Source organism: Python bivittatus, unplaced genomic scaffold, assembly GCF_059951505.1.
Source record: "Python bivittatus isolate LINGU-HERP-01145 unplaced genomic scaffold, Pbiv_v1 ctg000070_np1212, whole genome shotgun sequence".
NCBI lineage: Eukaryota > Metazoa > Chordata > Lepidosauria > Squamata > Pythonidae > Python > Python bivittatus.
In genome coordinates this window covers 37,927,976-38,072,154 of record NW_028277034.1, presented here as the reverse complement: position 1 = coordinate 38,072,154, position 144,179 = coordinate 37,927,976, and the positions used below count along the sequence as shown (strand labels likewise).

Genomic DNA, 144,179 nt, shown 5'->3' with positions numbered 1-144,179 from the left:
AAAATTGGGGATGGGGCAGAGTTCTGCAACATGGGGTAAGACCACTTCATAGATACTGATAAGAGTGAGTTGGGGGGCAAAATGGCATAGCTTTGTTTTCTGTTTTCTTTTAGGGCATACACTATAGTTTTCACCTATTCCTACCAGAAAATGACAAGAAATGATGTCCTCAGCATTAGTAGCCAAGGGGCTCTGAGTGTCACAAAAGCGTATTTAAGGTCTTCATGAAGCTCTCAGGTTCCAAGTTGTCCATCCTTATCACATAGCCTTGTCCACCATCTTTCAACCCTTTATAAATTCAGGCAAATGCTTTTACAGACTATCTCCTTGCCAGTAAATGCCACCAGTATATTATAAATAGGAAAGTAGAAGAAATGGAGAAATATTTTTGGTTGGTTGGTTAACTGATTGGTTGATTCTTTTTTTTTTTTTTTACCTGAGAACCATAAGCGGTCTTTGTCTTACTTACTCAGACAAGAACTGACAGCTGTTGTAGTTACAATGTGCTGTAATCCCAGTTCACATTAGCATGATCTTCTATGGGAAAGGAGGGTGACTCAAGTTCTGTTCATATGAAAGAATACAATACCAATATTCTAAAATCAGTTTACAAAGACCTAAATGTACTCCATTCAGCATATGTTGAAAAAGGCAACATTGTATCATGACTATAAAAATGTTAGCTCACCAGCACCACCAATCACTCAATGTTTCCAGGTGTTCTCCCCTTTTTCTACTGAGACAAAGAAGTCACAAAGTGTCAGACACCTGACTTAATGTTGCTTTGCTCCTTAGAGTTCTCTGTGGCCAAACGTGCGTCTCAGCCCATCTGTTTTCAATTTATCGTGCTATTTCTCTTAGGATACCTTTCAAATAGCTAAAGAAATGTATTGTCAGGCATGACCTAGCTCTGGTGCACTTTTCTGAATGATTTTTCTGGACAAAACAATAGATGCAATGAATATTCATAAACAATCCAGCTTTCCCAAATACCTTAGCAACTCGAATAAACCGAGCATGCCGATATTGTCTTGTATTCTTTCCAACTATTTAATGACCTTAATGTAACCACCACCAAACATCTGTGGACATGTAGGACTAAGTTGAAATGTAGTTAAAAGGTTATTCCTTGCCCATACCCCAAAGTGATTAAAAGATCAAAATTTATATCCTTCTCTAATTGATCCTCTGGAATATTGATCCAATGTAGCTATAGCAGGGACAGACATAGGCTTGTATAATGTAGGCTTTCTATAACTTATAATTTATTATTATTATTATTATTACAGAGTTGCAACAGAAACCCTTCAGGGATTGAGCAAGACGGTCTGGAACAAGAATGCCCATATTCCTCCAAATCTGTATTGTTCAGTGTGAGGTTCTGTGTCTCTGACAGCCATCATAGTATCTATCTATCTATCTATCTATCTATCTATCTATCTATCTATCTATCTATCTATCTATCTATCAAATTTATAGTAGAATAGTTAAGGTATTGGACTAGGAACAGGGAGACTTAAGTTCTAGTCCACTTACAGCCAGATACAACTTTGCACCTGTCGTCCTCTGTCAACCCAATCTACCTCACAGGGTTGCTGTTGATGGGACAAATAGGAAGGGGAAGCACTATGTACACTCCCTTGGCCTCTTGTACAAAAAACAGGCTATACATTCAATAAATACATAAAATAAAGTTATGTGGACATTTTTCTTCGTTAGTTTTTCTGATTCATATAGCTCAAAAAAGGTTGAGAGGTTTGTGAGAAGATGCTGCTCTTGAGGAATCCATAAGAAAATATAACCTTGATGAACATGAATATATCAGAGCTTTAATCATAAACAAAAGCAAGAAAAAGGAGAAAGGGTATACTTAGTACAAATGTATACATGCTCTTCACGCATACTGTGCATGCTAGCAAATACTAGAATCTCCAGATAATAAAAAAAGAAAAAATTCAGTTGTAAAAAGGAGACAGAAACATACTGGCCCGCTCTAGCTGCTCTTTCCCCATCATTTTGTTTCAAAGAATAACAGCTGGAATTAAAAACTGACACCGCATTCAGTTGTAATATTCACAATGTGTTGTGCTATCCCTGTGTATAGTTAAGAGTGGATGCAGGTTTCCTACTTTTTTTTTTTAATGCAACAGTTCAGTACCTCAGTGACATTTGGAAACTTCATGAAACAACAATGACCAGTATTGTAGGAAAACAAATTATTGTGTAAATGTGAATTACAGCCCATGGCTGAAATACATCAGTTTTGCTGTATCAGACTAGCATGACCCCCTTTTTGAAAGCAGTCACCATGTGGGGTGCCTATGAAAGACTTTTAAAAAAGACAGAAGACCACATTTAATTAATTAACACTGTATCATTTAAGAATACATCCAAATAATCAATAGAGTAAGGCTTTGATTCGCAGGTAATAAATATATCTAATGTGAAGTGAACATGCCCATTTTATACTGGAGATTTTTGCTACAAATGAGGTTGGAAGGAGCGGCAACAATCTTTTTTCCTCCTTCCTCCAAACTTCATGATGGGGGTTATTTCATCTTGCAAAAAGAGATGTGACATGGGGGAAAAAATGGGCAACTGGAGCCCATTTGTAGGATTATTCCCAGGGCTGTGATGCCTGTAGGAAGCCCATCATACTTTCAACACCCTTCCTGGAGGAATGACAAGCAAACTAAAACATTTATGAAATAAGCAAGGTGCAGTTTATTATTCATGGATAAGAAAATTCTATTGCTGGAATAGAAAATTACAAGCAAGAATGCCAAAATCCTTTGAGCAAGGGAAGGATCAGAGAAGTACTATTCCTGTACTTCCTTTGCTTCACGCTTACTCTCTAGATTGCAAGGGCTTCTTGCTCAGGATAAGGCACTGATTTGCCAAGCGTATACTTTGGCCATCTAAGGAATATGTAGCATTCAAAACAGAAGCTGAATCAAACAGGGCTGAGAGGCAGAGCAAGCTTAATAAACAAGATGCTAATCCTTGCTGACCTCAAATACTCACTTCTCATTTGAAGGAGATGTCTTGCTGGGGCAATACAGTGCAGTGGATTTGACTTTAATACAAACTTAATTATGCCCAAAGAAACATCTATTAGAAGATTGCCTATGAGAACAGAGCACAAAATAGACTTTGATCAGGGGTAAAATAATGAGTATTTTTATAAAAGACTGAAAACCCTTGATGGACTTGTTGCAAATGGTTGACCTGGCTGATTATTGGTTTTGTTAATTAAAAAGGGTTGAATACGGGGAGACGGGAAATATGGATGAAATTTTAAAGGGGGAGGAGAGAAAATAAGCTTGTTTGTAACTGCTGTAAAGATCGGAAGTCGCTTCTTTTTTCTAATATCCTTTTGTTTTTTTCTTTTCTCTTTTCTTTTCTGCTCTCTTTGTTTTATCTTTTCTCTTTTTTCTTAGTTTCCTGCTTTATATTTTTCATGTTACTTTTATTCATATAAAAAATCTTTAATAAAAATGATATGTATAAAAATATGTTGCTCTTTCATGATATAATCTTGGATCTGATCTGTCTGCCATCTGTCACTAGCCAGCTTAGTGCATATATTTTGGCTACATATACTGCTAAAATGGCTGAATCTAGTGAATACAATGAAGTATGCTTCATTTTAAGTGGGTCACCAAAAGTGACATGACAAGACACATCTTCTTCTGCCTGCTTTCCAAAAAGTGAGATTGGATGACCACTTTAGCCTCAAGAAACAATTAGTATTTGATTTATTTTTATACAGTTATTAACTATATTTGCATACTACTTTCCATTATTGTAAATCATAAACATAAAATAAACTAAAACAGGACTTTAAGATGGAAGAGTTAATAGTTTACCATTGTCTACCTTATACTGTAGCTATAAAACATTTTCTAACAACAAAAGCTTTTATGATGACAAATTACTTGCAGCCTTTGGCTCAAAGTGATTTATGCTACACTCCTGACTGTGGTTGTGTTATCTTAATGGCATTCTTTGTCTGTCTGTATGGAAGGGAGGTCAATTTGTTCTCTTGGTTGGATTTAAATATTATTGATGACAAGAGAGTTGACCTTGGCTGAACCGGAAACCCTGTCATGGCTTAAAGGCAGAATTTTGGGCAGCGGAAGATGCCACTAGCAGAACAAAAACGAGCAACAGTCTCTGATCAGCAAAATAGAAACCCTTTTTGATGTTGCAAAAAACAACAACAACAACACTTTCCTCTTGGAACACCAAGTCACTGCTATATCTTTTGTGGGGCTTAAAGGTTGGAAAAAGAGTTGAAAGGTGCATGAAAAGGTTGCCTGTCATAGAATCCTAGAATCCTAGGATTGGAAAGGACCTTGGAGATCTTCTAGACCACAGTTCTTCAACCTCAGCAACTTTAAGATGGGGGGACTTCAACTCCCAGAATTCCCCAGCCAACCTGGCTGGGGAATTCTGGGAATTGAAGTCCACCCATCTTAAAGTTGCTGAGGTTGAGGAACCCTGGTCTATACCAACCCCCTGTCCAGTGCAGGAATCTTCACATCGTACTGGAAAAATGGCTGCCCACTCTTTTCTTGAGAATGTCTGGTGATTAATAGCTCCCAGTCAGGAAATTCCTCCTTATTTCAAGTTTGGATCACTCGGTTAAACTTCCACCTACTGGTTCTTATCTTACCTTTGGTGCTATAGAGAATAAGTACGTCCATACCCTCTGTCCTGGGACATCCTAGCTAATGACTTTGGGCATTCTCTCTCAGCCCAATGTACCTCACAGGGTGGTTTTTGAGGGGAAAATAGGAGGAGGAAGGAGTATTGGGTATGTTGTCACCTTGAGAGATGATTTAGATAGATGATATAGATGATAGATAGATGATAGATAGATAGATAGATAGATAGATAGATAGATAGATAGATAGATAGATAGATAGATAGAAAAGGCAGGATAAAAATCAGTCACCATCATCATTATTCCTCCATGTATTGGAAGACTGCTATCATGAAGCAAGGTACTATAAGTTTGAAATGTAAAATCAGTTTAACTTGCATGGGGAATTGTTGATGCTGAATTTTGATACATACTAGAGACATGTAATGCCACTATAGGTCATTATTGAATAATGACTATAAGTTGTTTACAACGATTTTGTATGATAAACTGAAAATAATTTTGCAAGAATTTATTCATGAGGATCAATGTGGATTTTTACCTAAAAGACCGCTAAAGGACAATATTAGAAATGTGTTGGACATTTTGGAATATCTGGAGCAACATAATGAAAAACAACCAAAATTTATTTTCTAAGATGCAGATTGAGTTTGAAATAGAATTGTGTGCAAATGATGAACATGTAATTGCTAAAATGTATAAACTTTTATTGAAATTTGAAACAGAAGAAGAACAAGTGAAAGAATGTATGATAAAGAAGGCTAAAGATTTTGGTTATAATATATAGATTGAACATTGGGAAAATATGTGGTTGAAAGGATTGAAATTTACATTGTTTTATAATCTGAAAGAGAATTTTTATAAAATGATGTACCGTTGGTACACCTGAGAAATTGTCTAGAATGTATAAATTAAATTTATGTTGGAAATGTGAACAACCAAGCATGATAAAACAAGCATTTTATCATGCTTGGTGGATGTGTAAAAAAGCTAGAAAATTCTGGATTCAAATACATATACTGATTCAGAGGATTTTAAAGATTAATATACAACTGAGACCAGAGGTCTTTCTTTTGGGACTGATGGACAAACAGTTGGAAAAAAGTTATGGAACTTTGCTTTTGTACATGATAACTGCGGTGACATTATTGTATGCACAAAGATGGAAAGATTCAGCACTACTTACAATGGAGGAATAGTTGATGAAAATGATGGAACTTGCTGAGATGGCCAAATTGACTTCTTTGACCAGAGAAAAGCATCTGTTTATTGCCGACTGGAAAACCCTTATGGACTTTTTGCATAAAACAGAAAAAAATGAACTTATGATTTATGGTTTTGATGATTAGACAGGATAGACTATAGAAAAAAGAGAGTCATGATGTAACTTTAAAGAGAGAAATTCATAATTGTATTTATAACTGCTGTAAAGAAGATCAGAAGCCACTTCTTTGTATCTCTTCTTTGTATCTCTTTCTTTTCTATTTTTCTTTTACTCTTTTTTCTTTCTTGCACTTTTAGTTTTCTCTTTGATTTCTTTCCTTTTCTTTTTCCTTTCTTACTTTATATTAGTTTGAATTAGTTTTTATCTGTTTTTAAAACTTTTTAAAAACTTTTTATTAAAAAATTATTTTAAAAAAGTAATGTCTCACTCATATAGTAGAAAGGTAAAAAGTCCAAAGTTAAGAAAGAAAGGTAAATTATATTTAGTAATTAGAATTGGCCATCTTTGTGTGGAATGTAGTTGCTCAGTCATATTTTAACCACACTGAGAAAAAAATACACGTTAGCCTGTGACACCCGTGTTGGCAGTTCCATTTGATGCTCCTTTTCAATGATTCCATGTCAGCAAATCTTGTTCAAAATAGAGCTCAACTGGTAGGGTAGGATAAGCACGTTGTTTCTGTATTAACAATAATACAACAGAAAATCTGCCTTATGGCTTAGTTCTTAAATTTCAAAAATACAGGGTAAGATATCTTAAGGGTGTCTGTACCAGTGTAGCCCATATTTGGTTGATTCTAATGATTATGGAACAATATTCATAAATGGATATTCCAGGTCATTCTGACCGTAAAGGAACAGCATGTCTGGCTCCTATTCCTGCTGCAACAGCTATCTGACAGGACTCATAAAAGCACATATGGATCCTCAGATTCCCAGGGGGGCGATACAATATTATTAGAATTCAAAATTCTTTAAAAACCTATACATTTTTAAATCAAGCTATTTAAAAAAGGAGGTTTTTTGGTATCAATTATACACGTTACCAAAGGAGAGTGTTGTTCCTGCCCATGGGTCTAGGATTTCTTCTGATAATTCAAGGTTGCAGTTTCAGATGTAAAGCTAAATACATACAAAAATGAGCATGGTGTTTTATGGATTCTTACTGTGCTCATGAAAATTAGGCGATAGCAAAAGCATGCCACAGGTTATTTAAACATAAGAGAGGATACTTCAAGAATACTGAATCTGTCTGCAGTTTTCGTCCACAAATAATTACACGTAATATTTTAAATATTTAAATATTTAAATATTTAATTTAATTTAATTTAATTAATTTAAAAATATTTAAATATTTTAAAGTAGAATTTAGACTTAGTGCATAGCAGTGGAATTAGTAGAAGATTGAAATAACACAGCTCTGAGTATGTGCAGAGTGCCTTTTGATCTCACTGCTCTTTGATGCTGGCTGTCACACTTCTGGGATCTTCTCCAAGCAAAATGGCAGGAGTTCTAGACAAGAGCTTAAAACCTGTTACTATGAAAATAAATAGGGCCATGATCTTACAGTCCTAACAGCAGAGATCCCCAGGGAGGATCTCTGGCAAGGCAAGAAGACACTATCACTTTTGCAGTCCTATGTTTTAAACTCAGAAAATTCTGATAGCTTTGCCATTCTATCATTGAATGCTGGGAGCAAATACATTAAGAAGCCCTGAATGTACTTCCTCTACTTTGGACTTACTAGGAAAAAAGTGACCTCCCCAAAGAATAATAAACAAATAAAAAATGTCAATCCATCTCCTTCTGCCCTGCCAGCAGGAACCTAAGAGGGCTGTGGGTGAGCCTGCTTGTACAACCCCCAAGATTATACTGTAGAGATACTAACACCTTATGTTAATTTTTATTTATTTGAACTTCATCAACAAGTTTTCTGAAACCAAAAATAAGTATCAGCTTTCCACTTGGATATCATAATTAGTAAACCTGCATAAACTGCATTTAATTAACATTTGGAAAGTGTTAGCTATTGCCAAGCTAACGGGATATTCATATATTTTATATCTATATATAGATATAGCGATTAGCCCGCACACTCCTGGCCTTCCGTAAGGCTTTGAAGACCTGGTTCTGCCACCTGGCCTGAGGTGGGGTTGGAATACCTCAAGCATGGGGATGGCTAGCCCCATAGAGGCCTTCTGCCTTCAGCCTCAGATTTTTCATCCTCTTGGTCTCTTCTTTTTCTTTTTAGTAATGTTTTTATTTAAGGTTTTATGTATATGTTTTTAATGTTTGTTGTGAATCGCCCAGAGTTCCCCCATTGGGGGGAGATAGGTGGTTGAAAAATTTAATAAATAAATAAATAAAATCTATTGAAAAAGTTAAAGGAGAAAATTGGAACAGGAGACCAGGTTCCTTCCCATAGTAAATGATAGAGCAACATATGCAACACCATATTTTTCAAACAATTTAACCCCTTGACAGAAGATGGATGGCAGATTAACATGTCAGGGAAGTTCACTCCTCCTGCTTGTTCTGAATGTGGTCCCACTTGAGGCCTCCTGCATCAAAAAAGCTCCCTGTAAGAAAGACTCTAGCATTAAACATCTCCAAAAAGTGCTAAATGAGAGTTCAGAAAGCAATGCTTGATATTAGCTTTTCTTTTTATGTTCCAGAATTCTAAGATAGGTTCAGATCTGGCAGAGGCCCATGAGACTAAGCCAGTATGAGGGTTATATGAAATGTAGCCTTTTACCCTAACAGGTGATGGCAGGCCACCTACAAACTACTTAGATTAGGAGAATATTTCTTAGAGAATGTGGTGGCATGCTGGCTCAGGAAAAGGGCTACATTGGTTAAAAATTCCAGAAAATAGATGGGCATGAAATGGTATTCATGGTGTTCACTCTGTTATAGCCCCCATCCATTGCAAGAGCCCCCGCAAGTCTGAAACAAACTGGTTCAAGAGAATGCTAAGAACAGGATGATTTCATTGCATTAACTTTCTTCTTGTTGGAAAAAAATCTTTCCAGATTGACTTCTCTATCAAGTAACTTGAGTTTCTACCACAATCTCCCCATTCCACCTCCCATGTGTAATAGGAAAGTCTAGAGCATATTCTTTCCAGGTTACATATGTAAAACATTAGCTAGGTCTATTTGGATTTACCTTAAAACATACCCAGCATTTCTCTGGGGATTAACATTCAGGAAGAAAATGGAAAATGTGTGGACAAGCCAACTTTAAAGGAAGTGTCTCTGTTATGACTGGTCTGTTCCAGAAAAAGATGGCCATATGCCTGTTTAAAATAGGACAGTCCTCCATGTGAAGAGGGGGAGCTCAGGAGCTCATATGACCTCATGTTATTTTTTATATATTTTGTAATTATATAAGGGCCTTGTTTTTTAAAAAATAATTCTTCTTATGTCCCAGCTTCCCCTTCTCCACCTCAACATGATAGGATGCCTATTGTTTTGGTACACCCAACTATTGGACTAATCACTGGATTCTACAGGTACCAGGATGGGCCTATAGTGATAGCAACAGGGCTCCCCTCTGCTAAACCTAATGGCTGCTCATGCTTCTGGTACAAATAGTTGGACTTATTATAAGGCTGTGGATGCAGAGAGAGAAACTTCTCCTCTTGGGCACCTTCCAAACTGTTCTTTACTTCTCCCTTGCTTTGCAGCCTTGCAGACCAGGACAGTCAGCTCGAGAGGAGCAACTACTTCTAGCCACTGCTTCCAGCTCCACCTGGACCACCACTTCTACTCCTACCCATGCTATTTTTCTTTTGGAGTGTGTGGGCCTTCAAGTCAATGTTGACTCCAGGCAATTGTGTGGATAAGTCCCTGTAGTTTTCTTGACAAAATTTCAGAAGTGGTTTACCATTGTCTGTTTCCTAGGGCTGAAAGAGAGTAACTGGCCCAAGGACACCCAGCAGGTTTTGTGCCTAAGGTAGGACTAGAACTCATGGTCTCCCAGTTTCTGGCCTGATGCCTTAACCACTACACCAAACTGGCTCTCACCCTTGCTATAGTGAGACTCTTCTAACAAATTGGCTTATGAACATTTAATGCATGCAAGTTAGCATGTGAACAACCTATGCAGATCAATTGCTTCTTTTATAGGAATATCTTTTCCTACATTATAGTTAATAGGCAAGTGACTCTTATAGGAGATGTTTTGGTATCTGATGTTTTTAAAAAAGGTATCTGATGTTTTAAAAAAAAAATCTACTGGACACATACAAATATTTTGACTTATCTAAGTTGCCCACTAGATCCTGGTCAAGTTCTCAAATTAGGTTTAGTTTTCAACAAGCCAACTAATCTAGTTCTGCAAAACATTTCTGCCTTAGGAAAAAAAAATAATTTGGCTTGATCTTGGACATCTTAGGTATAACCTAAATCTGACCCTCATTCAATTAATTCACAGTGGAATAAATATTATTTTCTAAAACAAATAGTAAGTGTATGGAAGAAAGGGGCAAGTTCCCTCTGTTTCTGTTCCTAAGGTACTTAAATAGTTCTCTTCATTCATTGACATTTACAGGACATGCTTAGAATATGAAGTTCTTGCACTCCCACACCACATCACACCAGCAGACATTGTTCAGCCAAGTTATACACACTGAATTCTTTTTATCTTTCTTTTCTTTCTCCATCCTCCAGGCATGCTTAATTCCTAATGGGGTCCATTTGAGAGAAACAGATTTACAAAGCACTATGACAGATTATTTATTAAAAAAGTAACTCAGATACGTTCCATTTAGCTTTATTCACAAGGAGTTACTGTGGCCAGCATGTCCAGCGATGAACAAAAGAAGTTTATTCACAAGGAAAAGAAACTATTTTTTATTATTTATTAACATGGTAGCATTCCACGCTGAACTTGCACAAGGACATTTTCTCAAGAATTCACCCATTCACTGAATCCGCCTTTGCCTGCCCAAAAATATTGTCTTGGTATTTCAGACTCTCAAGAAATGCCTTGGATGATATAAAAAAGGAGTTGCCCAAGTTGCCTTCATCTGTTTCTTCTCCAGTTTCCCACCTGCTGCTTTCCTGACCCCTCAGAAAAGCTTTGCAATGGGCATCCAGATTACAGGAACAGGAAATTCCTTTTACATAGGAGTTCTGACTCAAGCACTTCATTCAATGAATGCCAGAGAAAGTGTTACAAAAAAGTGTTTGTTGCATAAATGCTTTTACATCATTTTCATTTGCCAAGATCAAGCAAGAAAATTATCAGCAGCATAACAATAAGATAGTAGGGAAACTAATAGATTAATAATACACCAGTAAAAGTAATAATTCTAACTACCCATCCTGATGTTGATTCTTGTATGTGCTACATCAGGATACCATGTCTGTTCACTTGCATGTAGGGCTCTGTGTGATTTGGACATCTATAGCCAGGTTCCCCCTTTGTGATTCCTTTGTGAAAAGCCTGCAGGACATCTGAAAAGTCATGTCATTGATGTAACCAAAAAAAAAAAAAAAATGCCCTGTTCCCAGTTCCACTTGTAACACCTGATGTGAAAGCAGCATTTTATTAAAGTTATAGTAGACCGAAGAAAAATAATTTGACACTTCTACAGGAAAAGACCAGCTGACCTTAAATGTTAGTCAGCTTGCAGTTCTACAGCATCAGATTATCCACATTGCTCTGTTGTAAACAGTACTGAAACCAAGAGAATCAGATCCAGCCCATTATAAGGCATCTTCCTGTCTTCTGGACTGGAAAAAAAAATGCATTATTGGTGCTTTCCTCAAGCTGGACTAATGATAAAGATAATGTAGGAGGAAAGTGCTACTGTCAGATGGAGCATTCAGCTATTTTCTCATTCATATCTCAGAGGACTTTGTGGTCCTCTGAACTTATCTTTGTATGACAATTGCCCTACAAAGGGGTCAGAACACAACTCAGGGCAGATACATTGCACCATGCGTTCTTCAACTAAACCAATTCTGTGGAAACCAGTAGTGCCTTCCCACCAGCTGTAACTTGGTTTTCAACCTCATTCCCCAGAGGCAGATGGTGCCAGTTTTAAACACTGACCAAAGAACTTGTAGTTCCAAGCAATTTGAATTATAACTCCTGGTTTGGGATTATGGAAGTTGACATCTTACATATTTGGAAGGCACTAAGCTGCTAACATTAAGACATAATTTATCTATTTGGAGTTCAGTGTGAAGTTTGTACCTACCCATTTTGGTTTGGAAACAAAGAAATGTGTCCAGCGACAGAAAAAAAAAAACACAAGTCAGGCATTGGAAGCAGGAGCCAGTAGGCTAAACCTACTGCATTAAGAGAAACTGCTAAGTATAGCTGTCTTCAAGCTGAACAGCAATGCCCCCCAAGCAGTAGCAAGACAAAAGAGTATAGAAGCTTTGTGGGGAGAGCACTTAAGAGAATAAACTTTGTAGTTTCCTAGCTAACAAGCAAAATACTAAGGTCAGTTCTGTCTGTTTTTTTCATACAAAGACTCTGCTAGATCAGTGCATCTTGTGCTATGCACCAGGGTCTGTCTATGAGCTAAGTGGAGCTGGAACATTGCATACATGCCTTTCATTAAATGCAGACCTCTGGTTTACTCAGCACGCTTCCCTTTACACTAAAGCATCACTGAACAGCATTTAAATGAGGCCTCCATGAAAATAATTAGATTAAATTTAATTATGGAGAAGAAATATCGTTTCATGGGTGGGGGGAGGGAAGTTCCAGAGTGCATTGTTTAAGGTTTTATATTCTTGTTCTGATATTTTTAGACTTACATATTATATATTGTATTTGCAGTAATATCCACATTTGAATAAAGTAAGGAGACATGTGCTTTTCTCTTACACCTCATATTTAGTCTGAAGACATTCCTGTATAAAAGGTATATAAGTTTTTTTTTTCTTTACCAGTTGTGGCAGATAGTTTAATTTTATTTTTGCTGATAAACAAGATATGCATGATTGGAATGGTAAATATTGTATGTAGCTGCATTAGATGAATTTTAAAGAAATCTAAGAGCCAAACGTGTTCACTGTGACATCCTTGTTTTTCATAATTGCAATTGTATTTGATATATTTTTGACCCACAGATGAATTCCCATGAATTGTTATGACCTTGCTGACCTTGGCTAATTGCAAAAAAACACAGCAGGTCAGACCTTGGGCAGAAAACTATCCGAAAATTCCAGGCCTGTAGGTTGGAGACAAATCCTTCTGGATAAAATTTATCCATGTGGACACCAAGAGTCAATGGCACATAACCAATCAAGTGTACAACTCCTGGTTTTATTAACTATTGGTTTTATTAGTATTTCATTATTTCAAGTCATTTCATTGTTGTAAACTGCCTTAAGTGAGTTTTCATTCTAAAAGGTGGGTTTTAGTGTTACTGTTAAAATTACTGTTTTTAAAGTTTTAATTATAACAGTAGTGCTATGACTATGTTATACTGATATTTTTATTGATTTTTATTAGGTAAGCAAGTCTATAAGACTGTTATAAATAAATTAGTAAAACTGATAGTATTGGTGAAAATAGTGCAGTAGTATTTTCATTTTGTCCAAACAATACAAAATCAGTTTATAGAATCAGCAGACATCCTAGTCTGGCCTGTGACTGAGAGCCAGGCTGTACTCAGAAAATGAGGAGCAGACCCTAGATCAATAATGTTGATGCAGGCACTGGTGATGCAAATGGTTCAGAAAATTGGTATAATAAATGTGGGTTAAGGTTGAACCATTATCTGTTTTTTCATCAGTTGTGAATGGGTGCCATCTAACCTGAGATCCAGATGCAAACAAATATCTACATTAAATTGCCACTGAATCTCTGAACTGGAACTAGCTTTTTTTTCCTGCTATCATCCATAATGGAACAAACAATATACTTTGAACACTGCTATATGAGAAACAGATTTTTTAATCATGTCCTTTCAGGATATTTAACTTATACATAACTCAGTAACCTCAACATTTACCATTTCTTTTCCTGATTTGGATATTTTTATTATTATAGTTAGCAACCATTTCCCATTCTGAATTTCCCATGTTTGATGTTTTTATTTTGGGTCATTTAGGACATTAGTTTTCACTCTTTGTCCGTATGCTGTATCAAACTTGAGATGATCTCATCGACTTTGTGGACTCTGGGTATTGTATGCCACATGGAATAAATGCACAATAAAACATGACTGTGCTTGAATAGTGCAAGAATAACATTTAGAAATTTCACAGATGGCATAGCTTTATGTTGTTAAATAATTTCTGTAATTGTGCGTTCATGCATCTGTGATTTACTTTCAGTGCAACTATTTCCTTCACAACTCCTTACGCTTATATCCTTTAACTGAAAGCTGAAAACACAAAGGAAGAAGAACGTTTAAGCTGGCCCCAAATATTTTAATATGTAAATTAACACTGATAAATAAACGAATAAACATAGTATTAACCCCAGTAGATTTCAGTATATGTTACTTCCAAGTAACAAGAATAGAATAGGAAAAATACTCTAATTCAGAAGTTCTGACTATGAGGGTCTGCTGGACACATTTAGAATTTGAGAAAATGACAAAGGTGCTCTGAGAAAACAAGCAACTATGAGGAGTTGCAGTTCGTGCATTTGACTGCCATGACACTTGTTGACAGTCACAAAACATCCATTTGGGATAATCCCTACCACCCCACTCTAAATCCCCAAATGTTCTTCTAATTCTCTCTCTCTCTCTCTCTCTCTCTCTCTCTCTCTCTCTCTCCCTCACACACACACACACACACACACACACATACAATTTAGCTTTAGCTTTTCTTTTTCTTTTTTTTTCTGGGCACACAAGCAAATTTCCAAACAAAGCACTGGGCTGTAAATACTATTATCTCATCTTTATGCTGGTCTTTGATTTTAATAAAGATGTGGTTTAATTTGATTTACTATCTCATTTTATTTTATGACAACATTTTCAGAAGTCATGAAAAACTCAACAATATTATTGTAAATAATCCTGACACTGAGGAAGACTGGGCAGGGAAATTATCAGAAAACATCTGTAGTCATGTTTAGCTTCTGTGGGTACCATGTTGGTATTCTAGCACTAATCCAAGTTCTCTGCTTGTTAATAGGTTGTCAAAGAGCAATTGATCTCAAGAAAAATTTGGTGATGGATATTTAAATGTTCTTTCAGGTTGTAAGGATTTTTTCCATCTCCTAACTTTGCCACGAACATCTCTAAAGTATCGAAACTCCAAAAAGCTGATTCCATTTTTTTTTAATTTAGCCCACTTTCAAAATTTAGTTTCCATCATTTCTGACTGCTATGCATAACTTTTCTAATCCTTAGAACAGAAACTCTGCTTTCATGTTTTCAACCATTACTTGTGTTTATAATAAAGAGGTGGGTTCTGTCTGGTTTTTATCATAGAGCAACTATAATAGTTTGACAAACACAGCTTTCAAGTCTGACAAGGAAAATAATGTTTTCCAAGAAGCATACCATCTATCACAGCAAATCAATTGCCTCATTCTATAGCTACTGTACAACTGTCATTTGCCCTTAAACAAGAAACGATAGGCCTAAGAAGGTTACTTTAGGAAACTGATGAGAAAAGTAGCCATTCATAATTATCACAAATGTGTCATTTTATTCCTTGAGCAGCCTTAAATAATTTAAAAGTTTTGCCTGCTTGACTCCTATTTTCCTGCACTGTAATTCTTCTGAATTTAATAGTTTATTCTCTTGAAAATAGAATAGCAGAGGATGAACCTGAATCTAGACTCTCAAGTGCCAATTTAACACCTCAACTAGTATATGACATTGGCTCCTATATAAAACATAAATCAAACAGCTCTCATATTAATCTTGCTGGGATATGAAATATGTCTGAATTTGTAATAGAAGATAGTGGAAGTATCATCTACTATTCAGCATCTTAAGAATTAAGCATCATTCTATAGCTATGCAGCATTTTGGAAGGCTGCTACAATTTGATGAAGCTTCAATCCAAGGAAGCCTGGATGGAAGTGACACTTTCCTTCAGAATAGATCAGAGTGTCTATGCTGCTAAAAGTAGCTTCTCTGAATGCTCTTTTTCTTCAAGGTAAAGCAGTAAGAAAAAAATCATGTTGGGCCATTTTTACTTGATTCAAGACATTAGAAGAGGAATTCCACTCTTCAAATGAAGAGTGCTTCAAACTGGATGTGTCCTGTAGTCTGGATCAAGATAACACCTTGAAGTTGAATGGCACCATATCATACAGTCTTACTGTATTCCTATGCATACTTATTCAACAGTAAGCACCACTAAACATACTTGGACTACTGCTAAGTTAATATCTATAGAATTGTAAATCATTTAGTGATTATAAAGTTCAGGGACTGACTGACAAATGAACAAATCACAAGGTAGGATAAGGAATTCAGAATGTAGGACACCCAAGTTCTACCTCACTCTCCGCCATAGAAGCTGATTGAGTGACTTTGGGTCAGTTGTTACCTTTTAGTTTAAACACAGGATATTTGATATGGGGATAAAATTGGGATATGGGATGCTATATATACATCACTTTGATTTATTATAATCAAATAAATAAACCCAAGAATTAACAAAACATGTACAACTGTTGTACTCTTACTACAAATATGCAGTGTGTCACAATATAAACATTTCAGTACTAGGTGCCTATTTTTGTAGAATATATTTGATGTGTTGGCATTATATTACATAGATTTTGATGTTAAACACAAAAATATATAGAAGATTATTGCAATGTATTGCCTATCACAAATTTCGGCAACACCTTCTAATTCCTGAATAAAGACATAATACATTCAAACATTTTCCCAAAAATATAACTTCCCCAAAATAAAATATATTTAAATTTTGTTTGAACATAGGCTAATAAACTTCATTTTGTGAATGTAATTGTTGACTATAGTGTATTCTGTTTTACATATGACTGATTGTTACCCAAGTGATATTTCATAGAAGCAAAGAATATTAGAGTTGGAAGCTATCTCAGAGCTCTTTATTCCAACCTTCTATTCATTATATCATCTACAGTATAGAACAAAACTAAGCAGATATCAATCCAGACTTTGAGCAGCACACACAACTTCTTCACACATGTATGCATGCATCTACATACGTGCAGAGAGAAAAAAAATACATACATTACAAAACCACCACCATATATCATTTGTAGTGTCACCATAGGAATTCAACACCATGAGAAAAAGAACAAACCTGGAGCCTCATCTTTTGTGGTGAAGAAAGAGGAAATGACTGGTCCATTATTAGCACTGGCTATAGATGATAAATACATGACACTTGCAAAGAAGAGGCCAGCGTTGAGGCCTGGCATTCCCAAATCTTCAACGAGAGCATCCTTGGTTCTGTTTATTTATTTCTATTTTTTAAAAAAGTCTACCACTTCCTGAGACAACAGTTCTATTTACCATTAGAAAGGTTTTCTCATAGTTTAATTGAAACCATCTTCTCTGCCATTTCTATTAATTGGTTCTAGTCCTGCCCTCTTGCACAACATAGAACAACTCTGATTTAATTTCTACATTTCCTTGAAGACTTTCACTGATTCTTCAGATGACTTGGCTTTAGGAAAAGGTATGGGTTAGAAGCCAAACAGATGATAAATGTGAAGCTCATCATGTAAAAATACTATTTATATTTACATTCACTGCAAACAGAATTGTTTGATGAAAATTGTTGATCAAAAAGAATCAGCTACAGTTGAAAAAGAGAATCTGGTGGGAGGTAAAACAGAACTTAAACCTTCCAGATGCACTGGATGATTTGATTTGATTTAATTTAATCTGGAGAGGAGAGGTATTTGTCACCTAAGAAAGATAAAAATCCTCTTCCACTGTTATGCCATCATCCATGCATGATGGTTATTGGCTGCATCCATGGAAGAAGCTGACATGATGATGAATTATTTGGTAACTTTCCCCATTTTGCTAGTCCACAGAGGTTTGGTCTTGTGCTGAGCCCAAATAACTCCTTCTGTTGAAAAGTTGCTTTTGTGATATTTGTTGGAATACATTTTAGTATGGAGAATATGTACTTGTGGGAAGGCTTAAGGAAGCCTTGAAGTTGCAGATGTGCATCATAATATAGTTTCTTACTCATCTGCTCAGTTTGGCTTAAAATGTATTAACTTAATTCTGAAATGCTTTTATGGAGTAAGATTATTCTCAGTTGCAAAAGCAGATAAATATATTGCAAAAGAAAAAAGGAGGCAAGACTTCTGAAAAGTATATTTAGCTTGTGTCAAGATACTATAAATGATGCAACTTTTTCATAGCCCACTTGCCATATTATAACTCACTTGCATTTATATGTGTGTGTGTTACAGAATATTAAAGTGACTTTTTTTATAATTTAAGAAATGCAAAATTAGAGCCTCTTATTATCATAGTCAGTCTTCCTGGGAATAAGGACTTGTGTATACCAAATGCTCCTATTGTATATAAATTAATTGGGAAGTGCATAAGATTAGGTCTACATAGGTGTGCCCCATGCACTCTATTCTAGATTCAAACTATTTCTCTTTGACCTTTCACTCACTATCTCCATCATAGCTGATTTTGAACATCTGAATCCACCTAATGTACAAGGCAGCAATGGCTGTGCACACATTGCACAAATACTGGTGTAAATCAGAAATATTACCTCTAGTGCTAGCATAAGGTTTTAGAAGGGTTGGAGGATCCAGGAAGAGTACAGATATATAAAATAAGCACAAAAAGCTGTAAAGTGACAAAGATGTATGTGATTGTATACTGAGTTAATATATATCATATTGATATATGGCTTTATAGCTGTGAAATGATCATGTGTTAAATGTGATCATTTGCCTTATGATTTGCAGACTCATGAGAAGAGCGGTGGGAAACCTTTTTCTCTCTCGGGAGATGCATTGTCAGGGATAATTTGTTGGGTACCAAAGGGTGAATGGCTCTGCTACAAGGTTGGTCAGGGCCAAAAGATTATAAGGACACTTATTTTCTCACTGGCACATCCATTTTTCTCTTTTTGGCTCCCATATATTTTCTGCCAATACTGTCCTCTCTTTCCCAGCCCGCAAAACTACAAGAGGGAAGAGACAGTTCTTATTAAAGCTCTAAACTGATCTCTTCCAGAGGGCATTTCAAATTCGATATGTCACCCATGCCTGAACTAGAGGATTTTGCATGAATGCCAGGCTAAATCATGAAAGAGATAGTGAAGGGGGTGAGGTGGGTTTCTGTTCAGCTGCTTTGCAAGGGTTAAAAGAATTCCATAAGGAATCGAAGGAGATGGAAATTCAGTTATATTATTGGGGAAGCTAACAGATTGCTTACTACTTTAAAAAAATAAGCACTCATGTGCTCAGAGAAGAACAAGGGCAGTCTTCCTCCATCTTTATTGCTTGTTAGAGTGATCACTTGACTAAGATACAAAATTGAAGTACAGCAGATTTTCAGCACTGCACCAGTTTGAAACAGTTATGTTTTCAGATAGTTGACCTGGTGTTGATTAGCTACCATTAGCATTCCCACTGCTTGCACATACACTGCATGCTTTGTTTATTATTTCTGAGGGGTGTGTGGCACCCCTATAGCAGAGCCATTGATTCTGATACATTTACAATACCCACTTTCAGGCAAGACATTTGCAGTGCCTACATTCCTTGGAAGAATGTAAAAATCTTATTTATTTGAAGTCAGCCTATAGTACATCTAAGTAGACTATGGAGAATCCCAGAAAGATAACTTTCAGTGCCCTCTGGTTTCTTATTCTTTTAACAACTAAACCTTGGACCTATATATGTATATATGGCAAAGTAAATGTCCAGCCACTTAGTTATGGATCCCTGCAGAGAAGCAGTTAATAGTGCTAAGCAAAGGTCAACAGTGACATATTCTTCTCATTCATTCAACAGGAATGAGCCACATACTTGCATTTTTCCAATATATCTGAATTGATAACATTTTAAAAGGCCATAAACACATTTTTAAAAAGCCTTTTGTTGATTATTTAAATGTAATATTTAAATTAAATATTTAACCCTAACCCATCAACAGTTAAAATCACTGGTCTCAGGTCTCACCTATCCCAATGCTTGTGGGAGACCCAGCTTTTTAAGGCCTTCCAGAAGCTAGGCTAGGAGAATGGGGTTGGCCTGATCTCAGAGGGGGAGAGTGCTCCACAGCAGCCACTACAGAAAAGGAAGGCTATATAGATATAGGAACAGAAGGACTAGCTCATAACTTCTTGGTACATATTGTGAAGGAATGTAGAGCTAACCTTGAGAACAGGGAAGGAATGAAGAAGATTCATTCAGAAAGATTACTCAGTCCTAAGAAAGAGGAGAGTGTGAGAAAGAAACTCAGAATAACACCTCCTGGATTTGTTTAGTATTAGATGGGACACAGAGAAACTTTGACAGGCTTTCAAGATTCTGTTATTCTGCTATACAGGTAGTCCCCAATTTAAGAACAAACTCCGTTCCCAAGGTTTGTCCTTAAGTCAAATTTGTATATAAGCCAGAACAGTATTATTGTATAATACTGTATAAGTAGTATTGTGTAATGAACTTGAACCATTGTGTATTTAATTCAAATCATTGTGTATTAAACTCAGATTTTGCTACAATAGGCTCTGCTCTTAAGTATCAGTTGTCCCTAAAATGAATGTTCTTAACCTGGGGACTACCTGTACTACAGTAAAGAACATTTCTGAAATCCCTGCCATGCTTGTTTCTTTACTGTACCTCCATAAATATCTAACACATATTTCTCATAGAAAAAAGGTAAAAGAAGAGAGGAAGAAAGGTTAAATCAACTGGGATGAAGTAGAGAGAACCCTCTCAACTGATATAATGGGAATAATGTCTCAAATAGTGATGCTCCAAATAGCCACATCATGCTAAGTCATGGTTTGCTTAACCATAAATGACTGGATAAGTTATGATAATTCATTCAACATGCCAACCCATCAGGCCTGGTTTCCAATTCACACAATAAATTGAGTCAAAGCCAAGAAAACCGCATTATGGATCACTATGAATAACAACAGAGGCAGCTAATGAGGCACTCACTGACTATCAAGGTGTTTAGACCGTGCTTTAATCTGTGTTAGTCATGATCCCAGGGCTTTCTGTATAGCATGTGTTGCAGAAACTGAGAGGGCCATCTCAGGAGCAGAGTTTCCCAATAATTCTCATTCAGTGTCCAAAAGGCTGTAATTGTAGGTTCTCAAGTGCCACCTGCTGGAAAGAAGAGGAGTAGAAAATGGTAGAAGAAATGCTACATCGGTTAATTTTATGTGGATAAATTAAGCTAATGTGTAATGGTAGGGGATCAGCACTGTGACAACTTTGCAAGAAACTATGGAAATGAAAATTACTTTTATTATCATTTTTGCAGATTCCATAGTTAATACAGATCAATCTGGGGAAGTGTCTTGGACACTACAGAATTGTATATTTTTGGTTGATTTTTAGGTCCTGAGGATCAGGATCATAACAAGGTATTTTGTTGCCTGAGACAAAGAACAAGATGGTACGAAAGCTACATGTAGAAATGTATTGGACTAGTGGAAGTTGGCATCTCCCATTACAGCTGCAGCAGCAAACACAAGAGATACTGAAAAACAATGCTATAGAATTCCTGGATGTTTGGCATTCAGGCAAATCAGCCATCAGTAGACATCCCTTTGAGCAGCTAATGTTCAGATAAGCAGGGGTCAGCACCAGACAAGCAATCAGGCAGAAAACAATATTCTAACCAAGGAACCACCAAGGAGGAAATCACACCTCCACCAACACTGGCAGGGCAAGCTACTGTATATAAACACGCAAGAAACCCCAAATTCACTTGCGCTGATAATGTTATCTACTTGGGCAATTAAACAAACAACCAAGCTCAGAGAGCACCAAGACCTCCACAAACGAAGCTTACTTATACTTCTATATAGGCTGAGCTCACAATGGCATTTTTACAGCAGTAATACTTCAAAAGATTCTTGTTCCATATTACATTTCTCGGGAAAGCCGTGGAGCCACAGAACTTCCCATAGAGAGTAAAGCAATCTTTTCTCAGACCCAGGAAGTTACAGCAGAGATTAAATTCCCATTAGCTCACACACATTCCCCTGGTCTAGCGAGGGGAGAAAGATGTCATGTCTATAATAAATCATCACTAGGAGAGCCATTTTTGTAATGGGCTGCACTCTATTAACTCTAGTGATTATATTATCCTCCCACTCTATCCTGCACTCTATTAACTAGTGATTATATTATCCTCCCACCTTATATTCTTCCTTATATTCTTGGATCACTGCATGCATTGATTCATCAGATTACCGCCAGTGATCAACAGTCATAGCCCATAAAAGATGCTGTTAAGAATATTATAGCATTATTCTTTTTTTTCTTTTTTTTTTTTTTAATCTGCGCTCAGTCATTGCTGACCCTGCAGTGACTGCTTGGACGAGTCCTTGCAGTTTTCAAGGCAACTGTTTTTCGGAAGTGGTTTGCCAGAGCCTCCTTCCTAGGGCACAGCCCAGCTGGCGAGCGCAGGAGGCGGGTTTCCGTTGCTTCGCGCCCTTTTCGGGCGCGCACGGTTTTTCGCGCTTACTGGCAACTGCTCCCAATTCCTTTTTTGCAAGGCGCCGCCAGCATTTTTCCTCCCACCGGAGTGAGAGTCCCCATTTATCTACTCACGTGAGTTTTCGAACTGTTGGGTTGACAGGAACTGGGGAGGAAACAGGAGCTCACCCTGCTAACGAGAAGGCTGGACTCGAACCGCTGAAGCGTTGACCATTTCTGGCCAGCAACTTTCAGCGTCATTAAGCCGCTGCGCCACCGCGTCCCCCTATTATTCTTATTACATTATCTTATTTTAACCTTCTCCCAAGAAGCTCAAGGATAGTATCCAGAACTCTACAAACAAAGAAAGGCAATCCACAAAACAAGCTTTTGGGGTAAATTAGGCTGAGTGGTAGAACGCATGATTGAAAATCACTGAATGAGTTTTCCAGCTAAGTATTTCTCTACCAAGGAAAAGGTGAAAGTCCCAAACTGGATTACTGGATGGTTACAGAAAAGTCTAATAGTTTAAAAAGTTCTGCCCAACTGCTTTATTCTTAATGCTTCCTCCCTCCCCCATGAATTTTTTTTTTTAATTCTTCATATCAATAAGGGGAAATTTGGAAATGAAATTGGAAGGCTTAAATGGCATCAACCAGCCTGCAGGGATCCTAACCCAGATTCAGAATTGCCTCATTCCTGTATTAAAAATAAATGGCACAGGCTTAGCTCTGTCTATATGTGAGGGCTGTGCATGAGCCCAGGAAAAGATACACATGCTTTAAGGAGTTGCAAATAGGTATTCAGTTCCTACACCCATGTACTACCATCAGATCCAATCCACTGCATCTAAGACACCTATAGCTTTTGTAGCTTAGAGTGATGGTGAACCAGATTCTAAGATTTCCATGTCACTTCCTTGAATTCTGGCACCGAATATCACAACCTTGTCTTAAACAAGGAGAACACATTTCTTAGATATTTCAGTTTCTTTATTCTAGATGCCAATTAGGAGATGGTTGCAGCTGGGTTTAGTCTTAAACATTTTCAATCCTGAATATTGGTTTTTAAATTTTAAAGTTGTTATTTTTCTTTTTTCTTTTTTTTTTTAACGCAGCATAAGACTATACCCTAAATTTCTCCAAAGCCAAGAAGGAACTGAAATCAATAAATATTCTTTAAAACAATTCTCTTTGAATAAAGCATAGATAATCACATCTAAACATTTAGAAACATTATATAAATACGTTCCTGTGGATTTGCTCCTTTAACTGAATCAGTCTGGAAGATTCATGGAAGCAAATGGCTCTCTATGACTGGACAATCAACAGCATAAATATGGCAAAGAATAAATATTTCCATATGGATTGTTCAATCAAATCTTCTCTGTAAGTGCTTTGAGGGTGATTTTTTAATGATGTTGATTTATTGTGCTCCTTCATGTATTAAGCAGTCAGTTGAAGGGGTGGATATCAAAGAGTGTTTCTAATATAGGATTTTTTTTTCATGGACTAGTAAATCAAAAGCGAAATGCTGAAATTGTTCCAGTTTTGATGTTTTCATCAAATTATTTCTGTTAAATAATAGGAGATAGAAATGTAATAGACACCAGCTGGAAGAAACAAACAAACAAAAAATAATGCTGTGTGTATTCTTCCCCTAGAAAAGGTGAGCATTTTCAGAACCATTTGCTAGAGCACAGAATATTCTATATCCAAGACATGCTGAGTGTGTTACAGAAGTTAAGCCATCAGTCTGGAGCAATGGGACACACAAGTGACTTAATCACACTTTGCTTTATTTCGAAATGCTTCCAAAATGAAAATCTTGCTTTTCTTCTTAGAACTCTCTTGTCTGTTTAAGTGTCCCCTAAATTAAAAAAAAAAAACACGCACACAAAGTGATCACAATAGATCAGATAAACCAAAACATATTCAAGGGGAGAAAGAATTAAAGAGTCACTAATTCACTACATATGTTTTCTACATACTCTACATAAAGGGGTTTTCTACAGCAACATATGGAAAGTATCTGAATGCTAAGACAGTGATAATAATCAATCACTCTAGGCTCCAGCTCCAAATTGTGTCTTGTTCCCTCCACTCGTGGGATAGTCACTAGACTGCATCTAAACTTATTGTTCTGTGTCCTTGATAATCCCATTCTACTTTTATGAGGAATGATGTCATAACAAAAGAGAGCAAGTAAAATGAAGAAAGAAAGTTTGGGTAACTCTTTAACAAAGGAGTCCAAAAATGTGACAGTTGTTCCAGTACTCTTCAAGTTGACATGGGGATTTCCTTTTTCAACTTCTTTTTTAAAAATCCACTGTTGATTAAGCTTTTCCTCTTCCTTTTAAATTTAATGTATTTGGTTTCATGAGGAATCCCCAGCCTTTTGGGGTTATGACCACACAGTCATTCCAGTCAGAAGGCTTGCCAATTCACAAAATGGCTGCCAGGGGAATAATGGCCAATCACAAAAAGCACACAGAAAGGTATGCCCAGCTAGTTTCTGTAACTCCCAAGATATTTCCTAGCAACTCCAGTTAAATTTTCACTTGTTTTCTGAGCAAGAAGGAACCGTTCCAAACAAAAGTAGCCACCTTCAGTTTTATTTATTAATTAATGTCTATAGAGACCTAGGTGGAGCTCAGAGGCATTCTTTGAAAAAACAATGATGTTGAGAAAAGGGGCTTTCTTTTAAAAGAAAGCCAGCCAAGTTCCCATTTAATTAAAAGTATCTCATTAACAGCAACCGTAACAAATCTAAGAAAGACAGGGAATCTGGCAGGTGCTGAAAGAAATGCTGGTAGTCATGGCAACCATGCTTGGGATGCTATGCCTAATGGATTAATATGTCTAGCAGCTGCTTCCAAGTATATTTGACAAGTGCATGTATACATTTATTATATATAAACTGTGTTCTAAAGCAAATTCTCTTATCCAATTATAAGTTGATAGAACACACTTTCTTACTTTCTGTATTGGGAGACCCTTAGATTTCTTCCTCCCTCAAGACAAGAATATATCATGGTTTTATTAGTAATTAGAGTAGTGTTTCTCAACCTTGGCAGCTTTAAGATGAGTGGACTTCAACTCCCAGAATTCCTCAGCCAGCATGGCTGGCTGGGGGATTCTGGAAGTTGAAGTCCACTCATCTTAAAGTTGCCAAGGTTGAGAAACACTGAATTAGAGATTTCCAGAGCAGAATGCAGAGACTGTTATCCTGTAACTGGCACCAACAAGCAAGAGTAGAAAAAGAAAGGCCAGATTACTATTGCATAGAGGGAAACACACAATGATAAGGCAGTGAATCTGAATCCAAAAGAGATACAGGTAGGTCACAATTAGTGTGAGTTCGAACAGTGCAATATTTGGTTTAGTGTGAATTATAAATTGATGCCAGGTCACGTTTAATGTGAGCCAAAATTCAGTTAGTGAGAGGCTAGTGCACACACAGTTGAGACTAGCACATGTGCAGTTGCCGTGGGGTTTTAGACACTAATCATTGTCTGTGCACAACGAAGAAAAGGAAAGTTCTGTCAGAGGAAAGCTCAAAAAAGAAGACACTAATTTTGTGATGGAATGGAATCATGAAGGCCAGGCTCAGGGAGATAAGCATTTTCTTAGCTCACCGCAAGAGCGTGGGAACTACAAGAGGATGAGACTGGCACCTCCTTGAGGAATTCACACTGTTGTGGCAGGCTGACTTGGGAGATGGAGTTTCAGTCTGGGAAGATTCTTGCTAGAGGTTGTAGCTAAGAAACATAGCTGAACTGGTTTTGCATTGTCTCTTGGAGTTCCTTGGGCTAGGCCTGACACATTTTGAACAACTACAGCAGAATACAGGAGATAGCAGGTACACTTTGGATGTGGGTTTATCCTCTTTTATGGTTATACAGTATTTCATGAATAAACATATAAAGTTATGTTTGAAAATTTTAATTGCCTATTTCCATTGAGCTGGAACCAATTTCCCATAGAAATATTACTTTGAATAGTGAGAATTCAGATAATGCAACCATTCCATGGAATTCATTAACCTCAGTAATTGAGACCTACCTGCATACATGCTGCAGCCAATTTAATCTCTTAGTGATTGTTAACAGTTGTGATGGCTGCGGCTCCTGAATCACAGTAAAAGTTTAGTTCAAGCTGAATTGTTCAAACCTCTTGAAGCTCAAGTCTGGGAAGGCCTGGCTCACAGAAGCAAAGACAGAGATGTCCAATCAGGTCCCAGGTCCCAACTTACCTCCAAGTAATTTTTTTCAGGGAAGACCAATGTCTATACCCTACATAGACAACAGTCAGACAGATAAATCAGTTTGGAATTCTGGAAGTCCATTTTGGAATTATTTCTAATGGAAGAAAGGATAAACTTTGATATAAATAACTAAAGTAATATAAAATTATTTTTCCAAAATTATCCTCTAACAATTTGCTGAACATCCCAATGGGTAGAACAGCAGGCAATATTTACTAATCTTTTGTTCTTGTTATGAATAAGGAAAAACAAAGATAAAAGCTACATATAGACAAGGTTTTAAGATGTGAGGCTTGAATCTTCATCAGTGAACCTCAGGGGAGATAGTTTGCCTGGTTGAAAAGCTAAGGTTCAAATACAGAGCAAGTGGCTGCCACATGAATAATCTGGATCGTGCTAATGAATGTTTTTGCTGACCTCTTCCAAGAATTTTCTTATCAGTACAGATTATGCTTTTCTGCTAAGGTGTTTTGGCATAGCATAAGCTTTATTATGGTCTTAGACCAGCCTATATACATAAAATCTCCCATAAGTCATAAAACAACAATAAAAGGAAAAAAGGAGGGGGAAAAAGTTAGGATCAGCATTGAAGTTCCTATTAAAGATTTGGGAAGAGTGCAGTTGCATTAGACAATATTTGCTGCCTTGTTCTCATAGCAGCTAGGCAGAATCTGGCTACATTGTAAGAACAGAGCCTTACAACCTGCCTGGAGAAAGAAGGTATACCAGTGATCATGTCTACCTGGGTGTTCTTTTATGAGAGGCCTAATTAACATATCACATAAGACTTACCCTTTAAGATGTATGGACGTCAACTCCCATGCTGGCTGAGGAATTCTGGGAGTTGAAGTCCACACATCTTAAAGTTGCCAAGGTTGAGAAACACTGCTGTAAAATGTTTATTCTTCCTTGCATTAGAAATAATGCCAAAAGGGCAAATCAAATGATGCCACTTGATTTATCTGTCTGGTCTTTCCTGGAAAAAGGAAAAGGGAAGGCAAAGGATCTGCACTCAGCCTGAGGGACGTAAGAGACAGGCAGACAGCAAAGAAGAAAAATCACTTCTCCTATCCCTGCTCCTTTGACATCAGCAGTAGAGGGCCACCTCACTGTAGCACACTGACTCTACCTAATTCCTGAACCACAGCAAGAATAATGTTGTGAGGATATCAGTCTTGGAAACAACATACTTTCCTTATTCTCAAGATGGCAGATAAGCCCAGTGTGGATATCATTAGGGAAAAAGTGAGTGATAACTAGGACAAAAGTTGCATTCTATTTACCAAGAATCATGGCTAGATATTGCAGTATGATTTCCCCCATCTCCCAAGAATAGAAGCAGTAGAAAAAAAGTTTAGTTTAGCTTTAGCTCTTGCCCTGGGGAAGGGGGCAACTGTGTTATCTCATTTCTTAAAGCTGTATTCCACTTAGGTTCCTTTTGATGGAACATTTGGGACACCTTAATCAGCTGTATATTAAGTAGGAACATACAGAAATTGTTTTTTGTTTTTAAGCAGAAGCACGAAAGCAGCAAACGTTCTCAATTTTGAGAAACGAATGATCAGCCTCAGTGTACCACTTGATCTAGGGAGAATCAGATACACTCACACGTACACACACAACTATTTTGAGCATGTGAGCTGGAATCAGTCTTGCTGCTATCTCCCACTTAGATTGACAGTAGCTCTGCCAGAGGCAGAAAAGCCACGCAAGCAGACTGATGCGTTTCCTTGGAAGATTCATGCATCCTCCCTAACACTATGGAAGGTACCATGGAAAATGGTTTCCACTTGAAAGAGTGAAGAGGTTTTATTGTCAACATCATCAGTTTATTTTCCCAGTGTATATTATACTGCATTTTATTCATTGACATGCTGGGATATATTGGCTGAATTCTAAGATATTAATAGCAAGACCTGATCTTGAACCGGCCTCTTCTTTTCAAGTTTAATGATAGCCTCATGACCAGTTACTGCTTTAGCCTTGTGTTTAAATTTAGAATTTTCCTTGAATGGTTGTATGTTCCATGTTGAACACTCTTTTTCTAAATATCCTTTTCCTCTTTGTTATTCATGGCCTGGGGTGAGCCCCAAGACCTAATTTTGCAACTCCCTTTAGCCAGATTGTTGAAAAATGATGACCCATGATGCCATATTGTGATGCTGAAAAAAATGAATACCGCTGTAAGTATCTCTCAGTTCAAAAGAGAAAGAAAACTCTCCACCCTCCCTCCAAACTTCATCATTGTGCATGTGTGATGTGGCCAGTTCTCTTTACGACCTGAACTTTCCTGAAATATGACTTCCTCCCATCTTCCCAACCCAGATTTTTTTCTATTCTCCATGAGAGCAAACAACACTGAACCAGTTTCAGTATGTCCTCAATAAGTTGTATGCCTTTCTTTTTAAGAAATATTCTGTACAATTGGGGAAAAATGGAGGTGGATAATATGTGGTCCTCAAAAAGTCATGGGCTCTCACCCATTACTGGTCATGCTGGCTGGTGGTAATAGAACTTGCAGACTACCAACTTCTGGAAGGCCACACAATTAGCACTAATCTAATCTGGGTCCTGAAGTATGACGTTCAGGAAATAGTGCTCATCCTTGAAGAACATTGCCCAGCTTCTGCTTGAACTGAATTCTAGGTTCTTATTGAAATCTTATGGAGTTTTGAATCACAGCCATGGATTTTCAATTGGGCGTAAAGAACACTATGTGATGAGGAAAATACCAGAGGATTATATTATGTCAGAATCAACACTTTGAAAGCCTTTGTGATACTTTGATTCCAGTGGGGAATGACATACGCGGATCTGTTTCATATATCTTGAAACAGGGAAGGAATTTTTATCAGCACCTAATAAAATATAAGGAACAGAACCTTTGTTTTATTAGTTGCTTTGTTTCACCCACAGGAAATGCCTTAGAAATAGGATAGAAGAGGATATGTTCTATGGCTTCTTACAAAAAGTTTATCTGTATTTATTGGTTGCAACGTCATCTGTTTAGTTTAGTTTGCAACAGATAGACTAATGGTTATCAGTCACCAGTTATCAGTCAGCTGGAGGCTGGGGAGTAATTTTAATTTTTTAGATATTTCTATAAGATGTTATGGAAAGCTCTGTTTTAAAAAAAATGTGTTGACTGTGAATTTCATCATCTTGAAGCTTGATTAAGTTTAGCTACTCAGAACTCTACAATAACTTTATGCATCCCCAGAGAACATTAAAAAGAAGTCTAAGTTAGGAAATGTTTCCATCAACTACTGAAGGAACCACCAAAGGCCAAGTGGAACAGTTGAGATAGGAGTTCCTGTGCACCTAAGTGAAACCTCAGGACAGGAGTGCATGCAGTTGGCTCCTGAAGATGTCAGTATTGGCCTGAGTCTACTTTTTACTGTTGTTAGTTTTCTTATTTTATTTGGCAATGTGATAAAAAATATCCCCATCTCATTTGATAGAGAAGAAATTGCTTCTTATTTTTTAAAAGGAAGGTAATTGTGGTGTTCTCATGGCTGTGTTGTATTGTCTTACACTTAACCTATTTGCAAAATTTGAAAAAGAATAATACTGTTTATAAATAATAATGTAAAAATATATTAGCCTATTGTGAATGCTGGATTTTTAATGGATCAACATTGCTACGATTGCTTCTTAATTATTATGAAGTAATCTGTAGGGATGTGTATGTGACCTGTATACAATCATATTTTCATAGATCTGCAAACAAGGCATCATGAAGAAACTCCTCCCATAGGACATCTTTAAAACAGGAAGCATGAGAACTAGCGATTCTGCACAGAGACGCAGAGCTGTATAACTGCCAAAAAAGAGGACCATTTCTCCCCCCACAACCAAAATAAAAAACTCAAAAACACCAACCAAAATAAATTTTCAGAAGAAAATTTCTGAAGAAATTCCTAAGATTAAGCAAACAAAAAACAAAACCAGAAGCTGCCCTTGCAGAGGAAAAAAATATTAGGAAATTGGAAGACAGGTTTCAGCCCAATATTAGTTTTAATACTGAATTGTGAACTGCATGGAGTACATTAGCAGAAAGGTAGTGAATGCATGAAGTAAATGAGTAGCCAAAAAAATCTCATTCATGAATACTCAGGTGTTCAGTGAATTTAGTTCCAGGTAGATATGTGTATAATTGTAGCCAAACAGGGCAATCATACCTACCACATTGGACATACCAAAATTGTGCCTTTTGGAGTTCCAGAATTGGAAAAGCACCAGCTTCAAGGGTTTCCATGATGGCTCAGGATGAAAGTTCCAAGGTTAGATTTTCTAACAATGAAAAGTATTTTGTCTTCTTTTAAACTTTCTAAATTGGAACCTGGATTAATAGCCCATGGAACATTTTACCCAGTGATTACATTGAATGTATAAAACCGGCTATCAGCATAGCATTCCCAATCCTAAAATGGCCAAAAGGTATTAGTTCTCATTACAAATGGGAATTCAGATACCTCTCCAGGATCCTGTAACTGAAAAGCACCACTGGCAACCCATATTTCATCATGATACTTCCATGTTCCATGACATCATGAAGAGCAATTGTGAAATTACAGAGCCACAAGACCCACCAAAAGGAATCAGTGTGAACTATATGGCATTATTGATGTCTACCCCCTCCCCCATAGATAGATATAGCAGCCAGCCTACTTGTTCAAACAGTAGGTATTTGGTTCCTCCAGAAGTAACATACATCAGGAAAATATTAGTGTTTGACATTTTTAAATTCCAGAAGGACATAGTTGTTCCAATCCAGCACAGGAAGAACATTGAAGCAGATTTTCAGTGTTGGAAAACACGCACACATAAATATCAGTTGCAGATGTACTTCTAATAGTGACTTAAGTGATGTGACTTCCACCCTCTATCTCAGGCCAGTGGTCACAAACAATGCCATCTCAGATCTACAGCCATTAATACTGTCAGTGTTTCTACATGAATGGAACTGCAGATCCTCCAAAGTGGAAATGCCTGATGGATTAAACAAAAAAGGGCTGGTTTACTGATATATGTATCCCTTCCATATGATTCACACAAGCACAAGCATTACAGAAATTGTGACATTTTTAAGGGTGTCCCACATGCATTCTTTGCTGCTCATACCTACATCAGCATGACTACAGAGTGGCTGCCTCTATCGTATCTGTACTTCAGTGATGACTTTTCCACCGATTAGGAGGAATGGGAAGGAGAAAATAATTCTGGACTTTATTTACCCACAATTTGTTTTGGACCCATGTTAATGATTCGATTCGTTTAGGAAATTTGGCTATGTGACAATTTTGTAAGTATTTTTCAAACCATTTTTTAGGTTAACCATGCTTCTACATTGTAGTTTGGGAGAACCAAGTCTTTATGGTCCAGAATCTAAAACCTTCACATTTTGTCTTGCACAAAATTCTTTTGTTCATTTCTACATGAGTTCTGAATGCTTTTTTAAAACCAAGATGACAATTTGTATGTATTTTGATTCAACCTGTGGTGTGTGCATATTTGTTTTCGTGTGTTGCCTATTCAGCTCGATGAAGTTTTGAAGCCCTCCGTCTGTATGCTTTATTTTGGTATTTTGTGGTTCTAATAAAGGCATTGCTCAATTGTGAATTTTGGATTTTTAAAAACTCTGAGCATCTTCACTATAAATATTTCCTGTATAATGATATAGATAGATAATACTGTAGACAGAAATGTAGATTGTAAAATATACAGCATAGTAAAATAATTATATCTGGTCTTAATTATTTCAATGCATCTGACAAATCATTTTTGATCAATGATTCCTGACAAATCAGACATCAAAAATAACTTATATTTCCTCTCCTTTATTAGTTAACAATTGCCATGCACAGAGATCTATGCATTGTTTTGCACCGTAGGCATTCTAGCCAGATGGCAGCATCCTGAGATATTTGATGCACATCAAAGCAACTGAACAATAATAAAGGCTTCTATTTAAAAATAAATTATATATGGGAAAGTATGATTTTCAGCCTAGTAGCAGATCATATAAAAATAAAAATTTCCAAAAAGTGAAATTTCTGGGTTCATGCTCCATCCTGATGACTGCAATGACATATCCATGCAGTTTTCTTGGTATGCAGACAATACAAAAATAATTTGCCACTCTTTTTTTTCAGGATGTTATTTCAGCTTAGGCTGTATAGCCTACAGTCATGGAACCGACTCTGCTTAGCTTCTGAACTTAGGTAAGGTCAGGTCTGCAAAGATCAGATAATTCAATTTTTTTTTCTTACTGTATTGTGAAAACTAAGAACCACAGCTATTTTGTAGATAGGATAAAGATACACACACATACACACACACACACACACATACACACACACACACACAAAGTGATTCTCAGTATGAACCAGTTCATGTAGCACTTCCCTGCTTTGCATTTGAACAGTAGCTTTGACCCCAGGCAGTTAGAAAACAACATTATTTATAAAACGTTATGTGCCACCTTATTTCTCCACCTATTCCAAAAGTCATCTGCTCAAGAACATAAATTACAAAATCAAATAAAATGATGATAAAATTAAACTTATAACATTATAACATTTATAATTCATATTTATAAGATTAAAACCTATCAATTGGGAGATACAATGGAAAGGGGATCCAAAAGGAACTTAGCTGTTGGAACTTCCCTCCTCTGATACCGCTGGGCCCCTGAAGTGAGGTGACCTCTATCTTTCAAACTAACATTTTTATTACGGTCACTGACTAGCCTTCTATATAGTTCTGTGGAAGGATTACAAAGCTTGGGTACATAAACATATACAAACAATTGCTAAATAAATTGGAAGAAATAACATGAAACCAACTAAAATAGACAATAAATAAGTACTAGAATACTAAACAGATTAAAATATTTAAAACGAAATCACAATATATACTTTGTGGGGGGGAAATGAAAATACTAAACTACTGAGTGAATAAATACTTTACTAGTGTATTAAGCTACTTAACACTGAAATACTAATTTGATAAGATACTAAAATAATAAAATGTTAAAATACCTAAGAAATAACTCTTCTAATCTATTGATAAATCACTTTATTACAGTTACAAGTTAGTGTCAATATTTATTTCCATGCTGTAATAATCATTAAATGTTGATCTCCTTTTAACACCATACTCAGTATGCTGCAAAGCAAAATGTTTCTTCTTGTCCCATGCTTTTATTTATTTGTTTGTTTGTTCAATTTATATAGCCGCCCTTCTCAGGTACACGATTCTGGGTGGCTTACAAAGTTAAAAATACAAAAACAATACAAAAAGTAAGCAAAGTTATAAAAACAAAAAATTAAAAACAATAAAAACTATTAAAATCATAAAATCATAATCTGTGGGAGAGCGTACTCAATTTCTCTGGTAGTACAGCTACTTTGTAAGCTCCATACCACCATTACTGGATCCCCAGGCCAGATGGCAAAGCCATGACTTCAGGCCCTTCTGGAAGGCCAACCAGATTGGGGCCAGTCTGACCTCAGGGGGAATGATGTTCCAGAGGGCAGGTGCCACAGCAGAATTAATCCAGTTTAAATAACCCAATTTAGGCGCTTTATCTGCAAGTCAATATTGTACATGATTACTATCTTAAGCAATCAGAATGTTTTGTATTTGGGGCTATTAGAGTTCTATGATTACTCCTATATAGGCAAATGTACAGAAGGGCATGGGCAATGTTTCTAATAACCCTTCCTACTTTGGCAGAGTCTTTCATTATGTGAAGTATTCTTTCAAGGCCTGCTGAATGGCATATATTAAAGAGGCTAGATGGAGCAAGTTCTCACATAGTCGCAAGCAAACAGACTGATATTAGATTAATCTGTTACCAAAACAAGAGACAAGTGGAAACTCAAGCCTAAAATAGAGTGACTTCCAGTCTATTATGTTACATGAGTACATCAGAAAGAGGCCCAAGAATTTGAAATTTAATTTCACTATAAATAGAGCTCACATTTTATACATAGCAGTCATTGGAATTCTTTTGTAATGGCTTCTTCAGATTTTCTACATTAAATAAATTTACCATATGGTCTTGTGTGCTAGTGGCTGGTGTATCTGTTTCCTGACCAGTTTGCTGTGAAAAATAACTGAAATTAGTGACATTTAGGAATTATGTTAAATTCCTAATAATTCATATGCTCAGAATATGCTCAGAATATGACTAAGTTTGAATGTAACTGATTTTCTTCATTTTTACTGAGCTTATTCTAATTTCTATAACTACATTGTTTAGTACTAGAGCATCCAACACTACTAAAAGGTGTTTCTTACAGATTCCTCATATTCCACCTCCCCAGTTAAGAACATCATCAGCTATAATAATTCATGACACTGTTTGCCTTTAATGCAATAGAAAACACCAGGCCAGTGTTCAGCTGCATTGAACAGCTGTTAATGCATACTGTTGCTTCCTCTTCATTTACCAATCATCCCTTTTGAGTTCCAGGGAAGACATTTGTGAAGTTTCTTTATCCTTATGTTTATTTTTTGGCACTGTAAAGCTGTACCACAAGAAAAGTTTCAGTGCACATTTTTGGCTTCTATAGCAGAAGCAATGTCTTGTATCAAAAGAATATCATTAGAAAACTCATTGTCATTGCTGCTAGATGTCATTAAATGTTCACGAATATTCCAGGTCATTGGGAAACTCTTCTGAACAATACATATTCACATTTCTTGTAAAAAATTAAAGGAAGGATGAGTCATGAAACTTCATGAAATTTTCACTTGCACTTAGAAATAGGGCACGTCATGAAAGTCATTAAATCTTCACTTGCACTTAGAATTAGGACAAGGAAAAAATGTTCAGCCCTAAGATGTCAATCAGGAATCTTTTAAGCATGGGGCATCAGAAAATCAAAATGGCCAGACCTCATGAGATCACCAAATCTCACCTGAGAATGATGAAATCTTACACATTCTTCCAAGTTATTATGGTCTTAAAATGTGCTAACCTTGATTTTGGAGGTCTGCAGGCATGCTTTACTGATGATACCAAAGATGACTTAAAATCTACAGGCACTACATTGCTTGCTCCTTTTCTGATAGACAGGGCGTAGAAACCAAAGTCCTAAATACAAGTTTAAGCACAGGCCTCAAAAAATGATATGAAGGACTATAAGAATTTTTTTTTCTGCACTGAGCTTAGCATACAGAAGCAATCACTTTCTGTATCCCATTGGAACTGGAATTTAAATTGTGTTTCATAATTTTAAAAAATGAAAGAAATAGGAAACTAACAAAAGAAAAACAAAATTAACCTTCCTCCTAAGAAAGACCAAGAGCAATTTAGGTGCAAATCAGAGATTATGATGCATAAGTAAAGTAGACTAGATAGATACATTATTTCTACACTGCTTTTCTGCTAAAAAGCTATCTAGGGGTGTACAATTAAAAAAAAAAAAGCAGCAAAAACATTAAAGTCATTTTTCAAACATTAAAGACCTCTTCCGCACAATCTTTTAAAGATTAAAGTCTCAAAAAATCCATAGATGTTATTTAAAATCATCCTTCTAGTCCATAGTGTTCTCATCAAACTACAAGTCAGTGATGCTGGCTTTCAGAAGAAAAATATGTTAAAATAACAATGAAGCAGACCCTTTTTTGTTGTTCAAAGTATTCGTGGCTCAGAAGCTGACATATTTTATGAGCTGGCTTAAAGGATCAGAATGCAGGTTTTAAGAGCAAGTAAAAGCAGATTGTGGGAAAGAATGTCATAAGTGCATACAGATGCAGAAACAGGCATTTTTACCTTTACCTAAGTCTGCAGTTTAAGTCAAAGGTGTTACTTATGCAGCAAAGGTGTTCCTTAAAAGAACCAAAACTCTAGTTTTAAGACTTATGAAGCTGAAATCTTTCACCTGGCTATGGAGGGGAAGGGAAAATCCAGCACTTAAAACAACAAAGAAGTCCTTGGGATAGTTTCTGTCACTCAAATTAAAAAAATATCAAAATAATGAAGCATCTGATATTTATTGCTCTATATCTTCTGGGACATTTTGCCTTTGTGTGGTTTGTTATTTATTGCACTGCTCCCTTAGAATCCAGCAGTAGAGTTAGAAAACTTTTGCACTGTTATTTCATATTCTAGCAAAAGAGTAAATGATCACCAGGCATGATCTGTTCTTTTCTTATGATTCTCAAATGAGCTGTTTGAAAGCAAGTTCTCTCTCTTTCCATCCCTTAGCCCTTACTTCCCCTCCCCGGAGGGGGGGGGAGGGAAAGGTATACATTAGCCTCTCTTGACCTCTGTGGCTGATGGAAAACCTCAAGAGATCTGTCTAAATGTTCATTCCAAAAGAATGGTAGATCCACAGCACTATTGTGGTTGCTATGATTCTTTTTTGTTGTGGTTTTTTTTTTTTTTTTGCTAAGAACCAGCTTTAGTTTTAAAAAAATACCTTCCAAAGTTTATTACAGTTACTGCAAGGGTGAATAAATCATTCTACATTATGGAGTATGTTTTAATGAAGTATCATGAATCCCAGGGAATCAGTGAAAAATTACTTTTTTCCTAAAATGTTGTAATACTAATTCAATTTTTCAGATTAGAACTACTTATTCTTCAGTACGGAAACAGGTATTTCCATGGCTATGTTCCAAGATTCCCAAGATAGAGAGTTGGGAGATGGAAGTGGAAGAAAGTGAGTTACACATCCACATCTCACATCCTATGGAGTTAATATGTTTGGCTCAGAATTCAGACATAGCTTAGGCATATTTTCCTATTCTGCAAAGTCCTCAGCTTAGCTCAGTGTATCCTTTTTCATAAACTTCATCCTATTAATAATTTGGGTATCCATTAGAACAGCTGAAAAGACTAAATAAAAAGACAGCTTGACAAGGTGGGGCTGAAGGCCTTTCTCCTTCAGCTACAAATCATTTATATTGTTCCGTGGGGTTGTTCAGTTCCACTGAAATTATAAAAGATATAGTATCAATGACTTGGGTCAGTGGTGATCAATAACTTCGGAGAGACAGTAAGTGATCAAAATGGCCAGACCTTGATTCTCTAGAGTGCAGGTAGATGGAATACTGATTATCTAGTAAAACAGAAGGAGGCCCTGTTGTGTGCCCCACTTAGCTAGAAGGATGTCAGATTAAAGAAGGTATCAGAGGCAAAAGAGTCATATCAGGCAGTGCCTCAGACTGACTTTCTGGTGTCCCTAGATCTAGGTAATTCGGAAGTGCTCTGCTAAGACCTCATTTTAAACTTTCTGTAATTTTCTCATTCAGCCAACACTCCCATTATTGCAGGGAAGAGATGCCTTGGAGAAAATAAGTCCATAGTATTTTGTTTTGTAGGATTATTTTACAGTGATTTTTAATGAGGCTTGTGGTTCCCAAGCATGTTTAAATTAGTGGTGGATTAGAGAAATGCATTTTTTTGTATCAGCTCTTCCTCAGTTCGATGAAAGGGAAATTGGTTTTCACAGATATTGTTATGGGTGAAGTTTTTGCAATTTATTTATGAGGTGGCCAATTATTCTTGTCCATTCATTGCACAGTTGTTTCTCCAGTGGTACACAGCCTTCTTGGTTTCTATGTTTCATTTTAACCTCAAGGGAAGCCTTAATGAGAGAATTCCTGTCTTGCAGTCTTCAGAACATTGGTGCTAATGTCACCTCTGAGGGGAAATCTCACCCTTGAGTTTTTCCTTCCCTGATAAATTAGGTAAGTTTTTCTTTCCATGAATTTAGTAGAACATTTCAAAGTGCCATTTATACCCAGTTGTAGTTCAAGCATTTTCAAAAATAGATCTTCCGCAGCTGCCTTGAAAGCAGTCTCTTCCTCAAGTCATCCATCTTCCTTTAATCGGGGACAGATCAAGTAATATTCAGGCTATGACAGCAGCGCAGTTTCAACCCTGTTCCCCAACAGTTGACTTGATAGTAGTTGCCCTCCTCTCAGGAAGAGGATGGCTGGTAATTCTCTTTTCTCTTGAATTAGAAACAGGCCTGGTTCTTTTACTCCTGCTTTAGTATCAGGAGGAAGGACCTAAAACAATTTCAATGGAAAATTTGATCCAAGGGAAATAATATAGCATACATGTCAATCTGTGTATAATTTATCACTGTGTTATTTCAGCCCAGACTATTTTTATTGGCATTGATTATCATTGCATATCTGTTGTAAATTTTCACTTCTGTCTGTTTGTTACTAATATAAACCAGCATTTTCTGTTGCCAGTTTTGGCAAACTAAAAGGAATAAATAAATAAATAAATAAATAAATAAATAAATAAATAAATAAATGGAAGCATGCAACTTCTATCCATATTTTTGGATTCTTACCCAAAATTCATAACAGCTCCTCCTAATGAGTTTTCTCCTGACAGTATGTAAAATAGGGAGTAAGCATACAGTATACTGACATCTGTTTGCTTTCCAGACATTAACCTTGGCTAAGGAGAACTATATGGCAGTAATGGCACACATTAATGCTATTTTTATCTCTGAGTTTTGTTTGCAGAGACCAACAGCCATGCAAAGATTATTATAACAATCCTATCAAAAATATTATTATTTTCCCATTTCTGAGTTAGGAAATCATTCATTTGCAGGGCACCATTTTTAAGCATTTTATTGGTCTTAATCCAACCCACCATCAAGATCAATACTTCAATGGCTCTCCTGTTTCGATGTATTGGAGAATAGAATTGAGCATCAACAGCATGTTGATGATACCTAATCTCATATCCCTGTATGACCTCCTTGAAAATCACATGCAAGAGCAATCAGATTTTCATATCTCAAAGACCTAAGGCATTATGAAGTGATTAAGCCTGTTATTTGCATGCCACTGTAATGAGGTACCCATGTAGAACAGCTTTAAAAAATTACATTTGTCCTTTTAACTACAATCTGACTTTTGTTTGTGCACAGCTGTTAGAGTGTGGGTGGATTGACCTTGGCAATGGAATGGGAGATGATCCTGCAAGAGATCCAGGCACAATGAAACATCTTAAGTTTGTTACTTGTTCCTAGAAGTGAGAGCTTGAGATGGTGAGTGGAAGCTAACTACATCTTCTTTTGCATGCACCAAAGCCTGGAGCACTCTAATATTCAGAAAGCTTCAGAGGATGTTCTCCTGATTTTCTACCATCTGGTTTTAGTCTCAGAAGTGGCCAGAAATTCCACAATCAGAAATAAAGTAATTAAAATTGCTTTTTTTTAAAAAAAAAATCTGCCTCTATGATTTTTCTTCACAGCATGTGTCCTAAGCATTGAGAGAGATTTTACCCTCCCATCAACCATACCAAACATTATTTCCTAGATATGAACAAGACCTTGGGTGAGGACAGACATAATATATCCCCCAGAACACCAAAATGTGAAATGAAAACAGACCCAAGCTGCTTGCTATGATTTCATTCAGAATAATACGTGAAATGTGCTTTTTGGGAAAATTTTCACAAGTCCTCCAGGCAAACTTCACATCTTTGCAGCAATATGATGACATACCACGTACTGTTGGAGAAACATTTCTGATACACCACTGTAGCATTAAATGGAGTTACTTTGAAATTACCAAGTCACAAGTCAGTAATATATATCCATTCAAATTTTGTATGGATATATACATTATTTATTAGAGTTATTTATGTCTTTGTTTTTATTATTATTTATAAGATCATGAAGAGGTCCAGCTTTGGTGTACGTTTGGCATTACAAATGTTGGTGGGGAAGAGGACAAGGTACTCAGAAGAGGCAATTCCCAGACATTTGTAAGATGAACAGGTTGAGGTTCTTTTCCCATAAAGTTAATATTAAATTGACCCTTAAAGATTTATTGCATATTGACCAGGACCAAGCAATAAAAATCAAATTAAGAGTGAAAAGTGTTAATGACCAGTAAAATTGACAATCAAGTAGAATGTCTATATTGTTCAACAATACTATACTGGTTTCTTTTCAGTGATTACTACTCAAATAATTTGTAAAGAGAATCCATAAAAATTCAGGGACCCATGAAATATTTGACTTGATATGAAAGTAGATACTCAGGAAGTGGAATGGGGGAGAACAGCAATATTGTTTATGTTTCCAAATCAAATCACACTTGTTATCCCTAATAATATTTCTCCTAAAATCCTATCCAGAAAACTCTAACTGCTGAAAATACTGCTATTAAAGAAAGCAGTCTGTGTATAAGTCTGTGTAAGAGAGAGTGAATGGAGTCAATGAAGTTTTCCTTATCAAAGTACTTTCTAGATCTGTGCATAATTATTTGTTTTACCATGAGGTCACTCCCCCCTCCCTTTTTTTGTTTTGTTTTGTTTGAGATAGCATTATGAATAAAAAATATGAAAGGGAAAATTCTAAGGGTTCAATGAAGGTGAGGCTCATGTTCTTCTAGAAAAAGCATAGATGGTCTTTGAAGGGATATTGAAAACTGGGCTGATAAATAAGAATTTAAGAAAACAGCCCTGTTGTTGAATGATACCAAAGGCCTATCTAGCCTCATATTCTATTCTGTTAGAGGCTAAACTTTCAGCTCACATTTCTCAACAACTGGTTCATAGGGACATCTCACGCTGGAGATAAGGTATCATAATCAGGCACCACAGATAGTCTTCTTCTAGCCTTATCACCCATGAATTTGTGTACTCCACTTTTTAAAGTTAACACAACACCTGCAATAGCAAATTTTATATTTTAATTATGAGTATGTGATGAAGAACTTTCTTTTATCTGGACTGAATCTAATTCTTGTTGGAGGAAAGGTGAAACTGATCCAAATAAGACAAATGCAAAAAAGATGCCACAGAGCTGAGAGGAAAGGAAGGAGAAAACATGCAGTGGTTTTGTTGAGCTTTTATAACAAATCAAGAAAAATGGAAAAAACTCATACATCTTTGAAAGAGCAGTGTTAATCCCTAATTGTCACTTCCCTGTGATCCATGTGAACATTCCTTTACAGTAGTTACATCTAAAGTCCTTCATCACGTAGGTAACCTGGACCTTTCAGATTTTTGGAACCACAATTCTCATAAACTTTTTATATTTGCCATAACAGTTACATTGTGCAAATTGTAGTTCAAAAACTGTGGAGGAATGCCAGGTTACCTATCTCTGTGCATGGGTGCTTAAATCATACAGCTTTTCTCTACATCATCACCCAATTTCAATTGTATCTATGGCTCTGTCTGGCCTACATTATAAAACCTCAGACATACATTTATGACATAAAAGCCATAATAACTATAAAGATAACATTTGAACCGCACGGAAGATCAAACAAGCATATCAATATATTTATATTTAATGTCTAAGATCTGGAACTGATAAAAAGCATCAACAGAGAGCTTCTACAGAGACAAAAATAAGAGCCATGTGATTCTATAAACATGGAATATAGGGCTCGTTTAGACTTTAGGTTCATAACTCTTGGAACAGGTAGATATTCCTAATACACAAGAACAAACTACAGAATTTTATTTATACATATAATATCAGTTCTAAATATGCTGCAGCAAACTTAACTCAGGTGATTTTAGTTACATATTCAGTGTAATATGGTAGCTAGACTTCATGTGGTAGTTTGACTTGCTCCATTTTAATGGAAAATAGTTATGTTTCTATGTGATAAAATGATACCTATTCATGTGATTTATCAGCTCAAAAGAATGTAGACCAGAAACAACCCTATTAAGGAACTGGATACAGAGTGAATACTTCCTTTCTGAGCTCTACAGGCAAAGAGAACATATCATATTCTGTAGTTTTAAAATTTTTTAAAAATGCTTTTGAGTAGAAGAACCGGATGATTTAATACTCTCACTTAGGGAAAAGTCAACATTCAGTCACTATTAAATCTTAGAACTAAATTACTTGGTTTTACATGCTTGACAGGCCTTAATAATGTGTTGGATAGCTTCATGTGGCACTTCTTCATTTCAGACAGTTGAAATGGTTTACTTGCTCTAAATTCAATCAGTAGCTAGAATATAACTTATGTTGTGTGTTGTTGCCTAAGTGTTCTTTTTGCTCTCCTCTTTTTTAATCAGGTGTATCTCTCTGATAACTAGCAGAACCTGCCTCAAATTTGTAGCACTGACATCAACTTCCCAAGCAGCTCCCCCAAATAGCCACAAGGGTGTAATTAAACTGACAGAATTGCTGTGAGTGGAAAAATTGCTTATCTTATACTTGTCAGTGTGTATATATACAGCTTTTCTTTTTTGCTAGAAGACCCTAAACTTCCACAAAATTAGAACCTCCTGCTTCAGCTGATTGTTTGACAAATAATGTCTTTCTAGGCTTTATCAAGATTGCTTTATTTTCCTGATTCAACCTTTGCAATGTCTTGTTTACCAATATGCCTTTGTTAAGAAAATGAACTTTTTGCATTAACCTTCAACAGTCTCTTCCTCCATAACAGCTCACACAATTTTGAAAACAACACCAAAAATAGGCAGCTAGGGAGCGTTGGAGTATTGCATGAACAACATTTTTCTTTTTTGATGTGCATATGATCTTCTGAAAGGAAGGAATGTCTGTTATGTCTTCTGACCATCTGCAATTGGGAATAAAGCAAATCCCACTGCTGACACATTTTTTTTTTTTTTGCACTTGCCGTCTTTTATCTTTGTTTTTTATGTTTATTGATTTTATTGTAATTTCTTTGTTTGATTGTTGTAAGCCAACCGGAATCATTGAGAGTTGGGCAGCATACAAGTTTAATAAATTATTATCATTATCACTGCAAATGGGATCAATGACTAGCTTCAATCAAAGTCCTGCTAGCTGTATTTTCTTTTAATTTCAGCTTTGTTTCTTGCAGTTTTAGAAAATGTTTATCTGATGTAGATTCATAACACATCTATGAAATGGTCCAAAATAAATGAAACATAGTCTACTCTGAACTGGGAATCAAAATGTGCTATTCCTTCCACAGAAGGTGCCATTTGCTTACTCAGAGGATGCTTTACAGCTGATGCTTTAGGTGCCAATGGGTATATCAAAAAAGAGACAATATACACACACACATTTGAAAATTGCACATTTGCACACACATTTGAAAATTACTATAATATTAATAAAAATACAGCATGTGTCATTATATGTAAGGGCTGAAACTAGCAAGGTAGGAAGCAAGGGTGCTCATATTGACAAATTAAGCCCTTCAGATAAAGGATCACTTAAACATGACAGTCCTTTTAATTGTCTTCTGACAGACATTCAGATGGAGAACTAACACATGACATTGTTTTGCCAAATTTTTGAACAAGAAAAAGAAACTAAATGCAAAATGGCACACTTTTTGCAGAATCAAAGGCAAGAGAAGAACTATGAAATGTATTGTTATAGTTACCATTAACTCTTCCTTTGTTCAGTTGTTAGCCTAGAGTACTGAAATGTTGCATCATGTGGCTTGCTCATAAGAATTTGTCTTGGCCTTTCAATGAGATGGAACCTCAGGTTGCAGAGGTGACATCTCTGCAGCTGTTATCAGATCTAGGGTGCAACAATGTGGATTATCACAAGACAACAGTAGACAGAGACTGAAAACTCTAACTCTTTGCTTTCCTCTCATAGTCATCCTGATTTTTGCAGCTAAGGTCTGTTAGCCCTACTCTGTGTTACTGTTTCTGATACAGATTTAGACATTAGCTATTTTTGAAGTTGGTTGAAGTCTGTGGCAGCTTAAATGCTAGCATATCTGTATGGCTTACACTTGTATAGATGTTGAAGGCTACAACCCACTTAAGATGCAAAGTATTACCTAAGAGAGGATGTTTATGAGGGATGGAAATAGTGCAAGGAGAAATCAGAAGAAAATGAAATGCAGAAAGTGCAGACAGCAAGAATTATGAATAGATAGTGGCAATTCCCAAACAGTCGTCGTAACTTGCTTACCACAGTAGGCTGATTAACATTTATGCTGTAATCTGAGGATGTATTCTGTGGGATTTTTTGCTGTTTTTACTACAGTTGCTTAACATGATTACCTCTGTAGAATATTGGAGGGCTTCTCCCTGATGGCATGTTCCTGGATAATATATTTATTGTTTTATTCATGATTTCTTTGTGTCCACTTGCAGCTTTGGGTATGTATAAATAAAGCACATCTATTTTTTTAAAGCCCACACATACATAATTGCAGTAGACATCTTTTCTCATTCTCACCAAAAGAGACTGAACTTGGATCAGACCATCCTTGAAACCACTTGGTGAGAAAATGCAGCCAATATGATCTCATCCACTGGTGAGAAAACATGATCATTATACGTTATAACACAAGTTTACAAACTCTTGTATAAGGATTTGTGAACCAATGCTAGCAGCTATTTTGTTTCTCCTTAAAATTCCTTGGATTCAATTGCTTGTTCCTTGGGAAGGTTGCCATTTTTCCTTAAATAAAAACAGTAAAAGGACTGGATTTCTTACAAAACACAAGCGATAAATAAAAGTTTAAGACAAATAGTGTAATCTTTTGGCAAAAAACTTCAAGGAGTTGCCCCATATATATCCCAGATGTATCGATATAGGTTAAGTAGATGTACACTTAAACTTGCTATGAAGTTCCTAAGCTACTAATGTCTATATTTTTTTCAGGATTTTGATTCATACTCAGGAAATCTTGTTTGTTTTAAAGGAAAGATTGAAGCATAGTACAGCTTGTCATAAGGAGTGCTATCCCTCATATAAGGAGGTATATTCTACGGCAGGGTTCCTCAACCTTGGCCCCTTGAAGATGTTTGGACTTCAACTCCCAGAATTCCCCAGCCTCTAGAAATGTTGAATCTGTATTTCTCTGAATTCTTTGCATACATGTTTAAGGAAGACACTAGAGCATTTCTTTTCTTTCTCATACATTGGAACTGTTGAAGTTACTCCAAAACAACAAATACAGCCTAAGTAACTTGCCAGAGTTATGTAAGGAAATTCACAAGAACAATTGAATCCAGATCCCTTTCATTACTCCATAATCCAGTTATGGTAATGAAAGAGGTTGATGTTTATGAGATACATCCAGCTCTCGTTAAGGCTTTGGTAAGGTTCCTATCCAGCATTATTTCTAACCTTTTAATTGTCCAAGTTTTCAAAACTGTGTAGGACTGAAACTCCATTAAAGCAAAATGCCCCTTTGAAGTTCTGCAGAACCCTAATAAGTAGTCTGCATTGCTATACTTTGCATAAGCTACACAGAACGAAATCAAAGTACCTGAAGTTGTGTCATCCCAGAGTGCAGGAAGGCAGGAATTATGGTCCTAAATTACAGAGAGGCAGATTTCAGTTAAATATTGGGAAAAAGAAAATCCAAACAATCATAGAAATGCGATTGTGGAAATAATTACTTAGGAAGGTGCTAGGCTTTCCTACCTTGGATGTTTCATTAGAAACCCAACATTTATCATTTGGGATGCTTTAATTTGGATTTCTCTACTGAGCAAAATGTTGGTCTCAGTGGCCTCAATAGTGCTTCCAACTCTATGATTCCATCATTCTATTGTTTTCACAGTATAACAAATGATTGTGATTATGTACCATCAAGTTGATATAACAAATATCTCCGTTCTTTGCAGCAAGAATATTAGAAGTAGTTGAATTATCAGTCCACTCATTCTCTGCAATGGCCATGTTGACTAGAACAGATATCAGTATGCTGGATGTGTTAGATTTTTTTCTTATTTCCTCTTTTTCATTATTTTGTTATTTTTTGCTATTGAAATTCAGATTTGGGACAGTGCAGTTGTAAATTAGAGTTCAGAGTTTAGTTGTAATACAAGCTGGATGCTGTCCATTTTTCTTCACATAGTGAAATGAATGTGGATGATATAATAATATGTCAAAAACACTGAAAAATTATCATACGTCTCATAGTTCAGGTATGATTTTCTTTACAAGTAGACATTTGCCCCATTGATATCTTCTGCAAATTATCAAATGCATAGCCCATGTATCAAAAATATGTGACACCATTTGTAATAACAGGTTCAATGATTACACTGAGCTTTGCCTTCAGTGCTTAATGTTTCCCACCCCCACCAACCCCAATATTTCTTTTAATCCTGGAAATTGTCTGGGCAATAAATCTCAGACAGTGCACATTCTACTTTATGTACACCTACCTGGTCTTTCCCAAGGGGACTGCCCATAAACTATGTCATCCTTTGAACACTCTTTTTTTACCCCCTTTCCTTTCCTTTTGACACAATTTATCACTGCAATAAAAAATATTCCCAACCTTCATCCAAAAATATATCACCCAAGTCATGATAGGGCTCACTATTAACACTTGGTAATATACGGTATCATTTATTGCAAATCAGAACACACAGAATCAGCCACACTTATTGAAATCAAGGTAAGAGGCATTTTCTACACTTCTCTGATGTCAGTTATGCAGCCATCAATTCTTGTTGGGTTTCATTAGTTCTTAACTATCATTTTTATTAACAAACGGATGGAAAAGTGGGTCTAACTCCATTAATAAACAAAATCAAGCAAGTACTCACCTATCTTTTTCTAACAGCAATCTTCCCGCATTGCTGATCACTAAAAACCCTTGACCTAAGACATAAAGCGAAGTCGCATGAGCCCTCCTTTTTGAAGGCTATACCTGGCCTTCGTGTGGAAAGCTGCCCCCCGCCACTGTAAATTAAATCATGGGAATATAACATGAATATTACTCATCCTGTATTTAATAATTGTTCCTTTCCATCTATTAGTCATCAACTTATGTTGGGAGGGGATGTGCTCTGGGAAACAGACCAATGTTTCTTGAAGTGTGGTCCACTGGTGGTCCCTCAAGACCCTTTCAGGGGTCCACAAAATAAAAATTATTTGTCAGCCTATGTTGAAATATAATTCAATATTAAAATCCCATCAAACAATCTTGAGAAGCAGTAGTGTCAGCAAATGTGTCAATTTTAATTTTTAATACAGTAAATATTGATAAATATAACCCATATAAACAAGAGCTCTTTTGGGGTCCTCCATAATTTTTAAAAGCAGGGAGGGGTCCTGAGAGAAAGTGTAAGAAACATTGTCTTAGACTGTGACCCAATCTCATATATATAGTGCAGTTAAAATATACTTCCTCCATAGTGAACCAAAGAAGAAGAAAAAAATCTACACTTCTGTGCTTGTTTATATTTCATAGATCTGCCCATATTAACTTTGGCTCACACTATTTCTTACTAGCGTAATAAGGTTTATGAGTAAAACAAACACAGAAATTGATGATGCAAACAGATTTGTAAACTTTCTGCACAAACATGATGGTTCTGATTCAGATTAAGGCCATCACACTGAGTGGATGTTCTCACCCATTTCTGTCATTTCTATCACTCAGTAGTGTAAAATTTGGGATCTTTGAACATGTGAGAGTGCTATGGTCCCCATGCACAGAGAGAAACAGAAAAGTAATGTGGAGCATGAGAGCAAGGAGAGATCTTGTGGATTGTATGGTATCCAGGGGTAATATATGCTAGGGCAGTGTTTTTCAAACTTGGGAATTTTAAGATGTGTGGACTTTAACTCCCAGAATTCCCTTGCTGGCTGGGGAATTCTGGGAGTTGAAATCCACACATCTTAAAGTTACCAAGGTTGAAAAACACTGTGTTCGGGATACTGTCTTGTTTTAATTTGCTTTAAAAGTTGTATACTATGAAATGGACTATGGCTTGTAGTCTGACCAACAATATCTAAAAACCAACATTTTAATCACTGTGAAACTGCTGTTCTTAGCCTGCAGTATGTTAGGACAGTAGAGACTAAGAGGTCTTTTCCCAGCAAGGCTCTGCAATTATAATTATTTTTTCTGAAGACATTAGACAAGTATCCTTTTATTGAGTCAAAAAGATTACGAACATTCTCTCCCATCTTCTGCTACATTTTTGGTTGAATTATGTGTTTTCTGGGATCACTTTATATTTGCAGTTACTTTGTTTCCTTATGTGTTATTTATATTGTGGTCTTCATATTTATTTAGCTATTTGGGTTAGGAACCATTCTGAACTAGCAGTATAGAAACATTTAACATAAATATGAGTGCCTGGGAAGATTTGCTGTTGACTCTTTTAAGGAGGTGATTCACGCTTTGAAAAATCAAAATATTAGCCATATCCTCAATCCTTGGCTGTCAGTAAGATAATTGACAGCCTTATTAATATCTTCTTGATTTTTTCACATAGCCTACAAAGATGGAAACCCTGCATAAATTTTAGAAAGAACTTGCCTTGATGGATACAGGTCATTGCCACACACCTTGATTCAATAAAATAGATAGGCTTATGTTAGATTGGAATATTAGTATCATTATATCTACCTAGGAGAAAAACCAAAATTCATTCTGGTAATTAACAAATCATTTGATAATCAAATGACAGCTGAATGAAACCCTTTGCAACACAGTCATGGAGTTCTTGTAAATGTGCTTGCTATTCAGGCATGGATTGATTTGCTTTAAGGGGTTAGGAAAACTGAGTCATTAGATTTTTTTCAACCGTGATTTATTGCTTAGCACTATGTTCGTATCCAACTATTTTGGACTGAGCAAAACCATGGTTAAAACAAATAATGTCATGTTAACTCAAGGACATAGTGATAAGCCATAATGTGGCTTATCTGGTTTTGGTTTAGCGTACTGTATAAAGTTATGAGTTAGTGTGTTGTGCAACTCACAAAATTGTGGTTCATTCAGCAAGCCATCCTAACAAAGTACAGTTTGGCATGTGTGAGCCCAGCTTTAGACATTTCTGGGTTTAAGCCCAAACATGGAACATGCTAAAACAAAATTTAAAAAATATTATAGATCTGCCTTTGACAATCTGAATATATTTTCCCATACATGTAGGATAATGCTTCTTAGGTTCTGGAAAAACCATACTATCATAGTAAAAGTTATGAGAAAATTGAAGTAGCGTTCTACCCAGGCTTCATGGTTTTGAAATGTTTGTCTGGAATATGCATCTTCCATCTATTCAACTGCAGAATGAACAATCAGTAAATGGGATTCTGAAGTTTTGAAAATATAAACAAGCAAACACTTCCAGTTTTTAATCTAACAGCATATTATCTTCCCAGATTATATATGAAGCTGTTATTTGGGACTGTCGTCCTGCTAGAAAACTGATGTGGAAATGGTGAATAGCCGAGACCCCCACTTTGAGTACCACTTATGTTTTGAAAAAAACACATTTTAAGAAGGATTCAGATAATCTGGGATTTATATAAAGAACTGCAGTGAGGCTGATCAGATTCTACTCGACCAAGAGTAGTTCTCTATTTGAGGGCATTAAAGGTCTTATCTTTGTGTTAAACTGTCCTCTGACTAAAAAGGGGTCTGTCCAAAGCCAAATTAATAAAGGAAGAGTGTCAGGGAACCTGCCCAAGAAAACCTAGCGTTGGTGGGAAAGCAAACTGAAAAAACATACCAGTACCTGCCCAGCTTCTAGCACCTGGTCCTTTTCCACCATGGTGAGACGTCCTGAATTTTTAAATTATAGCATTTACTTCTGAATGCTTGTCTATTATCTGTACTGGTGCATTCAAATCGTATGCAGTTCTGTGTCCTTTTTTATCCTACTTTTTTGTTGATGCATTCACCTCTCTCTGCGTGGAACACATATAGCCCTTCTACTCAGATAAATTCAAAGAAAGCTTTTTAACAGAAATCAACACAGCTACCCCAGATGTCTCCAAACTAGATAAGTGATAAATAAGGTAATAAAATTATTCTCTCCGCTAATCAACTAATGCACACTTCTAAGGCTTTGCCTGTTCTGTGTTCAGATTTATTATTTATCCGTTTCCTCTGCCATCCCCTTTGAAGTGATCCTGGATTTAATTCTGTTATTTGTGAAGTCTGAGTTTTCAGTAATGAATATAATGTTACTTGTCCTGACTTTTGATCCTTCCTTACCTACTTGGGGGCATATCTGTATATTATATCCCTTGATTCAAACACAAATTTATTTGTTGTGTGGTGGTGGGAAGACACTAAACTTAAATAAAGATGACAAGTGATGAGAACACACTTTCAGGAGTACATTATTAATACTCAAAATTGGTTGTTTTAATATTCATATGCAGAAATATTGCACATAAAGCCATTCACTTGGCACCCAAAACATTCAATTTCTGAGTATAACTTTATGCCAAAAGTACCACTGTGGACTTTACTTCTGAATATAGCGTTGTGATGAAAGTAGCTTGGAAGTTTCTACTTTAAGTACTTAAAAATAATTAAGTCAATAATCCTCAATCCCTCATTTCTCCTATTGGTGTTTTTAGTATAGTTCTCAGACCTGTCATACACTGCAGTATGGCACAAACAGCATAATAGTAATTTTGTGATTTTCCCTGTAACTGTGTACAATTTTATCACCATTTTAAATTGCATTGAAGTAGGGGAAGCTGCTCTAGTTAAATCCAGTGGTTAAGTCTGAAAAACCCAAAGTGTACATCAGAAACATCAAAATGCCTGAAAACCCTTGGTGTCCACCAGGTTCCCTGCCCCAGCTGAATTTTAAAAAAAATCATTATGTTGTTTTGTTTTTTAAAGGAAACTGGCATGCTAACATGCAAAGTACCAACTTTCAAAATCATTTTTAGCTATAAGACCACCTCTGGGACCTATGTTGTTGTTAGTTGCCAACAAGTCAGTGTTAATTATGAAGATAGTTACTCTGAGGATAGTTGTCCTGAACTGTGTTCAGTTTTCAGTCAGGTATCTAATCATTACTAAAGTGGTGTCCACGGATTCTGTTATGGCATCAGTCCATCACTTTACTGGTCTTCCTCAGTTGCATTTCCTTCAACCTTGCCATGCATGATATTTTTCTCTAATGACCTTCAAAATATGTGTTCAAAATAGGAAAGTTGTAGTTTCCTCATTTGAGCTTCTAAAGATGGCTTAGGTTTGATTTTTCTCCAATATTAATCAATTTGTTTGTCAGGAGTCCATGGTACCCACAGTGCCCTTCTCCAATACCATCATTCAAAACCATCTATTATCTTCCTATCTTGTTTCTTCATGTCCCATATCATATTCATATGATATTATTGAAAATACCATGGTCTGGACCAGTTGGACATGTGTACACAAAGAAACACCTCTGTATTAAGATCTTAACTAAGTCTTTTATAGTCATTTTAAGGGTGATTTATTGTTTGATTCTTGATTGGTTGTAGTTTCATTATTGATTATTGATCCAAGCAAGTTGAAGTTGTCAATTATTTATATTTCTTCTACTTCAAAGGGGAAAATATCGATGTTACCAGTTGTTAGACTCTTTGTCTTCCTCACATTAAGGTGGAGTCTATTTTGTGACTATGCTCCTTGATATTGATAAGCAGTTGCTTTAAATCATCTTAACTTTCAACCAGTAATGTGGTATCACCAGCACAGTGAAAACTCTTGAGGGCTTTCCACCAATTTTCACACCTGTTTTTTTCATGTAATTGTGCTGCTGTAATGATTTGTTCTGTATTTAGTTGAAAAGGTATGGGGAAACTACGCAGCCTTGTCATACACCTTTGCTGATTTTAAACCATTCTGTTTTTCTTGTCCTGCTTGGACTGTTGCTTCTTGATCAAGATAAAAAATTGAATGAGAATTGTCAGGTGTACTTGTATATCCATGTTTTGAAATGTGGCCTCATGATTTAGTCAAAGACCTTGTGGTTGATGAAACACATGTAAATGTAAATATTTTTTTAATATTATTTTGTCTTTTCAAGGCTCCATCTCCCAACTGCAATTATGTGTCTTGCTCCTCACCCTTTCCTGAACCCTGCAGGCACTTCTGGCAGGTCTCAGTCCAGGTATGGCTTTACTCTCCATGGAAAAATGTTGAGTTGAATTTTGCTTGTACAAGGTGATTGTGCATAGTTTCCACAATCAGAACTTCTTTCTTCAGTATTGGTATGAGCATTTTTTCAGTCAGTGGTCATGATGTTGTCTTCCAAAAAGCCTTGTAAGTATTCAAATGGTTATATCTGATTGCTATAATATTTCAGTGGGAAGGGATCAGTGACTATTGTTTTATTCTTTGATAAAGTTTTCAGTGCTGCTTCAACTTCTTTATTCATCACCAAACATTCCTGATTATAAAGTACAAGTTGAGACAGCCGTGGATCCACTTGAACCTCACAGTATAATGATTCAATATATTCCTTCTACCTTTTTTTGATCTTCACAACATCATTCAGCATAGATCCTTGAATGTCATTTGCATTCCATGTGGTGGCTGGGATCTTGTCTTTAACTTTTGTAGCTTTCGGAAACCCAATCTTGTTCTTTCTCTATTTTTTTTTTTAATTCTATTTCTTTTATGCCTTTTGTAGAGGTTCTCTTTATCTTATCTTGCAACAGATTTGAAATTTTGACTGAGTTCGGCAACTGCCTCTCTTGCTTCTCTAGTTTTTGTTTCTCTACAATTCTGAGCAATTTTGTGAATTTCTTTGATCATTCATTTCAGCCATTTTCACTTTTTCACCTTTTGCAAAAAAATTCCTTTTCTCTGAGCACAACTTTTTTTTATACCTTCCCATAACTTTTCTGGTTTCCTGCCTTAGCATGTAAGATTTCGCAGGGAGCCTTTACATTTTGATGGCATATTTTCAAGGTTATACTTTGCTACTTTAGTTTGATTTTGCGTACTAGTAGTTGATTAGCTCTACCACAGTCTGCACCTGGTTTGTCCTTGTTGATATTATTGAGCTTTTCCAACATTGACTGCCACAGAAACAGTTATGGTCTACTAGGCAAAATCCATGTGTGCAGTAGACACTTGGAAGAAGATATTTTAAATAAATAGATTGTTGGTCTGGCAGAATTCAGTCAAAGGTTTTCCAGCTTCATATCTATTTCCAAGTCCATATTTCAAGCTACATGGCCTTCTTCTTAAGCATTCAGTGACTGCATTGTAATTTATTATAGCTCTTGCAAGCTTAGTCTTGATTATAAATGCAACATTTCTTGTCTTTTATTTCCAGCATAGTGCATCATGTAACCATCAGATTCAAAGTGCCTGATGCCACATCATATTGCTAAACCCCAACAGATCAGAAGTAGAATGCCAGGCCTTTCTTCCCTGCAGGCAATTCCAATGTTGTTGCTATTGGCACAGAAATGTGATCCTTCACCACCAACACTGTCCCATATGCCCAGATGAGTAATTTGTGTTAGTCTAGAGCCTCAAGTAAGACCTTCCATCTAGAGAGACTCTGTCAGTAGTCAGTCTACTGAAGGCATAGTGGTCAGAATGACTGATGTGCACAAACCATAGCAGCAGGTTAAGGAAAGGAATCTCTTGTGAAAATAAAAATGATGGTGTCTGAAGCTTTATTTGGAAACATGTCTACATACTCTGATAAAAAAAGAAGTAACAAACAGAAGCTGAGGATTCCAGGGAGCATCCAGAAGGTCTAAAATTATGGTAAGGGAAACCTCAAAGAGTTTGCCATCTGGTAAATAGCTGTTGATGATCTATCATTGTGACCATAGAAACCATAGTGTGAATTGACAAGTTTCTGCCACCTTTTCAAATAATGCTCACCCAGCTCAAAGAGGTTGAGCATCACTGAACTAGGTTATACTAAGTATTGTGATTCTTTAAAGAAATGTGAAGTTTAGCCATCTGGTTATCTTAGACTGAGGTGGAGATGGAAGAATTCCATTTCATCATGTCAACCATTCATGAAAATATATTGAGTGACGACACTAGATTATCACTTGAACTATATCAAATGATGATATCATGGTCTTCTCTGTGGGGAATTGTGCCTGCCATCAACTTTGTTTCTTTTTGAAACTTTATTCCTTTATTCCAATTTATGAATACAGAGGACTCCACTGTAATGAATCTGTTTTTTGATTTGCTATTGTTTGTTTTCCCTTCTGTACTAGTTTTCTTGTGCAGTATGTATTGTATTCTACTGTCAATTTCTTTCATGCTACAATATTTTTATATGAATGGAGAGGAAAGAGTATAAAGATAGCATTTAGAAAGAAGAATTTCCAGCTGCATCACAGTAATCACAGTTACTGTACACCTGCATCACAGGCAGTCATCATAAAATCCTCTCTAACACTAAGAACTAATACATAAATGTTCATGTTTCATTTCTTTTTCCCAGTCCCTTTTTTCTGTTGTGTCTTTTTAGAGTGTAAGTCTTAAGGTGTGAGCTGAGATCTGCACATCTGCTCTACATCTACTTTTGTATCAAGTTTTGTTGGAATTCATTATAATTCTTTGGTGAAGTTTTTACACAATACCGTTCTGCATTTGAGGTATCACATTTTCAATCCTGAATTTTCTCCTGCTTAACTTAACCATTTAAATATTTCTTAGCCAGAGTTGGAGAAACTGTGGCTCTTCATGTTTTATAGAACTATAACACTCAGCATTCCTCATTATTGATCATGCTGATTGGAACTTCCAGAACTTTCATTTCAACAACACCTAGTGGGACAAATAACCATGTTTGTAGAGGTACAAACAAATAAAATGCAGCATCATGCAATGGGTACTCAGTTCCAAATATTCCTTCAAAGCCTAGGTCAGGTTGCTCCCATAACAGAACAGCTAAAATGCCATAAAAGTATTAATCAGTAATGTAAAACAGATAACATACAACATCTGTTTCATTCATTGGTCATTTATTGTAACATTTAGAGCATTATTATGACAAACACATTATTCTTAAACAAGACCAAATATCTTGTGTGAATTAGTTCTATCAAAGTTGTAACTAAAATTAAAAGAAATGTGAGAATATACAGTAAATGTAGTTGTGGGCTGATTCCAATACTCCCCAGAATTTTATAGGAAAGGGAATGTTTCAACACAAATACTAAATCAAAGCAATACTTACATTTCTTTAATATACTAATAAAAGTTGGATTGAAATCAATCCATTTAGCTTGTTTCTTTGGAATGTCATTAATGATGACTCAGAGACTCATTATCTGACTAAATATTGAGAATGCATGAAGAAATATCATGGGGAGCAGACAGGAAAAATACAAAAAGAGGACATTTAAGTGCCTTCTTAATATAATCAAGCAAAGTCATCATTGCTCATTACTTGAATTAAGAGTATCTGTTAGCATGTTTACATTAAAATAGCTTTTTAATTGTGTGCAGTTATAGCTTTGGGGTAGGACTGCTCAGTTTACTGGTGCATCAACTAATACACATGTTCCAAATTCCCCATTATGAAATAATCTGATGTGTGTCGTAACAGAACACATCTGCTACTCACATGGCTTTATGACATATCTTCTCAGTCATCATGGAATAACTTTTTAAATTTCTTTTCGAAAGACACAACCATATTCTAATCAGTTTCACCATGGGGGAAAAGTAATAAAAGACTTAAAAACAAGTAGGACTCCCCCACACCATAGGCCGGCCCGTCTAAAAAAGTTCTGATGTTGGAATATTATAGAAGGAACTCCAAAGAATGGCTACATCTGTTGATGGTTCACAGAACAGCTTAATGTATCTTGATTGGCTCTTCTTCACAGCCATGTTAATGTGTTTTCCTCTCATCTTTGAGCCATGAGGAATGAATCTCTACATAAATGGTACTGTCTTCATTAGCTTTATCTCTCAGGAGCAAGGCCAGCACTGTTGTTGCCTTTCTATCATTTAATATGGAGTAGTTTCAGGTCAGCAAATGGTGGATTCCCTGCCATCCTTTCTCCTTCCACCAGCCACTGGCATGACAACCCATTATCCTGAATGTATAGCAAGGCAGGGTTGATAGTTCATGTCTCAATTTTAATTATTTTCTACATGCCTCCTCTGACAGGAGTATATGCCTCCTATCTAGAAGTCACTGGATTACTTTGGGATGAAAACTCCACTCCACAGTCCACATCTGTGTGCATGTGATGCACACTCTCTACTTTATAATCTCCCAGCACTCATACACATATAATATATAGCCAGTCACCTAATAGCAGGAATCCTGGCTGACAGATGTATAAATTCTCCTAGGTGCTCAGTATTCCAGTGTAAAGGGGAAAGAAGGCTAGAGTCCAGCCTCTCTTGCAGCCAAAGCTGAAGTAGGCATGACAAATATCATCTTCCCCATTGGGAATTCTGGGACTTGTAATCCCAAGATTTCAGGTTGGGGAAGATTGCAGAGATGCAATTAGGAAGCCTTCTCCTCTTCTTGAAGTTGGAGGGCTACATTGTTCTTTTTTACAACAGTTCTGAGTGCTGTTTTTAATTCATTATATTTTGATGTTTTTAACTGAACATCAGCTTGATATCTGCTGCCATAGGGCTAATATACTGAAATACTGAATACTGAAATAATAGTGAAATAAAATAATACTGAAATAAATAAATAAATAAATAAATAAATAAATAAATAAATGCATATATACATATATACATATATACATACATATATAGATGGGAGTGGAAACAATTTGTAGTAGATTGTTCTTGTTCCTTGAGCTGATTTCTTTCTAACCTACAAATTGTCCACAAAAATGTACAGACAACAGACTCTATGATCTTGCAAAAACCAATAAATATAGGATGCAATGTTCTGGGTCTGACAAATCAGCTCCAAAAAGTGACAATGTGACAACCAGGCACTCAGTTGTGCTGGACATGCAAGAATGCACACATTTGAGATGCATTTTTCTGCCATCTTGACTTTCTTATTGGAAACATACTTGGTTAATAATTAGCTCAATATCCAGGCTGAATTTAAGACAGAAGAACCAATATAAGTGGCTGGAAAATGCAACTTCTTACATTGTTAGGGGGAAAATATTACGCTCCCAATGTTAACCCAAATCTCATGTAATGATGTTTACTGCAGTTGATTAAGCTGATTTTTTTTTAAAATGTTCAGTTAAAAAGTTACACAAATATTTTTCTAGTGAAGGGGCAAGAAAAGGAATACTGTACTAGCATTTAAAAGGGTTCAACTTTTGAAGGGTTTTTTTTTCAATCTTTACAGGATATAAGTGATCACATTTATCATCACATTTTACCCAACTAGAGATGGTGATACTTAAAGAAGCACAAAACACAAAACACAGAGTCCAACACTCCTGTACTTTTTACAGTTGTGTAAAAGATATAACTGAGGTGTAACTGCATGACAAGCTAAGCTTTTAGAAATTCCCTCTACTATGCAACTAAGAAAAGTGCAGGAGCCTCTCTCATTTTGCTTCTCACCACATTATACAATTTTCCTGAAAAAGAATCTATGATGTCCTCTTATTCTCTGCAGCAGGAAAGATAACTGCGACTTAAAAGTTAAAATTGTATCTTTCACTTAAATCTGTGAAGAATTCAATTCATTAATCTGGGCGCTAAGAAAGGTAAACTCCAAAAGTTTAACCAAATCAAGGGCTAAAAGGCACCACCATTATGATTAAAATATTTTCTGGGCTATGCTCTTCTCCTTTAGGAACCTAACGTAAAGTATATTTCATTCAGAAATGACAACTGTCAACATTCCTGGCCATTTTAGTTGGGAACTGTCCTCCAACATCTTCAGCTTCAGATTGAAGAACATGCTTTAGAATGATAAGTGAGAGACTTATGCCTGAAACAGCTTTGCCAAATAGGAGTCTTTAGCAGATATAACTTATCAGTCAGAAAAGTCAGAATTGTCCAAAATCCCCTTTTACAGAATTTTTAAAGGTACCAGATGATTAGGATACGGAAGGCTACTAATGAGATTTTCTTGAGGAGTGGGAGGAATCTTGCAGATCTCCAATAATTCCTCTTCCGATTCACAATTCCCATGGTCATCAACAGTAGGAAGAGAATGAATACTTGCTAATCAGCCTAGTATTTCATTGCCTTGAGCAGTACAGGTGCCTGCTTTGCACAAAAAAAACATAGATTTTTCATGCTTTCTTGATCTGGGCATTCTCTCCCTCCCTCTCTTCCTTATCATCCGTAATACTTCTAGCTATAAATTATTCTTTGCTTGCAAACACATGGCATGATTTCACTGGCGATTTTTATTCATTAAGTCCAGCTGCTTAGCAGCGCCTGAAGGTAAAGGTAAATAATAAATACATATATGCACACGGATGTTTAAACCATATGGTTTATTAAAAAGGAAAAGGAAAAAAGGAAGAGCTTTAATATACTAAAAGAGCTGCTGACTCACTCAAAGCCAATTTTACTCACAATATAGAGCTTTTTGTTCTATATAGATCTTAGCAAAAGATGCATACTAGACTACACCTTATCCAATTAAAGGTGATCTTTATTTTCATTCTTTATTAACTTGCATCATTAGGCTACACCTGTTCTTTTTGGTTTTCTCTTTCTTGCAAAACTGCTGGCAGTTACCAAGATGGAAAAAGGGAAACTTCTTTGATCTCTTTGGTCAACATGTTGTTTTTTTAATCAGAAAGAAGAACCACTTTTTAAAGGACCTTTAATTCCAATCATAAACATTATATTTTTAAATTATCACAAGCATTGCTATAGCAAACAATGAGGATGAGGATGAGGATGATGGTTTCTGTAATGAATAGCTTGTTTGCATTTTGTTATCCAGAATACCTGAGGCTTCCTTTCAAAGGTATGTATGTGTGTTTATTAATAAAAAATAACAGGAAAAAGTGCATATAATAGTATTAACAATGTAATTTAACATCAACATTCATAATAATAAACTAAAAGCAGAAACAAAAAGAAAGGAGCTTTGGAAAATTATATCATCAACAGAAAACCCCCGAAAACCCCCAATCCCAATTGTTTGTTTGCTTGCTTGCTTGTTTAAAAGACTTACATTGCCATCATCTTAGGTATCATAACCCTAGTTAGCTCACAAAAAATGATAAAAACATCAAACCATAAAACAATCATAACAAAAATTCCCGGTGCCCTGAAGGCAACATTCCACCCCACATGAATATTGAACTTCACTGAGTTCCAGCCTCACTCTAACCCAATGCTTGTGGGAACAGCCAGCTTTTCAAGGCATTCTGGAAGGCTCAGGAATTAGGGGTCTATCAGATCTCGGGGGAAAAGATGTTCCACAGGGCAGAGGCCACTATGGAGTGTTCTCATATAGATTTAATTCATGATTTAGGATTTGAATAAATCATATCAGTACTCAGTACAATACTTGAGATACCAAATGAGTCAAAGCCAAATACATTCAAAGCTTTCTCAGTGTCAGAATAAATTGTAACTGCTAGATTCTCCCTATTCCAAGACAGAACAAAAACTTCAATTAAAAACCTAATATTGTCACAATTTTGATGGCTTCATATAAATCCAGTCTGAGCTGGGTGCATAATAGGAAAAACAAACTGCAATCAATGGGCCAAAGTGGCTGTTAAAATGTTAACATCTACATTTATCCGTGCTTATTGATGTTTATAGTCTGAAAAAGTATATAGATGACTTTTGCCTGGTTTGGGAATATATGTCTCATTAAAATTAAAGTGTGGAATTTTATCTGAAAAAACTTCACCATATACCTCCAATAAAATAGCACCTGGAAACCCAATATACTTCAGCTGTAAAACCATCAGGACCTGAAGTCTTTCCTGGTTTTACAGATGTAGTTGTAATAATGATTTTCTGAAGGAAAAGTTATTGACCTGGTCCTGTGATAACTTGTAAATCTCACATTCTGCAAGAGGAAAAAAGTATTTTTGTATATATGTGTTGTTGATGAATGGGAGCTATTAGAATAAGATCAAATCCAGCTGATTAATAGATCAATATTCATATATATTTCCCATGTATATTCCAGATACAAGATATAGTGTTTAATTTATTTGAATCTGAAAATGAGTAGCTCATAGATTTCTGCCCCTTTATCATATTGTTGAATGTAATAAAAATAGAAACATTGTTAAATTCATTTTTAATAGCATTCATAGATCCATATTGCTCAACATACGTATGTGCAGTCCTTGTAACTGCTTAAAAATTAACCTTCCACAATCCCAATTTGCAAAACAGTAATGAATATCTGGAATATTTTGGTTTGGAGGATGTTTTTATGCTGGCACTGCTGGAAGGTTGGAGGGTAATGTATGTTCATGATTGACTTGGGCTTTTGGTGGGATTTGCTTGTAAATGACCTTGAAGTAATTTAACTGAGGTGTATATATGCATACATAACAAATACATAAATATATATCCAGTGCTATAAAGCAGTTGCTGCCCTGTTCTTGCTAAATAGCTAAAAAGCAATCGGAGAGAATGCTATTGTTGGCTTTTTTAAAACGTTTTTCTCCGTTTTTCTCCCACTACCCTCATTTTCTGATCTGCAAAACTTCATGGGAGAGTTTCCCTCCTGATATCTTCTCTTAGGATTTAATTAAAACTTAGGAAGCCCAGAAGGCAGCAGGCTCTGTGACTACTGCTGCAGCTGGGAGAAAATAGGAATAGTGAAGGAACAACTAGGAGACACGTCAGCAGGAAGTCTGCCAGATTGTTGAGACTTTGGTAGATCCCGTGGATGCCAGGAGCTGGTTCTAGCCAAGATGACTGGATTGACTGGCCTCTGTTGTACTGGAGGAATAAAACTAATTGTTCTTAGTAATTCCTAACTCACTTTTATGTCATTTTTTCCTCTGCACAGCGATTTGTAAAGAAAGTCCATTTTTTTTCTACAGAATAATTCACATTTAATTTCAAAATACCCATGTACATGGGCAAAGACCCACAACCAAATCATCATGATCTCCTCCCAACTCCTTTCTGTGTTTCAGTTATGAAAGCAAAAATGAATCCTGCCCAGGCAGAGCACTTAAAGAAAACACATGCAGTCGTGTTCCCCTTAGATAGCTTTCTTCTCTTCCCTTTGAAAGGAGTAAAACAAGTCTGAGTCCGTGCTGAGAAGACACCTAGCTCTTCTCCCATGAGTTCCTATCAACAGGAATTCTGTTCTGGTTCACAAGAGATCACTTTGGGCTTTGCCGAGAGAATGCATGGAATATAGAAGAAAGGGTTAACACGAAATTTATTCCGCATACATATAAATGCTAATTCAAACCATGATTGTGCTGTAAGACACATTACTCCAAAGGAAAGAGAAGAAAAAGGAGCCTTTGAATTCAAACCAGGCTTTGTGAAAGTTTGAACTACAATGAAAGCCCAGAGCAATTAAAATGTCTTTATCATCATAGGCCTAACAGGAAAGCATTTGTCAGCTGCATAGCTCCAGCACAAATGGTTGTGCCCATGCTGTTGGCTCCATGCACAGTATTTCCAAGAACATTAGTTTGGAGTGAGGTCTTACACAGTGTATGCTTCTAATAGGACCAAAGACAATGTGGGATTTGAACAAATGTCTTCCTGATAATATCATTGACAAGTCATCTAGCAGAGATAAATTGGTCTGGAATGAATCCATGAAAAACTAAGTCTGTATATGTGTGTGTCTGTGTTTTAAATGGAGTTATTCATTCATTATGGAAATCACCCAATAAAAGCATTAAATGCCATGTGTATGGCAGATACACTCTGCATCCTCCAAAACTGGATTCCTTTTCCATCACTGTTCTTTACAAAGTGAATACAATTACAACAGAAGAAGAGGTGGTGGTGTATCTGGCAGAGGAAAAAGAAGACTTTCTGTGGTGCCCTCAGGATGCTGTGTGGCTCCTGGCCACCCTGCAAAGCAAAACTGATTCAGACTTGATTGGCTTGGCTCCTTCTCCAAAGCAAATGTTGCAACAACCATTTTGCAGGTCTTCCTCTGGAATTGCAGGGCAGGGAGGTCTTTCAATGGCAAGAACTCCTGCCTTGGCAACTTCCCATCCCTGGGATTCCACCCTCCCTCCAGAAGCTAAGGCACCATGTCTCCTTGACTCTTCCCCAGTCCTTCTCTGCTGAATAGAGAAGTGCCTTGATGTTTCCCCAACAGTAGCAAGCATGATTTTTTTTTTACCTTAATGTGAAAAAGCTAATGCAGCCAAGTAAAGAATAGGGTGGGGGAAGACAACACTGATTGCCTCCTGCTTTGAGCCCCCTTCCTTCCACCCCCACCCCCACCCTGACATTGGCTGCCTGACACAGCACTGACCAGTAGAGGAGGAGAAAGTGGGTAACATTGCTGGGTGCCTCACAGAAGTGCAATTGCTACTGTGGTGAGGGGGCTAAAAATGGAGAAGGCCACAGCTGTTTCCAACCCTGCTGATCATAAGATATGATGATGGCATCAGCTTTTCCCAGCTTGGGTGTTGTTGTAGTCCAAATATAACTTGAGATCACCAGGTTTGGCTAGAAGCACATACTCTAAGCCAGCCTTTTCCAAATGTACACAAGTCCAGGAAGGGGTAGTTATCACTTACCTCTCCTAACACAACCGACTCACAATCTGATGTTCCAGACATTTTAATTGTGCTGGCTAGGAATTCTAAGTGTTGTATCAACTACACATTTTGAGAGCTGGTTTCAAATAAATATCAGGCATTTTCTCCTCAACAGGATACAGTTGATGAATACAAGACTGAAAGCAGACAAATGCTTCCAAAACAATTTTATTTATGTCCTGTCTTTCCACTAAAAGAGACAGAGACACAGACAGGGAGGTTGTCAAGGCAGATAGCAATAAAAACACGAAAGGCATATGAAAATAGTAAAATTCAAATGCATTAAAATGTTTAAAGGTAAATGAAAATACAAAATAAATAACAAACGCACAAATAAGCAATAAGAACATCTCTTAAATTAACTGCTGTTTCAGCAAAAGCTTATCCTAGCACAACAGAGATAGACAGGAAGTTCTAGGTTTGGGTAGCAGCCAACTAAATTTAGCATTCCCATCAAATATTTCTCTTCTAGTAATGGGAGAGAGAGAAGGGCCTTTTCTTGGGATCTTAAAAGATAGCCATAACACCTATTTCTAGAATTCTGTAGATTTGTATTCTACAAATACTACCCATATGCCATGCATTCCATACAAAAGGGAAATGCATGGTCCTACCATTAGGGAGAGGGTTTTTTTGTTCCTAAACCATCACTCTAATCCCACCACCCAAAAAGCCAACATGTTTGTAACCATCTATTCAGGAGGCCTGCAAGCCTCAAAAGGGATTATTGCAGGCTACAGGCAGCCCCTGAGCCATGTTTTTTACACAATCCTACTAGTGCTGCTGGAAAGTAAATAACAATGGTAAGGTAAAAGTAGAACTGCACATATTATGTGCCTTCCCTGGCAAGTCCTCCTGCCCTCAAATAGTGGGAAATGTCTACTTATTAAAATAAGATTCACCTGTCCATCTAGTCATCTTCTACATTAGAAACCAATGCTCCTCACTGTAGATGTTGTAGGAAGAGAATATCTATGGTAGCAAAAAAGCAGGAGGGGTCTGGTAGCATGGTTTAATGAAATGTGTTAGTCAGAAAAGGTGCCACCAGCCTGTTTCTGATTTATTGGAAACTGGGGAAGGACCATCTGATAACTTTGATCTCAAGCTGTAGAATGCCTTGAATCAACTTAACTGGGAACAGTAACCCAAGAAAAGGTAACTTGAGTCAGACTACTGTATAGGATATATGTAAAATGTGTAGAGTACAACTGTCCTTCTAGCTTCTCTCTGCTTAGTATAAAAGAATGGTGGATAGTTACATAATCATGGGGCTGTCATGGAGAAAGCCCTACTCCTAACTACTACACTCTAAGCCAGTGTAGTGGTTAGGAATAGGGCCTAATAAAGACTTCCCCAGCTGATCTTAGCACATGATGTGAGAGGTGGCCTCCAGCTCATCACTGTCACAGTCCCTTACCTTTCTATAAGGTGAGAGTGGGGATAGTAGTGTAAATAGAGCCAAGCTGCTGTTATAGATAGGTGGGAGAAATGCTGATTGTAAGAGTAGAGTTATTCAGTAGACAGAAAAGGAACTGCTATGCACTGGTGTAAGAAAAAAATGCAGAGCTTGAAGGGGAGATCCAAGACTTCCAGAAAGAAGTATGCCGCTCTTTTTCCCTGAATCAGCAGCTGCCACCAAGAAAGAGATCCTAGTGGAGTCCCCAACAAAAAGGTGTCAAAATTGGTCCAGATGGTTTGGTCTGGCCTCCCCCCACTCCTGCACAGCAGTATAAGATGCCAGGTTGAAAAAGTCAAGCCACTCTGAGTCTTTACTGATAAAGGAGAGAGGAAGCAGGAAGCAGATTTACCAAACTGCCAAGTGACCAAGAGATTAGAACTCCCCAAGTCAGGAGAGAAATTGCTACAGAGAGAAGTTGAAGTTAGCAAAAAGCAGTGAAAGACACTTTTAAAATGCAGCAAGAAAAGATGGGGAAATAAAGTTAAACAGGCTGATAGGCCAGAGCAACCTAAAAATAGAATACAATGAAAAAAGGGGCTTTGTAATATTAAAATGTTTTAAATATTTCTTCTTCTTCTTCTTCTTCTTCTTCTTCTTCTTCTTCTTCTTCTTCTTCTTCTTCTTCTTCTTCTTCTTCTTCTTCTTCTTCTTCTCCTCCTCCTCCTCCTCCTCCTCCTCCTCCTCCTCCTCCTCCTCCTCCTCCTCCTCCCTCTTCCTCTTCCTCTTCTCCTCCTCCTTCTGACTATGGCCACTGCAAAACCTGATTGGTTGTTTCCTTGCTTAACAATCCCATCCATGCACAGAACAGAAGCCTTGCTGGCTGGGACCTGTATACACTGGTCTACCAGGGCTGTCTTTTCCTTTTAGGAATTCCTTTTAGGAATTGTGACTACTTCACTAGTCCTTGTACTATTCCTTTGCTTTTCCAGATTTTCCATATATGGATGCATTCATACACACCTTGCCCACAATAATCTTTTGCCACTAATGCAGATCCTTTCAATTTTTCTTTATTTCCTTACAATACCATTGCTCTAAATCTCTGAAGGTTGTTTGCAGCTCCTTCTAGGTAATTTTCATTGACAAATCCACTTCCTACCAAATTTACTTCCAAGTGCCCTTTTAAGAATCTGGAAGCCTGATTGTGCAAGAAAACTGCTGTATGGTGCAGAGGCATTTGCAGGAGGGGAGAAAAAAGTCAAGACAGAGGTCACAACCACCTGATCAAATAACACATATAAAGGGGGGACTTCACATTGTTGCAGCCATCTTGATTTTTTTGACCAACACACACACACACCTTGCAGAAACTTTGGTGTTTTCTTACACATTTTCAGGTTAATATGTTAGCATAACTGATGATAGGAAGCTAACGTCTATCACTTCGGGTCTGTAGCCTTGGTAGATTCTACTTATTGTAATGTCTTTTTACCCAAATGAACACCCATCATAAAAAATCACAAAATGCTAACCAATTATTAGTGTTAAAAGTCTCAGTCAAAATATGCATTTGATTATGCTTTTGGCACTGTGTGTATTATGTTTGTAGGAAAACTAAACTTAGATACATTATTTTTTAAATTAAAAAAAAACATTAGACACTTTCCCATTTCATACGTATTCTCTGCCTTGGCCCCCATGCTCTCCATAATTGAAAAATGATGTTGATTGAAGGCAAGGGAAGAAAACAGCCCAAATAATCACTTAAAGTCTGTCAGTCTTATAAAACAAAATTCTGAGATTTGTGGCAGGAGAAAACAAAGAACCCCTCATCATGGGGTTAGTGAATGCAAAGCTGTCAATGAAATCCATCACTGCTGGTCCAGCAATTTCTAAATTTATTTTTCTTCCATTCAAAATTGTTTCAAGTAGCCTTTAGGAGTTGCTCCCAAGCATGCACACACAAATACACAAACACGGACTATGACACTGTCAATGAACATGGCACTTCACAGAGCAACAATATAGAGATATATTTCTTTCTAAAAGGCTTAGGAATGGCATACAAATTATTATGTATTTTTATGACCATAGTTTCATGGCTATTTCCATTTGAGCTACTGTTTTATCTGAGAATTGTGGAAATGTCAGGTTACAATGGATTGTACATATGTGCCTACATATATTAAAGCATGGATAAAGTCACTCACCTATCAAGAGATGGGGAGTGAGTGAAAAGAATCAGGAAACATTGGTATGGAAGAGACAATCAAGCCCAATCAACCATAATCACCAGAACAGAAGTTCTTTCCAAGCTTTGGACACATTATGCGAAGACTTAGCTCTTTGGAAAAGGCTCTAATGCTGGGAAAAGTGGAAGGAAAGAGAAGAAAAGGATGACCAGCAGCAAGGTCTGTTACAGTGGTGATGAGTGCACTGTTGGAAAAACTGAAGGACCAAGTTAGGGACAGATCATCATGGAAAAAATCTATGTGGTTGCTAGGAGTCGAAAACAACTTGATGGCACATAACCAATCCATCTTTCAAAGTAGGGCTACAAGATCTAGGCTGCAAAAATCTGTATGATCACTAGATGGCAACAAATAACTAGCGTTTCCTGTGTCTTTTTGCTGCCATCTAGAGGTTGTCTGCTCAATCTTAAAGGAAATCAACCCTGACTGCTCATTGGAAGGATTGATAATGAACCTCAAGCTCAGATACTTTGATCACCTAATGCGAAGAGAGGACTCTTTGGAAAAGACCCTGATGCTGGGAAAGATTGAAGGCAAAAGGAGAAGAGGACGGCAGAGGATGAGATGGTTAGATAGCATCACTGAAGCAATGAGCATGAGACTGAGCAAACTCAGGGAGGCAGTGAAGAACAGGAAGGCCTGGCACAATATGGTTCATGGGGTCACGAAAAGTCGGACATGATTTAACGACTGAACAACAACAACAAGAGGTTGTCTGAATGTTTGCAGCACAGATCTGGTGGCTCTGTTCTATAGTATGTGGAACTATTTAAAACTTTTACTACTCATAAAATAGCACTGTATGGTATTAATGATCCTTAATCAGAAAGGCCAGTTTGAAAAGAAGTCACACCAACCCACACATTCTCAATTGCCAAACTAAACCATTTTTGCTCAGGCATAATTTCACTGGCAGGTGAAGCTAATAGTAGAACTGTTCCTTAAAATGATACCCTTCTGCAAATGGTGAATATCTGATCAAATTTTTATTTCTACAGGACCTCCTAATAAGTGAATGAAGAACCTGTAGAAATTATAGCAGTTATAAATAATTCTGTATAAAGTTTCTGAAACCGTCCCGTAATCAAACAGAAGCATTGTTTTCAATGTATGGATTTAGGATAAATATATATGTTGAGAGACAGCCCCTCCTTACAAAAATGAAACAAAGCCAACCTTGGGCTGAGATAATCATCCTTTCAATTTCCAGTTTTGAATTTCAGGGTAACTTAGCTTATTATACATGTGTTAAATAACTAACTTGAGCTCAACCAGTTTAGCTGAAACGATCAATTTGCTTTATTTGCACACATTACCATTTAGTGTTCCATTATACTAAGACTTGGTTTTACCTTCTACTTCAACTTTTGTTACCATATGTTCACCTACTAAATTCAAAAGGGAAAACATTCTGCTAAGGAATTAATCATCAGCAGAACAGGCTTAGTCAATTCCCTTAAAAGTCCCCCATGCAAAAGAAGGTCACCCTTCATTACAAAACTAAACCTGACTAATCAAATGAGTCTTCAGAAGCTTTAATTATGTATAATTTGGTCATTATTTTCTGCCAGGAGTTAATTGGTCACTAGTTTAGTATGCACATGTAACATATGTTCTATATATTTTGATCCCCCTCTAAATAATTCATCAGAGAAAGTGAGTTCAACCACAGAAAATGTTAGACAATCTATGAAGGGTAAAATCACTGCTAGCAGTGATCAATTAGAGGATTACTTAATATCCTATCTATCTAGAAATAAATAAAACAAATCTCATGTATACATCTGTGATGTTTTCACATACATTGCACACTCCAGTCGTATCAGCTCTACTGGACAGCATGCATATAGAACAGTAAATCATTTTTTTAAATGTAGAAACAAATTCAAATTCAAACAGATGCCTTGATTTATCTTCCAAAGGCATCTCTCACCATCTCAGGTCCCATAGCTTCCCTCTGAATCCAAGTTGCAAGAAAGTATAACAGATCCTTCCTAATGAATCTTAATTATACTGGAAACCACAATTCTTCTTGATTACACTTTAACGGCAAATATCAGGGGAACTGGATGGGGGAACACACTCTAAAGAGCTATCTGAGAAAGACACCGTTCACAACTAAGCATTTTCAACCTATCCATCACTGGAAAAAGAAAAGTACAAAGATAGAGTTTCAGCTTATGCAGCAGTCCATTAATGATAATGTAAAATGGGTACTGATGATATTTTTCCCAGTGAAGAAATTCAGTTCAAGAGTCAAGTACTTATTTCAGTCCCATTGCAATTTATTCATTCGTGTAGGTAAGGCCTACTGGATGGTTAGTTCACCACAATGGTCCTGTGCATTAGGAATTCCAAGTTTGGAAAAACATTCCTTTGATTATTTCCAAGCCTGACTGAATGCTATGGAAATGGGATGGACTCAGTGATTTAAACTTGAGGACATTAATTGCCTTTTAGTAGTTGCAGATGTGAGTTTAAAGCCTGATGCGAGGTTGCAGGGGAATTGCTTCCCCTCTGCTGTGCACACCCTTCTGTGCAGATTTCAAGCCATACAATACAAGGTTTGTAGGTCAGACAGCTGGGACTTTATAGGAATGAACTTGGCTCACAAACTCCTCCCTCTCTATTCCACTGCAGTAACAGAGATGGAAAAAGCAGCGTTTTCCATGGAATGCCAGAGGACCTTCCTGCTGAAATCCCTTTTGTTGATCAGCAGTTTCACCAAAGGGCTTCCCAGTTAAGGATTGGAAATGTTCAGCAAAGACCACTCTCCAACAGACTGCAGCATTACTGCCAACAATGGCATTCTTTTATCCTTCTTTTGCCACGTGGGAGCCAGTTTTTGCCTAGAGGCTTCTAGTTATGCATCTTTAATACATATTATGCACACCTTGTTCCTATTAGGAACTTCCTTTACCAATGCATGATTGTATTATCTTCAGTATAAATAAATTATTCTCTTGAGAAGTCCGTAATGCTAGGAAAGGTGGAAGGGAAGGAAAGAGGATGACCAGCAGCAAGATGGATGGACTCAATTACAGTGGTGATGGGTGCACCTTTGGGAGACCTAAAGGGCCAGGCTAGGGTTGAAGCATCCTGGAGAAGGTATATCTGTGTGGTCATTAAGAGTCAACACCAACCTGATGGAACATATTCCATCAATAAGTTATATAAACATGAGAAAATTATTTAATCAAACTGCTATGGTTGCTCCAGAAATCCCCATGTTTATTTACACAAAAATATGCATATAAAATCATAGAACCCTAGAACTGGACAGGATCATTTAGGCCATTGATTCTAACACCCCATTCAGTGTAGGAATCCAAATTTAAGTATTCCAGATGGCTATCTAGCATCTGCTTGAACAGATCTAGTGAGAGGGAATCAATCATAGCTCTGGGTAACTGGTTCCACTGTTGAAGTGCTTTTACTATTGTAACACTATTTTCTAATATTTCATTGGCACTTCAAATTCAATTTTAATCTTAATTTATTTCTTTTAAGGATTTAATGTGTACAATTATAAGAATGCAATCATGTGAAATGAGTATTCCATCCTAGTCTCCTTTCCATGTATAAATCAATCATTCCGTTTCCTGCATTCTGAACCCATCTTGATCTTCTTTTGTGTCACTTCCTTTTAGACATTTGAAGATTGCCATCAGCTGGTGAGAATGTCCAAAAAAGTCAAGATGGTGCTTCCAATTGCATGCTGGAAGCCCCAACTCTTTCATACATACAACATATATAAAACAGGAGTGATGCTTCAAGGACCTGGTTGAACCTGCCATCCTGACTTTTATGACCCCTTTTGAGGTCATTGGAGGCTGCTATCACATTCCCTGTCCTCCTTTTAATGTTCTCTTCTTAGGGCTACACATGCCCAGTTCCTCCAGTGTCTCTAAAAGTGTTTAATTCTATCCTCTGATCATCCAATTACGCTTCTCTCTTCCAGGCTAAAGGTTTACATTTTAACACTCTATCTGAATTGAATACAGTACTGAAACTGTGATCTGATCAGTGCAAAATAAAAGGGAACTATTATTTCCCATGATTTGGAAACAATACTTCCATTAGGGTGACATAGAAGTCCATTTGCCTTTTTTGCAGCCACATCACACCAATCATTTATATTCACTTATATTCTTATATCACACCAATCATTTATATTCACTTATATTCACTTATTCAAAGATCTTGTTATATTGTCAAGCCTACCCCATTTTGTCTCTGTGCATTGGATTTCTCTTTCTTAAGTGAAAAACTTTTCATTTGTCTTTATTAAATTTATTTTGTTCTTTCCAGCTCCTTTCTCTAACCCATAAGATGGTTTTGAATTTTATTTCTGTCTTCTAGAGGATTAGTTATATCATTTAATTTTGTGACACCTCTGCCTCAAAGCCATTATTATTATTATTATTTTAAATAAGATTACAGATCCCAGGATGGAAACTTATGGCATCCTATATCTCAGTCCAATTTGATGAGGAACCATTGATGATCATGCTCAATTAAAAGTTGGCAAGGTTTCTTATTGACAAATCCATGCTAGCATTCAATAATTACTTTTTGTTTTCAAGATGCTTGAAATTAGGGCTTGGTTAATAACAAGAGTCCAAGCCTAACTTGAGGAAATCATATACAGTGGTCCTTGGGTCACAAACTTAATTCGTTCCGCGACTCTGGTCACAACCCAAATTGGTCGCAACCCAAATCAAATTTTCCCATAAGGTTCAATGTAAATACGGTTAATCCGTTCTGAACCATATGTATTTTTTTTTAAACCACAAAAATATGAAACAAATTACAGTACAGTATGAAGAGAGAGAACCCTAACCTTGCTTGAAGCGACTTCTGGCGTGGAGGACAGGAAGGTGGGTGGGGAGGCGGTTATTGTTTGGAGGGAGAGTCCGCCTCCCTACAGGAAGCCACGACCACGTGTCACAGCAGGGAAAATGGCTGCTGATCCTGTTTGTCACCCAATGGGGAGTTCGTGAACGGAAGCAAAATTTTGCAAACAGTGCCGTTCGTGAACCGAATTGTTCGTAAACAGAAGCGTTCATGACCCGAGGTACCACTGTATTTTTGAAGGACTTTTACTGGTCACACCTTACTTAGGGAAGCATTGGTTCTACAGAATAAGTAAATTTTACATGATGTAATTCTTTTCCAAAGAGTGCTTGCTTTTGCTATTCAATCCTTTTTTGTAATTGGACTTTCTGCAACTGATACTACTTTGCATTAGTTTTTAATTAGCTGCTCTGAATAGGCCATAAACCCTAGTATTATAAATGAAGATAAATACATTCACAAAATGTAGGCAGTGTTTTTCAAAATAATGAGATTAGCAATGAGCAGCTATCTGCATTTTTGGTTTTGCCACTTCAGTTTTATGTTCTGCAATTTGCATCACTTAGTCCTAAGAGGCAAATCTTCCAGATGCAAACCATTGTAATGGAGGCACAGAAAACAGTAAACTTATTTTCAGGCTATTAGGGAAAGGGAATTATGGCATTCTGATGACAAAGTAGCAAAACATGATCTTTTTCTCAAGACTTTTCTGGCTATGAAAACATGCATTTACAGAAATGACAAAACTGAAGCCACAGAGACATCCATCACTGTTTCTTTTTACTGTCTTTAATTGAAGGTACTACAGTATTTGCAACCCGAATACTTTGGACTGGCTCCAGACTTTTTTAATAGCCTTATGCAACAGTTCCGTCTGTTCTTATTGAGCAATCCACGCTGAAAGATCTCAGAGTCCCAGACCCAAACCAGTTTCCTTAGTTTTCATTAACAGGAGAAATGTCTGTATCTCAGTTCAAGACTGAGATATAAAATATAAAGTGTACGTAGCTTCAGTAATGAATTGTTTGGAGGTTCCATCTTGTCAACTGGCTCATACCTAACCATTTGCTTTTATTTTATTTTATTTTTTATTCAGAGGAATAATTGACGTCATTTAAGTAGGTTAAAGAAGGAAGCATCATCTAGAACAGATATCTCATTGAGATATCAGAACCTACTCAACTCCTTACCTCAAATTTTAGTAAATTTTACAAAATGTAATAACTTTCATCCATATACCTCATTGCCCGCTGTGCTTCACTGATTTTAGGGTTCTTTAAAACTTACAGGACTTTCTTTCATTTTTTTTACACCACCAGAGCAAATTTGCTTTATGACTCAAAATGATTTCTGCTAATGAGGAATAAAAGTTCCAAGGTTAGGGTAGGATTAAAGTAGATGCAGAAGTCTTCTGCACGATTATGGAGGGGAGATTTCAGCAAATTTGAAACTAGAAATAGTGTGTGTTTTAAGACTTGTGAGAATGTTTTATCTGAGAATTAGTCCATTAGGGCAGGGTTTTCAAATGTTGTAGTGCCATGATGCCTAAAATGGATAAATTTGGGTGACTTACCCCATGGCTGCACTCTGGCAGAGCTCCTGCTGACTGCCAAGACAATGCAAGCCTGTCAAAGTGAGACCTGACAGTTTTATTTTTGGGAGGGGGAGCATGAACACGCAGCCTCCCCTTCCTGTTTCTGAAGGTAGCTTTTTGGTGCTTACCTGTACCCAGAAGCTCCTTCTCCTCTCGTATAGCAGCCATTCATTTGACCAACTTTGCTTAGGCAAATACAGAACAGCTTCAGAACTGGGCCTAGCATCTGACCTGTATAGGAGGACTGGCAAACATGTTGCAGATACATCAGTAGAGGTAAGAAACCTTCTGCCCAGGTAGCCTGTATCTCCAGGCTGGAATTAACAGCCTGAGAAAGAGGATGATGGTTTGCAAACTATAACAGGACCACAACATCATCCCATTTGTCCCATATCATGAAAACAAGTAGCAACATCCTCACTGCTTCAAGAGGCAGTTGGCAAGAGGATGAGAGAATCCCCACCCCAAAATGTTGACTGATAAATGGGCACTACAATATGCATACCCAGTTTCCAAGATTCTGTAAGCAAACTTCCTTTTTCCTTTCAAAAAAATATAGCTCTGTGAGAACCTGGATTTTTTTTATCGTGTGTGGCTGGGACATTTGACACTGGCAGAACTCTGAGGCTCTGCTCAGGTTTTGCAATGTGTCAGGGAGAAGAAACTGGCATCAAATCCCAGTGCAATTATCATGTACCCTAGAGCCCTGCCTCATCAACCTTATATAGAAACATGAGGTCAGAAACCAATACAGTCCTTTTGGTACAGTATGTGTTGAGGGAAGGGCGAAGGAATGTTAACTTCACACCAGAAAGCAGAGATACCAATGCTGTACTGGCAACTAACGTGTGGTCTGACCTCTTGGGCGGCAGCTGATAAAGAGCTGTGCTGGGAGAGCACTATGGAGAATGCAGCTTCACCTTGGCTTTGCAGCAGGAACATGGACACCAGTGGTGGAGCACAACTAGCAAATACCAGGAAAACATCCTTGTTTCTACCATCTGGGCAGGTAGGGTGTTCGGCCCTTCTTGTTGGGAGGTGTGCTTCCTTCCCAACCAAGTTCATCAGGATTTGCCAAAAGCTTCCTGCCTCTGCCCTATTTCTTTAAGCAGCCTTTCAACCAACTCCTAATGGCTGTGGAGTGCAAGGAGGCCCTAAATAATGCTGGCCTTAACTGGTCCACCTATTATTCCCTCTCTCTGATTGCAGCAGGAGGTGGGAAGCAATTGAGAGCGAGTCTACAAAAGTGGGCAAGATGATGAGAGTTGCTGAAAGCTGGCAAGTGTGCCTGGTAGGAAAGCAAGAGAGGCCAAAGTGCTTGGGAGGAGGGGGGCACAAGACCAGTAAAACTTGCAGTCACCTGACAGTGTAAGATTTTATCACCTTGAACAGTTTAGAATCATCTGCAAACTTGGCCAGGTCAATGCTTACTTCTGAATCTTAATTACTAAATCAAGATACTGAGTAAAAAAGTACTTGAACAGATTCTTGAGGCATTTGTCTTATTTCCTTCTGCTGAAAAAACTGCCCATTGTTCCTACTCTTTAACCAGATAAAAAGACAGGTCTTCTTATCCCATGGCCACTAAGTTTACTAAGGAACCTTTAATGAAGTTTGTTAAAGTCAAACTTCATTAAAGTTTTTAAAAATCTAGGTGCAGAACATCAACTGGGTCACCACCATCCAATATCTATTGAGACTCTCAAAAAACTCTAAAAAGGTGAGGCAGGATTTACCTTTGAAGAATTGTATCTAGTAATTCTTTGACTAGCGTTCCTACTAACTTATCTGGAATATATATTAAGCTGACTGGTCTATCATTTCCTAGATCTCCTGTGTCCCTTTTTAAAAATTAGTGTCACGTTGACTATCCTCTAGTCCTCTGGTACTGAGCCTGTTTGAATGACATTACTTATTTTACATTTTGTTTTTTAAAGAACTTTCAAGCAGATAGCATTAGGACCCAGTGAATAATTACAGAGTACTCTAGTCTCTCACAATCTTGTTACCCCAGTTTGCTTCAGTTATTCCAGGTCCCTTGCTGAGAAAGTCAATAAAGACTCGGATATCCATCCTAGTTCTTCTGTAATAAGGATACAGAGCACTATTCAATTTCTCTGCAACCTCCATAGTTCTTGAGGATCACTTCCTTTGTCATCCAACAGCCAACTATATTTGTGGCTGGTTTTCACCTTCATATTTAAAAATGTTATTATTTCTCTCTGCCCTCCCTGCCTCCCTTCCACTTTTTATGCCAGAGTTTGTGTTCTGCTCAGTAGGACAGGCTTGCTTTTTCCTTAAGGGGCTTATCTTTTATATCTTGCTGGACAATACTAGAAAGCAGGATGTCCTGTTCCTGGTTTTGGTTGACCTTTCTTGGAATACATCCAAGTTAAGTATCTATTATTATGGTTTTAAATAACCTCCAGACACTACGAAAAGATTTGGTATTCTTGATTTTTTTTTCAGTCCCTTATTGTTTAGAAATGTTTCCTTTCATAGTCAAATATTATTGTGTTGGACACTACCAGTAGTTTTCTAGTTGCATGTTCACTAAATGTAATTCCATTACCATCACTGTTTCCTTGGTTCCACAAGTGTTACACTGTAAAAATGATCATTGCCACTACTTAGAGAATTACATTTAAATAGCTTTATCTTGGTTGCTTTCAAGAAACAACTTTTTTTTTTTTTAATCTGCGCTCAGTCGTTACCGACTCTGCAGTGACTGCTTGGACGAGTCCTTGCAGTTTTCAAGGCAAGTGTTTCGGAAGTGGTTTGCCAGAGCCTCCTTCCTAGAGCAGAGCCCAGCTGGTGTGCGCAAGAGGCGGGGTTTCCGTTGCTTCGCGCCCTTTTCGGGCTTACCAGCAACTGCTCCCGACTCCTTTTTGCAAGGCGCCGCCAGCATTTTTCCTCCCACTGGAGAGTACCCATTTATCTACTCACGTGAGTTTTCGAACTGTTGGGTTGACAGGAACTGGGGAGGAAACAGGAGCTCACCCTGCTAATGTGAAGGCTGGACTCGAACCGCTGAAGCGTCGACCATTTCTGGCCAGCAACTTTCAGTGTCATTAAGCCGTTTGGTTGCTTTCAAGAAACAACTAAGGCGCAATAATTTAAAGTATATAAAAACTCGGTTTCTTTTTCATGTCTCGAGCAGGAACGTATCCAGTTTATGTGAAGGTAACTGAAATCTCCCATTGTCTTCTTTGCATGCCTTCCTTTTTTAAAAAAAAAAAAAAATCTTAAGATTATCCTCAATATTTTGATCAGCTGAGTGGTAGCATACTCCTAGATCAAGTTTACTTTTGTGGTCAGATATTGCCACTCATGGTGATTCAACTGCAGGCCTTGCAATGCATATTCTCAACCACAATACTACCATCTTTTCACAAACAAGTGCATTCTTTTTCATGTTGACTTACCCATCAGGATGGTTGCCTAATTTTAACAACAACTCATCCCTTTTTCCTCAGTTGTACTAACATAAAATTATGGCCATTTTTGTCCATAGTTTAAGTGGATGGATTAAAAAAAAAATCCTTAGCATTCTGTGTGTGTGTGTGAAATAACAGATGCATGGGGAAAAGTTCTTGATGCTTGTTTGCTCTTGATATTTACTGTGTTTTATCTTCACCTATAACTGCAATATGCTTGGCTAACAAGCTTACAGAATCTAAATTGAGGTTAAGAGCATTTGCAAGCTTTTTATAGAATCAAGTCATTTGTCTATCTAGTTCTGTGTTGGTTGTCTATATAGACCAGTGTTTCTCAATCTCAGCAACTTTAATGTGTGTAGACTTCAATTCCCAGAATTCCCCAGCTAGCACTCTCCTGGGACACAAACAATGGTTTTCAGTCCTCCTATCTGAAGATACCAGGAATTGAACCTGGAACATTCTGCATGCTTTGCTATAGAACTATGGCCTCATCCAAACTTTCACCTTTAGTTTTAAGGCAGTGATATGCAGAGTCACTTTCAGGACAAAATATATAGTATCTAAACAAAGCAGAGATAGTACCTAGCCAGAAGTCAAAATTCACATGTACAGCTTATACAATAACAAGGCTGTTCTATGTTAATTTGGTTAATTTGTGGCCCCAAAATACTGAAATGGATCAAAGGAGGCATTTCTGAAGCAGACATATTTTTTTTGCCAAAACTTTCACTTCTCTAGAAGGGCAATCCTTTGTGTTTAATAGGAGCCTCTGGGCTCAGTGAGACTAGAGCTTAAATGATAATCATATCAACCAAAGTAATTTTAAAAGATCATTATATTGAGCAGGAAAAAAAAAAAGATTAAAACAAAAATTTGAAAAGATAGTAATGGTGTTACAGCCACCAGAAAGAAACCTATGAAACATAACTGGTGATCCATATAATCAGAATGTCCTGCTGTATTTTCTATAATTTTTCACATGACTACAAAAAAACTAGGCAAAAACAAAAACCACACATCCATCAAAGAATGTTTAATTTCCAATCCAAGGCTACTTTGGAGATTCCATATAAGAACTTCAAAGACCAGACAGAAAAGTATAAGTGTAGTACCTTAAAATCTATGTTATGTTGATTAAATTTAGCACCTATTTCTAGCTCATATAATCAGACTGTCATAGCTATTCTTTAAACTATAAAACACAAAACATTTGAACTACATTACAAAAAGTGAAAGGAAAAAGCCAAGTTGCAGCAGCATAGAGAAGTGCAGGGCAAATAGAGGGGTAAACAGAATGTTAAAAAGAAAGGATTTTTTCAAATCCTACTGTAAGAATTTTAACTGTAATAAAAGAGAAGACTAAAAAAAAACCAGTTTTTTATCAATATGTAACAAAACACATAAGAAAAACAGAATGATTCTAGATTAAGGAAGATATTTCTTAAGGAAAAGGTTTTTTGACAGAAGCTGCAACAAAGCAGCGTAACTGGGTGGTCCCCTGTCTTGTTAATAAATGAAGTGTCAAAGGTTGATCTGCAATGAATAAGAGCAGCTTAAACTTTTTCCAAGGATTGGTAATACTCTGTCAGCACAGTCCATGCTTTAGGAGCCATGAAACCTTCAGGAGGATTTTGACCTTCTCGAGCCAGTTTGCGCATGCGGGTTCCTGAAATGAATTCAAAATCTTCATGGCTAAAATAAAAGGGAAAAAGAAAAAAAACTTTTAGAATGAATATGTAATCAGCTTCAATTGAACTTTACTTGTCTTTAAAGTAATACTATGATCCAAAAGAGCATCTTGCAAAGCTATAGATCAGTGTTTCTCCAACTTGGCAACTTTATGTTACCCCAGATGCCGGAGGGAAATTCTGGGAGTTGAAGTCCACACAACTTAACATTGCCAAGTTGGTGAAACACTGCTATAGATGCTACAGCCAGGACCTCCTACATGGCACTCACCAGTGCCAACCAGCCCAACCAATGCCTCCCCTTGATGCCAACCAGGTTCCCAACCCACTTTAACTTTTGGCTTCTTTAGATTTCAACTTTATACAGAAGTTCATTCTTCAAAGGAAAACAGCAATTTAAATAATCCTCTTTATTTGCAGAAAGCCCTTGATTTTCATATAAATATTAATGGTCTACTTAGAAGTTAAAAATGATGAGTGGCTGCAGCTCAGCGCTTTATACTAAAAGCTTCACTGAAGGCATGTCCCTCTAATAGGCTTCAGATGCAATAGACAGAAAGGATTGATTTTACTGATGTTTCTGGGAAGACATTGGAAAAATTGGAGGGTGCGCAGGCCAGCAGGGAAATCAACAGGGAGGTGCTGAGAAGATCAGGGGTGGGCAGGGCAGTGACATATCATGAAGGATCACACTAGCAGTGGCAGTCATTGGGTTTTTACTGCAGGGTTGGGAGGGCCGTGGCCATGCCACTCTGGACACATATCATTCCACAGCAATGGGATGAATGGGATGTCAGGGGGAAGGGGAGAAAACATTTTATAATTTGCTCTATGTCAAACATGCTCATGACACAAAAAAGGTTTGGAAATCCTGCGGAAAGCATTTTACTCTGCACATTTATGCATGCTCAAAAATACTATACACAAATGCAATCTGCCACAAAATTGCAGTGTGGCGTGGTCTGATTCAGTTTCTGGTCACCCTTGCCATGCCTTGCTGAAGATTTTCTATGCTATTGCTTCCTTCCTCCACGCCCCACTCTGCTTTGTATTCTATGCTTCCAAAAACATTCAATGCCCTGTGATTTCTTTAAAACAAGTTCTGTTGTGTTTCTCTAAATTTTGGGCAGTTTCCTCCTTCCCCAAGCCTGCCAATTTCTACCTTCTTTTACGTGGATATTCTATTTCCATAAACATTCTTCCTCAGAAAACAAAATGCATTATTTGTTCATAAGATACTGCCCATTTATTTATTTTACAGCCTAAATTAATTAGTAAAGGCCACTTATTTTCCTAGAAAATAAAATATTTGTATTCAGTCAAAAGCATGACACTTCACAAACTGTCAAATAGACACAAGGAGAAAAACAAAATCAAACATCCAGGTAGCCATGAGATACACTATTTATCTAGATTTTTATTAAAGCAAATTAAAAACACATGGCCTCAAAGACCACAAATGCAACACACACACAGTTCTAAGTACTCTGAAGCAAGAGTGATTAATCAAACAGTAAAAAGAGATGTTTTTACTTACTCTTTCATTCAGTCAGCTACATCTATGTCTTTCCAGTTGATCCATTTTAAATATAAGCCAAATGCTGACTTCAGTTGGATATGGCTCAAGACAGAAGAAAATGGGAGCCAAATGTATTGGGGGGCTAATTGGCTTGTCTGAACACTAAACTATACTTAGCAAATAAAGGACAATGGCCTTCTCACTGTATGTGCAAGAGATTAGCATCATAACCTTTGAATTAGCTGGGTACAAAGTTGCAAGGATCACTGCAATTCCCAGAAATTATCCCAGAATGGTTTAATCGCAGGATCTACTGCAAAATGCTATTAACAGTTTAGAGTTGGCAAGCTCACGTTTCACCCGTTTTGAAAAATCTGTGCTACCAATTAATTTTCTAATTCCAATGGGAGTTTTGATCTTAAAAGCCTTACAAAAGGTATATGGAACCTGATGCCCCCCAGAGTTCTGGACAATTTCCATGGCTTGGGCATAGAGGATCTGGAATCCAAAACATCAGGGGCGCAGTAGGTTGCCTACCCGTGCAGCTCCAAAGGTGGTGGTGTCCCAGGAAGTCTCTTCTTCGGTATGACACATTCAAAAATCTAACAACTCAACCATCCCATCTCACTCTGATGCAGTCCCAGAACTCTGCAGTGTTGCCCTAGGTAAGTTCTACACCCAAGATGAGACCTTCTATTTCACGATGCTTTTGGCAACTTGTTCTTTTCCTTTGGTGTTTTATAAGTGGTTGGTTTTTAATGCGTGTTGCCAGCTTTGGTTTTTATGCATTGTCCTTGGTAATATTTAAAGTTTTCTAGATCTTTTTCGAAACTGACCTTGAACCCGACAATTTTTTTTTTTAAGAATGTTAAATAAGTAGAGATTTCATTTCATTGTTGTTTTTATATATTCAAATTATGATTGTTCATGCCATTCCTTGGCTGTTTCTGTTTATTACTTATTACAACATTGATATTATTAACTTATGAACATTTATTTATATTTCTAATCCACAGCACCTGACCATTATTGACAGATCTCAGAAATGCCAAGTTGGGTTATTAGTCCTTGGGTTAATACTTGGATGGGAGATCAAAAAGGAAATGCTGGGTATATAAACTAGAAGGGGAAGTAGAAAGCATATTCTTCAAAAAGGCAATCAAGCACCACTTTCATATTGTTGCCCAGAAAACAACATGGATGTTCCATATAATAACTAGAAGTGAAGCTCCATTCAAAGGAGACTTTACTACTTGCCCAGTAATTGTAGTTCTCTAAGACAGCTGCAAAGTATTTATTTAAAACAAAAACAGTAAAAAACAATAAAATACATTAATAAATAGCAAAAGATTGTATGTGCCTTTAAAATTTAGAAAAAAATAAATATAAAGTACTTGGGAGAAGATAAATGCCATTAGCCAATGTCAAAAAGTCAACAACATAGGTACCAACTGTATTTCCCTTGTGAGAACATTCCTCAAGTAAGACCTCAAACAGTGATTTTCAATATTATTTCTTGGTTTTATATACCTTGCTTGCCCTGCTCCTTTGTCAGAAATATCTCAAAACATATTTAGGTCTAGCTCAATTTTATATTTCTGTTCTTACCTATTCCTTTCCTTTATTTCTTATACTTTATTAAATTCTAAACTTTAAAGCAAGTTTAGGAATTTTTCCATGGACACCTGACATATCAAAAGGTCTCCCTCCTGTATTACGTTTGTAATAAAGAAACAACAATCAATGCATTTTTCCTAGGAATCAAACAATAGATGCAATTAAAAAAAATAATCCAATAACTATTTCATCCCCATATTCAATGATCACAGATCAGCAATCATGAATCATGATCAATTCGTCATGGGATCATGGCACTCAAGTGTGCAGGCTTGATTTTCTATTTTAAGTAACAGCAGATTGCCTTTTTTCATATATGCTAAGCTTATTTTATTATACCTCCCTTTTGAAATTTTGTGATATATTTGGACAATGCTACACTCACAGGTTTGCCACATACAGGGGCCTAGGGTTGCTCAACCCTAGTTTATACTCACTGTTTACAACTCACTAGCATGTTCTATAGGTTTCCAATATGCAATTCCAACATCTGTATTTTCAGCAGCTCCTAATTTCCTAAGACTGTCCTCATCTTACTATTTTTAATAAGCAAGAAAGTCAACAAGACTGAGAAAAGTGTTTGTGCCTAAATAATGAACTCACAATGGGGCAGAATTATATACAGGTAGTTTTAAGCCATGTTACCCCACAGTGACATTTGTACTGGATCACAACTGTGAATAAATTCAGATCTTTGCAGAATAAAGATTACCGTGGCCTTTTAAAAAAGAAAAAAGAAAAAAAGCCAACACGCGCTTCATAATATGCATAAATGAGAAACAGTTTATTTTCCATTTAATCTGGCATTCAAGATGTATTTCAGTTTGAGGGATAAAATATACTGAGTTACTCAAAAGAAGCTTAATGGAAGATCTGAACTGGGAATAAACAGTGCAAATTAGAGACATTTCCTAATTGAATCAAGTGCCAAAAGATACTGTTAATGTGTTTTTTATCAAGCATTTCTGTATAACAGACACAACAGGCTCCTATTCAGCAGCTATGGACAATCTGTATATAAAACAACCGAAGATGAACAAATGTCTGGATATACTGCACAAATGCAAACCAGTCTGACAACCTCCCAGATTGCAAGCTAGTTTTATGAAGCTTCAGTGTAAAGAAATAGGATGGCACAATATGATAGATAAAATCTTTGTTACCAGGTGAGGAAAACTGTACAACTTTGGTTGGTATCTAGAACATTAAATATATAAATAAAACTCCTTATTGGATTAAAGGGAAATTATAGAGATTTTCTAATAGGCTATGCCCACATACTGACCCATAGAATTATGTATTTTATGACTTTGTAATTAGATGACTGTTCGAAGCAAGAACTGCAGAATAAATTAGCTTTTTATTTTTCTACCATGTTTGTGAGGAATTCCATGGAACACAATAACCTAAACATTTAATTTCATTATCCAATCAATTCCAGGTTGTAATTTATTTCAGATGACTTGCACATGTATGAATCATTTGACTTATAGCTAAACATATGAATTGCCTGTGTGAGGTGATTAGAATGTTATTGGTCACAGTGTTTGAGTCATCATCAGCTAATTTATATAAGCATAAATCATCATTAGAGCAGAAGAAATTGCTCTGTGTGAAATCAAACTACTGACTATCTAATGCAGAGATAGAGATAATACAGGGTATTTGGTCCAGGGAGAAAATCTGGAATTCTGAGAGGATGTTGTGGGTATTCCCATGAAATGATTGCCACAGTTGATACTTCAAAACACCCATTTAGCATAAGGTAAATTGGCACGGCTGCTATTCATCAGCTGTCCCCACCTGGATATCCTCCAGATGCATGACTATTCCAGGATTCTTAGCAGTAAGCATTATAGCTGGGGTGTTCTAGGAACTGAAGTCTACACATCTGGAAGGCACCCAAGTTGAGGAAGACTCTTCTATAGCACCTTCTCTAGAAAGGCTGCTCTCTATTATCCTCCACTGACTTCTTTTAATGGCCAGGTGACCACAATGCCAAACAGAGTACAATGCCAAATGAAGTGATAAGCATCCCCATGTTTCCGAAGGAGCCATTCTTCTAAATGATGTTAGAGGCATCTGCTTTGCAGCACAACAGCTTCTCTTATTTTAGAAAAATCAAAATAATTGTTTTCAGACAGAGGTCTTTCCCATTTTCTTCTACTTCTCCTTTTAATTGAATTTCCAAAGCTTATGTTCTATCACTGAGCTAAGAGCAATTCTCATTATGTAAGAACAGAGATTATACTGACATTGACCCACAAGGTATTCCACAATATATGCATTTACAAATACATCTGGCTACTGTTGCATAAAACCTGTCTAACAGATTAGGAAAAATCAGGTGTTCTGTCAAGAAACAGAATTATTAACTTTTCCACAGTTTTCATTCTAAACAAACTTCATTCTCAGTCATATCCTGAAGCTAAATTATATAGCTTCCTCTCAAGACTTACAAATCTGTACACTGCAAAATTGTAAAGATAGTCCGCCATATCTTGTTTGTAATACCATGTACCCCACATAGCCAGATACCTCTATTGCTACCACTACTACTTTTAAGCAAGTAAAATATTGGTCTAAAGACTGACCAAATCTGTAGTGCCAGATTTTCATTACAATTAACATATTCTATACTTTTAGGCTATTGTCACTGCCTATATATATATATATATATATATATATATATATACACACACATAAACACACACACACACACACACACACTGGGGGGGGAGAGTGCATTTGAGTCATTTTTTGATTCCTGGCAACTGTGTGGACTAGTCCCTGCAGTTTTCTTGGCAATGTTTCAGAAATGGTTTGCCATTGCCTGCTCCCTAGGGCTGCACAAGAGTGACTGGTGCAAGGTCACCCAGCTGGCTTCGTGCCTCAGGCAGGAATAGAACTCATGGTCTCCTGGTTTCTAGCCTGGTGCCTTAACCCCTACACCAAACTGGCTCTCTTTTAAAAAAAAATCTCAATACATTTGGAACAGCTGACAAAACACAATACACAAAATCAGGGAATAGGTCGGCAAGCTGTCAGAACAGTGCTCCAGGACTGGAGAAGGGTGACAGATATGCTGTCAAATAATCTTTTATCTGTCCCTAACCCCAAACTGTGACAGAAGGGACATGATCCAAGAGCATTCTAACACTTTTGCCACTCCTACAGTACAATTCTAACCATGGGAGGTCTAATATGGCTAAACTGGACAAACATCACTCATCATTACAGGCAACAAATAGTCAAACATTCTACTTTGTTTGACTTAAAGTCACTACACACATATTTATGTAGAAAATCTGACCTGCTATTTGGCAAGAGAAATGGAATAATAAAAGCCCACCAGTTTGCTCGGTGCTTTTTGATTAAAAGAAAAAAGGCAGACCGATTAAAACCTTACATTCTCCCACAGCGCCAAGTTGTGTATGCCTTCCCTTTGAAGGGGGATTTCAAGAGCAGCTCCCCAGGCACCTTCTCCTGAGAACATTTCGCCCTACATCTGGGCTGCATGCTACAGACACCACCCCAAATGGGAGTTCTGCTTTCACATGTTGCCAGCCCTCCTTCCTCCAATCCAGCTACAGTAAACATATCTTTTCACCCTAATTAATTAGGATCCCACTTGGAAGATTTTGCTTGACATAATGCTTTTCCACACTGTGCCTCACAGACAGAGGCGGCAGAATACATAGGGATTGACTTCTATGGCAAGGAGATGCACATTTTCAGACTAGCAAGCAAAGAGCCATCTCCTTTAGGCTCGCAAAAATGTGCTTCCTGTGATCCACAGCAAGCCGCTTTTGGAAACTCTTGGGAGAGTCATACACTGCAAAGCTGAAGTCTCTCTGCAAAAAATGCAAGCCCTAGCATGTGCACGAACAGATGCTTGAAGCGTTTTATTCACAATCCAGGACTGCCAGCTCATACGTCAAGTAATTGCAAAAAACGGCAAAGTCTCCATCAAGTTGAGCTCAGTTCCTGATGATTACATCCAGGTGACCATATAGTTGTTTTTGCCATCAGCTTCTTCCAGGTGCCGTTGCTAGCAGTACTTTATTCACACAACACGTGCAGCCACACACAAAAGCAATAACCCAAATAAGGCATAACTATACTATAGGGATGCTCAAACTGTGGGTGGTCATGAGAAGTCTAACGGGATCCTGGCCACTAGAGCCAGGATTGGAACATTTTTTGTCCTTCCTCAGCTCTTGCCCAGGGCTATTCTCTTGGGTACACATGCAAGGCCAAGTTATTCCAGTGGCTGTTGCTCCTGCCTTCTTCCCACTCCCTCAATGAACTAGGCTAAAAATCATCTTGACAAAATCTTCCAGACAAGGTAGGGAGGGAGGCTGAGCCCACTTCAGTCTGAGTAGGCAGCAAGTTCTTAAGAGCTAGTTTAAAAATAAAACAGAGAAGAAACTGTATGGTTTTCCTTTTCCTTTTTTAAACAAGCTTTTAATGGGATTCTGCATAGAGATCATTGGGGGGAGTGAAAGAAGTGATGGGAACAAGGGAAGATATCCCCTGATTGAAGTTTGCATGTAAAATATTTATGCATTATAGAGAGAATGAGTTGACTAATGAGTAATTCTTCCCTGTGACAGTGAAAGTTGGACTTTGAAGAAGCAGGACAGAAAGAATATTGACACTTTTGAACTTTGGTGTTGGAGAATACTCCTGAGAATACCTCTGACAGCCAAGAAAAGAAACAAATGGATCATAAAACAAATCAATCCAGAGTTCTCACTCAAGGGACAAATGACCAAGCTCAATTTTTCCTACTTCAAACACATTATGCAAAGACCTGGCTCTCTGGCGAAGGCTTTAATGGTGGGAAAGGTGGAAGGAAAGAGAAGAGGACAATCAGTCGCAAGGTGGATGGACTTTATTACAGCCGCAATGGAAGATTTGAAGGCTCCCATCTATTGGGACAGATCGTCATGCAGAAAATCTATCTACGTGTTTGCTAAGAGTTAACACTGACTTGATGGCGTATAATCCATCAAATAATAAGTAATTAATGAGTAGATTTTTTTCCATTATCCCCATTGTATAATTATTTTATTTAAGTATTTACTACCAGTATCACTACCTTCTCCTACGAAGACATGAGGTATCAGCTGTCCATATGGGTTACTCCATTTATTAGGTCAGTTTTCTATTGAAGCAGTTAGACCTATGCTACTTACTATGCCTTGGGGGAGCAACTGTCTGGGAGTTTCAGGAGCATTACAGTGACACAATGAAGTCATCAGAAGACAGAGAGGACTAAAATATTCCAGCTTTTGGGAGGCTTGGAGAAGGGATGACTGCAAACAAAACAGGTTTATTAATTCTGTAAGAGGTGTAATACATGTATTTTGCACTGGATTTTGGGTGGGGGGGGGCTGAAAGTTTGGCACTTCAATTTCAGGGAAGACTAACACTGCAAAGGAAAAAAGGAGCTCAAAGAAAAGCCTTTATTTTTAAAAATAAGTAAAACTGGACACTATTAGAGTCTTATCAATTTTTCAAATGTCCTTATATTCTAAAACAGAACATGGAGCAGTGTTTCTATATGGTCTAGATATAACAATACTGAAGGACTGCATTAATCTTATATTGATGCTACATGGATTTTTTTTAATGTTGCATTTACTTTAATCACTGTAATATACGTGGATTCTTTTTTTACTGTACAATCACTGATTAATCATCTTGTTTCTTATATTTCATCAATAAAAATAAAAAAAACAATTACACATTTGATTTATTTTAATTGTATGGATGTTACTGTTATGCTTCACATTTTGCATTTTTTTTTAAATTTTGTAAGTCACCATGAGTGCCTGCACAGTACAAGGATAGGGTACATATTTAATGTCATAGTAGGAAGCATTAAAAAAAGAGAAATAAAGTATTAACAAGAAATTTTTGTTTTGTAAAAAATAAAAAAAACTGTAATTATTTAGGTTTGCAAAATTCTTAGATAATATATTGTTTCATTATAAGAAATATGTCTTTCATACCACTATGAAATACAAATCGCAGCCAAGATTAAATTATTAGCTTTTATTAAATCTTAAGTAAATCAAAATCTGTATTTGCTTCAGTTTACTTCAAGTAAAAATTAACATGTCATGTAAGTTGGGAAGATGGCACTAATGAGCTGACAAGGCAATTACTCACTCAGTGTCTCATTTTATTCAATTTATTTTATTCATGATTTATTTTAATTTACTTTGCTAGCTGATTTAATTAAGTAGTCATAACATATTGAGGAGAGTCAGTCTGGTGTAGTGGTTAAGATACCAGACCAGAAACCAGGAGACTGTGAGCTGTAGTCCCACGTTTGACACAAAGCCATCTGGGTGACCTTGGGCCACTCACTCTCTCTCAGCTGTAGAAAGGAAGCAATGGAAAACCACTTCCAAAAATCTTGCCAAGAAAACTGCAAGGACAAGCCTAGGCAGTTGCCAGGCATCAAACACTGACTTGAAGGCACACACATAAAACAAAAACAAAAATACATCCAGAGCATCTTAGAATTTAATCCAAACCCCTTAAGAAAAGAAAATGGAATGGGGATAATAAAAAATGGTAACAGAATGAGTCCAGGGTGTCAGAGTCTACCTAAATCATTAAAAATCAACAATTATATGTCAGACAAGAAATTTGTAAGTAAAATTAACAATGTGTGCATATGTGTAATTAGTGATTATTCACAAACTTCTCAGCACAACTTCAGTTATTTTCATATGCTCTTAATTAACAGCTGCCCTTATTTCATATGACATCCTGCTTCCTAACCACAAACCCTAATCCTCTTGTTTGGTTTACTCTGTGCGATTTTGTTTTGTTTGGGATGCTCAACGTAAAAGGTTTTTGAGAATTAAAACCCCAAATACCTTTCACTTAGACAAGTGAGTCATACTCTCCAGAACCAGAGCATAGCAAATGACAATGTATTGGTTTTTAAGTTTCATCCCAAACACATTTCTTTTCTAGATTCTTTTTCATCATTCTTGATGAACCTCATCAACAGATGTTCAATAATCAGTGAGATGCTGTTCAATATCAAGGCCCATCGATACTATTTACCATTGTGTCTGAAGGCCACAGGTTCCCCATCCCTTGCTCTAGAGGTACAGGGGTCCCAAGAATTAAACTTTTGAATCAATCAGGTGGGGTCCACTATGGTTTTCAGCTGGTATTTCATGGCTATGCCTATATAATTTAAGGCATAGAACCATCTGACTGGATTTTGCTCTAAGTATAAAAGCAGAAAATGCACAAGATTCCCAGTGAAACATCCAGTAAACTTGATTAGTGTTGTAGTAAGTGCTGGTTTTTATAATTTTTGTTTTCATTATTTATTGTGTTGTATTATACATATGAAGTTTACATACAAAGATGAAATAGGTCTCTTTAAAACTAGTTTGCCGTGCAAACATAAAACCTACAATAGTGAGAATGGATTGCTCATCAATACCTATCCTGTACTGAGGCAAAAATATCACAAGTCAAAATGTTTCATTAAAAAAAAACAACCTTGTAATTATTGCTTTCCGTAGCAGCAAATACTTTATTCCAATTATGTTTTCAGACAGTTGGGCGTGATATTGAACAAAGTTTCCATTTGGATCTAAATTGGAAAATGAAACCATGAGGCAAAAAAGGATTAGACATCCCAAGACTTCTCTCATGGCTTTATGATGTGAAAGAGGTTAGGGGCTTATTGAGAAATATTCCTTATGACATTAAAAACACAAGTCAGGCAAGCTTTGGAATGGACAGAACTAAAAGCAATATCCTGATGTAACAGCAAGAAATTATGGATAATGTGTCTAATAGACCTCAACTCACAGAATACAATATAGGACTGCCAGATTATTTATAATTATTTAAAAGGCTGTATTAGTAAAGTTGCATATCTAAGCCCTAAGGAAACTTGGAGCATTGTCTCATCTCTGCTGCTGTATAATGCCTTTGACATAGTTAAACTTATGGTGTCTCAGAGGAATTAATTACTTAAACCACTTTGTTACGCATTACAGGCAAACTGACGATCAGTACAATCCACTTCCAGGATTATGTTAATATTTTAAAGCTGTTCTTAAAGTGTTAAAGTAACTTTCTAACACAAGGATAGACTTTTCTTTTTTTTTTGCAGCTACATTTTGCAACTGTTTTTCAACAACAGCAGCAAACTGGCTTCTGTTTTCTACACTGGTAGCAGTTTTCAGCCTGATTTTACTCCAGGATTGAATTTATCACCCATTTTTGGGGGAGACCGAGGAGTTGCATCATTCTGATTTTTAAAGTCTTTTCTTAAAGAAACAAAATGGATGCTGAACATTAAAAAAACTAAGATCATGGCATCTGGACCCATCAATTCCTGGCAAATAGAAGGGGTAGAAATGGAAGCAGTAACAGACTTCATTTATTTAGGCTCCAAGATCACCGCAGACGGAGACTGCAGCCATGAAATTAAAAGACGCTTGCTCCTTGGGAGGAAATCTATGGCAAGCCTAGATAGCATATTAAAAAGCAGAGACGTCACCTTGCCGACAAAGATCCGCATAGTCAAAGCTATGGTTTTTCCAGTAGTAATGTATGGCTGTGAGAGCTGGACCATAAAGAAGGCCGAGCGCCGAAGAATTGATGCCTTTGAACTGTGGTGCTGGAGAAGACTCTTGAGAGTCCCCTGGACTGCTAGGAGGTCAAACCAGTCAATCTTAAAGGAAATCAACCCTGATTGCTCATTGGAAGGATTGATAATGAAGCTCAAGCTCAGATATTTTGGTCACCTAATGCGAAGAGAGATCTCTTTGGAGAAGACCCTGATGCTGGGAAAGATTGAAGGCAAAAGGAGAAGAGGACGGCAGAGGATGAGATGGTTAGATAGCATCACTGAAGCAATGAGCATGAAATTGAGCAAACTCAGGGAGGCAGTGAAGAACAGGAAGGCCTGGCGCAATATGGTTCATGGGGTCACGAAGAGTCGGACACGACTTAACGACTGAACAACAACAACAAGGCAACAATTTTATTCCTTGACTGACGATAGAAAACAAAAAGCTGAATATGTTGGCCCCAAATTAACACCGTTCAAACAATCATGTAAGCATCTGTCCCCTTCTTCAGCTATGAAAAATGTTTTGTGCTACATTAAATGGCAGGAAGTATGTTAAAAGGATATATTTCAAATTACTAGACTCTCTTCTCTTTATCAAGAATAACTCTGTTAAAATTCATGCAATAGGATAACCAAACCCTTGTATAAAAACAGCAGCAGTGCATAGATATATAATCTAAGATAGGAATGTTTATACAGAAAAAAAATAGACAAACATGTAGTTGTCATAGATGAGAAAATGTCTGTAATAATAAACATGCTAAAACTTTAAACATGTACTTCAAAGCTTGTCAAATGGTCCAACGGTATCAAATAGAACCATATTTCCAAATGGAAAGATTCAAATTAAAAAAATTGCAACATGATCTACAGTACCGCAGGAACCAATATTTTCCATTATAAATGCGAGAACGATCTTTGGGCCAATTCCAGGGCCACCCAGAATAGCAAAACAACTGCAGATCATTGGAGATTCAAGCTTTTTTTTTTTTTTTTTTTTAACATATAGGTCACAGGATACAAGAAGTTAAAAAGAGCTGCATGGTAAGACTGGGTGGGGATTATAGGTTTCTAAATTATACAGACAATGAACTGAACATAGGCCCTGAGAAATGAGAATTTATTTGGAAGTTAGGCAATTTATGGTGAGACATAATGGCATGGAAAACCAAATCCCAACTCCATACCCAACATATTATGTGGGACATTCATTTTTAATGAATGAGCTCCCAAAAACTTACTTTAACCCCACCTCCCAAAAACTTACTGTTGTGAGTCATAGTAATCCATGCACTTCTTTTTCTTGTTATAAGCTGCTACTCTGAAGGGTACAATTTCCAGTGTTATCAAGCCTGGTGCCATAGTCAGGACTTTGGCACCGTGGGTTGGATCATAGAGGTCTTTCCCAGTCTCAGGATGCGGCATCCCAGCTGGATCTCGGCCCACAATATAGAAGTTTGCTCCAGCTACCATTCTCGCCCTGCAATGCCACTGAACCTAGAATAAGATTCAAGACGTTAGCAAAAGCAAAACATGAAAAGAAGGAGCAACAGAACATCAGAAAATGGTCTTATTAAATAAAAGAAAAACATGTGTCTTTTAGGCTCATAACATTGATCAAGGGCAGATCTACCATGGTTGTCATCAACTTGTTATTTATGTAAGAGATATGCACCATTATAAATTCTAATGCACAAAGCTAACACTGCATGGCAATTTGTATAGCAGCTTTACAAACAGGAGGATGCCATTTAACATTCCAGTCAATCACTCGGCCTCAAAAGTTTCAGTGGGAACACATTTACCAATAAAAGAAAAAAAAGAGAGAGAGAGTCAAACAACTAAGTAGCCATACTCCACTGGAAGAACTCCAGAGAATAATTCTCTATTTAATAGTGTCTTCTTTTCAAACTAGTTCAGATGCTGCTTAAAGTTAAAGAAGAAGAACAAGGAAAAAACAACTTATTAATTACTTATATGTGAATCAAGAAAAATTAGCATCTGGGAAACTACCTTTCTATGCTGAGCCATTGTATGTTTCTTTCAAACTGAGAATATATTTCAGATGGATGGATTTACATGCATGCTAGCAAATAAAAGCTATACATGTTTGCCATCTTTTTGGTAATGCTTTTTCTCAGCATAAGGAGTAGCCAAAACTTGCAAGAGAAAGGGGAAAAGACAGAATTCTAAATAAGAAAAAGTGGTAGAAAGGAATAAGGGATACAACATCGGTAATGTAGCTTAAACCTCATGAACAGGGCTGCTGTAAAATTAAACATCAATTAAGTGATATGCATAGATTCACATGAAAGTCAAAACAGTTCTGGACACACACACCACATATTTTCTTTTGTTTTAGATTATGCCTGTGTGTCAGAACATCCATCATCTAAAAGACTTGTGCTGTTCTCCATGTGTGAAATGGAAATGCTTCTTAATATGTACAGTACTTGTATTTAAAAACAAGCCCATTAGATTGTTCCTTAACTATTTTTTAGAATTAGGCAACAGACCTTTATGATTAATCAACATATTGAACATTATAAATGTAGTTATATTTACAATAAGTTATGATTAATACAATATGTTAAACATTGCAAATTTATTTGTGAGATTTAAAAATTCAAGATACTGTACTGTATTCATTCTGTATTGAATGAATGTTAAGGAATGACCAAATACTGTATTGAACAGTATTTGGTCATTTTGTTTTTGTTCCTCCTATCTGAGCTTTTTTTACTATCTAGAAAAGAAAAAGGGAAGGAAATTGAAATCCTATATATTTCCAGAATTCTGCTCCTAAATAGTGTTTATTTTATGCTAGCCAAGAGATTTCAAATCCATGTGCTTTTAATATAGCAATTGATTTGTTAATTTAAAAAAAAATGTAAGACAAGAATTCTTTATTTTAACTGGAAGCTATAGCAATCACTCCAGATAAGAGTATCTGCAGAACATGCAAATACTACATACTACAAAAGTAATACATTTACCAGGTTTATTTCTTTGCCTGTTTTCTTGCAACCAACTCAGTTCTATTCACAAAGTACACGATGTATGTTTCCAGGATGGCCAGGGAAAAAAATCTCTGCGATGGGTTGTTTTTAAGTCTTAAGCATCAATAGTATCATTTTATAATTTAATTACTAGAGATCATAAGGTTAGCAGCACTGAACAATTTTATTTTCTGGATAACTCCTGAAACTGGTACATCTAAGTTTTCATGACAGCAAGATTCTCTTCAGTTTTCTCCCATAATGGTTCTGAACTCATCTGGCCATCTGCATATCCAGATAGTTACTTTCTGCAAATAGTGTTAAAGAAGAAAATTGGTTTCTGGGATCATGATTGGAATTATCTGAATACTGAACTGCTTACACAGGATGATTGCCCTTTACAAGAACTGGCAAAGTTGATTTGGCTGAAGCATGGTGAGCTTGATCAAGATGGCATTAAACTTAGTTCTGTATACACACATACTCATCATGTATTGGGGTAAGAAATGCAATCCAAAGTGCAGAAAAGGAGTAAGAAATAACAAGCCAAAGAAAGTAAATGATGAGATAGGAAAAGGAAACATAGCTAAATCAGAGGAAACTAGTGGGGCTATAGAAAAAGTTTAAAGGTATGGAAACAAAAAAGGACACACCGTGAACACTGAAGGACAAGTCACCAATAAAAAGTTTATTCAGGTAGCCCGGATCAGAACAGTTAGTATCAGGAAAGCTAAAACATGGAATAAGCTGAGGTTCACAAAGGGTGATAAAAACAACAAAAAGAGCTTGTTCAGATATGTTCAGAATAAAAGGAAGAGAACAGAAAAGTAAACCAGCTGCTCAGCAAAGACAGCAGAACTGCTCAACTATTTGACTAAATTTCTCCACAAGAAAGAGTATATTCCACCAGGTAAATGTGAGGAGATAAAGTGGTAGGATTGAAGTCTGAGATTGACAGACATGGGGCCAAAGAATACCTATCACATTTACCCCAACAAAGAAAACTCTGAATTTAAGACCCGTTCCAAAGGAAAAATAAAGAGGAAAAAAAACATGAACACAGACAAAATTTTGTGCAGCGTCCCTATATTGTCAGCCTAATACTGCCAATTCAGCACAAACTAGACCCGGAGATTTCCCTCTTGCAAATAAAATGTGTGCATGTGACATACTTATCTGTGTGTACATGGGCATGTATGTGCCCTATGTGCAAAGATATTTGCCAGGAGTCCAAAAAAAGGGCATGAAGATAAAAAGCTTAATTGAATAACTAATTAACATTAACTGCCTGTAAACAAGCAATTCCATCTATTACATTTATCTTCATCTGCATTTAATCTTTCACACCCAAATAAACATACATATATAAACATATACATATACACTTCCCTCCCTCCTAGTGGTACAGACAATCATCACCACCACCCCCAGTACAGAATGGAGATGGGTTAGGAGTAACAGATAGTTGTACTGGAAAAGGAAGAAAAGAAAAAGAGAGGAACAAAGCTAGATGGAAATGAGGCAAGAGAAGAAGTAGGGAAGGGTAGGATAAGACAAGATAGGAAAGAGAGAGAAGCTGTATTTAGGCATTATTTAGGCTTTATCTAGTTTGGTTAGTGGTTAAGGCACTAGGCTAAAAACCAGGAGACTATGAGTTCTAATCCCACTTTAGGCATGAAAGCCAGCTGAGTGCCTAAAAATGCCTTAAAAAGTAGGATGCGGGATACCTCACTTGGTAATAGTACTTATGAAAAACCTCTTTGATCAGGAGGTAATTAAAAACTGATTATGAGTTAGCAATAAAATGTGGCTGCAAAAAAAAAAAAAAAAAAGGAAAATGCAAGTTTGACTGCATCAACAGAAGTACAGTTTCCAAATCACAAGGAGTAATTGTTCCACTTTATTCTGTTTTGGTATGACTCCGTCTTTAGCAATATATCCTACTCTGTTCACCATTTGTTTAGACACATTGGAACAGTTTCAGAGAAGGGCAACAAGAAGGGCAACTCCCTTAGAGTAGAAAGTCAGTCCTATGGAACGATATGGAAGGAACAGGAATGTTTAATTTTCAAAAGGGAAAACTTGAAAGATGGTATAACAGCACTCTTCAAATACCTAAAAGGGTGTCACACTAAACGCTGGGACCTCCCTTAGTGTTTTCTATCATCCTAGAATGCAGGATATGGAATAATGGATTTTAAGATGCAAAAGGGCATATCATGACTGATTGTTAGGAAAAACTTCTTAATAGTAAGAGCAGTTCAACAGTAAAACCATTCATTGGAAGAGAATAAATGCTAGCTATCTGTGGTTCCTGCACTAAGAACAGGTTTGGCCTAAATGATTCCTTCCAACTCTAGGACTCTATAATTCAAAGACAGGTTTGGGGTTTAATGCAACATGCCATCCCAACAATTCAAAAATCTGGATCTAAAACACTTTAAAAATGGAACAACTAGGAGTGCCTTAAGAACTACGAAAGACATTTAAATACAAATCCTTTGTACACCTGCATACAAACATTACAACCAAGAGCTACCTCAGCCATTGCCAGATTGTTGAGCAAGTGGTAGACATTTGTACCCTGACCACAGAGAAGAGTTCTGCTGAGAGAGAGAGATACGTTGCAAAAACTTTTTTTTCTTGTTGTCTTAAACTTTTGATTGATATAAGAGTCACTGACACAAGACACACAGCTGTGCCTGTTCAGCTCAGGGCATTTAGGGATACATTCAGATAGCTAAGTATTCCAGGTTGCCACAAGGGAAATGCAAGCAAGTTAGCAATTCATTTTACAATTAAGCATTCAGAAAATGTGTGAGAAAGTATAGTTTTGAAATATAGACAACATTAATCATAAGCAATTCATCTTTCCCAGGGATTTTAGCAAATTTACTTTCCCAAAGTGAAGAAATCACCAGCTTTAGGTATATTTTGCTGCCATACTGACAACAGCCTATATGTTGCAAACATAATTGCCTAATTTATTTGATGACATCTCGTATTTTATAAAAAGGGTTTTCAAAACAGAGGGAAGAAAGAAAAAAATGATATGTTTAGATATATACCTACAAAACATAACCATTAAATCTTTACTGATGAAAAACCATGTTCCAACACTCGATAACTATATTGGCCTAGCAGCTGTCTGTTGTTCTGCAAGTCATTTGTGCTACAGAAACAAATCTGGTACCAATGTCTTCTAAATGACCTAAAGAAAATGATTAAAGGAAGAGTTGCCTTTTATTAGTTGGCTAAAACACAATATTGGCAAATGGTTTTGTGAGATCATTGGAAAACACAGCATAAATTAAGGAATGTTTCTTATTTTATTTGTAATCATGACTGAAGACTACAAGGGCAGGTTTTCTTCATCTTCTTGCTTCCATGCCCTCCAAACACATGACGTGGATCATTTTCAGAAGCCACAATAAAAATGACAAATACACAAAGAACATGGATGGATGGATGGGCAGGTTCCACTGAAGTTGTAACTGGCTTACATCCAGATTGCAGCCCAAAAGGTGAATAATTAATGAAAATTATTATTCTGGAATAAGCCAACATTTTGGGTATGTAAAACAGAAATAGGATTAATCCTTTCCATTCATTCTCCTCACAAGTACCAACTATCTCATACATATACAGATCTCCTACAGCTCTTGTACCCTATTCCAATACAAACAGGCTCCTCAAAACTTGCAGCTTTGTGAGTCAAGGTTTCAAAATGCACAGAGGACCACAATATCCATTTTACAGTTATAATCTATCTTTCCTCAAGAAGTTCAAGGCAGGGTACATGGTATTCCCACTCCAATGGCCCTTTAGTCATACAATGAGCTTTATGGCTGAGTGGGAAGCTTAGTCACAGTTCAGCACAGTAGCCATTACAGGTAGTCCTCAACTTATGATCATTTGTTTAGCGACCATTCAAAGTTATAACGGCGCTGAAAAAAGTGACTTGTGACCAGTTCTTGCACTTACAACTGTTGCAGCATCCCCGTGGTCACGTAATCAAAATTCAGGTGCTTGGCAACTGGCATGTATTTATGATGGTTGCAGTGTCCCACAGTCATGTGATCACCATTTGTGACTTTCCCAGCTGGCTTCAGACAAGAAAAATCAATGGGGAACCATATGATTCACTTAACAACCATGTGATTTGCTTAATGACATGATTCACTTAACAACCATGGTGATTTGCTTAACTATCTCTGCAAAAAGTATTGTAAAATCAGGTGCGGTCACATGATGCCTCATGTGACCGCACCACTTAATGATGAATTTTCCAGTCCCTGTTGTGGTCATAAGTCAAGGACTACCTGTATACCATACTAGCCTTTTCAACAATAACAACAAACACAGGTCTGGTCTTCCTCTGTTATAATAATACAATACAATACAATACAATACAATACAATACAATACAATACAATACAATACAATACAATACAATACAATAATAATCACTCATTATAACAGAATGTTATAATATCATTAATAGAATAAGACCTGGAATTATTTCATCTTAGTATCAGATTCCTCAGGATGAATGTTTTTAATATCATGTTTTGCTAACTCTGCCAGCGATTGTTGGATCAATAAGCACTGTTTTTCATGTAAGGGATTATGGGGGAGTATCAGATTTCTGTTAGATAGCTTATTCCACCCCTGTACTTCCCAGTCATAGAAAATTGTATCAATTCTTCACATTGTTGAATTAGGATTGTGGTAAGTAATTTGTGCACAACAGGCACTCAGATTTCTATTTTGGGTTAGCCTATCAAGAAAAAAAAAACATTTCTGCCAACTAGAAGAAAGGATGGATTTCTCAAATTTGATGTTCTCCCAAAGTACTGGATTTGTCACTCATCATTCCCAGCCTACAAGGGTTTGAGGTCTAGAACCTAAATGCAAATCGAAGGTTAGCATGATGCATGCATTGCAGGTCCTAGGGTTACAAGTGGTTCACATAAGCTTTCCATGAGGTATCCAGAGTCCCTCCAAATGTTTTCAATAAATTTTAATTTTTGATGCAATGGAAGGAGAACATTATTAATTACATGGGGAATAACCATCTTAATTATACTGAATGTATTTCATTCCAATTTTAATTCAACTTAAATGTAAATTAAATCAAATTTAGCTTTGTCCTGACTTAACCCACTTTGGAGTGCGACCCCTGGCATACCCCTCAAAGCTAGTTCTGGCCCATGGCTTGAGAAAGAAGATATGTGCTGTTGCCATATCTTCACTGCCTAGCAAAAAGATTGCACTGCTTCAACCTCTGGCATCAGCAGAGGAAACAACAGGGTGGGATTGACATCTGAGCCAAGAAAGTAAATAGTTCGTGCTGCCTGACTGATTTGGAAGTGACCCTGACTCATCCCGTCTCAAGCCTCTGGCTGTTCCAAATGTCAGCAAGAGGTAACAATGGAAATGACAGAAAAGCTAAGGAACAGCAACATTCACGTTTGGAACACAACTGTATTTCTAGTCCAACTAATGACACAGATTCTCAGTTTACAACTCTGCAAGTTTCTCCCTCATCTGTATCTATTATCGCCTCAAGCTAACAAATCCATGCAATGAGCTGCTCTCTTAACATAGAAAGGTCACAGATGACCACAATTCTTAAAAGAATTACCAATTCATTTTCATTTCCATTTTTCGACTAAGGCAGGTTTGCATTCTTAGCAAATCAGCCTATTTTATTTATGTTATTTATTTTTCCAATTTATACATGCCCATCTCACAATACAAGTGACTCCAGGTGGCATTACAGATAAAAAACTATAAAATCCTAGAAAAAATGTATAAGTTAAAAACTACAAAAGGTTAAAATTAAGCTAAAAAATTAAAACTACAATGCAAACTAAAAAATGGAGGGAGCATCCTCAGGCTACCAAGCCACTCCCAGTGCTGCAGACCCCCACTGGGTTCCCATGCAAGTTGGCAGAGCCAGGTCTTAACACCCTTTCAGAAGGCCAGCAGAGTGGGGGCCAATCTCACCTCAGGGGGCAAGATATTCCAAAGGACAGGAACCACAGCAGAAAAAGCTCTCCTCCTGGACCCCGCCAGTCAAAACTCTCTAGGCAACAGGGTCCATAACATACCCTTCTTCCGGACCATGTGGGATGGGTTGATGGAATGGGGACAAGATGGTTCCTCAGGTAATCTGGGCCCATGCCATAAAGGGCTTTAGAGGTCATAACCAACACCTTGAATTGGGCCCAGAAGCAGACCCACACCCAATGCAGCTTATGCACCAGAGGTGTTACATGTGCAGTCCTAGAGGTGCTCATAACTGCTCGCAGCATTCTGCAGCAGCTGTAGCTTCCGAATACTCTTCAAGGGTAGCCCCATGTAGAGCATGTTGCAATAGTCCATACAGGAGGTGACCAGGGCATGAGTGACTGAGAGGGCCTCCCAATCCAAGAAAGGGTGCAACTGGCACATAACATGAACTTCAGCAAAGGTCCTCCTAGCCACGGCTGCCCCCTGCTCCTTGAGTAGGAGTTGGGAGTCTAGGAGGACCCCCAGATTGTGTACCAGGTCTGTCTGGGGCAGTGCCACCCCATCCAGAACCAAAGATGGTAAGACTCCAGATATGGGAGAGCCCCGAACACACAGCCAGGTGTGTTGTTCCCTTTCCAGACCCCCAGAGCCTCCAGCCACCACAAAAGAACATCCACAGCATCACTTAATTCACCTGGGATGGAGATGTATAATGAGTATCATCAGCGTACTGATGATACCTCATCCCATGGTGACAGATGATCTCACCCAGTGGCTTCACGTAGATATTAAAAAAGAGCGGAGAGAGCACCAAGCCCTGCAGCACCCCACAGAGCAGGGGCTGCAGGTTGGACCTCTTGCTCCCTATCAACACTGATTGGGACTGGCCTTTAAGGAAGGAGGTGAACCAGCACAAAACTGTACCCCCACCCCCAACTCCCACAGCCAACCCAAAAGGATACCATGGTCGATGGTATCGAAAGCCGCCAAGAGGTCAAGAAGAGCCAGGACTGATGCACTGCCTCCATCCCAGTCCCATCAGAGGTCATCTAAAAGTGTGACCAAAGCTGTTTTTGTCCCATATACAGTCCTGAAACCCGACTGGAAGGGGTCCAGATAATCCGTTTCATCCAGGATCCCCTGGAGCTGCAACACCACCACCTTCTCTACCACCTTCCCCAAAAAAGGGAGGTGAGAGACTGGACAAAAATTGTCCAGAATGGTGGGGTCGAGCAACAGCTTCTTGAGGAGAGGGCTTCCCAAGTTTGCTCAACAAAATAAATGGACTGAAGACAATAGAATTTTAAGCACAGAAAGAAAAGAGGAATAGAAGCGACCTTGGTGGATGGGAAGAGAAATGATACACACACATCCAGAATAGTAGTGACAGAGAAGTTCAATATCGCAAGTAGTGCCAAAAATTCCAGATAAAATCTTGAAAAGAGCATTAGGCTTTGATGCCCCTTCTTCAGCCAGCATGCTTTCAACTGTTTGCTCACACTTGTCTCAACTCCACATACAGATCTGAAAGAAAACACTAGAATGAAGAGGGGGCGGGAACCAGCTGTTCAGTTCTGGCCATGGGTCAATACATTAAGAGCATTTGTAACTTTCTCAAAATAAAAATATGGAGAAGAAATGGCATAACAAGCTCTTGTCTGTAAACAAGAAACTTCTGAAGATCAGTTCAACAGGACCTTTCCATTAGGGCCTCTAAACCAAATTTTATAAACAAGGCAGAAGAATTCTGGATAACCATGAATTATGCAAGGGTCCTGTGGTGAAGCAGTGGTGCCTGGGGTAGACCATATTGATAAATGAACTCAGGAAATCATATGAAACAAAGAACAAAACAAATGGACGAAGGGATTAGCAAGCTGTGGTATATGACGTCATACCTCAGTTGGTCCAGCATACATCATGGGAGAGGGAAATATGGCCACAACAGTTGTTTCTGGATTCAATATTCCTTCCTCTAGCACTGCTGCATGTTGCTTCATTCGCCACATCAGAGGAACATCGTCATCCTTTGTCCAGCCACCCAGAGGATGCAAAAGCAGAACTGGGCGCCTGTAACCTCGACCCAGAAGCTGCTTATGAGTATCCTGCATCAATAGGGCATGTCCATTGTGCACAGGGTTACGCAACTGGAAAGCAAAGACAGCATCTGAAGAAAGAAGAGAGAGAAGTCAACAATTCTAGAAGTAATGAATTAATAATTCTAGAAGTAGATTCTAGAATTCTACATTCTGCAACAATTCTAGCAGTCAGTGACAAGTGGGCACCAATCTTTTAGTCAACTCTGTTTGGCTTGTAACATATAAAAAGAGTGAGGAGGGTGGTCAGAGATCAGCCAATTGCACAGAGATGTCTCAATGGACCCTCCTAACTGGCAAATATTTGGGAGATTAGAGTACAAAAGTAATGTGATCAACACTGCTATGATGGGCTAAACCTCTACAGGTAGCCACCAAAATCCTAGTCAGTGGTGTCTGGCTTTCATTTCCCTCAAAGAGGGCATTCTGTCAATGCTATGTCACCCGTATTTCATGCCAAAGAACTATCAAACCACTGCACATGAAGTACCGTAATATTGCCTGCTAATGTAAGCTGTGAGGTGATAGTACAGGAGGAATATTTAAATAGCTGCCAAGAAAAGTGCAAGCTAGCACTAAGGACATGAAAGATATTCAGCCATTTAATGTATTTTCTTTGATCAATGGAATTTTTGTAAGTCTTAAACTCAAACTGAACTGAATCCCACTGCTAAAGCAACAGTGTTTCCCATCTGCCCTCCCCCCTCCAAAAACAAAGAAAAAAAACATAAAGGAGGGTTATCACCTCTTTATCAAAGTGGAGAGAGGAAGCATACATGTAAGTAAGTGAAATATGGTGATGGCAACGGATTCAAAAGCTATTTCTCTGTCCCCTGTGGCTGGCCATGGTAGGCCCACTCTACTATAAGCAGAGATAAAAATATCTGCACACATGGACTGTTGATGCTGGAATAGGGCCATATTCTTCAACAAAATTATAAACTTGTTTATATTCTGCATGCATCTGTAATTGTTTGCAAGTTATTGCTCATATTTACTATGGAGAACTGCAGCAGCTTTGTTCTGATTTCATGCTTCATTTTTTTTCCCATAAGCGTTCAAGATATGCAAAAGTCAAGGAGTTCATTTTCAAACAAGGAACTCCTTTAAATCAGTTTAACATCCAGTTTCTAGCCAACTATTAGTTTATCAATGTAAGTAAAGTCAATATTGCCAAGATCTCAGTTCCAATACATCCCAGAGAAGAGTTTTGAGGATGTGAACCCAAATGAGTATTATTTGAAGGAAATACTTGGAGCCAAAAATCAAAGGAAAAAAAAATGCATGCTTTAAACTCAGCTGTACCAACTGAGATTGGCAGCCATCTTTTCCCCAGCTAGAACTGGGGTGGGTGGGGTCTCATGGTGATATTCCTTTGAGGCCAACCAAAGCTATAAAAAATAGTATGCCATCTATATAGTTTTCAAAAGTCTTCATTAGGCAAGGTAGTTAAAAATTTAAGAGGAAAAAACCAGAAGGGAAAAATGTGGCTGTTTTAAGCCATATCTGCACCAGATTAGCCATGAGGATGTTGTAGTAGTCTGCAGCCATCAAACTGGGCTTTTGCAGATCCAGAACCAATATCTTTATTTATAATACGTTGCTACTTTAAAGTAGCAACTCTAATTTCAAACCTCCTTACCTATAACTTTTCAGTGTTAATCCAGAGGCTGCTCTTCTTTTCCCCAGCTGTAACAGCACAGAGAAAGCAAGCTGCCAGGCTACTGTTGATCTGTTTCTTATTTTACCAGTACAAAGTGCTACAATACAAACAAACTGACTGTACCTAGCAAAGTATTTCCAAAAGTATTTTTCTGAAACATTGAAATACCATTTATCACCACTGAGCATAACGTTCTTATGTTTTGTTTCCATATAGCTGTTCCTGAGGGAGGGAGGGAGGGAGGGAGGGAGGGAGGGAGGTGCACAAAACCAAAGACAGCTAAAAGATGATGCACAACATAATACAAAAATAAATCAAAATCCATCTAGATTGCTGAAGACCATAATGCCAGATAGCCGTTATGAAACAGGAAAGTAGTGTGCAGGCAGTCAAAAAAAATTGGAAGTGGTAACTGTTGCTGATCTCTTTTGGAATGCCAAATCTGCATGTTCAGAATGCAGTCAGCAGCAATAAAAAATGGCAAAACTATTATGTTTGTGTGTGCACTTCTCCTCCATTACTGTTACTGGTTTTTAGGATTGCATCCCTAGAAACAGTGTTCTGTTGAAAATAAAGATCAAGACTCTACAGCATTGTCCGGCACAAGTTTCTGGAAAGTGGCAGCCAGATTTCCTTCTTTATTACCACCCATTCTCATTTAAGAACTCACCAGCATTCATGTCTTTGAACCTCTGCTTTAACTCAGCAGGTGTGAGACGGTACTGGTCAAGGCCATCATTCCAATAAATACGATCCAGGACTTGAAGATCACCACCCACAAGCCAATCTCCCTGTTCCATAACCATCTAGGAAAAGTAAGAAAGCAGACGGTATCAACAGCAATATAAATTGGGATGAGATTTCAACTATATGCTAACAGTTGCTCTGAGCATCCTAAAAGAGCCCTGGTTAATCCCAATATTAATATTGTGACTTTTGTGTTGTTTTGTGCCATAAACCACTTGTATGCACTGATGTATCAGAATTCCTTATTACCTTCCCCCAAACAATTTCATATTTCCTCAAAATTTAAGTTAACATTTCATGCTACTATTTTACTACAAACCCTAAGTTTGCATTGACACCTATTACTGGGTATTGACTTACCCTATTTGAGACCTGAAAATCACCTGGAAAACTCATGTTTTTATACCTGTTCAAAAACTATGGTGTCATTATGTGCTGTCTTTGAGAAGACAGAATGGGGTTGATTTGGGAGTGATCAGTAAATCCCTGGCACTGAAAAGGCCAATACAGACTAGTGGGTAGCTTTTAGCATTAAATTAAATTGAAACATTGACCTAGATTTTAAAGAAGTATCAAATGTCAGGGGTAATAGTTAATAGAGCTTCTTTAAATTAACAAGCCTTTAAAGGATTAAAAAAAAAACTGCCAAAGGCTGACAAATTAGTTTGCCACCACATATATATGCTGGAACCTAAAAGTAGTAACTTTTTATTCAAGACTCCATTTGACCACAGAGCTCACTTTGAGCCACTCACTGTCTTGTAGCCCAATCTATCTCACAGGATAATTACTGTGAGTAAGTCTACTGAGCCTACTGAGTATGATCCAATGAAAAACAGGAATTATATCACTGATCCTGCTACAAATTAGCTTGAATCTAAATTTGGGCTCATCATTACAATTAAGAGACCAACTTAACAGATAATTTAAATTGCTTGTCAAAATAAAAGATGAACTGAAGGCTGGGCTCTATTATTTTAATCTGCCCAAGCCCTGAGGCAGAGAGGACAGCTGTTTTTCTGTCATCGCTTCTGAATAATTCATTTCAGAGTCTTTCCTCTAGGAACACAAATCTATATTTATAAACCAAATGAGAGAAATTGCTGTCCAGTTCAGTGACAGTATATAGGACTTGCATGAATTTGTTTGTACACAAAGATATGCAGTCATTCCAGACTTACTTCAACAGGCTAAGCACCGAAAGACTACATAGAAATGAACAGCTGTAACATGAGTGTTATCTAAAAATCCATGAAGGTTTGTTGCAACTACTCCAATAATCTTATTCACCATACTTATTTATGAATCATATTTATGCTATAGAAGGACTTCAGAATAAAGATAAAATTGGCTTGAAAAAGCTACCTTGATGTATGGGTGCTCCTTGCATGTTGTTCCCCACTGTCTGGCACAACGTTCTTCTTTTCGGTGCTCATAGAACTCTGGATTACGGACAATAGCCACACGCCGATCATCATATAGCAGGGCAAAAGCTGTGCACCCATCCAGTCTCTCCTTGTCCTCCTCTGTAACTGCCAATACTATAGGCACTGATAAATTAATGACTCCACCTAAAAAAAATAAAAAAATAGTAGCAGACATATTCTCCAGGTCTCTGGAAAAAAAATCTAAATTAAGAATGAGCAAACCAGAATGGTCAATTCCCAGAATGTGTATTCAGAACAATGCACACATTTCCTGGAATATTCACTTCTGGAATGAACAGATCATTGTCCATAACCTTCAGATCAGTTGGTTCTGAAGGAGGACTGGAACATTTCAGGGAACAGTGGAACATTTCAGGAGCAGACCATATGCTCTGCACACAATTATTCTAATCTACAGTGTTTTGACAGCATGTCCTTTGATGATGAATAGATGAAATTCCTTGCCTGTTCCTGTTCTGTTCTTGAGGCACAGACCTGCTTTAGCAATTTCTGGATTTTCATTTCTCACTAATGTGATCAGAGTAAGGACAAAAACAATAGATTATTGCTCTTACTACTCTAGGACAGCAAGTGGAAGATCCCTTTCTCTGCACTGTAGAGTACTTTTCATTCCAACATTTCATTTTCTCTACAAAGCAAACAGCAGCTGTTAGCTAACTCTTTTTAAGCACTAGGCTGCTGCTGCAATCTTTTCAGGGTTCTGGAGCAACTGAACCCACCAAAAAAAAAAAAACACATGAAAAAGACTGCTGGATAAGCAATCAAGAAAACATAGCTTTTCAAAAAGAATGATAAACCTTTATGGCTAATATAGAAAAGGTTAGAACAGTCAAGGTTAGAAAATGCCCAGCGGAAAAACTTGGGCAGTTCAAGTTAATAAATATAACACACAAAGTTTTAGAACCCACACCTTTCTTTTTAATTATTTACAAGATGTACGTAGGCATGTTTTTTAGAAAAAATGTGGGCCAGTATATAAAACAAATATTTTAATTCATATAATTCATAGTTTAGTATTATTACTGCAAAGGCAGCAAGTAGCTACCCAGCAAAATTTCCCTGGATAAGAACAATCCAAGGAACAGCAATATTTTGCTATCTAAGATGAAATAAATGTCACCTTAGCTACCCAACCAAGTCAAACACCCGAAGCCAGGCAAGATATTCCTTACAATAAAAATGCAAAAATAAAGCAACTAATAATGAAGATACCCTAAATCTGCTGTTTAAAGAACCACATGTGTAGCTAAGGGATAGATCAACTGTATACCTGACTTCTGAAGATAAAAGCATTCAAGATTGGGTGTTCCAGGATCATTTTAGCATATAAAAATGAAGAACATGATTTTTGAATTCAAATTTCACCAACGTTTTCTAATCATATATAGTTATAAAATTGATACAAATGGCAGTTTAGCTTCATGAAATTTTTTATTTGAAAGTAAACATAACCACAACAAAACATAACAGAAATACTACAAAGACTTTGATTTATTGAAAAAAAGCTACTATTCAAGAAATCCATCACTTAATGTTGTATCAGTTATAATACAGCAGTTTTACCCTAAACTAATCAAAGCTATTAACAGTTTGTCATTATTCCAAAATACGGATTTACTACAGTGGGGCAAAAAAGTATTTAGTCAGCCACCAATTGTCCAAGTTCTCCCACTTAAAAAGATGAGAGAGGCCTGTAATTTTCATCATAGGTATACCTCAACTATGAGAGACAAAATGAGAAAAAAAAATCCAGAAAATCACATTGTCTGATTTTTAAAGAATTTAGTTTAAATATACATAAACAAACATCTTTCAAAATTCCCATCAAACCCAGTTAGCATGGCCAATGGTGATCACCAAAACATCTGGGAGCTACCAACTTGCCTACTCCTGGGTTATGTGCTTACTACTCCAAGTTTCAACAATTGCCAAATTTCCCCTATTTTTATGCTTTCAGGATGTTGTTACCTGAAATTCTACAGTGTTAGTTTCCAATTTTAACATGTGTTATTAAAGTACTGATGGAGTGCGCATTTTGCAGATGGTGACCCATGCTTTTAAGACACCAACTCTTTCCTTATATCTCTAATCTATTTATGAAGCTCATGAAGAATCCTGACAAGCTTCTTCCCCATTAGCTTTTCTTTCAGTGAACCTTCCATGTTAGCCAAAACAAAGGGATAAAGAAAAGAGAACACATGGCCACTGAGTAAGGACAGGAATACCAGTTTGTACTTGGAGGGAAAGGACAAGATGAGATAAACAGAAAACTAAGACCAGGATCAGTAAGGCAAAACTAAGCCAACTATATTAGACCACAGCCTGATCAATAAGCCCATTTACTGTGGTTTGCAAATCATGGATTATGGCTTAAGATGCAAATCAGACCACTATGGCTTAACAACAGGATTTTGATGAAACTTTTTCTGGGCCTAAATCCATATTGCTCTTTCAGAAGCATGCCAAAGTCTCATTCTCCAAAAATTGTGGATGTGTCCAGGACAAAATTGAAAAAAAGTATTTTACATATTTAAGACTAAATATAATGAACATGATTATTCTCCAGATGTGTACTTAATAATTTGTCACATTAAAACTTGTAATTTTGTTTTGAAGTCTCCCAGGGTCAAATATAGCCCAGGACCTTGAGTTTCAAATAAACATTGGCTTCATGAAATATAATAACCCAGCCCAGAAAGTATAAGAATATTTTCAAGTTTTCTAAGTTGGAGTCTAGATTAATTTTTACACACACACACACGACTGATTTTTCTTAAGTGCAAATGGGAGAAATATATACAGCCTCTCTGCAAGACTAATGGACTGTGGCCTATTTGGAATGTCTTACCATCCAGTAGACAGTCAAAATGAAGGCACTGCAAATATTCTCTTTCTCTCATAAAGCCATTAAGTGGTGTTGCCCAACCCTCTGCAAGAACTTGAACCCACTGCATATCAACCTGTAAATACATTTTTGGTAAATCTTAGATTTGATGGAAATTTTTGACACCAGAATAAAAGCATTCATTTTCAAATTCAACATGAGATAAATTTGATAAGTTATGATTCTTAGTTCATCCAAACAGAAACATAGCAGGCCAAACCAAAACAATAAGAGGGTTATGGCATGTTTAAATAATGCATTATCACTGAAAATAAGAAACCAGAACAACTTCCTAAGTATAAGCTGGCAACTATCTACTTTAAGATTTGTTCACATTTGACTGTTCATTAAAAACTTTTATTCATTTTAAGTTTTGTGTGTCTACTACTTAGAGATGTATCTAGAAAACACAAGAGATTAATTAAACTGCATGGGTAGTTTAGTGAGCTCTTAAAGACCATAAAAAGGAAACATCAATCAAGTGAATTTGTAAATCTAAAAACACAAATCAGTAAAATAGTAGAAACTAAAGCTAATCAAAAGTAGAAAAAGAACACTTAAAACACAGTGAAAGTAAGAAATAGCTGGATAGAATTAAGGGAACAAACTCTGCAAATGCAAGAAAGATGCTGTAGAAAATACAGAAACACTGCATGATTGGTTAGCAAAATAAAATAGGCCAATCTAGTAATGTCAGTGATATCAATACTTAAGAAAAAGGTTTGCCAGAATCATTGGCATTTAGGGAAAATGTGCTGAACTTGAGGCTGGAAAATAATTATCTCTTTCTTTTTTGTGTTTATCTTTCAAAACTGAGCCAGGCTTATAAATACATATTCACCAGATCAGTTCAGATGGACAAAAGCACTTCTGGCAGTAAAACAAATGTTTTTGCAATTTGGATGACTGGGAGAGTTTTTTCTTCATAGCATAAAGCACGACAAAGATTTACAGGTAAGAAAAGATGTGTAGAACAAATAACTAACTTAGGTTATATGTGAACAAGTGAGGTACTATAGTTACTTATGTAAACTCCCCACTACCTTATTTATTTCCAGAGTTGGCAATGTTTCTGCATCTGTTTTGGCCAGTTTAAGCTTGTTTTCAGGCACATATAGTTCTTTCACCTCATAAGAGGCATCCACTGGTACAATATCCTATGGAAAAATGGATGAATAAAAGAGTTATTTAAGCATCTTGAATGCTTAAAGCCAATTTTCACAATGTCAGTTGGATTTGTGCTATTAGTTTACTACTTGAGCTGTCTGAGGAAACACTTGTTTTAGCAGCGCTATTTCTGGAAAATGCAGCACCCAGAGAATTCTACGAGGTGTGAAACATTCAGTATTCCCTTACAGCCCTATATATTTGTAGGCAGAGAATTCTATGCAGCCAGAGCTATCTATCACAAGGGAGGCAGAAAGGGAACAGAGGAGAGAACTCCAATTCTGAAAGGCTCAGGTACACATATCCCAACAATTCCATCTCCTCTGTGTTCTCCTGGGAGAAAACATACTAGCAAGAAAAGGCAGTGGCTTTTCTGCTCCTCTTTCTTTTTCACTTTTTAGAGAACTGGGGCAGGGAGGACTAGGTCCATGCTGCTGCCTTCAAAGAAAGTGGAAAACCATTTGCTTCCGCCCCACCCCTCCAAGTCATGTTACATAAAGCACTGCTCATATCAACTGCAACTACCACAATCCCTTATCCTTCATCTGCCTTCTCCAGGCACTGAGAATGGGCAATTGTCCAGTGAGAAAAACAAGTGTGAAGATGTAGCAGTTGCTCCCCAAACGATTGCCTTGTGCTCTAAGGACAACTTCAGTGGACTAAGAAAGAGGCAGCATTAGAGGAAGTACAGCTTTTCAAAAGAAGCAGGCAAGTTAACTATAAGAGACAACCATTTATTCCTTGCTGCTGAAAAACAAAAGCAAAGGTAAGCGACCCCATGATGGTAATGGCTATTTCTGCAAGAAGCAGGTACTGCCCTCCCTCACCACCTGCAATCCCCATTGAGGGTTTGGTATGATTTCCATCACTTTGTTTTGTTGTTCAGTCGTTAAGTCGTGTCCGACTCTTCGTGACCCCATGAACCATATTGCGCCAGGCCTTCCTGTCCTTCACTGCCTCCCTGAGTTTGCTCAGTTTCATGCTCATTGCTTCAGTGATGCTATCTAACCATCTCATTCTCTGCCGTCCTCTTCTCCTTTTGCCTTCAATCTTTCCCAGCATCAGGGTCTTTTCCAAAGACTCCTCTCTTCGCATTAGGTGACCAAAGTATCTGAGCTTAAGCTTCATTATCAGTCCTTCCAATGAGCAATCAGGGTTGATTTCCTTTTAAGATTGACTGGTTTGACTTCCTAGCAGTCCAGGGGACTCTTAAGAGTCTTCTCCAGCACCACAGTTCAAAGGCATCAATTCTTCAGCGCTCAGCCTTCTTTATGGTCCAGCTCTCACAGCCATACATTACTACTGGAAAAACCATAGCTTTGACTATGCGGATCTTTGTCGGCAAGGTGATGTCTCTGCTTTTTAATATGCTATCTAGGTTTGCCATAGCTTTCCTCCCAAGGAGCAAGCGTCTTTTAATTTCATGGCTGCAGTCTCTGTCTGCGGTGATCTTGGAGCCCAAATAAATGAAGTCTGTTACTGCTTCCATTTCTACCCCTTCTATTTGCCAGGAATTGATGGGTCCAGATGCCATGATCTTAGTTTTTTTAATGTTGAGTTTCAAGCCAGCTTTTGCACTCTCCTCCTTCACCCTCATCAAGAGGCCCTTTAGTTCTTCTTCACTTTCTGCCATTAGGGTGGTATCGTCTGCATATCTGAGATTATTGATGATTCTCCCTGCAATCTTAATTCCGGCTTGTGATTCTTCCAGCCTGGCATTTCTCATGATGTACTCTGCATATAGGTTAAATAAGCAGGGTGACAGTATACAGCCTTGTCGTACTCCTTTCCCTATTTTGAACCAATCGGTTGTTCCATGACTGGTTCTAACTGTTGCTTCTTGGCCCGCATACAGATTTCTTAGGAGACAGGTAAGATGGTCTGGTACCCCCATCTATTTAAGAATTTGCCAGAGTTTGTTGTGATCCACACAATCGAAGGCTTTTGCATGTCCATTAGCAAATGACTGGTTTATTTTCTTAGCTGACTGATTAATCAGCATCCCTAGCTTGGTCATAGCATGGATCTCTGTTTAATACGGTCAGGATCTTCATTCCAAAACTAGCCCAGGATAGGTAGAAGGGTGGGAGGAGCAACACAAGAGAGGAGGATTCAGCAACCACACCAACTCCATGCTTCATAAACCAGTTCTGGAATAAGACATCTACCTGAGCCTCTATCAGCATAAGTCCAAGACAAATGCTCTTCAATCATCATCAATGCAAGTTAAGCTTTGGGAATTCATTCCAAACTGTGGTCTCAACTATATATTTATAGGCCAATCCTTAACTAAATTTGATTAAATTCAGTGCCTGGCTAAGAAAAGAATCCTTATGTCTGGGCAGGTTCTTGCAGGTCTTATCGTTCTTTTCTAATTTTTTTGAAATACACAGGGTATTTATTAATTATTGACAATCAATAATTAAGTTCAGGAACTACATATTTTACTAATCTGCTCTAAAGGCAAAGCAATGCTGCTTCTGTTGCTGCTTATGAAAAAGGAGCAAAATGGAAGGATATACTTATTCCCACAATAATTGTTATTTTAAAATGTAGAGAAAACATCCATCTGAACACTTTTCTACCCTCTCTGGTTCATCTTTATATGAGACCCAAAATGTGGCAATGGGAGAAATATGAAACATTTTCTTAATGTTATAATCAAATTTTCCTCAATTATATAATAGCAAGTGTGGCCTAAATTCATTTTAGCTAAGGAAGACCAAACAACATGGCACTAAAGTAACATAACTGCCTTTCACAAGAACGTATTTTAGATTAAACCAGTATAACATAACATTTGCCAAACAGAACATAGAAGTATGCAGACAACCAGAACAACACTCAAGTGGGAAAGGAACATGATGGAGTTACCACAAAGTTAATTTCTTGCCAATGACAAATCCCAAAAATTATTCATAACTAAAAACAGTTTAGAAGTTTGGTGCCTAAGCAGCCTCTCCCCTCATCCCAAGTAAGAGCTATATAATATTTACAAAGCTGTCAGTTATGCTTTGATTTTGAAACTGGAAAAATACCCTGAAGTTTCCTAAACTAATGCAGTCGTTCACAAGTCATAACAAACACTAATGTCTGCTCTTCAGTTCTGCCATTTACTGCAAGTAATATCTTCAGCAGGATTAAGAAATTTCTCCAGAGATACAGAAACTAGATGAGCTGGGAATCCTCTATCTAAGCCTAATTAGCGTAGTTTAAGTAAACAGCTTAATAGGATACAGTGGGTACATCAATGAGAAATTAATACGGGAAAGGATTCTCAAAGGAAACAGCAACTGCTGTCCTATGAAGATGGATTGTTTATAAGCAAAAGCTGATTATTTGAAAAACATCCACCAAAGCATTTAGAAATACAATCTGCCACAAAGGTTTGTGCTTGTAACATCTGGGCAGCTGCCATTTGGTCCTCTGAAGATATACATGACCCTACATACTGACAGATGCAAAGACAAGCACTACTGGCTTCAAGAGGCCCTAGATGTGACTACCCTTATTATTGCATAAAAAACTCTTAAGCAATGCTGTTTGGAAAATCTGGGACAAAATAATATCCAAGCCTGGTTTCAATCTTGAAACAACTAAAAATATAGCACATGTTCCATCAGATTTGTGCAAAAACTACAGCGATTTTTGCATCAAACAAGTCTAAAATATCAATCCAGGTATTCATGAAAGTCATCCATTTTATTTTCAGCATATGAAGAGATGCAATATAAATATAGTTTCTACTTGCCTACAGAAGGCGGCAATCACGCTGATAGAATGCACAAATTACATTTCCCAATAACAGAAAATGCAACTGTGGAGTCCTTGGTGCTCTCTGAGCTTGGTTGTTTGCTCAGGTTGTACAGTGAAGAAGCTACTTACTCCGGTAATGAAACGTCTGCAAGCAACCAAGCTCAGAGCACACCAAGGACTCCACAGTTCAACCCTGAGCTACGTATATTCTCTTCTATTAGAAAATGCAATTGTACTATTGCATGATTTCATAACTATTTTAATAGTAAATATTACCTTCTTTAATTGATAATTGTAGAAGTCCTTCCTGCATCATAAATGTCTCATACCTCTGTACTTAAAACATATATGGAGTTATGACCAACAGCTTCAGAAGTTGGAACTTTTTAATGAATTCACATCATTAAAGTAATAAAATGTTTTATTTACAGAACTTCGATTATACACTGGATAGAAACTAGTTAAGAATTATAAACATATGCCAAAATTTACTGTTAAAAACAAAACACCATATTAATGTTTTATCAAACATAGAGATTAGATTTGTATACAGAGAAACATTTAAATGTATATTGTTTTATTTTGAAAAAATAACAATGTCTGCTAAAAAAATTCTTATCAAACTCCTAAGAATTGGAGTTTATTTATGTAACATTAAAAGGTCTGTTTTTTCACATGAACACAAGTGGAAAAATCATTTTATGAGGAATTTTTTAAAGTTATTTGAACATTTCACTTTTACAGATTCTGCTCTATTTTTTCTACTCTGGTCCTGTTTGGCTTCAGTGTAGTTTGGTCTGAGCAAAAAATTAGTCATATTGTAAGATTCTTATCAAATCTGCTAGTTCAAACATAAGACACAATGTGTGTATGTACAGTATCTGCATTTCAATAATGCACCAAAAGGCAAACATTAGCATATCAACAAAATTTTAAAATTAGGCTGATTTCACAAAAAGTGCAAGTATTTTAAAGATTTTAAAATATTAGTAAATCTAATAGTCCTGGTTCATGTATATTTTTGAAAACATTCTTATTTTACAGCATATTTTTCACACCTGCCTAAAACCTTTGCACAGTACTGTATATGCACAGTGATTAAACACTGGTTTAGATTACAAATAGATCCTTAGCTCCTACTAAGTCACAACTGCTCAGTGGGAAGACTATCTTAGAAGGCCCTCTAGTGATAACTTGAAGGTTGTGCTTTGACGTGAGAATTAATGTTACTTAAAAAAACAAAAAGATACAACTAAAATGCCTATTGGTCCCCATTACAATGGAATTGACATAAGGTAATGACTTTGACATAGGTACAAATGCATTTATCTTTAACTCACATTACCTTAATTTACCCAGCTACAACGTCTTGTTAAATGATACAAATAGAATTAGATAAAAACTGTACACTTTCTATAGAAGTGTATCAGTGATGAAATCTATGCCAGCAAATCTACTCTCCAAGTGCCTAACAAACATCTCACAACAGGCTTTTGAGAATTCTAGCATCTCTGCCCAAAGTAACAAGCCTTTGATTAGGGAGGCAGGACCTATTCGAACAGTCCGCCCCTGGTCTGCGAGGGTTCCAAAGGGAGCTGGGGGTTGATCCCGAGACTCTGCTGCACGGTCCAGCAGAGGCCCTGGCCGCAGCCTGGAATAAGGAGGTGGGTGGGGCCTTGGACAAGATCGCGCCTGTGCAGCCTCTCTTGGCCCATCACCCCAGCACTCCCCATAGTTTATGGAGGAGTTAAGGGAGCTGAAAAGGGCTAAGAGACATCTAGAACACCACTGGTGGAAAATTAGGGACAAGTCCGACCGAACATGGGTTAGAGCTGCTATTAAGGCCTACCTAGTAGCAGTAAGGGTGGCGAAAAGCCAGTATTTCTCCGCTTTTAGTGCATTCTCAGAGTGTCGTCCAGCAGCCCTGTTCAGGATCACTCGGTCCCTCCTGGGTAGGGAGGGCTCAGAGGACTATTTACAGGGCTGTTCAGAGGAATTTGCTGAACACCTGGTGGATAAAATAGCTCAGATCCATTCTCAATTGGAGGCCAAGTGTGAGGCGGGCCCAGTGGAGTTGCCCAGGGCACGTTCTTACCCAGTTATCTGGGAACGGTTTGATCCTGTTGCCTCTGAAGAAGTGGACAGGGTCCTCGGAGCTGTTAGTGTGGCTACCTGTATTCTAGATCCTTGTGCCTCCTGGTTAGTTAAAGCCACCAAGGAAGTGACTTTAGAGTGGACACTGGCGGTGGTCAATTCATCCTTGCAGGAGGGGGTGTTCCCAAAGCCTTTCAAGGAGGCTTTGGTCTGCCCCCTCCTCAAGAAACCATTGCTAGATCCCACCCTTCTGGACGATTTTCATCCAGTCTCCCACCTTCCCTTTCTAGGAAAAGTGGTGGAAAAGGTGGTCACGCGGCAGCTTCAGAGGATCCTGGAGGAAACAGATTATTTGGACCCCTATCAGTCAGGTTTCAGGCTTGGTTATGGGACAGGAACAGCACTGGTCGCACTTTTGGATGATCTTTGGCGAGAGCGGGATATGGATAATGCGTCCATCCTTGCTCTTCTTGACCTCTCAGCGGCTTTCGATACCATCGACCATGGTATCCTTTTGGGTCGGCTGCTGGGGCTGGGGCTGGGTGGCACAGTGCTGTGCTGGTTCAGCTCCTTTCTCCAAGGCTGAACCCAATCGGTGTTGATAGGGAGCAAGAGGCCCAACTCATGGCCCCTACTGTTCAGTGGTCTCGCTGCTATTTAACATCTACATGAAACCACTGGGTGAGATCATCCGGCACCATGGGATGAGGTATCATCAGTATGCTGATCATACCCAATTATACATCTCCATCCCGGGTGACCTAAGTGGTGCTGTGGCTACCCTCTCGCAGTGCCTGGAGGCTGTAGGGGCCTGGATGGGGGCCAACAGGCTTCAACTGAACCCTGGTAAGATGGAATGGCTGTGGGTATGGGGAGCCTCAAAATCTAGGAGTTAATCATCTTTGGTTCTTGATGGGGTCGCACTACCCCAGACAGACCCGGTGCGTAATCTGGGGGTCCTCCTGGACTCACGACTTCTGTTAGAAGAGCAGGTGGCAGTCGTGGCTAGGAGGGCCTTTATGCAACTTCGTATTGTGCGACAGTTACGCCCCTTCCTCAATCAGGAGGCCCTCTGCACAGTCACTCATGCCCTGGTCACGTCCTGGCTGGATTACTGCAATGCGCTCTACATGGGGCTACCCTTGAAGAGCATCCAGAAGCTACAGCTGGTGCAGAATGCTGCGGTGCGGACAGTTCTGAATGCCCTAAGGGGGCATATATAACACCACTGTTATGCAAGCTGCATTGGCTGCTGGTCTGCTTCCGGGTCCGATTCAAGGTGTTGGTTATTGTGATGGAATGGTGTTATGAAGGCCACACTCAGGGAGATAAGTGTTTCCTTAGCACTCAACAGGAGCGTGGGAAGTTTAAGAAGATGAGACTGGCACCACCCTAAGGAATTCAGGGTATTGTGGCTTGCTGGCTTGGGAACTTAGGTTCAGTCTGGAGAAATTTCTGTATTGAGGTGAAGCTAATAAATGCAACAGAACTGTACTGCACTGTCTCGTGGAGTTCTTTGGGCTGAACCTGACAGTTATCACCTTTAAAGTCCTTTATGGCACAAGGCCAGGTTATCTGAGGAGCCGTCTTGCCCCTGTTATATCAGCCCATCCCACTTGGTCTGGCAGAAGGGGCATGTTGCAGACCCCACCAGTCAAGGAATTTCATCTGGTGGGATCTAGGAAGAGGGACTTTTCTGCTGTGGCCCCCCGCTCTGTGGAACAACCTACCTCACAAGGCACAGTGTGCCCCCACTCTCATGAAGGCTCAGGAAAGGTGTGAAATCCTGGCTGTGCCAGAAGGCCTGGGGGCTGGATGGGGGCTCCCACCAGTGGAGGTGGCTTGTGGGGTGATTGACTTTGCCCCCTGTCATCTTGAATTTTTTAGTATTTATGTATAGGGTTTGTTTTTTACAATTGATTTTTAATGGTTTAATTAATTTTAATTATTTATGGGGTATTTTTAATTGTTTATGGGTTTTTTATTTTAATTGTGAGCCACCCAGAGTCACCCATTGGGGGAGATGGGCGGCATACAAATGTAATAAATAATAATAAATTAGCAAAAAAAAAAGTGTGTGTGTGTGCTTGATGGTTCATGAGAATACAGTGGGGCTAGATATTAAATATATAATGTCTGGGGATTTTTTTAGGAAATGATTTTTAATTGTGTATGTGTTCTGAATAAAGTAGATTAACTTCAAGATACGCAAAACGAATTATGAATCCCTACCTGCCTGCAGGATGGGAATAGCTTTAGTCTTAGCCTTGTATTTGTGATGGAATGTATCTACAAAGGGGAGGGTGCTGTGGTGGGTTGCAGTATGCTGCCCAGGTACCGAGAACTCAGAGGGGGAGTCCGACTTTGAATAAGGGGACGATGAGATGGAATGTATCTACGAAGGGGCGGGTGATGTGGTGGATTGCGGCAGAGAGCAAGGCTATCAGGAAGGAGGGGGTGCATTCCAGGAAGAGAAAGGAGACAAAAGACAACACAGTCCACAAAGGGAGCGTGGGAAGCATAAGAGGTTCAGGATAGCCACTCCTTAGAATTTCCCAGGATATATCCACTAGCTGCAGTAGTAGAGATTTAGTCTGGCAAGACTCTGTCTATATGATGTAAACAAATAAAGGAACTGAACTCCACTGGACTGTTTCACCATTGTTCTTGGGCTGGGCCTGACAGTATTATTTCCAATGGAACGGTTTTAACTTGCTAATCTTTGACATTCTCCTTCAACAATACTGATTTTGAAAATATTCCAGGAATGTTGTTTCCAAATATTTTACCTGAGTAGTTCAGAAGCAACTTTTGGGGAATGACTAGTTATGTGAAGATGTACAATGGACTGAGCCTGTAGAATAAATCTTACTTGAACAATACGCAATTCTAGGATTCTAAGAGATTCATCATTTACATTAGAAAAGATATTTCACCAAAATCTAGTAGTCTGAATGACTCAGTAAATGACAAACTTTCCCTTACCATATACTTTACATAGAAAAACAAAAGCAAAGCATATTTATAACTCAGCTGAAAACATTTCATCCAGGTCTGTTTATAGGGCCCACTGTTTTCTCTCCTTTGATTCTAAACCATAGTTTCTTATCCACTCAAAACAATTTTCCTCACGACTATATAGACAAAAGAATGACATCAACAGATCCTAGACATAGTAATAACTTATAGGTTCTAAGGAATACAGTACAAAAAATAGATTACTGATCAACAGTATTGGGCAAACTAGAAGATTTAGCTGAATTAAATGGTTACACAAGGTAGAAAAAGCATGTAAAGCATGCTTTCAGGAATTCTTTTATCATCAGCAGCCAGATGTTTGTGTGTATGTGAGCACTGGGAAGCATAAGACAAGCTGCCTTTGCTCCACTCTGGGTCCTGCGACCTAAAGAGAGGAGGGAAGGGGCTTAGAATAGGTTCTGAGCTACTACCCAACTGCTTCTCCCCTGGGGGGAATATTTTGAGATGTTTACCTGTGTACTTTGGGCTGATCCAGCCCACTTTTGAACCCATGTCAATCTTTCTTTCCTAGCTGTCTCCCCATCATCACACCTAATCTGGTCCTGTTTTGTTCAGTATTCAGAGAATTATGTTGATGGAAAGGAGAAAGTTCTTTCCAACTTTTTGTTGGGTTGGAAAAAATAAAAGAAGTTTCCTTTTTTATGTTAATCATACAGTAAAAGAGATTTCACTATAGTGATACTAATCTCTTATTTCCCTTGTCAGGGTTATATCTAGACCACAGCAATAATGCTATTTTGACCATGTCCAGCCTCCTTGCCTGCCAGCTTTGGCCCTCACATTTCTCTTGGTAACAGAGTTTTGTGGCTTACAATTCACCTTTATTTGCTACCCAATGGAAGCCTTGGCAACATCAACTTCATATCTTTATCTTACGTGTTTAGGTAGCAGTTGCAGCACTTCCAAGTTTCCATGAGCTGTCTGATAAAAATCAGACAAGGACTCCAACTATGTTATATAAATGCACACTAATCTAGCTAACATTTAAGTCAGGTATTAACCTTTAGTCTTCATTTATTTATAGCATTACAAAAAGAGAAAAAAAGGCATTTCCATTTCACAAACTCACATAAAGAGATTCTCCTTCAAGGAGAATGGTGGTGGGAAGTTTTCTGAGGTCACTTCTAATCCTACGTTTCCTGACCAGGGAACCATTCTAACACATCTGCAATCTCACGGCTCTTGTTACAAGTTGCCTTTTGGAACACAATAACTTTTCCTCTTGTGAAGTTTCTGCAGTATAATAGATAGTTAATACTCAAATTTATGCCTCATACTCCCATTTTATTGTATCCCATTTCAAAGATGCCAAATCAGTGCAGTAACAATAAAACCAACCATTCACACTACATTCACATATTATGCTATTCATGAAGAAACTGGACCTATCTCTTCCTAGTGTGAGTTCAGCCCCTAACAATGAATTCTGCTTAAAGTTGAAGCATAGAAAAATACTATATTGGATCTATACATTAGTTCTTCATAGTGGTTCTTTTCTCCAAATGGCTAATCAAGGGAAAAATAGGGGGAAAATTCAAATGCACAAAATTGTTCCTATGGTCTAGAATACTGGGTTTCACCTCATATAAATATCTTAAATGTGTTTGTGAGGCTTTCTCTCTGTAGACATATCCCAGCACATAGACAGGGGGAAAGATTGAAGGGGAAGCAATAACAGGATGAGCAAAGGGGAAGTTTAGAACTCAGCATTTAGAGTCTTCATACCCTTTCTTGCAGAAGTTCCACAACTTGTTGAATGCAGTCATTGACATCACAGGAATCTGTTTTGAGCACCAACTCAGGAGCTTCAGGTTTCTCATACTCTGAGTCAATGCCAGTAAAACCTGTATGAAAAACAAAGCATAATACACTTCATCTCTTCAGGTGGGATTTTTACTTTTCTGCTGATGGCCTGCATGGAGGCCTCACACATATTTTAGTTTAAAATAATAAGGAAGTGAACAACACACGATAAAATTAACATACAGCTTGACTGCTTTGGCAACTGCATCAACATTCCTGGTCTTTACCAGTTCTTCTATGAATAATAACTGAACCAGAACTGAAAAGCATTTTAGTTCCCCTGAAATCCAATTCTTACTATTGATTCATGTTTTTAATATATCTACATTCGGTTGTAGAATTTGTAGAATTATGAAAAAAAGAGGGAGGAGAGTGGGAACAGCGTTTAGAATATAATGTAGTTTGTAGCCAGACATTAGAAGCTGTTTGTTTTTTTTACCAGATCAGTGCAAAGCTGGATCAAAGTGTTTCCTATAGTACAAATTTAGGCATTTAATCCTTAAACATCCTAGCAAATTAACGTAGCTGAATATTTACTATTGTTCACAAGTTTGAAAGTCAAAAGAACCCAGACAAACTTAAATGTTTAGTGATATTAGCAAAGATTTTAAAGAAAAAAAACTATTTAAGCAAGTAAACGTTAATCATTAATGGTTGAGGAAAGAAGTACTTAAAACTTTTAAATATGTTATCTTGTTCTGCAGTAGCTAAACCACAGTTCCTTTTTCAGTTATGGAAGTTTAGCAGTGCCACAGTATTCTGGCTCAGCTAATGTGTTTGGTTTGGAATGTCAGATAATTGTAAAGAATTACAATTTATATAAACATTTAATGAACATTAGTATCACCTACAGAAAGACATCCCATTATAATCCATCTTGATTCATTACTCCAGTGACTAGAGTGAGATAATATCCCTCTGGAGATATATCTTAACAAAAAAGCAACTAGAGAGCATCTTTTCATCTGCGGACAGATCAAAAGAGATGTTTAACAACAACCAAAAAATGCTTCTAAGCCTGAAGGACAAATGATACAAGCTTTCTTCTGTAGCCTTAAGAACTGTGACTTAACATAGCATTTAATACAACTAGTAGTGGCTAATATTATATTAGACCAGTGTTTCTCAACTTTGGCAACTTTAAGATGTGTGGACTTCAACTCCCAGAATTTCCCAGCCAGCATGCTGGCTGGGGAATTCTGGGAGCTGAAGTCCACACATCTTAAAGCTGCCAAGGTTGAGAAATACTGTATTAGACTGTGGTTTGCCTAGGTTCAAGCATCATTTTAAGCCAAAGTAAACAAACCACATTACAGCATGAAGCAGGAACAGCCTCTCAGCTTTTTATCATAGAATATAAAACAGAAGGGAAAAACACATACGCCAGCCTAAGTGTTCTAGATAAAATGGTGAAATATTGATTGACCTTTAATTTCACCAGCACGAGCTTTTTTATAGAGGCCTTTTACATCTCTCTGTTCACAAACATACAATGGAGCATCCACAAATACTTCAAAGAAAGGAAGACTTGCCACTTCATGAATTTGTCTTGCATTGTTGCGGTCCTAAGAACAGCAAAGAAAAGAAATGACAAACAAAATCCTTTATTATGTAGCATATCTAGCTATGGCTCCATTACACATGTGCTAATATAAGGAAAGGTTAACACAACCACCTTCCCTTGTGAGCTTAGTTCAGTAGCTAAACCTGACTGCAATTAAATTAGTTCAGCCCACTAATCTTGATTTGCAAAAATTCTGGCTGGGTTCCCATTTTTTAAAATTATAGTTATTTGAGCAAACCATTGTTGCTTAGATCACACAGAACTGTAAGGCATAAACCATGATTTACAAACTGCAATGTGGGATTCATATATCATTTTAAGCTGAAATCATGGAACCAGAGAATCAGAACTTATCATTCCTATCCCTTGCTCAGTGCAACAGTAAATAAATCACATTATAGCTTAACAAGATGAAGCCCTTGTCTTCAATGGTCAAGTTCATAAACATCTCTAAGCCATAGTGCGGCTTGTCCATTTGTAGATTGATTTGACTTAGTATTATGGCAAATCAAGTCATCCTAGTTTAATGTAATGTGTGAACCATCACATCATGTAATAGTTATTTGAAATCAAACTTATAGGCGACTCTATAGAAAAAAAGACTAAATGAGTAACATATTTTATTATATTTGAAAATTACATGCCAAATGCAAATCACTAGTAAAAGAAACACTTTATCATTCCTGCAATCAGAATTTATCACTAACATCTTTTTCAATTTATTATCATTAAGTTTTCATTCACTTCAGCCACTTGGGAAGGACAAAGTGCCATTGACAGCTTCCTGAATTGTGCAGTTGCAACACTAATTACTGATTTATTTTTCACTGAAGGATATTTGTAGTTTGCAAAAGTCAAACTGTATATATTCACATCTGAATCTGAGAGTAGTCAAAAATACTGGAGAATCTTACAGCTCAGAACAGGCAGCCTATAAATAACAACAATAACAACAAATATTATTATTCCAATAGAAGAGAATATCTGGAGTTCAGGGTTGAACTGTAAAGTTCTTGGTGCTCTTTGAGCTTGGTTGTTGATTGCAGACATTTCATTACCCAACTAGGTAACATCATCAATGTGAGTTAGTGTGGGGTTTGCTGCCTGTTTATATATAGTAGCTTGCCCTGCCAGTTTTGTTGGGGGTAGAGTTTCCTCCTTGGTAGTTCCTCGATTATTGTTTTCTGCCTGGTTGTTTGTGTGGTGCTGATCCCTGCTTACCTGAATGTGGGCTGCTGGAGGGGATGTGTTATAGTCTTTTTGTTTCCTTCCTAGGAGGAGGAAGATTGATGATGATGATGATGATGATGATGATGATTTCACATCCCTGCAAACATCCCTTCTCTATATTGGGGGAGCCATCAGTCTGGCAAGTAATATTGTGGTGAAAACCTATCCATTCTGAAGTGTACAAGGGGCTCCTTGAATCCCACACAAAATTTAACTTGAGTCTATTGCCCATTTTCAAGAATGAATTATTTGATCATATTCTGGAAACTGTTAATAGCAAAATGCAAAGTATACTATAAAATCAAGAAAATATGCTCACCTGGGCATAAGGAGAAATAAAACTAGTAATGCACACCAAGCCAGCATCTGCAAATAATTTAGCAACCTCAGCAATTCGACGTACATTTTCTTCTCTGTCTTCTGGTGAAAAACCTAGATTTTTATTGAGGCCTTGTCTGATGTTGTCACCATCTAAGGTATAGCATGGAATGCCATGGCATACTAGATATTCTTCAAGTGCCATGCTAACAGTAGTCTTTCCAGCTCCAGATAGCCCTACATAATTTTCAAACAAGCAAAGTATTAATTTGTTTCCCCAATGCAGACAACTATTTTTGCAAGTAGAGAATTTGTTCCAGTGTTCAAAACAACAGAAGGACTGGCATTTAAGCCTCATGAAAACTTGCTCAGCCTACCATATTAGCGTGGTAGAAACATGATCTTTATTATATTTATGCCAAAATCAGCCACAAGTCAATGATTTAAAGGAACATAAAAATTGCATGGTGCATAAAAGACACTATGCAAAGTATTTATTGTTTATGTATCTTGTATCATCAATTATTTATTTTATTTTATTTATTTATTTAATTTCTCACCCACCCATCAATGGGGGGAACTCTGGGTGACTCACAACAAACATTAAAAACATACATACATATATACACACATACACACACACACACAAAAAAAATCAATTAAAAGCATTACTAAAAAAGGGGAAGGAGAGTCCAAGAGATGAAGAATCTGGGGCTGAAGACAGCAGGTCTCTATGGGGCTAGCCATCCCCATGCTTGAGGTATTCCCTCCCCACCCCAGGCCAAGTGGCAGAACCAGGTCTTCAAGGCCCTACAGAAGGCCAGGAGTGAGGGGGCCAGTTGCACCTCCGGGGGCAGAATGTTCCAAAGAGTGGGGGCTACCACAGAGAAGGCCCGCCTTCTGGACCCCGCTAATCAAAGTTCTTTCACTGAGGGAGCCCGAAGCATGCCCTCTCTGTGTGATCAGGTGGGATGGGTTGAAGTCATAGGGGAGAGGCAGTCCCTTAGGTAACCTGGTCCCATGCCATGTAGGGCTTTAAAGGTAATAACCAACACCTTGAATTGGATCCAGAAGCAAACTGGTACCCATTATAAATAACAAATTAAAAGGATTCTTAGGGCTGCAACCTTGGTCCAAGTTTCTATAGTTTTCTTTAAATAAAATCATGTAAATTTAACATTTTGATCCATTCTTAGTCAGAAGACTCCTTTTAAAATGTCACTTTCAATCTAGATAAAGAAGGTATTTATACTGACTCATCATGAATTAACATTTACCAGTGCAATTATAATTGTTTGAAATAAGATTATATGGGGATCCTAAATCTCCTTTTGTATATTTCCAGTGTTTCCTCTTCTTTCATATAAATAGTGAGGAATATGCTCTACCTTGCTCTCCCTGAATATGATTTTGAGGTCTGAGAATCCCTTGGGAATGATGCAGAGAGGAAGATATGAATGATTAAAAAAAAACTTGGATATAACCCATTATGTCTTAAATAGCCATAATATGCTTTTTTCGCCTCTTCCCAATAAGGCAGTGTTGTCCAAACTTGGCCACTTTAAGATGAGTGGACTTCAACTCTTGGCTGGCTGGGGAATTCTGGGAGCTGAAGTCCATTCATCTTAAAGTGGCCAAGTTTGGACAACACTGCAATAAGGACATACCATTTGCCTAGTAGGCAATAAAGAAGCACACAATAACTGTTGCTGAAAAATATATTAGTATTACATAAATAGCAAGATAGAAAGCAAGATAGAAAAAGAGCATCAGATTGAGGAAGCTGATGTGACATTTTATATTCCTGACACTTAGGCTCGTTGAATTATTAACTTGTTCTCCCTGCTATTGATGTTGAGGAAAAAATGGGAAAAGGCTAAACTAAACATATTTGATAGGCAGCACTTTTGTACCTGTTAGCCATACTGTGCATCCCCGAAATCCACTTCTGGTCCCTACCACCTGACCCCTCTTATTTCTGCTGACATGGTGGGCTTGATAGGTGACATTGGTAGCTCTCTGCATCCCCTGAAATAAAATAAGATTAAAGGGTAAAATGTTACTGTTTCTTAAGCATCCATTAGTACTTATAAAATAGGAAAGCAAACTGGCATAAACAAATTCATTGTCAGAAACCAGAAAGGCTTTAGTTGGGAAATGAAAAACTGTTCCAGCCCCTTAGATAACAAATATTTATCATACATTGCATGACTTCACAAATTTTAGCGCTGAATATTCACAAGCTGTCAAAGAACTTGACTTAGTCCAGCACTGTGTTCCATAAGATAAGCATGGGTAAGATTACAACCTAAACAGGGCTATGAAGACACCACTAATACTGAAAAACAGCATCCAAGATGGTTAGCACTCTTCAGTAACTGATGAGAAAAGGGAAACAACCTGCATTTCAATAGCTCCAAAGAGATTTTATTTCCATATTGTGTCACATTTATATGTAGCTTCTACTGGAAAACAACAACATAGATATACATTGTTGGCTATCCTGTACAACAGAAAAAGCAATCTAAATAAAACTAAGGCTAACAAACAATTAAATCTTAGCCTATCAGCCATACTTAGATATAGGTTAAAATAATTCTGGATCCAGAAACTTGATTTAAGTAAGTATATCCTACTGCACATGTGCACTCTTTGTAATAAAAAGGCTTCTATATTATATAAGTTTTCCTACTTGATCTATATGGGAGTAGATTTTTTAACTGATTAAAGTATTTTAATCATCAGTTAAGAATGTCATTTACAAGTGTTACTTTACTTGTATACTCAATTTTTTCTGCACTTACCATTTTCCTGTAAAGTAGCTTAGATGAATAATTATCAAATGCTTGTAAAGTTACCCCTTTAAATCTCCAAAATAGTGTAAAAACATTATAAAAACTTTAAGACATGACACACATACACACACAAAAAAGTAAGAACCTTCTGTTAAAAACAGAACAGTGGTACTTCAAAGTTTATGCACCCTTTCGAATTTTCAATATTTCTGCATAAATATGACCTAAAAGTGATCTGTTCTCCACATAAGTCCTAAAAGTTGATAAAGAGAACCCAATTAAACAAATACATAAAAACATTATATTAGTTCATGTATTTATTTAGGAAAATGATCCAAAGCTACATATTTGTGTGTGGCAAAAGTATGTGAACCTCTGGGATTATTGTTCAACTGAAATGGAAATTAGAGTCTGGTGTTTCAATCAAGGGGATGATAATCAGGTGTGAGTGTGGGAGGTCCTGCCTTATTTAAAGAACAGAATTCTGGGTATTCACTATCAAAGTCTGATTTTCATGACACAGGGATGCTGGGAGTGTTATGGCTCAAGCAAAGGAGATTTCTGAGGACCTCCCAAAAACCAGTTGCTGACACTCACCCGGCTGGAATATTTCCAAGGAGTTTGGACTCTACCAATCCACTATCAGGCAGGTCATGGACAAACGGAGGCAATTCAGCTCCACCATTACCCTCCCCGGGAGGGTGGCCCAACCAAGATCCCACCAAGTGCACCTATCAGACCCGTGTGGATGAAACCCCACGTTTCTTCACGCCTGCCGGGACAGGGCTCTCATTCAACGAACAGCCCACAAAGAGCCTCAGTCTCTGAGTCGTCCAAGATTTATGAATGGTCACATTGTACACCCGGGATTTCAACCCCCCCCCCGCTTCCTCCTCCAACAGAAATGAAGTAATACTGTACAGCGGTGAAGGACGAGGGTTCAGCACTTCCTCGGACTTCTCGGCCCCGCATCTTCTGCCACTCGCCGCTCTGAAAGGCGCAAACGCGGTCCTGGATCCCATCCCCAAACTCCATCCCGCGGCCACGCCGGAGACGTAAGGGAAGCGAGATGATTCCCTTCCTCTTTTGTTTTTCCCCTTCTTGAAAGCATAATTAAATAAATAAATAAATAAATACGCAAGCCTGCGGATACGTCAATGGACGCGACCGTTCTCCTGAGCGGTCGAGCCTCCGCAGCCCGAATTATTCACCGCCGCGCAGCCGCCGCCGCCGAGCCGGCCCATCCGAAAGGCAGCCGACCGGGATGCGCCCGCGCCCAGCGCCTTGCTTTCGAGCAGCAGCGGGCTTCCACGCCGCCGTCTCGCCTGCCTCTCGCGGCATCGTCAGCTGCTGCCGCCCACCCAGCCTCCCGCGCCGAACCTACCCAGCTCTGCACTTTGTTGCTCAGCTTGACTTTTTTGCACTGGCTGGCGGGCAAATCCATTCGCGGCGGGCGCGGACAAGCAGAAGGAGACGGAGGCGGCGGGAGGTAGGAGGAGGCGGCGCGCGGGATGCAAGGGCTGGGCGCGGCCAGGGAAGAGAGGAAGGAGGCGCCGGCTTAAGAAAACAGAAGTGCGTGTGGTGGGAAGCGCAGCAATGCTATTTTGCGGGATGCCGGCTTGGCACTCAGAGGCTCTTCCCCGGCTGCTCCCAAGCGGGCTTGGAGATGCGGAGGGAGGAGAGTAAGTGGGGCGCGCGCCGGGACGGGCAGGGACCGAGGCTGCGCGCGCACCCACCGTTTCCGACCGCTCCTCCTCCCCCTCCCCAGCCCTCCCCGCAGTCCAGGGGGCGGCCTAGCCGGCTGCAAGCCAATTCTAAACGGGAAGGCGGCGTCTTCCAATTCAGGGAGGAGAGAGGCCCGGGGCTTCCGGTTTGCCGCTCTAGCTTCACAAAGGCTCGTCTCTTTTTCCCGGCTTCGTGGAAAGGTGGCCTTCGCAGGGCTGGGGCGAGCGAGGGTTGGGGAGCAGCGGCGGCTCTCCGCACGCGGGAGGGATTTTGGGCCGCCACAACATCGCTTCTTTTCCCTCTTCTAAATTAGGATGATAGAATGCTAAATTAGCCTTCAGGAGTAGGGGGTTTTTTTCCCCTCCCAGAGACTAGGAGCCCCCGAGATCCTCCCAAGGGTGATTGGGGTAGCTGGAGCTGTAGTTCAGCACATCTAGAGATCCAGGAGCTCCCTCCTTGTGGCCTGGAAATGCTGTAAGTCATTCCTGAGTCACGCCATGCAAGACTGAACTATGGCTGTCCAGTATGTGATGTGTGAGCCAGTCAGTGTGACTTTAGAGTGAAGTGTGACACGTGAAACCCTTTCAGTCGGATCAATTCGGAACAGTGCTTACCTCTGGCTTAGCTTGCGTTGCTGTAACAGACAACCACCATGCTCAAATTCATCTTGAAAAAGAGTTGTGTTTTGTAATGTAGCCACTTTTAAAAACCCCTTCGTTCCTGACTTACCCAACATGGCTGAGGTCACACATCCCTATCCATGGTTTGTTTAATCATGGTTTGAGTAAGCCACAAATGATTGGCCTCACACTATATACCAAGCCATGCCTTGCTTAGAAACTGCATTAGTTGGACATTGGGAGGATAAAATGTGTTTTCTCACTGAGCTTTTTAGCCTAGCATGTGCAAATACAGCTGTTTTACTAGCAGGATTCTTCCTTGGTGCAGCCTCCTTGCAGGGGAGGGAAAGGACACAGTAGTTTTCTAGCAGATAACTCATGTGCCGTTCTTTAAGCATGTTTATCCATAATTTCTAATAATTTTATTGCGAAATTCCTATTAAGTTCTAAACTTCTAACATCTAGAGAAATTTTCAGTTTTTTCAGAACACAGTTCGTTAAATCCTGTATAGCAACAGTTTTCAAAGGATAAAAAGGATTTTGCAGATCCAGGGCATTGTGGGGAAATGCGATAAAGCAAATTTGTATGTTGTATTGGAACTCCCTGAAGATACTGTTTTCATTCCAATATTTTCTACTTAGCAGCCTAAAATGAAAAGTCGTTACTGAAAATTCTCGCAATTTCAATATTTTCTGATATTCCAATATATATTCCAGACTAAGATAACCACAGTAGTTCCTATGGATAGGTGTCAATAGGATCTGATTTTATTACAATCTTTACTTCACCTTTAAGTAAATTAATTATCCTTTTCAGCTAAATCTATTCTAAGCCCAGAGACAGAAAAAATATTTAAAATATTCACATATTTTTATGGAATAAGAAATATTCACCTTTTACAAAAGCATAGTTTAATAGTTTCACTAGTTTCTTTCACCTGTGTAGCAGTGAAGATTTAACTAACTGTGTTCTGAAAAACATGGGTTGATCTCCCTTAAAATTACTGGTGAAGAAAACGTGTCCTTTGCTGTGTAACTGTTTTCATTGCACAATAAGTTTTTAATGGTCTTTCCTCACCCTAAATGTTTCAACACATCACATCAGTCAGGAATAACTCTATACAGTGAACAGTAATTTTTCAAGTATTTTAAGATAATGTAAAAATGGTCATACCTAAGCTAAATGTATTCATTTATTTGAAGTTTACACTTGTCTCGGTAGATTGTGAGAAAGTCAGTTAAAATATATTCCAATTAATGAGGATTCTTGAGGCACTCAGGTTCCACAGACTGTCTTGTATAATCCAGAAATTATAACTTATTCCAAAACATGCTGTATTTGTGAAGGAGGGGCCCCTAGAACAGTGAGGGGCCTGGCAGTGATGCAGTGGCATCACTGGTGGAGGCAGGGCCAAATTTATTGGCCCTACAGTATTTTGGCCCAATTTTCTGTTTGTGAAAACAGGTGGTTAAACCTAGCAGAGGCTGAATACAATTATTTTGCTAGGGTTTGTTTTTTTTTTTAATTTAAAAGTGTGGAAGATACCGATACAATTAGGAAGGCTTCAGAAAAGTAAACACAGTGTATGATTTAATAGTTATCAGAAGGACTCGGGTGACTCCCATAATTGGAAAAAAGCAGAAACAATAGAACGATAGAGATGCACTCTGTTAAAAGTGTCCATGTTTGTTCAGAAATGGAATGAAATTGGTAATATTGTAGAGCACAACTGGGTTAAAACAAGGGGAGAAATAAAAGTAATACTGTCATTGCTATCTGTCGTTGCTTGTGAACCAAAAAAAAAAAGCATTGTAGATCTTGCAAAGAAGACTTAGAATGAGCTGAACTTGGCAGAGGAGGTTAAAAACAACAAAAGTAACTTTTGCAGATACATTTAAAACTGAAGAGAAATGAATCACTGTGTCATCTGCTGCATAAAGCAAAATATTAACAGATAACAAAGAGAAAGCAGAACTATGTAACTATTTTGGCTCAATTTTCTCCAACAAGAGAACATATATTTCCAGACAATTACGAAGAGGCAAGATTGAAATTTGAGACAGGTAGTGAAATAATCAGCGAATAATTCCCGTATTTATCTTAAACATGTTCCTGAATCTATCATCCCCCATAAGGAGTAGACAGGAAAGAAAAGAAAAAACACAGACAAGGATCCTATGCAATGTCCTGTTTCCTCACCTTGTCAACCTAGTCTTTCCAGCCCCAGCAGAAATCAATCCTGGAGATTTTCACCTGTGCACTAAATCTGCATGCTGTGTGTGCATTTATCTGTTTATACCTGCCACGTTCCAAAAAAGGGCAAGGATAGGATAATTAAAATTAATTGCATCTAAGTTAATGGATAGCATTTATAATTAATCTCCTTCTGTTATGTATCAACCGTTATCTCTTTCACACAAACAAGCACACTTATGTGTTCCCTTTTTTTCCTTTCCATCAGGAACAGTAATTATATTTTAAATTAGATTACATTTTATTTTCAGCAGAAACAATTTTTAAAAAATTGAGGTGGGTTGGACAGTAAGGGATAATTGTCCTGGGAATGGAAGGAAAGAGAAAAGGAGAAATGATGCATGTAAAGAAATGGGAAAGAGGTGATTGAACACAAAAGGATGAAAGTGAAAGTATTAAAGGACCACAATTCATTAGGCAATCTAGACCAAAGGTACGTGGCTTGGTAATAGTACTTGTAGAAAACAAATGGAAAGAATAGTTGTGTGAGGCTTCCAGAAGACATAGTTGCTGTAACACTTTTTAAAAGGCCTTTTGCTCACCTAACACACTTTGTGGAAAACTTCTATTGAATGTTTTGCACGGCCATGTAGGACCTGCCTGTTTTCACAAAGCAAATAAAGCCAAAAACGAAGCACCCAACTATGACTGAGCTCGCAGTTCATAAGAAGCCATGATATGGTTTGCTTGATTTAAGATCAGGGGTGGGCAGTTAATTTTCCCAAGGGGCCACATGAGAAACTTTGACAGTTGTCAAGGGCCGGACCAATACACCTACAGTTCTGCCCAATATGTATCTCTTTATAAAAAACAGTAAATGAAGCATTACAACAATACAATGAAATGTGGACAAAAGAATACCACTATTTAATGAACATTCACAAAAACAGTTTCAAAAATGTGCAAAACTAGCATCCATTAACTTTACACAAAATATCAAGTATTTTAAAGACCAGCATCACATTAACTTCACATAAAAAAGCAATAAATGCACCCAGCATTGTTTCTTTGCTTTATCTGAGTTATTTTTTTTGTTGTTCAGTGAGAGAAATCTAGCCTGTTTTAGGCTTGAACAAGTGCACCGAAGTCAGGTTGAATATCTGAGGTGGATATGCAAAGGACAGCACACAAGTGATCATCACTTAGAGAGGATCTGTATCTGGATTTGTTGAATTTCATCACTGAGAATGCTTGTTCACATATGTAGGTGGATCCAAAGGGAACCAATATCCTCTGAGCATGCCTCCTTAAGTTTGGAAAGCTCTCCTCTTTGAGAGAAGAATAGAAATCCAGCAGTGATACTGACTTAAAGTGCTCTGCCAGTAGTTTGTCAGACTGCAGATCGATGAGTTCGAGCTGGACATCACTGATTGCATTATCCACACTGCTAGTGAAAGGAGAGGAAATCATGTGCATTTCACTCTCAACTGTTTTAAAGTCTTCAAATCGTCTTGAAAATTCACCATGCAGTGTCCCTAACGTGGATGAGTACCTGTGGAGGTGATCAGCTGATGGTGTGACTTCCTTCAGTGTGGGCATGTGGGCAAGAATGTTGCCCTCCAACTGGCTTGAGAGAAACTTCAACTTTCTCATGAAAGCCTTCACCAGGCTGTACATTTCATGTACAAAAAGGCCCTTGCCTTGCAGCTTGGTATTTAGTTCAGTCATTAGTGCAGTCACATCAGCAGCAAAAGCCAGGTCTGGCATCCAGTCTGTATCTGAGAGCTCTGTGATATCCCTGCCTTCTCACAAAATTCATGTATCTCTGCTCTCAGATCCCATACTCTCTTAAGCACTTTGCCCAGGCTGAGCCATCTGATAGCAGTTTGATAACCGATGTCACTATATTCACTGTCATGCTCCAAAAGTACAACAAACTCTGATTCAATGCTCTTGTCCTGATGAAGTTAACAATTTTAGTCACAACATCAATCACATGGTTGATTTTTAGCACTGACTTACATAACACCTCCTGATGTATAATACAATGCAAAAATATCAATTTCTGTCCTGGGTTTATTTCAGTCACTTTATCTTGCATCCGCTTCAGAAGTCCAACATTTTTCCCTGTCAAATTTGGACAGCCATCGGTTGTAACACCTACCAATTTGTCCCATTTTAGTCCCAGTTTATCCATGCATGCATTTACCTCTGTGAACAAACCACTCCCTGTTGTAGTCCCTTTCATTGACCGCATAGCTGCCAGCTCCTCTGTCATCTCAAAGTTTTTTGTTAATCCATGTACAAAAATGAGTAACTCGGCCATGTCGCAGACATTACAGCTCTCGTCCAGAGCCAAGGAGAAAAAGTCAAATTTGCCCCCTTTGTTTTGCAGCTGAAGCTCCAGATTTCCCGCGATGTCCTCGACCCTTCTCGTTACAGTTCGCCTGGAAAGGGGCACATTCACGAACAGTTCTTTTTTCTCCGGGCATGTTAGTGCTGCAGAGTCCACCAAACATTCTTTGACAAACTCCCCATCGGAGAATGGCTTGCTGTTTTTGGCGATTTTGTGGGATATCACAAAGCTCGTCTTGACTGCTGCATCCCTCAGTGTGTGAGCTTTGGTAAAAAATCCTTGCTGCTTTTGCAGTTTAGCTAGCAAAGATTCCGACATCCGTGCCCATTCTGCATCAGTCAGGTTTTTGTACTTCTCTGCGTGTTTCGTCTCATGATGGCAATTCAAATTATAATCCTTAGCTATCTGTTCTCCACAAACTAGGCATGCAGCTTTACCTTTGAGTTCAGTAAATAAATACTTGGAAGTCCATACCTTTTTAAAAACTCTGCATTCTGAATCAATCTTTCTTTTTTTCACGCTAGCTGACATCTTTAAGGGCTAAAGCAAGCAGTACAACATGTCCGCCAACACATTCAAATGAGGGTGTGTAAGGTCACACGAAAAAAGCCATTAATTTAGAAGTTCCTTCAAAATAAAAGTGCAGTTGTATTGCATGCTCATATTACTGTAATATATTTACACTGACTTTTAATTTACCAATGACTTCATGCGGGCCGTTCAGGGAGAGCCAGAGGGCCGGATGTGGCCCGCGGGCTGTACATGCCCAGGTCTGTTTAAGATGCATGATCTTACCCATTGTGTCTTGTAGAACATGTTTTAGTGTTAAGTGAGAATTCATCCAATTACAGTTTATTCGATAAACCAAAACTAAATAAATCATGTCTTAGTTAGACATATGAATCCAGGCCTCATCTGGATTACTCCATTACTCCACTCTATCTTTCCATGTTTCTCCGCTGTACAAATATTCTGGTTCTACTGCAGTGCGCAGGGACAGTCTGTTTTCTTTTGCCTTGAAGCCTAAACAAAAGCTATGGCCATCTTAAAACCAAAAAGAGAATGTTAACTGAATTGTTTACACTTATCTTCCAAATCAATAAATCTTTTAAATAGGCAAATAAAACTATTCATAGACTGTATATGAGGCTGCACTGCTTCTAGAATAAATGGGTGCCCTTTGCTTGCAAGCTTGCACGTACTGTATTCTGAGAGAGGAAATTAATCAGACTTTTTCCTGTAGTTCTAGATTGTGGCCACCAGAGGCCTCAGTAATATAGGCAGCTTCTTGCTTTCACTTTGATTATAAAACTGAATTAGGAAGTAAGCCTGATTTTTCAAAGCATTTCTCTATGCCTGCTTTCCTCAAACATGGATTCTAGATGTGTTGGACTACCATTCCCTTCTCCAGCCAACATAGCACAACATATCTGGAGGGCTCCAACTTGCAGAAGGCTAATCTATGCCAAGTTGTTTCAATGTTCTCTATACAGTATCCTTCAGTCAGTCAGTCAGTCAGTCAACATAGCACCACATATATGGAGTCTTTCTTTCTTTCTTTCTTTCTTTCTTTCTTTCTTTCTTTCTTTCTTTCTTTCTTTCTTTCTTTCTTTCTCTCTCTCTCTCTCTCTCTCTCTCTCTCTCTCTTTCTTTCTTTCTTTCTTTCTTTCTTTCTGCAAATCATCTCCAGCAGCCAGCAAGTAATTCCTTCTATAAACCCTAAGCTTTAGACAGTAGGAAGAATAATTATTCTCTCTAACACTGGTGCTTTCAAATCAACATTTTCTTGTGTTTCATTCACAGCATTTTATTAGGTGTCCATAGGAGTGGGGGAAAAGAGCCGTCTCATTCATGCATCATAGTATACAACTAAACAGATTTAGAAGAAATAAGAAGAAAATACAAAGCCAACAACCCTGATCAAAAAAAGGTTAAACTTTAAATAATTGCAGAATTGTGTATTTTAATTTTAAAATTTAATACATTTAATAAATAAATTTAATAAATAAATGAAATAACTGTTGAGAGACAACCATCAGATTAATATGAGAAAGAGCATAATAAAGTCCAGCTTGCTAGAAAAGGAGATTTTTTCCCCCTTACTGTTGGTTGTAAAAGATGGCAGACTTACCTGACATAGCAGTATCTGTTTCTATAGGCCAAATGAGACATTCTTTCACAGAGATGCTGGTATACAATTTGGGATTATATCTTATGGAAGGGGCAGAAACAGTTCCTTAGTCATGTTTTCGGCATACTCTTGGCATGGGGGTACCGTTGTTACACTGTCCACAGCTTGGACGAGATATATTTCTCAGGCCCTGAGATTAGTGTTTCTGAAGATCTAAGAATCTTGTAGGTTGTAGGGCCAAGTGTTATTATCCCATCTGCTGTATAATAAGGCCATAATGACAGTTGGAATCAAATGGCATCTTTGCTGCATAGACATTTTATGATTTTACCCCATTTGTTCTTCAGACTTGCCGATTTATGCCTGTATGAAAGTCAGTTGTTTTATGATTATATGAAGATCTATTGTTGTGTACAAACACACACAGGGATACATAATGTAACTAGCAGAACAAAAAGAGGAAAAGATAACCAAATCCTTCTGTAATGCGAAATAAATTTATCCAGGATTATTTAAGGCTTTAAAATTATGTGTGTTGTATTGTGCAATATGCATAATAATTTAAGAGCCAAAAACAAGGCAAGGTAAAATTGAAATTTCAGCAGCCATAGAGTAGCTTTAATTGAATGATGCAGTTTGAACTAATAATTATAGGACCCTATGCTGAACTATTCTTATTTTGCAACAATTTAGGATTTGTATTGGTAACTGCTCTCCACTAGAGATCATTCATAAATATTTAACATATTCCATACTAATAATTCCAGGCAGCTTTCTTAATCATTATGATGATCTCTTGAGTTTTGTCTTCATTTATTCATAGCAAACGTTTTGTAACCTTTTCTGCCCTAATCAGTAAAACTCAATAATTAAAACAAAATATTTTCATATCCTACTACCATGTAAAATATATATATTTTAATAACACGGTGTACATGTTAAATTTAGCCTAGATTGGTTTTAATCATGTAAGTATAGGATTTTAGTATAGTATTATATTAAAGAACAAAAATAAGGAGGGAAGGAAAAAAAGCATGCAGGTACAAACAAGAAACAGGATTCTTTTCTCACGGCATGATGCTCTCCACCCCTAGAAATATGAATGGATCTTGGTTTATTTAATAGTGATGTATCCACTACAATGGTGTCTTTGGGTTACAGATTAAACTATTTCAATTAATGTAAATACATGTGTTGTTTCTTTACGATCATCTGTGAGTGTGCTCCACATCTAAGCAATTCTTCTACAGGTGAAACTCGAAAAATTAGAATATCGTGCAAATGTTCATTTATGTCAGTAAGGCAACTCAAAAGGTGAAACCAATATATGAGATAGACGCATTACATGCAAAGCGAGATATGTCAAGCCTTACTTTGGTATAATTGTGATGAGTATGGCGTACAGCTTATGAAAACCCCAAATTCACAATCTCAGAAAATTAGAATAGTGTGAAAAGGTTCAATATTCTAGGCTCAAAGTGTCCCACTCTAATCAGCTAATGAATCCATAACACCTGCAAAGGGTTCCTGAGCCTTTAAATGGTCTCTCAGGCTGGTTCAGTAGGAATCACAAGCATGGGAAAGACTGCTGACCTGACAGTTGTGCAGAAAACCATCATTGACACCCTCCATAAGGAGGGAAAGCCCCAAAAGGTAATTGCAAAACAAGTTGGATGTTCCCAAAGTGCTGTATCAAAGCACATCAATAGAAGGTTATGTGGAAGAGAAAAGTATGGTAGAAAAAGGTGCACAAGCACAGGGATGACTGCAGCCTGGAGAGGATTGTCAGGAAAAGGCCATTCAAAAGTGTTGGGGACTTTCACAAGGAGTGGACTGAGGCTGGAGTTAGTGCATCAAGAGCCACCACACACAGACGGATCCTGGACATGGGCTTCAAATGTCGTATTCCTCTTGTCAAGCCGCTCCTGAACAACAAACACCGTCAGAAGCATCTTACCTGGGCTACAGAAAAAAAGAACTGGTCTGTTGCCCAGTGGTCCAAAGTCCTCTTTTCTGATGAGAGCAACTTTTGCATCTCATTTGGGAACCAAGGACCCAGAGTCTGGAGGAAGAATGGAGAGGCACACAATGCACGATGCTTGAAGTCCAGTGTGAAGTTTCCACAGTCTGTGTTGATTTGGGGAGCCATGTCATCTGCTGGTGTTGGTCCACTGTGATTCATTAAGTCCAGGGTCAACACAGCTGTCTACCAGGAGATTTTGGAGCACTTCATGCTTCCTTCCGCAGACGAGCTTTATGGGGATGCTGACTTCATTTTCCAGCAGGACTTTGCACCTGCCCACACTGCCAAAAGTACCAAAACCTGGTTCAATGACCATGGGATTGCTGTGCTTGATTGGCCAGCAAACCCGCCTGACCTGAACCCCATAGAGAATCTATGGGGCATTGCCAAGGGAAAGATGAGGGACATGAGACCGAACAATGCAGCAGAGCTGAAGGCCGCTATTGAAGCACCCTGGTCTTCCATAACACCTCAGCAGTGCCACAGGCTGATAGCATCCATGCCACGCCGCATTGCGGCAGTCATTGCTGCAAAAGGGGCCCAAACCAATTACTGAATACATATGCATGCTTATACTTTGCAGAGGTCCAATATTGTTCTATTTCCAATCTTTGTGTTACTGATGTCATGTAATATTCTAATTTTCTGAGATTGTGAATTTGGGGTTTTCATAAGCTATACGCCATACTCATCACAATTATACCAAAGTAAGGCTTGACATATCTCGCTTTGCATGTAATGCGTCTATCTCATATATTGGTTTCACCTTTTGAGTTGCCTTACTGACATAAATGAACATTTGCACGATATTCTAATTTTTCGAGTTTCACCTGTATAGCTAAGCTTGTGGTACAAATACTAACTAATCATCATTTCCACTTTGCCCTAATTGCATGCAATTTGAAACCTACAATTGCTATAGTGTCATACTCTGCTTAGTGTTAAGTTGTGGCTGTTCCATGTTTGCACATCTTCCTCTTCTGCTTCTGCAAAATCTGTTTCTATTTCATAAAAAGATGTTTTTGTTTTTGAGAAATTTTGTACCTCACCTTTTGGAAAAATTAGTTAAAAAGTATCATTAGTTTACATGAAGGTGGAGGTTGAGATTTAATTGAAGGCAATTAAACATAATTTTGATATTTTGGACACCTTTAATAACTCAGATTTCTGTAGCAACATCTGTAACCTTTGAAGTACATATTTGAATATTAGAGAATACAGATATTTCTGAGGATATGGGTGCCTCTTACCATAGTTAAAGTAATTGTGGGTCACTTAATCCAGTTTTCGGGATTCATACAGTACGCTCAGTCAAACTAACCATAGGCTCAGTTCACATAGAATGCTAAGCTCAAATATGCTTGGCTATCTAATGGCTCAGTATGTTAGGCAGACAGAGACAGTAACTTGCTTTCATGTTAGGTTTCAAATGTGAGTCAAAAAGCTTAGAATTTTCAAAGAGTTCCATGACATTCAATTTTGTATAAGGAGCCATGTTGGATAGGTATAAAACATAAGTATGTGCCTTCACATTGACCAGCTGGGATGTATAATGTATTGTGCAGATATAAGCATCCTTTCCCAGTCTGATACTTTCCAAAAGAATTGAACTTTAACTCTCATACACAGCCGGGCTGTTTTATTAGAAGCCACTCACAATTTAGTTCTGTGTGTGTGTGTGTGTGTGTGTGTGAGTGTGAGGGAGAGAGATATTTCTTCAAGGATTTTTTAAAGGCTTGTGACCTTTAATATTCTGTCTTTAAATGTTTGAGCTAATTCCACTCCAAGTTGAGTTTAATTTTATGGAACATCTTTTAAAGATCCCCTAAGTGTCGAAAATGAGACAACGGGTATGAACAAAGCCAAAAGGATTATGTTTGCTTTTATTCACTCCCAGGGCAGCAGTTTTGACAGTATTTTCTATTTCAGTTAGACATAAATCAATATGAGATGCTTTCCAAGATTATTTATTTAACCAAGTAAGTACAAACTGTCCTGTTAAATGAGATTTGGAAAATCATTTGAAATGTCTCTTACAAAATGGCTCCAAATTCCTAAGAAGATTAATTATCCAACTAACGTTGATCACAATGCAGTTGCCTTCCCAAACCAGCAACTTAGACAAGCTTACAAAGGACTGCTTTTTAAATTTAGTGTCTTCTTTCTTTCTTCAAAAAAGTTAATTACTGCATAGAGCAGCTAGCACATTCTATTGCTGTGTGATGAAGCAGGCAAAAGCAACCTTCTTGAAGCTGGGCAGCTGCGCCTGTTTTAGTAAAATAAAACATTCCTTTTGGAGAGGTACATCCAGCAGTGGCCCCTGCCAGAGAGTAAAAGCTGAAATTTTCTGTCCTTTTTGTGAGTGCAGGGAGAGTTTGGGTTTAGCTTTATTTATTTTTTTACAGGAGTTTAACATTTATTTGGAACCTCCGTTTGGAGCAGCACACACACACACTCACACACCAAAAAGAAGTTCAGTAAATTTGCAACAAGGGATTGGTTCATTGCTACTGAACTAAAGTGGCCTGATTATAAGCTCCATCAGGGACTGCGTGCACCGCATAGCTTCAGATTGCCCACCTAAACTCTAAAAAGTGGAGCTACACATGTCCTGAATCGTGAGAGGAAAACATCACATCCTGTCATAGTCTATGTGGAAAGTGGCACTTGCCATAGACCTATGGAGCCATCCTCTTATTTTTCTCCTGCACAGTATCACGTAATTTTTTTTCACTTTGCAAACCAGAACATTTGGATCCCCATTTCAGAGTTCTTGGCTGCTGTTGCTGCTGCCACACTTGTTAACTGTTGCACACAACTTAAAAAAAAAAATTAAGATTGAAGATTTAAAGACAATCCTCATCCACCTTCTAACAGTATTTGCTTCACTTTATTTAGAGTGATGGAAATTTGTGCAAGCTTTCTCATTTAAATTTCTTCAAGCATTCATCCACCCATCCTGTACTTATACCCCGATAATTATTTTAGTTTTACTGGTGCAAGCTTAAGATGCTGTGACTCTGAATGCAATCAAGAAAATTCCATTAAGAACTTCTTGAAATATTGCAGATGAGCACAACAATATACTGTAGCACAAAGGAAGACTTGTAGCCATCACTTCACTTATAATAACTCCTTACTTCCTCGTGTGCAGTTGTAGTAAATTAGTTAGAATTCTGTTTAGGTGCAATAATCCATTTGACTGTTGAAGCTGAAATTGAGGACCCAAATATTCTGTCACAGAAGAAATAAAGTATCATTAGAATTTTCCTAAATGTTGTCTTATCAAAGTTCTTGATCACAGGAATATGTATTCATTGCTGCCTTCCCACTCCACAGACTTTGATTCTCAGTGCCTAAAGATCTACAGAACAGAATGTCCTGCTGATAAATTGGTAGCACAGCTGTTACCTCCTCTTTTATAAAATTAAACAATTTAGAGGGGGGTATTTCTCCAATCTGTTCATGATGACCCGAATCTGAATATTTTATGTTCATCCCAGTGTAAATAAAACTAGCTTTGGGCTAGTTTATTAGCATAATGTACAGTTTGATCCTGAGATTCCAGCATGTATTATTTAATGCAGCTACTAAATTTGGCTAGATTCAGGTGATTTATTTAACAATGGTTAAAAGCTATGGTTTTTCCAGTAGTAATGTATGGCTGTGAGAGCTGGACCATAAAGAAGGCTGAGCGCCGAAGAATTGATGCCTTTGAACTGTGGTGCTGGAGAAGACTCTTGAGAGTCCCCTGGACTGCTAGGAGGTCAAACCAGTCAATCTTAAAGGAAATCAACCCTGATTGCTCATTGGAAGGATCGATAATGAAGCTCAAGCTCAGATACTTTGGTCACCTAATGCGAAGAGAGATCTCTTTGGAGAAGACCCTGATGCTGGGAAAGATTGAAGGCAAAAGGAGAAGAGGACGGCAGAGGATGAGATGGTTAGATAGCATCACTGAAGCAATGAGCATGAAACTGAGCAAACTCAGGGAGGCAGTGAAGGACAGGAAGGCCTGGCACAATATGGTTCATGGGGTCACGAAGAGTCGGACACGACTTAACGACTAAACAACAACAACAACAACAACAATTAAATCATTCTAATTGGCTGGGTTGTACAACAGATTAAGCTACAACCACGTTATAATTTAGAGCAATGTGTGAATTCTCCCCATATTGTTTCAACAAGCTTTTTATGAGATTCAGCATATTTCAGTGAAGTTTGCCACAGGATATATTAAAAAACAGAATCAAAACATCTTCTGAAAAATAATTTATAAAGTTGAAAATCAAGGACATATTAGGCTGAATTCACCAGCCATGGTAATCAACATAATGCTATTGATATTCCATAAATTAGAAAAACAATAATTATCTCATCACGTATTCACATGAATATTATAAAACCTTCTGTCTTTGTCACTTTCATAACATTATGTGCTTCCCGCTTTCCCAAGTGTGAAAAGCTAGCAGTAGCGCAAACAGTTTAATTTCCCTAAAATGAGAGAGAACACTTAGGATATATGTTATCTGTTATATTTATTTCATTTATAAATTCACAAACAGAACAAATTTGAAACCAATTAGCTCTAACACTAGGAAGACAGAGGGCTCATCACTCATCATCATCATCTCCTCTTTATTTTGGATCTAACAATACCAAAGCATAGAGTGTTACACATGCTCCCCAGTTCAGCATATGGTCACTCACTCACACACACTCAGCCTGTTGAAGTAGGCGAACCTTGTAAGCCCCCCTTACTTCCTACCCGGGTTTTCCAGTTAGGTGCAGCTAGAGCAGACAAGACACACAGCCCTGGTCAACAGCCGGGAAATAATTAGGAATATACAGAGACCCGGTGAATTTAAAATAACGGCAAAACTTTAATGTTTACAATGTACATTTGCTTTTTCTCACATGCACACACACACTTATCCACACTTACCCATATCCTTCTTAACTAGGCTGCCAGGCACTAGCCAGAGGGATGGAAACCACCAAGTCTGGATCTAAAGAGACTGAAGGAGTGGGTAGACTTCAGGACCCTTTTTATCCCCAAAAGTCCTTGCTTTGTTGATTCACAAGACTGGCAGCTACACTTGCCTTGTTAATTTGCAAGTCTGGAAGCTGTTGATAGGATGGGGGAGTTTCCATGTGCTCAGTCCCAACTTCCTTTGTCTGGTTCAGGTGACATTTTTTTGTTTGTTTCCTTAATGACTTATTTCCATCTTATCTACCTTCCTGGCATCTTCAGCCTAGACTCGTAACAGCCTCTTATTACAGCAGCTCCAATAGTCATCTTAACACAAATGTGTCTAAACAATTGTTTTCCTCATTGGAGTAGCCCCATTAACCAACCAAGCAAGATAGTTTAGCAGGACAGGCAAACATACTCTGTACCTAACTGTATGCTAATATTGATAGCTGCACTTCATTTGATGTGATTTACTAGATGAGTTCATCCATTGTATTTTCAGAAAACCTAATTGGTTGGGTTTGAACAACACCTTAAACTATAAACGTGACCTAGAAACTACAATAGTGTGATTCACTAAACCACATTATGTCTTAGCATGGTGTGTGCAAGAATGCATACAAGGTTAACATATCCACTATATGCTTGATTCACAACTATTCAAAGTGTTAAAGTTGAGCACAAGCTTTCCCAGTGGCAGGAAGCAGTGTTTGTGATAACAGGCAAAATGCATTCTGAAACCTTTATAGAACTGAGTCAGGGTTCTTTGAAACTGGAATGGTTAAGGCTACAGTATTATGCACACTTACCTGGGAATATATTCCATTGGACTCAACAGAACCCATTTATAAATAGACAAGCAGAGGCTTACAATTTAAGGCTCCCTTATTTCAGCAACCTGAGCACCAGGATATCCATCAAGTACAAATTGTGCTGTGTTTGGTTTCCAGAGTTTGGCACACTATATAAGATATAAAAACATATCTGCTAGGACAAAACCCATCTCCTAAACAATGCTAATTACTCTCCAAGTGCATGATTCTTATTTGTGTGTGTTCTGTTTGTGTTTCTGGAATCTTCTCTTTGTACAGCAACAAAATATATACATTGCGCTAAGCCATAACGTGGTTGGTTTGATTTAGATATTGTATTACTCCAAGATTTGGGGCTGAGTATGATATGTAAATTCAACCATGATATGTAAATTCCTTTTATTTAATAAGCTATGGCTAACTTACTCATGGTTTGATATGATTGAACTGAGTCACGTGCTCTGGCTGAGGTTATAACACACTGAGCCATAAAGTGGGGAAGGGGGTTAGTTTTGCCTTGGTGTGATCTTATCAAGTTACAATAATTTGTAAAAGATAATTTATCACTTAGTGTGCATATAAACCAGCCTATTATGAATGTAGTCATACAATAAAGTAAAGTTCACAGATTGGGTAATATCCTGAATGGCTTCTTAACCATGATCAGTAGCTTTCCTGTTGTCTGAACTCAGAGTTGCCACCAGTTAGCATCAGCTGAAAGTTGAAACCAAAGTTAATTGTTGGTTTCTAAAATAAGTATATTCAGAAAATAAGACATTTCAGCTTTTCATGACATTTTATTATTGAAACAAATAAATTCACAGATGGTTTCTAACTGAAATAGCTGGGTTACAGTTCATCAAGAGATTCAATATGTCTCATGTGAGTTCAACAAGGACTTTAAAAAAATCTCAGCATAGCCATGTTCACATGACACTTCAGTTAATAAGTATGCTCAGTAAGAAACTTAGCAAGCATGTCCAACTAGGTAGCAGCATTTCACCAATCGTGACTAAGAAAGCTAATTTGGTTAGTACTTAGGTGGAAGACCACCAAGAAAAAACAGAGCTGTAAGCTAGTTTGGGAAGTTGAAAAATGTCCCAGAAGGAGCAGTGGCTAACCACTTCTATATTGTTGCCAAGAAAACTATGTGGATGTGTCCATGAAATCACTAAAACTCAGGCTTCAACTGAGCTAAACTTTATCTTGGTGCCATTTTTATCCATGTTATTTGAACTTACTACCATATTGGTTCCATTTAACATGGATGCTATAAGTATATAGCAAGGGAAGGATGTTTTTATTATTTTGTGAATAGCTGTTAATAAGTTAAATACCACTTTTCTGTACAGGTAATCCTCGCTTAATGATTGGTCGTTTAACGACTGTTTGAAGTTACAGTGGCGCTAAAAAAAGTGACTTTTGACCGGTGTCCGAAATTATGACTGTCACAGTGCCCCCGTGGTCACATGCTTGCGATCCAGGTTAACCTACTCAAACCTACGATGGTTGTAGCATCCTGGGGTCATGTGATTGCCATTTGCGACCTTTCCAGCCAGCTTCTGGCAAGCAAAATCAATTTGCTTAATGACCATGCGATTCACTTAACGACCACAGTGATTCACTTAACAAATGCCACAAAAAAGGTTGTA

General features: G+C 37.7%; 3 protein-coding genes and 1 long non-coding RNA gene across 5 annotated transcripts; 1 reads left to right on the top strand and 3 right to left on the bottom strand.

Annotated features, from left to right (window-relative positions):
- Window positions 1-73,638: 73,638 nt before the first annotated feature.
- Window positions 73,639-86,681, top strand: LOC148216881 (uncharacterized). The gene is made up of 3 exons (XR_015794608.1): window positions 73,639-74,183; window positions 76,335-76,357; window positions 86,055-86,681. It is a non-coding gene; the product is annotated as an uncharacterized LOC148216881 (long non-coding RNA).
- PAPSS1 (3'-phosphoadenosine 5'-phosphosulfate synthase 1) lies at window positions 77,469-127,445 on the bottom strand. Of its 2 annotated transcripts, none has more exons than XM_025169923.2 (12): window positions 126,610-126,784; window positions 124,807-124,921; window positions 122,895-123,130; window positions 121,208-121,346; window positions 119,704-119,822; window positions 108,966-109,079; window positions 107,887-107,998; window positions 104,956-105,161; window positions 103,514-103,649; window positions 100,983-101,251; window positions 91,335-91,564; window positions 77,469-78,306 (listed from the first exon to the last, which is right to left on the bottom strand). In XM_025169923.2, exons 1-12 carry the CDS (start codon window positions 126,721-126,723, stop codon window positions 78,168-78,170), a joined length of 1,929 nt encoding a protein of 642 aa, XP_025025691.1. In that variant the 5' UTR covers window positions 126,724-126,784; the 3' UTR covers window positions 77,469-78,167. The 2 variants fall into 2 exon arrangements, with proteins under 2 accessions (XP_025025691.1, XP_087989120.1); XM_088132994.1 differs by lacking the exon at window positions 126,610-126,784 and adding an exon at window positions 127,073-127,445 and having other exon boundaries at window positions 77,470-78,306.
- A 3,904-nt stretch (window positions 127,446-131,349) lies between these two features.
- LOC148216880 (general transcription factor II-I repeat domain-containing protein 2B-like) lies at window positions 131,350-131,994 on the bottom strand. Its single transcript, XM_088133250.1, has one exon. It carries the CDS (start codon window positions 131,992-131,994, stop codon window positions 131,350-131,352), a length of 645 nt encoding a protein of 214 aa, XP_087989376.1.
- Window positions 131,995-132,058: 64 nt separating this feature from the next.
- On the bottom strand, window positions 132,059-132,901 carry LOC148216879 (general transcription factor II-I repeat domain-containing protein 2B-like). Its single transcript, XM_088133249.1, has one exon. It carries the CDS (start codon window positions 132,899-132,901, stop codon window positions 132,059-132,061), a length of 843 nt encoding a protein of 280 aa, XP_087989375.1.
- Window positions 132,902-144,179: the final 11,278 nt, after the last annotated feature.

Excerpts from the sequence above, each read along its gene's own strand:
- PAPSS1 (XM_025169923.2), bottom strand. The coding sequence starts at position 126,723 with ATGGAGTTTGGGGATGGGATCCAGGACCGCGTTTGCGCCTTTCAGAGC. Across the intron at positions 103,650-104,955 it reads AGGAGCACCCATACATCAAG|ATGGTTATGGAACAGGGAGA; the intron begins GTAGCTTTTTCA and ends TACTTTTCCTAG. Across the intron at positions 101,252-103,513 it reads GTTCAAAGACATGAATGCTG|ATGCTGTCTTTGCTTTCCAG; the intron begins GTGAGTTCTTAA and ends TTCTTTCTTCAG.
- LOC148216879 (XM_088133249.1), bottom strand. The coding sequence starts at position 132,901 with ATGTCGGAATCTTTGCTAGCTAAACTGCAAAAGCAGCAAGGATTTTTT.
- LOC148216880 (XM_088133250.1), bottom strand. The coding sequence starts at position 131,994 with ATGCCAGACCTGGCTTTTGCTGCTGATGTGACTGCACTAATGACTGAA.